The sequence below is a fragment of the Canis lupus genome, chromosome 19, assembly GCF_048164855.1.
Source record: "Canis lupus baileyi chromosome 19, mCanLup2.hap1, whole genome shotgun sequence".
NCBI lineage: Eukaryota > Metazoa > Chordata > Mammalia > Carnivora > Canidae > Canis > Canis lupus.
In genome coordinates, this window is record NC_132856.1 from 55,124,879 (window position 1) to 55,263,600 (window position 138,722).

The following is a 138,722-nucleotide window of genomic DNA, read 5'->3' on the forward strand; positions in this document are numbered from 1 at the left end:
AAGGGCCCTTGTGATTGCATTGGACCCACTCAAATAATCCAGAATTTCTTCTTAACTTAATCCCATCTGCAAAGCCCCGTTTGCTGGGTAAGGTCACATATTCACAAGTTCCAGGGATTTAGATGTGGACGACTTGGCAGGAAGGAGCCTTATAATTCTACACATATGCGAGTCTGGGGTCCTGGTCAGGAATAGAGGATCACAAGATGCCAGTCACCCTTTATTAAACCCCAAACAGCTGACCAAGGCTGTAAAATCTGCACTTCAGAGATCCTGCCAATCCACAGACAGGCTTAGAGGGAGAAGAGGAAGGATGAAGCAGAGGAAATGCAGTTTCTAGACACGTGGCTTGATAAACCTAACCTAAATTTTTCCCAGAAAGGGGGGAAATAAGGGGAAAATCAGATTTAAGAAATCAGCCTGGAGGAGCCCCAGCGGCACCACTCTTCCCCACACTGACTGTTAGCAGGGCCGCTCTAGAACAGCCCTACCCAACTTAACCATATTCCTCCTATACTCTAGATCCTCCTATGGCTCCCTATTATCCTCAGGATGAATTCCAGCCTCATTAACATGGCACTCAAGACCCTGTCTTGTCTTCCACTGGTCTACCCTGCTGCCCTCATTTCTCCCCGTCCTCCCAAAACCATAGTTATCTTAGACCAACTGAAGCCTCTAGAGCAGATGCTCTTGATGCCCTATAGCCACCTCTTAGCAGGTGGAGCACCCATCCCCCAGCTGCTGTGAGTATTGCCTACTAATAGCTCACAGCTTCCCCTTCCCCAGTGTCTCCACAAACCCTCAGACCCAGCCCAGCTAGTAACCCAAGGTCACAGGGCCACAAACAGCAAGCCCCACAGTAAGATCAACTCATGGTGGTATTTAGGCTCCAGGTTCCCCATGGGGTCGGGCTGAGGCAAGCTTCCGATGTGAGACCACCTCTTTACTCAGCTCTTTTCCTCCGTCCCACTTGGTCTCCCTCACCCTGCCTCTGCTAAACACTCGCCCCAGCAAACCCCACGCATGAGGTCCCCACAGCAGGGCCCAAGCTCCCAAATCCCCAACTGAGGGCCAACTATGTTAACATTTTTCCAAAGAGGTGCATTAGAAAGTGGAGGATCAGTAACGTATCCTCCAGACCGAGAAGGCACTTTAAGACCAAAAAACAAAGCAAGCCACTCTATAGCGCTTACACAGAGTTGTGTTCAGGGTAACGTACTGATAGGTGGATTTTTTTTTAATTTATTTTTTATTGGTGTTCAATTTACTAACATACAGAATAACCCCCAGTGCCCGTCACCCATTCACTCCCACCCCCCGCCCTCCTCCCCTTCCACCACCCCTAGTTCGTTTCCCAGAGTTAGCAGTCTTTACGTTCTGTCTCCCTTTCTGATATTTCCCACACATTTCTTCCCCCTTCCCTTATATTCCCTTTCACTATTATTTATATTCCCCAAGTGAATGAGAACATATAATGTTTGTCCTTCTCCGACTGGCTTACTTCACTCAGCATAATACCCTCCAGTTCCATCCACGTTGAAGCAAATGGTGGGTATTTGTCATTTCTAATAGCTGAGTAATATTCCATTGTATACGTAAACCACATCTTCTTTATCCATTCATCTTTCGATGGACACCGAGGCTCCTTCCACAGTTTGGCTATCGTGGCCATTGCTGCTATAAACATCGGGGTGCAGGTGTCCCGGCGTTTCATTGCATTTGTATCTTTGGGGTAAATCCCCAACAGTGCAATTGCTGGGTCGTAGGGCAGGTATATTTTTAACTGATTGAGGAACCTCCACACAGTTTTCCAGAGTGGCTGCACCAGTTCACATTCCCACCAACAGTGTATGAGGGTTCCCTTTTCTCCACATCCTCTCCAACATTTGTTGTTTCCTGCCTCTGATAGGTGGATTGACAGGCGACTATCCATGGGGAAGACGGTCATTCTCCACAACTACTCTCCGCCCAGTCCAGAAGTAATCCCAGCTTTTAGGGAGCGAGGGGCATGGCAGTAAGGTCACCCGACAGTTACCTAAAGTGGGGCCTTCTGTGCATCACATTAGGGAAGATCAGAATAAGCCTTCCCATTTCCCGATCAGAGCATACATTAACATCCATGGGGCCTAGAACACATAGTCCCCAGCGAGGTCAGTGCGTAGGCATGAGCAAGACGGAGGGCCCAAGATGGAGTCAGTGTTGTTAGCATTCCTACAAGGTGATATCCAAAATAAAAGATACCTGGTCGAAGGAGGGCACTGACCAATCAGAATGGATACTGGCTGTGAACCTAAGACAAGATCCAGGGGTCACATCTGGTGCTAGCCACTAACCCTTTGGCAGCTGGATCATGGGATATCTTATGGTAAAGGCTAGATGTGTCGTTGGCTTGGAGTCACGACTACTTACCAACTAGAACAGAAATATTTCCATATCTTTTTAAGCTTAAGGTGTACGATGTGTTGATTTGATTTGTTTATATATTGCAATCTGATGGCTGCCATAACATTAACTAATACCTCCATCATGTCACACAATTGCCAATTTTTTTTTCTGGTGAGAACATTTAAGATCTAGTATCAGGGATCCCTGGGTGGCGCAGCGGTTTGGCACCTGCCTTTGGCCCAGGGCGCGATCCCAGAGACCCGGGATCGAATCCCACATCAGGCTCCCGGTGCATGGAGCCTGCTTCTCCCTCTGCCTGTGTCTCTGCCTCTCTCTCTCTCTCTCTCTCTCTCTCTCTGTGACTATCATAAATAAATAAATAAAAATTAAAAAAAAAGATCTAGTATCTTTGCAACTTTCAAGTATATAATACAGTATTGTTAACTATAATCACGCTGCTATGCAGAAAATCCCCAGAACTCACTCCTCTTCTAACTCCGAGTTTGTACCCTTTGACCAACATCTTCCCATTTCCTCCACCACCTCCACTCCTGGTACGTGTTTCACTTTTTTAGATTTCACTTAGAAGTGATAGCACACGGCATTTGTCTTTGTCAGAAGATCCACCCATGTTGTTACAAATGGCAGGATTTTCTTCTATCTCATACTGAAATAACATTCCAGTGGTGTGTGTGTGTGAGTGTGTGTGTGTGTGTGTGTGTGGCATGTTCTTTATCCATTCATCCATTGATAGACACTTAGATTGTTTTCATGTCTTGGCTAATGTGAGCAATCCTGCAATGGACATGGAAGTACATATTCTCTTTTTGATATCCAGTATTAATTTCCTATAATTATATACCTAGAAGTGGGATCACTAGACCATTTAGTGCTTGTCCAAGAGAAATAAAAACATATATCCACAGAAGGAGTCATACACAAATGTTCACAGCTGTTTTGTTCACAATTGCTGAATGCTGAACAGAGTTCAGAAGTCCATGGACAGGTGATGTGTCTACATGATGAAGGCAGGAGCTACTAGGACCCTCAACAGTATGGATGAATCTCAAAGATCACATGCGAGGAAAAGAAGCCAGACGTGGGACGCCTGGGTGGTTCAGTGGCTGAGTGTCTGCCTTTGGCTCAGGGCGTGATCTTGGAGTCCCAAGATGGGAGTCTCGCATCAAGCTCCCTGCATGGAGCCTGCTTCTCCCTCTTCCTATGTCTCTGCCTCTGTGTGTGTGTGTCTCTCATGAATAAATAAATAAAATCTTAAGAAGAAGAAGAAAAGAAGAAGAAAAAGAAAAGAAGAAAGAAGAAGAAGAAGAAGAAGAAGCAGAAGAAGAAGAAGAGGAGGAAGAGGAAGAAGCTGCCACACGTAACGGACACAAAGAATAAATACTTGAAGAATTCTGTATTCGGGCTCTCCAGAGAAGCAAAAACAAGAGGAGAGGGATCCCAAGGAGTCTGAAGGTTGGAAACTCAGGCAGGATTTCCAGATTTCTATGCTCGTCTGGAAGCAGAATTCCTTCTTCCTTGGGAGACCTCAGTTTTTGTTCTTAAGGCTTTCAACTGGTTAAATGAGACCCACGTACATTATGGAGGGTCATCTGTTTTCTCAAAGTCCACCAATCTCAGTGCTAACCACATCTTTAAAATACTTTCACAGCAGCATCTACACTGGTGTTTGACCACACAACTGATCCCCAGACTGCAGCCAAGTGGACACATAAACTTAACCACCACAAAGTCCAACAACAGGAAATTCTAGAATATTCTAGTTGGTGAGTAGGAGGGGAACAAATCAGTGGTTGCCTAGGGCCAGGAGTGGGGGGTGTAGGAGGGAGGAAGAACAAGGGACTCAAGGAAATTTAGGGAGATGATGGAAATGTTCTGCATCTTGCTTAAAGCAGAGGCTTTCAAAACTCATCAATTTTTACACTGTGAAAGGAAGCAGCTTGTACATAAATCACTGCTTGATAGAGTTAAGATTGACTGCAAAATTTTAAAAAAATTATCCACCATGCCACCAAATGATTTTGTTGTGCATTCATAGAAAGGAATCAAATTATTTTATGCTATATAAAGCGACTGGAAGACATGCATTTTGAGTTTCTCCAGTGAAGTGATGTCTCTTCCATTTGTTTTCATCTAGAGCTGATCTCATTTCACAGTGATGAATACATTTGGCCTCGAGAGCTGCAAAGCAATCTAAATCTATAATTCCTTAAAAATATTAACCATAAAACAACCAAACACAGTACAGTTTCTGTTTCCTAACTGCCCTGTGAACTGATAAGAAATATTTCTTGGGAATCCCTCCTCCTCAACAGTTAGAGCTTGGTCACCATGTTTGGAACCAACATCGTCTGCCATCGTGGGAACTCGCAGAGGATTTGCTTTTGCATCTCCCTGGGAGGGGATACCTGGCCCTTGCAAGCTAGCTTTGCTGCCTCCACATGCTTGATCTGCGAATTTCTGCAGCAACTCTGATCCTCAAGTGGCTTCTGTGATTGTTGCATCTCCCAAGAGGCAGCAGCAAGAGCTGGAAGGGCTGCTATCTACCCTGGACCTCATTTGGATGCTGCCAGAAGTAGAACCAGAAGAGGATATGGAAGTGCAGAAGCTTTGAGAGGTTCAAAATAAGCTATCGTATTTATTCCCCGAACACAGGGCCCCAGAGTTCAGGCAAATGGGGCAGAATTTGAGGGAAGTGAATCTCCAAGAATGTAAGTGGTGGCGTAAGAAAACCGTGGTGAACACGGGTTTTTTTTTTCTGTCCCTCACCGGATGCCAGGGTTTCTGTGCATTGTTCTGTGCAAATGTCCCTGGCTGAGGGGAAGTGGAGACCAAAGCTCATCCTACGCTAGGTTGCACACCCTGGGAGTGGCCCTGCATCTGACAATGGCAGGGGTGGGGAGCGCTTTTGCTAATTTTCACAAAGACTCCTGGCAACCATCAGAGGCTACCAAAGGAAGTTCTTGGAGGGGCTTTTAATCTTTACATTTAAAAAAAATTATTAATTTACTTATTCATGAGAGACACAGAGAGAGAGAGAGGCAGAGACACAGGCTGAGGGAGAAGCAGGCTCCATGCAGGGAGCCTGACAGGGGACTCGATCCAGGGTCTCCAGGATCACACCCTGGGCTGAAGGCAGGGGCTAAACCACTGAGCTACCGGGGCTGCCCTAATTTTTACATTTTTTAAAAAAATATTGATCTCACCAAGCTCATTCTTCAGACTTAAATAGAGTGATGTTAAGAGAGAGAGAGAGAGCTGTCCTATGCCTGACTTCCTTGCCTGAAATTCCATATTACTCATTCCTTTGGATAAAAGCATTTCTCTTCCAGAAAATGCAAAGCTCTGACTTAACGGGCTCCTGAGAGCCTTTGCACTTGCTGTTTCCTCTGCCCAAAACGCATGTTTCCTCCCCGTTTTCCATGCTGAGTGCTCTCCAAGAATTTGGGCCTCAGCCATCCATTGAGGAACAAGCCCTGCCCCCATCGAGCCGCTCCAGGCCTGCTACTCAGCATTATTTTTCTCCACAGAGCTGACCCCCAAACTCAAATTGAGGACACTTCATGACTCAGCTTTATCTCCTGCCCCTTTCTGCCTGCGGAGACCATTGTGGCCTGGGCAGGAAGGAAGGCACAGCTCATATGTGGCTCTGTGGACCGTCCTACAGAACCAGCCTGACGCCTGGCCTGTCTGATGTCTATCAGATGGGCTGGGGGGTTAGGGCGGCATTTATATATTTTTCTGCCTTCTTATATTTCTTATGTTGTCCTTTGCTTTCCCTTTCTTTTTTTTTTTTTTTCAGGGGCAGGAAGGGGCAGATGGAGAGAGAGAATCTAAAACAGACTCCACGCCTACCACAGAGCCTGACACAGGGCTCGATCTCACCACCTGAGATTGTGACCTGAGCCGAAACCAAGAGTTGGGTGCTCAACTGACTGAGCCATCCAGGTGCTCCTTTATGTCTTTATTTTTATTTTATTTTTATATCTTTCTTTCTTTTTTTAAAAAAGATTGTATTTATTCATGAGAATACACAGAGAGGAGACAGAGAGATATCCTGTCTGATGTCTATCTGTGCTTTTCCCCAAATGGATCAGAAATCCAGTGAGGCTCAGTGAGGCTCAGCCTTTGGCTCAGTGAGGCTCAGCCTTTGGCTCAGATCATGATCCCGGGGTCCTAGGATCGAGTCCCTCATCGGGCTCCCTCCGTGGAGCCTGCTTCTCCCTCTGCCTGTGTCTCTGCCTCTCTCTGTGTGTCTCTCATGAATAAATAAGTAAAACAATTTAAAAAAAAAAGAAAGTAAACTCAACAGCAAAGAAACAATCAAATCATGAAATGAACAAAACACATGAACAGAAATCTCACAGAGGAAGACATAGACATGGCCAACAAGCACATGGGAAAATGCTCCGCATCACTGGCCATCAAGGAAATACAAATCAAAACCACAATGAGATACCACCTCACATCAGTGAGAATGGGGACAAGTAACTAGACAGGAAACAACAAATGTTGGAGAGGATGTGGAGAAAGGGGAACCCTCCTGCACTGTTGGTGGGAATGTGAGCTGGTGCAGCCACTCTGGAAAACTGTGTGGAGATTCCTCAAAGAGTTAAAAATAGACCTGCCCTACGACCCAGCAATTGCACTACTGGGGATTTACCCCAAAGATACAGATGCAATGAAACACCAGGACACCCGCACCCCGATGTTTATAGCAGCAATGTCCACAATAGCCAAACTGTGGAAGGAGCCTCGGTGTCCATCGAAAGATGAATGGATAAAGAAGATGTGGTTTATGTATGCAATGGAATATTCCTCAGCCATTAGAAACGACAAATACCCACCATTTGCTTCAACGTGGATGGAACTGAAGGGTATCATGCTGAGTGAAATGAGTCAATCGAAGAAGGACAAACAGTATATGGTCTCATTCATTTGGAGAATATAAAAAATAGTGAAGGGGAATAAAGGGGAAAGGAGAAAAAATGTGTGGGAAATATCAGAAAGGGAGACAGAACATGAGACTCCTAACTCTGGGAAACGATCTAGGGGTGGTGGAAGGGGAGGTGGGCAGGGGGTGGGGGTGACTGGTGATGGGCACTGAGGGGGGCACTTGATAGGATGAGCACTGGGTGTTATTCTATATGTTGGCAAATTGAACACCAATAAAAAATAAATTAAAATAAAAATTTTTTAAATTTTAAAAAAGAAAGAAATGGCAAAGACTGGAGATAAAGGAGGTGATGATGCTAATGATTTGGGAATCAGCCATGGCAGGTGTATTTGTACCATGGAAATTGAAACGTGCTGTCCCAGCATCCACTGATTAAATCCGCTTCCTCCATCACCCCCCCTCCCCCACCCCATCTCCTGCAGCTTAAAGTTCAAACCCATAAGGCTGACTTCCAGCCTTGCCTTAAAGTCTGGTCTTTTTTTTTTTTTTTTTTTTTTTTTTTTTTGAACAGTCGAAGGCAGAAAGGTTTGCATGTGAAGGCCACGTTAGCCACTAGATGGCAGCACACAGCTGCAGACTGATGCCTGAGACACAGGGATCCACCTTCTGTGACCAACGGGAGCAATCTCCAACACCAGGAAACCCAGGGTTCTGGGCCCCTGAGGAAGGGTTGTCCTCAGGTAGATAGTCCTCGGGTATTATGATGGGGCCCTGCATGAACATCTGCCTCAGGAAGAAACTCTGGGGGGTGATAGATATGCTAATGTCCTTGATACTGGTAATGATTTTACAGGTAGATATGGTTAACCCCAAACTCATTGTGACATATATGTTCAACACATACAGCTTTTTAGGTACTGATCATACCTCAACAAACCAGTTTTAAAAAGAAGAAAGGAAATCTGCCCCATGCCTGACTTCCCTGAACTTCCACCATTAGAGTTATTCCTTTAGCTTAAACATTTCTCTTCCAGAAGATACATGGTACTGACTCAACAGCCCAAGTGCAAGCCCCTGGAAGGGATTGCAGAAATGGGAAGGGCCTTCAGACCAGAGAATAAAGGCTCTGGCTAGAGCCCCCTCCACCCACAATATGTTTTGCCGCCTTTTTAACAGTATAAACACGAACTTGTTCCCTCAAAGCCCTGGAATCCCAACTCTCTATTTCTCCCTCTTGCCCTGTCCTAGTCTCTGGAAGCTGGGAGTGCTCATACCCAAGAAGACCCTGAGATTAAGACCTCTGTGGGCCCCTCTGGATGGGTCCTTCCGTGGAGTTTTGGATGAATGAGAAGGTGTGCCATCGGTCGGTGTGATGGTGCTGAGAAGCTGCAAAGCCAAAAGCACCAGGAGCCCTTTCTGGTGCCTAACCTGTGCTCATGAACAAGCACACACGTGCAGACACACACAGAGATACAAACATACACACTCCTTCCTCTGCTCTCTCCTGCTCTCTTCCCCAAGGAGGGACCCAAATCCGCAGACGAGGTTGGGGCGCTATTTGTGCCTGTCCACCAGGGGGCAAGCTTGGCTTTAATTTGGGGCCATCTGCAGTGGAAATGTCCCCAATTTGTGTCTTGGCCTTTAGGATCCCTGCTGTCTGATCCAGGGGCTGCCTCTCTGCCATTTGGAGTCAGCCTCCACCGACTTCAGGTGTGGAGGTCTTCATCTGAATTTATGAGTTCCCAGGACCGGGCGCATGCGCGAGTCTATTTGAGGGTGTGTGTGACTGTCTACTTCCCGCACCACCTGTTGGGCATGGAGGTAGCCGTGTAAGGATTCCAGGTGTGTCCCTGTGTCTGGCTGAGCCTCCAATATATGTCTCCGTGTCTATGTAACCAGCTTTATATGTGCATGTGTGTGTACACACATGCCTGTGATTGCCTGTAGAAAGAGGGTGTTGGTATTTTTGTATCTGTGCGTGTTTCTATTCATTTGTCTGTTTTTTATGATTTTGCAGGAGTGTTTGGGTCTGCAGTCTGTTAGCCTGTTGCAATGCAGGGCGGGCAGGGGAGGGCAGCGGGGTGTTACCCTGTCTGTGTGTCTCTAGAGCTGTCTGCCTACAGTTGTATGTGGGCAAATGCTTGGTGCCTGCCCGCATCCATCTGTGTGTCCACGTGCCAGGCTCTGTTGGGTGTATTTGGCCATGTGTGTGTATTTGGGGGTTGTGTTTCTTCATGACCATCTCTGTTTGTCCTGTCGTGCGGTGGGGGTTCTTTATGAGGGCTTTCGTGTGCACCTTAGATGTGTGTTATGATTTGAGGTGATTCCCCTCAAAAATCCACATGTTGACGTCCCAAATCCCCAGTATCTTCAGAATGTGACCTTGTTTATAAATAAGGCCTTTGTGGATAGAATGTACTGAGTTAAACTGAGATCATCCCGGAAGTAGGGTGGGCCCTTCATCCAGCCTGATGGGTGTCCTTAAAAGAAAGAGGGATTTGGACATAGACATGCACACAAGGAGGACAGAATGGGAACGCTGGATTGTGCCATGAGCTAAGGAACTACCAGAAGCTCGGGGAGGCCACCAGAACAGATCCCTGTGTGGCATCTCCGACCAAGCACAGGCTTGCCAACCCCTTGATGCTGGACTTCTGGCCTCCAGAACTGAGATAGTAAGTTTCTGCCGTTTGAACCACCCAGTCAGTAGTCCTTTATTACAGCAGCCCAAGGGAGCTGCAGTGTGTGTGTGTGTGTGTGTGTGTGCGCGCGCGCGCGCACGCGTGCGTGCACACGCACATCCCCAGGCAGACAGGTGTAACTGATTGCCAGCATCAGAGAACTTCCGAGTTAGGGCAGTGGGGGGGCCGCTATGTGCTCCTTTAACTCTCTGCCATTAGTTAGCTGTGCCCTGGAACCCAACCCCCCAGCCATCAGCAGGCCTCCCCAGAGCTCACCTGAGGCCCCTCATCATCTCCACCACACCACCAAGAAGCAGCTTCCTCCAGCAACTGTCTTCAGGAAGCCGGTCACAGCCTCTCCCTTCCTGGCCCCCTGGAGGGACACCTAAGAAGGCAGATCTTGCATCAGGCCTGACCTGGGCTCCGTCTGACAATTACTTCAGCCCCCCTCCCTCCCCTTCTAGGAAAAGTCAACCCTTTGCAGTTCTCAGAACCCACAAAGCACACCATCACTTCCACCTCCCCCTAAAAAAAATGTCCCTGCATTTTTATTAAATACTCCAGCTCATTGCTCAGGTACCACCCTAGATGTTTCCTCCTCCAAGAAGTCCTCCCTGACCATCCCCTCAACCCAAGCCTGGGTGAGACATATGTCTCCTTTCCCATAACCCCTTGCTTCCCTCAACCTGAAACTCCTCACTGCTTGCCATGATCACCTGGTTGATTGGTAAGAGTCCTCATTAGGTTGTATGCACTTGGCAGGCAGGTCTGTGCCTGATTCATTCACATGGCACAAAGCTGGTGTACGAGTTTGCTCAGGCTGCCGTGACAAAGTGCCACAGACAGGACAGCTTATAAAACAGACATTTACTGTCTCAAACCCAAGATCAGATATTGGTTGGGTTGGTTCTTTCTGAGGCTGCTCTTCTTGGTTCACAGATGATCTGTGGATGGGTCTGTGTCTCCATACCTATAAGGACACCAGTCATGTGGGATGAGGGCCCATCCTCATGACCTTATTTTAATTTACTCACCACTATCAAGACTTCATCTCCAAAAACAGTCACATTCTGAGGTCCTGATTAGGACTTCAACCCATGAATTTGGAGAGGGTTCAGGTTAAGCCAGAACAGCTGGTGTTATTAGCTGCTTATCACCAACAGGAGTGAATAAATCAATGTTTGATACAAAGGCCCCTCCCGTTGATTCTGGCTTTGTTCTGAGTATTCACACCTCTCTCTGAGGATTAAACATTCCTGTTCTGTTGATGCTAGTCTTAGCCATTCAACTTGCTTTAGCCAATGAAATGCAAGAGGAAGTAGTACGCCATTCTCTGGAAGAAACTTTGAGAGCCCCTGAGCGGTCCTGCCATCTCTCCTTTCTTTCTGCCAGGAGTCTGGCATATCCTGAGCCTGGAATGTCTCAAATTGTGGGGCTACTCCTGCAATGCCTTCTCCTTCCAGGAACTTCTTCAGCACAGTTGAAGCTAATACCTGAAGGAGCTATTTGTATGACAGACCGGAAGTCACACGTGGCTGCAGCAACACTTAGCCTAAGGCGAGGGATGATAGTTTGCCCTATAAAGACCCCCAAGTCGGGGTTGAGAGCCCAAAGCATGGCTGGCATCGAAGTTCAGCTTGGGTCTGGCGGATGGTGATGCTCAGGACCTCCAAGAACAAGTCCATGACCTCTACCTCATTAGCACCACTGAATTAGCCCGGGTAGCCTCCTTAGAACTTTGGTAAATTCATGATGTGGCTCAGGGAGGGGAGTCATGGAGGAAGACAGAAGCCCTCTCGTAGTCCTTGACCTCTGTGATTCCAACACCCCCATTTTCCATTACACATTCCTTCAAACATGGAAAGTTCTTCCAGACTTCAGAGTCCAGATCATCACCTGGCCAGGTGCATGCAGGTGCTGTCTGGGCACTGGTTTCCTTGGGTTGAGGACAGAACCAGAAAACTCTAAGGTTCCCACCAGCCACTGGAGTGATGGTTAAGAGGGTGGCTTTGCATCTTGTTACCAGCCAACTCTGCACCCTCAGACAGGTGATTTCCCATCTTTCTCTAGTTCAGAGAGGTGAAGTCACTTTTCCAAAATGTTACAGCTAATTTTACAGAAACAAAGCTGCTCTTGGGATCTTCCCAGAGCTGTGGTCATGATGCTCTATTGCGCATGAGGCTAGTTGTGAGATAGCATTGGATGGTAAGTGTGAAGCACTGGCTTGACATGGGGCTGCATCTGTTATTAGAGTGTGGGGAGTAATATTTAGAAGTATTAGCTCTTTTCCCCAAAATTAACATATAACCTATGGCCCTTCCCTAGCCCTGGCCACCATCTTTTTTGCCTCCAAAGGGGTATTTCTACAACCTGCAGGAGAGTTACCAAAGAAATAGCGTTTTGGCTTCTGAACTTCAAAAGCCTTTTTAGAGATTTTTGCATCTAGGCTTTTGAACCTCAAAAATCGAAGCCCCAAAGGATGCCCAATAAAAATCTGATCATAGTGGGTGCCAGGGGCTGGAGGGAGGAGGAAATGGGGAGTTGTTGCCTAATGGGGAGACCAGAGTTTTTGTTTTGCAAGATGAAAAATTCTGGACATTGGTTGCACAACCAATATTCGTCACACTACTGAACCATACTCGTAAAACTGGTGAGGATAATGGATTTTATATTGTGTATATTGGACCACAATTTTTCAAAAATTAAATTGATTAAGCAAAAAGAAAAAAAATCTGGCCATGTTTGTGGAACGGCATTCATCAGACTGAAGCAACTTTTCCTTCAATAAGAAAGGTCATGACTCTCCAAGGCAGAGGGGAAGAGATAGGTCCAGAGAAGCATCCCTGTATCTTATCCACACACCCCAGTTTAGATGGCTTCAGGGCAATAAGAGAAAAAGAAGGTTCCCTGGAGCCCTATGGACCCCAGGATATAGCAAGCTCTGCAGAGGTTCTCCACACCCTGCATATGGCCGGATCCATTGGGTAGGGATGGCTGCAAAGAGGTTGTACACACAGTTTCTCTGTACTTTATGGGACAATGCAGCAGACCCTGTCAGCACTCTGCCCACCCACTGATCATATCCAACAGGTCAACAGCTCCAGAAATGCCTGTGTTTCTCCAGCCACCAGAGCATGCACTGCCTAGATACAAGCAGTTCAGAAGCAATGACTGATGGAAGTTGGTGAACACATATCCCAACTCCCTTGCCCTTCAACTGCAAGGAATGTTCTGTATGGACTTCCATGGAGGTTCCCCAACAAGAACGAGCCCCTGCTGCCCACAGCTGTCACCTGCTCATCAGTGCTCCCTTTACTGGCTCCTCCCTTCTCCCTCCCTTCTGGTTACTTCTTGGGATCACCTTCCAGATTAACCGGGCACATCCAAATCCTTGTCTCAGGCTCTGCTTCTGGAGAAGCCCACTGGAGACAGTGACCATATAATTTATCACCCAAAGCAGGACACTTTGGAGAATAAAAGGGATCATGATTAATAACTACACCAGGGCAATAGCCAAGAGTGTTGCAGATAAACCAAGAGGCACAGTCATTCCACTCAGTATTTCAGGACAATCAGCCAGATGTCTTGCATGTGCCAGGAGGGATGTGAAAGTTGCAGAGGAACCAAACATGAAGCAGAAGCAATGACATCTCTGCAGGTGGCAGTGTGAGAGATAACCGCCAAGCACCAGCTGTCTCCCCAACACCCCAGTGTCAAGCCCGGTGGAATTTAAGCCTGATCTTGGGGAAAGCTGACTAAGATGCTTCTTTTTAGCAGAATTGGATGGTAGTTAAGTTCTAGCACAGAAAAAAAAAACAAAGGAGAGTTACATTTTTGTGATCTGGAATCTGTGAGTGTAAAATTCTTTCCCATTCAAGTCCTCCTGAATGACAGCAGTCATTCCTTTCATGATTTTATTAGAAGCTGTTGCCTTGAGCCCCACCTTCTTGAGGGACCCCAAGAGAAAATCAGTGTGTTATAAATTAACCATGGCGGGCGTCATCCCAGGAGCCCTGCCAGCTGGATGCTGGCCCTCCACAGTCCATCCTGGATTCTCAACCCGCTGGGACCTGTCACAGCCCCTCCTGGCCCTGGTGCCTGTTCATCCTGGGCTCAGAGCCTGGAGTTTCTCATCTCTCGGCCAGTGTGCCAAAGCTCAGCAGTATTCAGAATAATCCTCCTCCACATAGTTAGAGGGGAACCAGCCAACCTGGAAAGAGAAGAGAAAGTAGTCAGGGCAGCTTCTGCACCTTCCCTACTGTTCCTCAACATACCAGGCAGGTTCCCTTGCAGCCCCAGGGCCTGTGCACCTGACATACCTTCTACCCTAGAAAGTACATCCCTAAAAAAAAAAAAAAAAAAAAAAAAAAATACATCCCTGAGATACACATGACTGATACCCGCCCCCAAACACCTTCCAGAGTTCTCTATCACATGTCACCTTATTAATGAGGCCTTCCTGACTACCCTATTTAAAATTGCAAACCCTATCCACCCCCCCACACTCCTTATCCCTGTTTTATTTTTCTCCATAGCACTTGTCAGCATCTTATTGATTATATATTACTTATTTATGGGCTTGTCATCTGTCCCCACATTCCCACTACAAAATGAGCTCCTCAAGGGTGGGGATTATTGTCTATTTTATTCATTAGATTCCCAAGAGCCTAGAATAGTTCCTGGCACACCAGAGATGCTTAATAAATATTTCTTAAAAGGATGGATGGATGGTTGGATAGATAGATGGACAGATGAATCCATTATAGCCAAGATTTCCCAAAGGCTCTCTCAAACCCCAGTTGTCCTCCCCTACACATTGAACTAACCATCCACAATTCCTTTTTTTAAGATTTTATCTCATTTATTTGAGAAAGAGGGAGAGAGAGCATAAGCGGGAGGTGGGCAGAGAGAGAGGAAGAAGCAGACTCCCCACTGAGCAGGGAGCCCAATGCAGGGCTCGATCCCAGGACCCTGAGATCATGACCTGAACCAAAAGCAGACACTTAACCTACTGAGCCATCCAGGTGCCTTCTACCCTCTACAATTCTCAACAAAACTGTTCACCTAAGCAATTATCTGAGCTGTTTTTTCACATATGTTTCCCCCAGTAGGATGCAAGTTCCTGACCAAACTTCACTCTTTAACAAAATTTTTTAAAGATTTTATTTATTTATTCATAAGAGACACACAGAGAGAAAGAGAGAGGCAGAGACACAGGCAGAGGGAGAAGCAGGCTCCATGTAGGGCGCCCGACGTGGGACTTGATCCCGGGACTCCAGGATCACGCCCTGAGCCAAAGGCAGATACTTAACCACTGAGCCACCCAGGGATCCCATTTAACAAATATTTTTAAGAAACCATTACAAGTGAAGCAGTATTCTAGAGACTAGGAATTAATTTATGGATAAAACAAATAAGACTCTCTGTCTTCATGGGACAAAAATAAGACCTAGCTGGAAAAAAAATTTTTTTGAGGAACTTTGAGGTCCCTCCTGAAAGTCCGAATGCAGGTAGGCAAAAAAGTACCAAAGGCAAAAGTAGTCAGTTCCAGTTATACCTCTTCATGCATTTAATATTTATTGAGCATCTATTATGCACCAGTCACTGGTGACACTGCCTCAAACAAGAGACAAAAATCCCTCCCTTCATGTCCTCCAAACACACCAATTATTCTCTCACCTCAGGGATTTGTACCTGCTGGTACCTCTGCCTGGAATACTTTCCTCACCTCCTCCATGACCTTCTTGCTGGCTAACTTTACTCATCCCTCAGAGATCACCTGGGCCTCCAGAAGTCCTCCTGACCTGCTCCTACCCTGCCCTGTGATTCCCCATCTCAAACTTGACCACTCAGTGTTGTACCTGCTTGGTTACATGTCTATCATCTTCACTAGACTCTGAGTTTCATGAGGGCAGTGACTGTACCACACTCACTTTGTCATTTTGTCTCCTCAGCACCCAGCAGAATGCCCAACACATAGTATGTGCTCAGTAAATAAAGGCAAGTTGTGTAAATGAATGAAATCTTTATCTCCTTTCCTCCCCTCTGACCAGGGAAGACCCATAGGAGCCACTCCCCACCTGCTCCATTCCATAATTCTAGGCTCTAGTGCTATAGCCAGGTCACCCCATGCCCTTTCCCCAGCCTGTCAAGCTTTGCACCAACTCACCCGGCCATAGATCTCCCCTCGCCACCAGCCTTGTTGCCCCTTCTTGTTAAGGATCTTGATGATGTCACCCTCCTTGAGAGACAGCTCTGATCGGTCCCGGGCACAGAAGTCATAGCGTGCTTTGGCTGTGCCAAAATATTTGGTGCTTCCTGCTGTGTGGGGGAGAGCAGAGGTGGGTAAAGAGCCTGGAGCAGACACCTGCCTGCCATCTAGGGACAGTTGAGGGGAGGAATGCTCTCAGGAGAGTAACACGAGGATGAAGGGTCCCTCAATACTTCTTCATGCAGAGTACTGAGTGCCCTGTGCTCTGAGTGGACACAACTGTACGTCTGGAATCATCCTTCTAGCCCAATCACTATCCAAGTTTAGAAAATAATGCCATTTACGAACTTTTTAAATGGCATCTATATGTTAATAGTGAAAGGAATAGAGGGAAGACATGGAGAAATTCATTCTAGGCTGTTCATATTAATTATCCTAAGAATACCAAGGGTCAAAAAAGAAGGGGAATACAAGGAAGACATACAGGGGAGAGAAATACAGAAAATTTTTCATAGTAAAATATTAAGTAACATTATAGAATGGAAAATTAATTTTTAGTATTTCTGAAAATATGCTAAGATCCAAATTGACACCAGAGCAAAAAAGTAACACGCAGACAAACACAAACATCTATCCCATTGGGTGATGAAGATCCTCTGATGATGCCTGGAGTCCTGATGTTATGTTGGTGTTGCTTTTTCAAAAATGTAACATTTTAATAATAATTAATCTTTAAATCTCTCTTTAAAAAAATTTTGGCTATATAAGAATTCAGAAACTATGTGACTTTTCTGAAAAACATATATCAGGATGCACTCTAGCAAAATGAAATTTTGAATAAAATTGAATGAAATCAGAATAAGGAATTTTCAAAATAAAGGGAAATATGAGAAACAAGAAATATAGATGGAATCTGAATAATTCTTGATACTGCATTTGAGAAGCTACATGCAATTGTTAAGAAAGAATTCTAGAACCTATGTCATAATGATTTTAATTCATAGCAAACTGTATCCAACATTTCCAGGTAATGTCAATGAACCTATGGGAGAGGGATGTAAAGGAAAAGAGAAGAAGGCATTAAAGATCTTGCCTTTTTGTGAGAGAATGTTATAGATACTAATTAATTCTTGATATTGACACAAAAATATAGGCTTAAAAGTGCAGGTGAGGACCCTTCTGCTACCTAGTGTCCTCATCTTCCCAAATACAAAAATAACCTCCCTCCCACCTTCCATCCAAGTAAATCAACATGCAAACCACTCAAGAGCAAAGGCACTGACTTGTGTGAGAAGGAGCTCCCACTATTTAACAGATATGACCCCTATATGCCCACTGGAATGTCCATGGCATCCCCAAACTTGCCCTCTACAATAGGAAGGAGCTGGGACCACAGGCCCTCAGCCTGAGACCTCTACCTGGCGGTTTGCTGATGGCTCTCTTCTCAGGCTCCTTGAAGGGGAACTGCAGGGTGGTGTCCAGTGACTTGAAGCAGTCCTTTAGGGAATTCTGCTGGTAAAACTCCACCAGCTCCTGGAAGGACAGCAGGACAGATGCTATCCAATCAGGCCAGCTCACATGGGGCCAGAGCTGGAAGGAGTCACAGCTAACTCCTCAGGTGCAGCAGGTCCCCCCCGTTCCAGCCTCCCTAGTAAGTGACTCCTTGACTGTTCCCCATGATGGGAAGCTCATTCCCTTCTTGACCAACCAGGACCATTTTGTGGGGAAGAGATCACAGTGCCTAAAGCTGGTTCTCTTATTAACAAATTCTCTTCATAATAAATTTACCAAATAATCAACTTGCCTGATAATCAGCTCACCAAAATCAACTCCCCCATGGGTGTCAAGAGTCTTATTTTTGTAATTAATAATTATTATTATTATTATAAATTCTGTTTATTGAACATCTATTATGTGCTGGTCAGTATGCAATCACACATCATAAAAATCTAATAATCATGAAAGATGAATACATTCATGCTTCTCTCATTTTATAAATGGAGAAACTGAGTCACAGAGAAGCCAAGTTCCTGATCTGAGGTCCCACATCTGGAAAAGGGAAGATCCAGAATAGAGTCCCCTGGGGGAAGGGGCAGTAGAGTGTAGTAGGAAAGACAAAACAAAATGTCTCATGGTTTAGAGTTCTAGACTCCAAAAATGCTAGTACCATGAAAGACACACACATGAAGAAAAAGGAAGAAGAAGAAGAAGAAGAAGAAGAAGAAGAAGAAGAAGAAGAAGAAGAAGAAGAAGAAAGATTTTTTAAAAGACTGGCAAACTATCACAAACAAAAAGAGACTAAGGAGATAAAAGAGAAATGCAATGTGTGATCCTTGATTATATCCTGGAGGAAAAAAAAGAGCTATAAAAGGCATATTTGGGGCAGGAGTTTGGAAAATAGACTGTATATTACATAATAATTTTCCATCAATGCTCAACTTCCTGGGTATAATCATGATACTGTAGTGAGATACAAGAATGTCTGGTTCTTCTGATATCCATGCTAAAGTGTTCTTGGGTAAAGGGTCTTGATGCCTGCAACTTATTCTTATATAGGGCAAAATAAATGTGTGTGATGGGGGAAGGGATTGACAGAGAAGGCACAAAAGAGGTAGAATATTAATTAGTAAATGAAAGATTCACAGATGTTCATTTCACTATTCCAGGAACTTTTAGGAAATCTTTCAGAAATAAAACAATGAAGGGAAAAATTTTCAGAATCAAGTTTTGGGGGAGAAAAACATATATGAGCAGTCCTTAACCTTTTAGGGAATCAAAGACCTGTTTGAGAATGGAGTGAAACCTGAGACACACGCCTCCAAATACGTGCAGCTATGTGCAAAATTCTGTATCTTCTTCCAGAGAACTCAGAGCTCCTCAAAGATCCACAGACCACAACTTAAATACACGTGCCTTAGGCCAATGGGCTTAAAATGTCTAAAAGTGTGCCCCAAATTACAGGGCACCAAGCAGAAGCAAAAATGCTTGGAAGGTGTTTGAATTCTCAGTGAAAAGATCATTGAACAGATGAGGCAAAGCTAAGTCTTGAAGTCTTACAGAAACAGGAGCTCTGTTCCTCTGTGATACGAGAAAAAGAATATCAGTTTCACCTGTGTGTGAAATAGAACCTCCTGCAGTGAGGTGAGAGGATTCACTAGAGTCCTATCCATAGCACATCTGGTCACCCAGTAAGTGTTGGCAAATGCTCACTGCTGTTACTCATCACCATCATCATCATGGGCCATTAGGAGAATGAATTTAAGGCCAATAAGTTGCTCCATGGTGCTCTTGGAGGGGCTGCTCTGAGTAGGGGAAAGGGCGGTCCCAAGATGGGGCTTCAGGGAGGGCTAGATTCTCCCAGATTCTGATAGGCCAGGATTGAGGTAGATTGGTGCTTACCGTAAGCCCCCGGAAAGCCTTCTTCTCTGTAATCCGGTACAGTCCTTCTGCTGTCATGATTTTAATATGCTTGACCTCAACATTATACCTGGAAGCAGTGAGAGAGAAGCCCAGATAGTCACTGTGCCCTGACACTGGAGACTCAAGCTCATCGCCTGCCAAGTCTCAGCCCCCAAGCTATATACCCCAACCATGGTCTCACACAATCTTGACAACTTCGGGGAAGAAACAACCATTGAAGCCCAAAGACTCAAGAAACTGCCTCCTGCTGCCCCAGCAGGATTCCCTTCCCTGGGGGATGGGGAGAGGCTTTGCTACTCTAAGCCTTGATATCTTCCCCTGTATATAGGAACCATCTTCCCTGATTCAGAGGTTGTTGAGAAGTCACAAAGATCTTGTAAAGAAAGCCACTTTCTAGAATAGAAAGGATGAGCGCTGTGCTTCTCCCAAGATGGAGAGCCTAGAATCTACAGGAGGGAAAAGAGACCCATTTCCACCAACATGGCGGCCCACAAACTAGTAAGGACATAGAAGAGATATGCACTAATGTCAACACAGAAAACTAGATAACTCACCCCCCCCCCCCAAAAAAAAATCTGACTACAGAAAACTAGAAATGGTCTACGGCCATACCACCCTGAATGCGCCCGATCTCATCAGAAAACTAGAAATGATGAGGAAAAAAAAAAATGCTGAGCTCTCAAAAAAGTAAAGGGAAATCCCCAGAGGCCAAAAATGAGGTTGAAACCAAAAACAGCTCACTGCATAAACTGCTACCCTACAGGGTTTGCTGATCTTGCTAACCAAGTAGCTTATGGCTTGATGATCCCACAGAAACATGGGATGAGTTACTAGGTCCATTGGAGGTGGAGAGTTAGCACTGAGACCCCCACACTCCATAAGCCTAGACTATCAAATGTGACTTCCTCTAGAAAACCCACCTGTCACTCACAGGGATGATAAGAAAATTTATCTGTCTCAGACCCAAAACAGAAAAGTCACCCTTGAGAACGCAGAACCTCACACCTGCCCTCATGCAAGTTTGGGATTTGAACATAAACCCACATGCACAGTCTAGGAAACTAAGGAATTAACCTAAAATGTTTAACCTGGAAGAAAAAATTAACCTGTTGGTGATCCCAACAGAAGCAAATGCAAAATTTCTGGAGACCCAAGTAGCATGAGATTCCCAACCAGGAAAGCCCCACTCAACATCACAAGACAAAATTACAAAACCGACCAGGAAACAAGTCACCATGAGTGAGAAGCTGCACACAACAAACAGGCATGAGTGAAGGGGTCCGCTAGCATTGTGCCCAGATGGCATTTCCGCCCCTTGCTAGAATGTGCTAAATGCCTTTTGGAGCCTGCCTGGGGGTCATTGTTCTTTCTTGTGGGCTGTCAGTCAACTGAAAGGAATAAGATGGATAAAAACACCCAGGACACTGCAGGGTTTAATAAGAGATGGTTGTCATAACTACATTCCCTTCCTCCCAGGTTCCTGCAGCGCCCAGGTCATAGGGGTCAGGGAGGGAGGAGTTACTTAATGCTGATGGCAAATTCTGCTGTGTCCTTCACCCTCTGCCGCACGAGGAACGTCCCATCTGAGCGGTTGGTGAGGATACTTTCTGCCCCTGAGCGCTCCATGGGGCCGGCGTACCTGTCAAGATACACCAAGGAGAAAGGTCCACACTGCCCCAGTGCCTGGGCCCCCACATGCCATATGGGGGCCGCTCTTCCCCTTCCATCCCTGTGATTTTTAAGTTGGTGACAGTCCCAGGGCAGGCTGCTCCAAGATGAGCCACCTTGGCATGATGGCCATTTTGAGTTAAAAAGTGATCAAAATTTAGCAGATTTAGGAAAAACGTGACATTCCTGTGAAGTGCATTCCTTCCCTCGGATGTCCCACACCCTTATCCCTTTCTTCCTAGTGCAGGATGACATCTGCCTCGTTTTGCTTGACTGTCTTGGAATTTCAGTGTCTGTGTGGATTCCCCAGGCATGCAAAATTAAGTTTGATTTTTTTTTTAAGTTTGATTTTTCTCCTATTAATCTATCTCATGCCAGTTTGATTCTTAGTCCTGCTAGAAGGACCTTGAAGGAGACAGGAATTCTTGTCCTTTGATGCAGAGCAAGCAACTGGTAATCTCCTAAGTAAATGGTCCTCCTGAGTTCTAGGAGTTTGTGCTGGCACATTTTCTGCCTACAATTTATCAGCAGGTCGGTCACAAGTCCTGGAAGCCTGGACTTGAGGTTGGCACCTGAAGTGGGGCAGTCTGGTGGGAACTCAGCCTTAACCTGTGGGGTCTGGTGCCATGTCCAGGTGAGTAGTGTCCAAAATGACCTAAATTGTAGGACACCTGGCTGAGAGGGAAGAATTGCAGAACTGTTTGGGGGTGGGGAAAACCCCACACATTTGGTTGAGAGAGTGAGTATAGAAAAACAGGGTTTTTTTTTTTTTCCTTAAATCTGGAATTTGACATTGCTTGGATGGACATTTACTGGGTCCCCACTGTCTGCCCCTCTCTGTGACCGCCAGGACAGAAACTGGGTGAGGAGAATGAGACACAAGCACCAGGTACAAACTGTGAAGAGAGAACCCAAACATTCCACCATCAAGATAAGTGATAGCAAAGAGGTACGGAGTGTTTTAATACAATACTTTTAATAATCAAAATGATTGACAAAGCAATCATTGAGGGAGTGAGGCACCCACACACACTGCCCCGTGGACGGGCCCTGAACATACAACACTCGGGGCAGGAACTAGACAGAGAAGGACACACGGTACATGATTCCACGTGTGTAAATCATCCAGAATAGGCTCCTCCATGGACAGGAAGGTGTTAGAAGTGGGTGTGGGTGCTGGGAGCCTGGGGGTGACCACTAATGGGGTCAGGCTTTCCTTTGGGGGATGGAATGTTCTGGAGTTATAATGGTGATGGCCACGCAACCTTGCAGATGCCCTAAATGCCAATGGATATGAATATATTTATGCTGTAGACACAAATATGTAACATAGATAATATATATTAGTCATAAATAATACACAATATGGATGATATTTAAGTGTGAATATGAATGTATTATGCTATAAATATAAATATGTAACATATATAATATATACTAATTAAAGGTCATAAGTAATTATAGATGATATATAAAGGTGAACATGAATGTATCTGTGCTGCAAATATAAACAGAACATAAATAATATACATTAATTAGAGGTAATATATAACTATACAGAATACATACATGTAAATATGTAACAGAAATGTAAATATTAATATAAATGCCACTTCAAATGGTTAATTGTATGTTATATGGATTTCAACTCAGTTTTAAAAATTAATGCAAAAAGGGATCCCTGGGTGGCTCAGTGGTTTAGCACCTGCCTTTGGCCCAGGGCACGATCCTGGAGTCCCGGGATCGAGTCCCAAGTCGGGCTCCCGGCATGGAGCCTGCTTCTCCCTCCTCCTGTGTCTCTGCCTCTCTCTCTCTCTCTCTCTCTCTCTCTCTCTATGTCTATCATAAATAAATAAATAAATCTTTAAAAAAATATTTAAAAAATAAATAAATAAAAATAAAAATTAATGCAAAAAAATCCATAGTGAACAAAATGTCAGGGCTTTAAATAAAGACAAGACCTGACTCCGTACTCGGGGTTCCCTGCATCACCTCTTTCTACACCAAGCCCTGTCAGACCCCATCTTTTTTTTTTTTTCAGACCCCATCTTTATTTACAATTTTGATATTTTGCTTATCATGGATTTTGTTCACCTTGCTTTTTTTTTTTTAATTAAGCAAGCTCTATGCCCAACAAGGGGTTTAAACTCCCCACCCTAAAATAAATAAATAAATAAATAAAAAATAAACTCCCCACCCTGAGATCAAGGTTGCGTGCTTCCTGACTGAGCCAGCCAGGCACCCCTGTTTGCCTTGCTTTTATTTTAAGTGTTGCATTGAAATATTATGGATCTTGATCCCTGAGTTTTTGAGGGCCCCTTAAATTCTGTGCCTGAAATGAATCACCCAGTGCCAGGCATGATGATGACTGCATCTCAGCAGGGGAGGGCAGAGATGGGGTTTGAATCCTGGCTCTGCCACTTGGTTGCTCTGTGACCTCAGGAACTGATTTTGCCACTCAGAGACCTAATTTCCTCTTCTGAAAAGAGGAAGCTAAAACTGCCCCCATGGAGTGACATTTCTGACCCCTGGCAGTAACGCAGCTGATGTACCTCGTATGCGGTTGGCGCTGGGGAAATGTGAGCATCATTACGCCCCTTGTGTTACTATGACTTTTGAGGGGCAGTAAAGTCTGGCTCTGGAGTCAAGCAGGTAGGTTCCATCTAATCTCCGTCATTTCCTCACTGTGTGACACTGAACAAATCACTTCCCCTCCCTAAGCCTTGGTTTCCCCCTTCTTTGCCAAAAGGGAGGAAGAAGAGCAAAGAGCTATTATGAGAATTCAAAGTGCTCATCAAAGTGCTGACATGGCAGTCATACAAACAATCCCGTATGACATCATCTAAGATGCCAGCAATCATAAAATGCACTGTTCTTTCACGGGCCATTGTGAAATAAAAACTCCTACCCATAAAATGAAGCAGAAGACTGATCTTCCACTGGTGGTAAAAGCCATTCCAATGTTAGAGATGTTAAAATATTTCTTTAAAAATGTGCATTTTAGAATTGATGGAATGTAGTCATAATAAGATGGTCACAATAATAACAGAGCTAATCTAATTGCAGAAAATAAAGTGCTTACTGTGTGCCAGGCATGGGACTAAGAATTTGACAGGGAACAGCCCATGGAAGCCTTATAACAACCCTATAAAGTAGATGTTGGTATTAATCTATTTTCCAGAAAGGAAAGCTGAAGCCCAGAGAGGTTGAGTTACTGGCCCAAGGTCACATAGCTGGGAAATGTTGGACTCAGCATTTGAACCCAGGTCAGAAGCAACACTGACTTCTGGGCTCCAGAAGCAACACTGTAAACCTCCACCCCTCACTGTTCTACCTACAATAAGTGTTCAAAAACAGGAAGGAGGGGCTGCTGTTACCATCCCCACCACCATTTTCCTTCCAGTGAGACCCTAACGTCCCAAAGTCAGGGAGCCTCTTTTGTTTTTCTAGCCCCTTAGCAGCCCTGGGTACAGGGCTCAATCTAGCAGTTAATACCCCAGAGTTCAAAAAATGAATAACCGGTTGGTTTAGAGACCCCTTCAAACCCAACCTCGGAACACCCTCAGAGGTCTCAAGTTGAAAATAAGTTCTGTATGTTGGCAAATTGAACACCAATAAAAAATAAATTTATTATTAAAAAAAGAAAAAGAAAAAGAAAAGTAGTTCTACTCACCAGAGATGAACAGACAGGTCCTGAGGGGGACCCTAGGGACACAGACAGAGATTGGGACTTAGGATAAAGAGCCCAGGTTGGCAACAGACTGCAGAGCACTCCATTAATTCACTGTCATTTACTATCATTCATTCCACCATCCTTTCCTGAATGCCAGGCACTGTGCTTTTCACTAAAGATGCAGCCTCAGCATCTCGTGGGAGAGACTAGTCCACTTCCAACAGGGACTGTCCAGCCACCTGTTTTAGCATAACCCTCAAGCCAAGAATGGGTTTCATATTTTTAAATGGTTACCAAAATTAAAGGAAGAATAATATTGCCTGGCATGGGAAGATGGGATGAAATTCACATGCCAAGGTCTATAAATTCAGTCGCTATTGGAACATGGTCACACCCTCTCATTTACACACTGTGGCTGCTCTTGAACTACTCTGGCAGAGGTGAGAAGTCACAAAGAGAGCCTGTGACCTGTAAAGATGAGAATCTATATTATCTGTCTATTTACAGAAAGCTCAACCCGTAGTGTGAATAAATGCAAAGGTGCTCACTTCCACCACATTAGGATGGTTACTGTAAAGAAAACAAAACAAACAAAACAAAAAGAGAAGATAGCAAGTGTTGGCAAGGATATAGGGAAATTGGAAATCTTGTATTACTGGCAGAAATGTAAAATGGTACCACCGCTATGGAAAACAGATGGTAGTTCCCCAAAAACTAAAAATAAAATCACCATATGACCCTGCAATTCCTTTTCTGGGTATCCACCCAAGGGAATTAAAAACAGGGGTTCAAAGAGATATTTATACATCCATGTTCATGGCAACATTATCCATGTTAGCCAAAAGGTATGTGTCCATCAAGAGATGAACAGGTTAACAAAATGTGGTGTGTACACACAATGGAATATTGTTCAGCCTTAAAGACAGAAGGACATTCAGACACTTGCTACAACCTGGATGAACCTTGAGACATTATGCTCAGTGCATAAAAAATGAATTTATTAAAAAAAATAATTTAAAAAAAAAGGAAAAGCCATTCTCAAAAGGACCAATTCCACTTATCTGAGGTTCCTAGAGGAGTCAAAGCCATAGAGACAAAAAGTAGATAGTGGGATCCAGGGGCTGAGGGAAGGGGTGGGGAGTTTAATGTTTCACAGGGACAGAGTCTCAGCTTTGCAAGATGAAAAGAGTTCTGGAATTGGATGGTGGGGTTGGTTATATAACAGTGTGAATATACCTAATGCCACCAAACTGTACACTTAAAAATGGTTAAAATGGTAAATTCTCTGTTATGTGTGTTTTACCATAATTTAAAAATAGTAACAATAAAAAGAATGAGGAATAACCTACCTCATTGCAAAACATCACCCCAAAAGAAAATCCATACCTATCACCCATTAAACCTTCCACCGTTATTCCTTCCACCTCCTGGGAGTATCTGGGAACTCTTTTTTTTTTTTCTGGGAACTCTTAATTTGCTTTCTTTCCCTGCAGATTTACCTATTTTAGATATTTCATGTAAATGAAATGATTGCAGAATGTACTAAATGCCACTGAAGTGTGCACTTTAAAATGGTTAATTTTATGTTTTTCAAATTTCACCTCATTTTTTAAAGAGAAAAAAAGAATGAAATGTTCTATGTACAGTAGTATGGAAAGGTCCCAAGATATATTAAGGGAAGGGGGCTGCAAAACAGTGAGTGTGAAATCCTTTGAACAAATCGTGGGGGAAATGAGAATCCGTATTTGTATCCACTTGTATGTACATTAAGAAACTCCATGAGGCACACAGAAAACAAATAACAGTTGTAAGGTAGGTGGTGCCAGGAGGATGGAATCCTTGAGTAGAAAGGGGAATTGTCATTTTTTCTATCTTTTTTCTGAGCCTTCATTGTAATGGGAGAGGAGGAGGCTAGGATGGGTGTAGCTTTAAAAAGGCAGTACATTTCGGAGGCAGAAATTGGAGAGATGCCCAGATCTCGGCTTTTGAATGCCATGTCCCACTGAAAGGACCAGAGCTCCTTGGGGGGAAATGGTTGATTCCAAGACTGGGGCATGGAAAGTACAAGGTAAGTCTGGTATTATGCCAGAAAATAAGGAAGAGCTCAGAGAATAATAGGGATATATTAAAAGGACAGATAGGGCTTTCATTGGCCAAAAGTGGGACAATTTTAAAGAATCCATGAGCATTCCTGAGATATGTGCATACAAACCTGATTGATTAGCAGATAGACAGATACCCAGCTACACAGATACATAGATGCTTGATACATAGATCAATGCATAAATGATTAATGGATACACAGAGACACAGGTAGATACCTAGATGATCATTAGATACATAGATAACTGATAGTAGGTAGGTTGATTGATTAGGAGATAGCTCATCCTTACAGTAGAACATCTGCTAAAAAACTTGGACAGAATGATAGAGTTGGATATGCATAATGTAGCTTCACAGCAGAGAAACCCAGAAGACCCAGGCCAAAAAAGAAAAAAAAAATCACTAAAAGATAGTTGGGGGGGGGGTTGTCAAAACTTAAATATGGACAATAGATTAAATCATAGCATAATCTCAATGTCAAGTGTCAAATTCATGATTGTTAAAATCATGCTATGGTAATGTAAGAAAAAGTTCTTGTTCTTAGGAGGTATTTAGGGATTAAAGGAAAATATGTCTGTAAACCACCTTTTAAATATCTTCATAAAAAATAATATGAATTTCTAAAATAAAATGTGCAGAGAAAGAGCAAATGAAAGAGCAAACGGGACAAAATGCTGACAGCTGGTGGATCTGGGAAAAGGCTATTTGGAGTTTTTTGCATTATTCTAGCAACCATTCTGGAAGTCTGAAATGATATCAAAATTAACAAAAATGATACAAAAGCAACAAAACAGGAGAGAGTTTCCCTCTGCAGGTTCCTGTTTGGGCTGTGAAGCAGCCAGAAGAGCATCTGTGGTGAGGGAGGGAGGTCTGGGGAGAGTGGGAAAGATGTGAGGTCACTGTAAGGTGAGGGGGTCAGGCCAGCAGAGGACTGCTGAAAAACAGGCCAGGCACAGTGTGAGCAGGTGTGTCCACAGGAGCTGGGCCAGGAGGCATGGGTGGCCGGCTCCTGGCGAGACAACATTCACTGCCTCTGAAGGAAGCCAGGGACTGGCCAGGCCTCTGAGCCCCTGCTCCTTCTCCTTTACAAGGGCGAGGACTTTCATACAAGAATCAAGGGAGAAAGGACTGGTCATCATTCTGCACGTGGCCCCTACTCTGGGTTCAGGTTTGGCAGAATGTGGACTTCAGGAATGACCATGATGGGCAGCCCCTCCCTATCTCAGCAGTGTCACCCCAAGCCTTCTTGCCCTCACACGACCCTTTCTGGAACCCCTTGCCCTCACTCCATCCCGATCTCAGGCACTCACATGCACGTAGGGCTTGACTCTGTTACAGGGAAACCAGCCAACTTCATTGGTAGCCGTGTTTCTGCCCTAAAAGGCCAGGAGGGAAAGACATGGACAGAGAGGTTATAGGCATTCATGCTTGTGTGTGTGCTGAACTTTCTACCCAGTGGCCACGCTGTCTGTCCATCTATCTCGCTGTGACCTGCATGACCCACGGAGTGCCAGCCAGTATCAACTTCCTGGGAAGATGGCCAGCTCGGAAGAGCCGATCCAGTCCTAGATATCCCCATGTATATCACCCTCCCCAGATGCCTCCTCCAGACCAGCCTCTCCTGCCAGCGTCACTTCCCAGGACTGCCTGCACCCATGGCCCCACATTCAGGTCCTTCTCCATCAATCCTACGGCTCAGCCTGTACCTCCCACCAGTTCTGTTCGGCCTCAGCCTTGGTGAGCTCCACGATGTCTCCAGGGTTGAGCCGTAGAAAAGGTCCAAAGGCTCCAGGGGGTGGAGGAAGCCCATAGTACTCCTGACACACCTCCATCTTGGGCAGACCTGGAGGGGAGGGATGGTGGTGGCTTGGTGTGGTTAGTAGTGGTCAGGGATTTTCAAACCTGAGTCTCAAGGCCCACCAGGATGGTGAAAACTAGAGGCTGACAGCACCAGGTGGTGGTGAGGAGGTGGAGCACCTGAAATTCTATGTTGCTGCTGGGAGTCCACTTTGGACAGCAGTCTGGCAATATCTCTCCAAAGCTAAATAGATGTCCACCTTGTGATCTGATAATTTGACTCTGGCATATGTGACCAAGAGAAACAAATGCTCATGTCCACCAAAAGTTCTAGACAAGCTTACTTCACAAGAACCAAAATCTGGCAATGACCCAATGTCCTCAATAAAATAGATACACTGAGTGTGATATAATCATGCAATGGAATCCTAGACAGCAGTGACCAAACTGAGTCTCATTGACATGACACTTGACTCAAGAAGCCAGATGCAGAAAGAGGACATACCACATGAGTCCATTTTTATGAAGTTCAAAGAAAGGCAAAACTCATCTATGGTGACAGAGGTCTAAGAGTGGTCCCCTCTGAGGGCCAGGTGGGTACTGACCAGCAGCACTGGAAACTTTCTGTGTGGTGGAGATATTCAATAGTGCAGTCCGGTAGGACAATCACTGGCCAGAGGTGGCTATCTGTCCCCCAACACTGGTCTGAGAGTTTCCGGAGGACAAGCAGCACAGCTATTTTAGCTGTTTGCCCCAGACGACTTCTACAGTAGATGCTAAACACAAATAACCCATCCCTGGTGTAATTCCACAAAATTCGTTAACATAAGAATGAGTCTAGCCTCTCCCCTCTGCCATTGAGCTAAAAAGAATCCATGTCCTCCACTTCCCCATCCTCCTGGTGGAGGGCACTTTGCTGAGACCAAATATCATAATCAGATTCTGTGGCGTGGCATCAAGAGGAAAGGAGGTGAGAACTATCAGAGGCGTGCCTAGTTGACTAAGGCTAGAGAAGGCATCTCTCAGAGAGTAAGAGAAAAGAGGCAGTGGATAAGAAAAGTGGATGGTAAGAGAAAGAGCATCTTTAAAAAAAAAAAAAAGGATTTATTTTTTGAGAGAGAGGGAGAGTAAGAAGGAGCGGCAGAGGGATACAGAGAGAATCCCAAGCAGACTCCCCGCTGAGTGTGGAGCCCGACGTGGGGCACAGTCTCATGACCCGGAGACCATGACCTGAGCTGAAACCAAGAGTTGGATGCTTAACCGATTGAGCCAGTCAGGTGCCCCAAGAAAACACATCTTAAGGACTGTTATTATCAATGCATTCTTTTCCAAGCACTTGAGCAAAGCAAGTAAAGAATCTAAGTTAGTTATTTTTAAATCCCTTTCAGGGAGACACCTGGGAGGCTCAGGGTTGAGCGTCTGTCTTTGGCTCAGGGCATGATCCTGGTCCAGGGATTGAGTCCTGCATTGGGCTCCCTGTGAGGAGCCTGCATCTCCCTCTGCCTACGTCTCTGCCGATCTCTCTGTGTCAAATAAATAAATAAATAAATCTTAAATTCCTTTCGAGTTTCTAGGACTAGAACAAATGGATCACAGCTTTATAAGCAGCACATTATGTGGTTGATAATACAATTGTTGAGATCTGAGGCAAAGACCAGATTTCCTCCCGCCCCACACCTGGACTCACCCAGCTCATTCCTCTTTTTGTCCTGAGCCCGGCGATGTGGCTTATCCTGGAGGGAGAGACCAAGAAAGCAAGCGTGGATACCTAGGCCCAGCCTGGGACTTCCTCAACCCCTATGGGGGCACCCAGCAAAGGGCCATGCCCACTGCTGGGGTCTCCTGGGTCACCCCTCATTATCCCCCATGATTTTCCATGCAGAGAAAGGAGCATGGGGGGTCTCACCTTTTTCATAGTTCCTGAAAAATCTATGGGAGAGAAAAGGAAGTAGCTAAGATGGGAAATCCCCCCACGCAGAACCAAGCCGACTCCCACCCTTTCTCCCACTGGTATACCTTGCCCATGTCGGCCACACGGAGGGACCCTTCCCAGACACTCCTTGTGTGCAGGTGCCCGGCACCGATGACAACGGTAGCCCTGATAGAAGGTGCCTCTGGGACACAAAGGCGAGATAAAGCAAAGTCAGTGATGTTGAACAGACACAGCCAATCATTTTGCCAAGGGTCCCCTTGGGTTCTCTTTAGGGCAGCAGAGACATGGGGAAGCCAAAGCTCAAAGGAGAGCCTCCTGCCTTCCAACTCAGGGGGAAGATGGCCAGAGGAGCCCTTCTAAGGAAGAAAAGATACCCAAACCCAGGCCCCAGGCCCATCCTCCCAGACTCCCACCTCAGCAGCATCTGGCAAGCCTTGCACGACGTGGTCTCCTCAAAGGAGAACATCTGGAAGTCATGCCCATTGGCAGTAGCGTTCTCGGGGTAGATGTTGGAGCTGGAGAGGGGAGAGAATTCCATGCAATGGAATAGTATTCAGCACACAAGGAAATGAAGTACAGACACGTGCTGCCGCTTGGACGCATCCATGCAGCCGTATTGGATATGCTGCCCAAAGCATATTGTGCCTCTCGGTCTGCCCACCGATGGGCATTAGGGCCGTTGCCATGTTTTAGCTATTGTGAATAGTGCTGCTATGAACATGGGTGGAGACTATAAAGCAAATTGGTTGTCAGGGGCTGGTGTTGGGGGGTGGGGGATGGGGAGTGATGGCTTCATGGCTGCAGGGTTTCCTTTTGGGGGATGAAAATGCTCTGGAACTTGACAGAGGTGACGATTGCACAACACTGTAATGTACTAAATGCCACTGAGTCATATGCTTGAAAAAGCTAAATTTTTGTTACATAAATTTCACCCCAAGAAGAGAAAGAAAAGGAAGGAGGAAGAAGATGAGTCTGTCCAGGCTGGTGGCTGAAGCTCACACAGAACCTTGGCTTTCTGAGCATGCAGACAGCATCAAAAGCCTATCCCTCCCAGTTTCCAGATGAGGAAACTGAGGTTCACGGTGGCCCTACAGAGCGGAGCACAGAATTGCCTCTCGGCCTCTGCCCGCATGTAGAGTCTTCTGAGGACAGGAGGATGGAGGAGGAAGGGATCTCACATGGCCATTTCGAACTGCTCCATCCACTTCTTCTTCAGTTCTCGTGTCTTGAAGAACAGCTCATAGCCCTGGACACCTTGGTCCTCGATCAGGAGAAACATATGAGTCCACTGCAGGGAAGCAGAGCTCAAAATGAAGGCACCCACTCTGCAGAGGGGGGACCACATGCCCCCTTTACCCCTACTCCTGTGGGGAGAAGAGGGTCAGGCCTATAACAGCCTCTCTACCCCCAGGAGAACCAGGCACAGGTACCTGCGTATGGGTCTGCCCAGGAGAACCAAATACACATCCATAAATCTAAAATCACACACACACACACACACACACACACACACACACACACACACACACACATACTGGAATTCTAAAGGTCATGTGGGGAGGCTTGGGCTGCACTAGGGCTTCCCACCACTGGGGATCCCAGTTTCGGCCTCAGAACACACCTTCTTGTTTTCTCGCTCCCCAGAGGAGTCATCTCGAACCTGGAAGCTATGCAGGTTCACAAAGTCCTTGAGGTCGTAAGAGTCCCCTCGGCGCTTACAGATGAGAAGAGCTTTGTCGAGCAGGAAGGCGTACCTGAGAGCGGCTGGGTCAGGTGCCTCGTCTGGCTCCCCCCAGGGGTCCCCACCAGCTCCCCACTCGCTCGATCTCCTCCACCATCCAGGCCCCACCCTGCTGTCCATCTAGGGTTCCTGCTCTTCTCTTCTTAGGCCAACTTGGCAGTGCCCCCCTGTCTATCCATCCTGACTTCACCCATAAGATCCATACTGGTCCCAGCACCTGTTGGTCTTGGCTCTACACACACGTCCACGTTGGTCCTGCCGTTTGTCCATCTAGGCTCCACCCCCTGGTATAACTAGAAATCTGGCCCTGCCTCTGCCCAGGCTCTACCCTATATCTGTTGGCTCTGCCCACCTGTCCATCTTGGAGCGCCGCTCCACTGAGGTGATCTTGAGCTCCCCATCAATCTTCGGCCGGCCATAGTGGGCCAGAGACTGGTCCTATGCAGCAGGAAGGGGGTCTAGCAAGGGGCCACCAAGGAAGATACCACATACCCTCCCCTCATGGCCACACACCTGGCTATCCCTGCCCTATCCCCTCACCAGGTTCTCGATGGACAGCTGGAAGTTGGTGATCTGCCGCAGTGTCTCGTTGTCCCGCTTGACCTCGTTCACACACTGTGCCAGGTCCTGAGGGTAGAATGAGGGTATGCCTAGACACTGCCTCTCCAGCCCACCCAGTCCCCTACCTGGCTGGGGATAGGAGGTCAGCCCCTCCACTCAGGAGGTATAGAGAGGTATAAAGAGGGTATCCCCAGCATGTCCTGTCCCCAAGGGGAAGGCTGGGAATCACTCACTGGGTCACGTAGGCATGTCACTGTTGGTGAGAGGAGGGTTGCCTGTGGGTGTGACTGTGTGCCTGGGCTGCACTGCCTTGAAGGCATATGTACCTGTGCGTGAACACTCACCCTCATGGCATCCAAAGCCAGCCGCAGGTTCTCCTTCTCCACTGCATCCTGCGTGTGTTTGACCAGCTCCTGCATGACCCACAGAGACAGACATCTTCATGACCTGGGCCTGCCCTCTCCTCTTGGGAGCCCTCCACACAAGCCTGGCCTCCCAGATTCGTCCTTCCTCCCAGAGGGTCCTAGGGCTCAGCCCCTGGAAGCCAGCTCCACCCCGCTCCTAGGACACAGAGAGGAACAGAGGCCAAGCCCTTGCCTAGGGGCCCCCACTCATGCACCTGGAGAAGGAGGTGGTACTTGAGCACCCGCTGCATGGGTACCATCAGCAGGTCCCGCAACGTGAACCTCCCATTGTTGGCTCGCTGAGAACATTCCTGGGGGGTCAGAGAGGGAGAGAGATGAGCAAGATGAGGTGGAGACAGGTGTTGATTTTTCTAGAACTGGAACCATCATATCTCCCCTGAGGAAATGGTGAAGAATTTCCTGGAAGGCTGGCAAATCCTGCCTGGGTCAGAAGCCCGGGATTCCATCAGCTGAGTGGGGCTGGTGAGGGAGAGAGGGACAGGTCTGCAGGGTCTCCACTCTAGAGACCAATGAGCCTGATGTATGGCACACAAAGGTGGCTCCTTATCATCTCTGCCCTGTCTGTGCTTCCAATGGACACACTGGGCCAGGGTGGGGCTCAGCCCAGGATGAGGGCTCGGTATGAACTTGAAGCTCAGCCTGGACCTGGGGCAGCCCCTGAACTTAGGGCTGGGGATCAGGATGGAGTCAGAGTTCAGTTCAGGGTGAGGACCTCAACCTGGTGTCAGGGCTGAGTGCAGAGTCGGGGTTCAGCTGGGGTCAGGGCTCCGTGCTCCCATCTACCTCCTCCTGCTCCATTTCTCCCACTCACCTGGTCAGTACCTCCCTCCCCAAACCCTCAATGGGCAGGTCTCTGGCTGGGCAGCCACAGAAAGTGGCACCATCAATTCAGTCTCCTCCCCACTGCCCCTGGAGCCTGGGGAGGAGTAAGAGGGTTCCCCAGATGTGGCCCAGGCACCCACCTCCAGCTTCATCTGCACATCTTCCCGGGCTGTGGCCACGCGGTCCAGGTGCTTGCTGGCCGACTCCACCTGGCTGCAGTAGCGGCCGTAGACGAGGAACCTGAGGGAAGGACAGGTGGCCGGGTAATGGTGGCCGGCACCATGGTCAGGCAGATCTGGGTGTCAGTCCAGGCCCCACCTCTTCCCAGATGGGTGATGCTGAGCCTCGGTCTCCCCATCTGTAAAATGGGCATAACAATGGCACCTCCCACAGGGAGCTATTGTAGCGCTGAATGAGACAACGCATAAGAAGCTCTTAGCATTTGGTATATTGTTGCTTCAACGTTCATTCATTTAACCAACACTTACAGGGCACCTACTGTGTGCCAGCCCTGTGCTAAGCACTTTAGGCATCAATTTATTTAATCCTCACCACGACCTAGGAGGTACGTTCCTGTGCCACACTGATTTGATAGATGTGGCACCAGAGCACAGAGAGGTTAAGTGGTTTCCCAATATTACACAGCCCCAAGAGGCAGAGCTGGGGATTGAACCAGAAATGAGCGGTCCCTTGCCCAGGAGCAAAGAAGGAAAAGCCCTGCCTGTCCAGTAGTCTCTGAGGGCAAGATCTCCCAAATGCCCAGCCTGAGCAGGACAAGGTGACTTCCAGGAGTCAAGGCTGGCCAGCTGGGTCTCACCTCTCCTTGTATTTGATGAAGACCTGGTAGAGAGTGGGCGCAGTCGGGGCGGCCAGAGCTTCCTTCATCTCCTTTAGGAAGTGAGTGTGTACGCGAAGTAGGTCCTACTCGGAAGAAAGGGTAAGACCGGGGCTCAGGAAGCCAAGCAGGAGATGGGTCACCCTCCCACTCTATGTTGCTCAACTCCCAACCCCCACATTCCAGGGACAGGTGAGGCCAGCAGGTTGTCCCCACTGGACAGAGGCCAGGAGGGCTGGGGACTGGCCAGCTCACCTCGATGTTGATGAAGATGATCTCAATGTCTTGAGGTTTGAGGAACCGCTGCAGGGGCTTCATGAAGTGCTGTGGGAGGGGAGAGAAGGGTGAGGGAGGGGCCTCACCTCTCCTGGGAGATGAGGACAAGGAGGCAGAGTCAGAAAGAAACAACAGAAAGAGAGACTAAGAGAGAAAGAGAGATGGAGAATGTTCACACAAACACCTGTACGTGGCTGTTCACAGCAGTTGTTTGTAACAGTCAGAAAGTGAGAACAACCCAAATGTCCATCAGTGGATGAGTGGATAACAAGATGTGGTCCGCCCACACACGGGAATATCAGCCCTGAACAGGAGCGAGCGCCGACATCTGCTGCCCCGTGGAGGGACCCTGAGCTCATGACACTCAGGGAGGGAACCAGAGACAGAAGGCCACACGGTGTGTAGCTCCACGTGTGTGAAATGCCCAGAACAGGCTCGTCCACGGAGATGGTAAGTAGATTAACAGTTGCCAGGGGCCGGGGAAGGATGGGCTTAGGGTGTGATGACTAAAGGGTATGGGTTTTCTTTGGGAGGGATGATGAAAAAGTTCTAAAATTAAATAGTGGTGATGGTTACAAAGCCTTGTGAGTAAACCAAAAGCCACTGAGTTGTAGCCATTAAATGAGTGAACTGTACAGTATACTGGGTCCACCTCAATAAAGCTACTGAAAAAAAAAAAAAAAAGAAAAAGCAATGGCCCAAAGGAAGGGAATAGAAGGTCAGAGAGACGTAACAGAGACACGCAGACAGAGACGAGGGTACAGGAACGGGTACAGACAGGGACAAAGGGGCACACACAGGGAAAGAGAGACAAACAGAGGAAGATGTAAGGAGAGACCTAGAGGGAAAGAGACAGACACAGGAGACAGGATGACGAGAAAAGCAGAGACAGAGATGAAGAAACACAAAGCGACGGGATAGAGAAGAGCCCCAGGTCCGCTGGGGACACAGTGGCCTCTCAGTGTGGCCCAGAGGCCGCCACACCGGCGGATGTGCACCTGCAGGGCCACCTCCCGTGTATGCGCCTGCCAGGGGCTGGGTTGAGCATCGCACCTGCTGGATGGAGCCCAGCGTGTCCGTGTACTTCTCCTCCGTCTGCTGGATTTCCCGCAAGCAACAGCACCGCTTGTCATACTCCGTCATCTTGGGCTGAGAATGGGGAGGAGAGGTCGGTGTCGGGGTGCATGTGTGCACATGCCCAAGTGTCTGCCCAGACGTCATACCCCGCCCCACCCACCGGCATGGGCATGGGCTCCGTGCGCATGAGGTCTTCGTAGATCTCGTCACCCTCCGCTTCCTCGTTCTCCACGCAGTCATACAGGTCCTCGTCCTCCTCCACCGTGTCACTGCGGGGTATGGAGTCAACCAGGGCCACCGGAGCCCCTAGGCCAGGGACTCCACAGGCCCCTCCCAGATCAGACTCGTGTCCCCTCAGATCCACAGGACAGGGCCATGCCCCCTGGAGGCCCCCCAAAGATAGGGTCACATCCACTCAGAACCCCTAGGACAGGGCCATATCCTCCCAGACCCCTTAGGGCAGGGCCATATCCTCTCAGACCCCTTAGGGCAGGGGCATGTCCCCTGAAACCCCTTAGAGGAGGGCCATGTCCCCTCAGATTCCCAGGGCAGGGTGGTGGTCCCAGACACTCACTCGATCTGGTCAGACAGGCCACTGTAGATGTCTTCATCACCCACACTCTCCTCCTCAGTGGGAAAGGGCCTAGGGGAGCCATAATGGTATGAGCCAGAGGCCTGGGGGCCAGTTGGGAGGGGGACTTCCAGAAGGGGGAGGATTGGGGCCAGATCAACCCAAGGATGCCAGCTCAAATGGTTACTCACATGATCCCCTTATTCTGGGCAATCGGGGTCCAGGACAGAGCAGACAGGGTGTAGATGACCTGTGACAAGGGCCATGGCTGCTCAGCAAGCCCCTTGCCCACCCACATGCCAGAACACAGCCTCAGACTCCATCTGAGACTAGATATTATGGTTAGACTCCACATCCCTAGGAGTCTAACTCAGGATTTTCTCCACCTTCCCACTCCTCTGTGTGAGTAGGTCAGGTTCCCCTAAGCACCCACCACTTGATTGCCTTCTTCTATGCAATCCTCATAACCACTCAGAAAGTATAGGATGACTCAGAAAAGAGGGACCTAGGGCTCAGAGAGGCATGGCCACAAACCTGAGGTCACACAGCAAGTAGCGAAGCAGGATTGGAACCCAGTTCCAAAGATTGGAACACACCCCAACCCATGCTCTTTGTATCTGAGGTACCATCTGGTCTGACTTACCTGTTCCTCCCCCAGTAGCCCTTAGCTTTCCCGGTGTAAATGTTCATGGAAATGGACTAAATCCAATCTTTCAGCTCTATGTGCCCAGTTCATGGGCAGTTCAGCACCAGCTTACCTTCCCAAAATCCTGTACATCGAAGAGGTCAAAGGCCTCAAAGAGTTCACTCCGCTTGAGGCCAAACTTCTCACAGCAGGTAGACAAAAAGGTACGGATGTTCTTAAGGCATAGGAACTGTGAAGAGAGACAGAAATGGGGGTAGAGGAAACATAACAGGACGGGGAGCAGCTGAGCCCTGGGCAGTCTGTCTTGGGGACTGGCAGGGAAGGGAGAAAAGAAGCCATCACCTCCTTCTCAGTAAGCCGCACCCTCTTCTGATAAGGATCAAGCTGTACCTGAAGCTAGATCTACCCTTGAATTCTTCTTTATTAAGGTAAAATTCATAACATAAAATTAACCATTAACTGATAACAAAACATATTATATACATACAATGGAATATTAGCCAGGAAAAGGGATGAAAGTTTGATTTATGCTACAACATGAATGAACCTTGAAAACATTCTGCCCAGGAAATAAACCAGACACAGAAGGACAATTATTATAGAATTGCACTTATATGAGGTCTCTAGAGTAGGCAAATTCACAGAGAAAGTAGATGGTGGGAGCCAGGCTTTGGAGGAGAGGGTGGAGAGTCAGAATTTCAGGGAAACAGAGTTTCCATTGGAGAAGAGGAACAATTTTGGATATAGAATGCCACTGTATTGTACACTTACAAATGGTTAAAGTGATAAATATTCTTTTTTATATATATTGTATTCAAATATTTTATATAAACTTGTATTTATATTTATCAAATATGTATTTATGTCATTTTCTGTATGTATATGTAATGGTAAATACTGTGTATCTTCTACTGAGATAAAGAAAATCTAACCATGGAGCAGCCCCGGTGGCTCAGCAGTTTAGCACCGCCTTTGGCCCAGGGTGGGATCCTGGAGACCCGGGATCGAGTCCCATGTCAGGCTCCCTGCAGGGAGCCTGCTTCTCCCTCCACCTGTGTCTCTGCCTCTCTCTCTATATATATATGTCTCTCATGAGTAAATAAATTTAAAAATCTTTTTAAAAATCTAACCACGAACCATTTAAAGTGTACACTTAGGTGACATTTAGCACATTCACCATGTCCTGCAATGAACACCTCATCTAGATCCAAGATGTTTTTCTCAGCCCAGAAGGAAACTCTGTCACGCAGAGTCTCTGTCATTAAGCAGTCACCTGCCATTTCCACTCTCATCCTTCTCCCCGGCAACCACTGTCAGCTTCCTGTCCCTATCATTTACTATATCCATAACTGATAAATGGATAAACAAAATGAAGTATATCCATTAAATTATTAAGCCAAAAGAAGGAGCAAAGTACTGATACATGCTACAAAGTAGATAAACCTCAAAAAAGTGATGCTCAGTGAAAGAAGGCAGGTACAAAAGGTCACATACTGTATGTTTCCATTTATAGGAAACATGTCTGAACTTTTCAATTTCATGAGCCAACATATACCTTTCTTGTTTAAATCAGTTTGGGTTGGGTTGTAGTGACTTGCAACCACAAGATGTTACCCAATGCAGCAGTCAGATATACAGGATATCACTCTGGGTTTGGGGTATTTGGCTCTGTTATAAACAAGCCCTCACATCCTTGCATTTGCCTGATAACTCATCCAAGTGTCCATATGGGCTCAGCTCTCTCTAAGGTCTCTAGATCCTACAGAATCCTAACCAGCCTTGCTTGACCACAGTTTTATCTCATAGCTTTGCATGAGCACCCGCCATGTACCCAATTCCTGGCACTCTCTCTAAATATATTACAGATATATATATATATATATATATATATATATATATATATATATATATATCTGTGTGTGTGATGAGCACACCTAAAATCTACTCTCTTAGTATATTTCCAGTGTTCAATACAGTATTATCATTTTTCTTTTGAGAGAGAGTGTGTGTGAGAACATGTGCGTGTGAGTGGGAGTGGGGTGGGGGGGGCAGAGGGAGAAGGAGAAAAAGAACCTTAAGCAGACTCCACACTCAGCACAGAGCCCTACTTGGGGCTCCATCTCAAGACCCTGAGATCACAACCTGAGCCATAATCAAGAGTCAGACACTTAACCGACTGAGCCACCCAGGTGCCCCTCAATACAGTAGCTACATCATGCCTGCACATTGGATCCCTAGACAGATTCATCCTACCTAACTGCACTATTGTACCCTTTGACCAACATTTCCCCATTTTCCTCATCCACTCAGTCCCTGCTAAGCTTCTACTCTCTGCTTCTACGAATTTGACCTTCTTTCTCTCTCTCTTCCTCCTTCCATATCCCTCCCTCCCCCCTCAAATCTTCCCCCTTCTCTCTCCTTACTCCCTCCCCCCCCCCCATATATAATGGAATCCTTGCAATAATGCTACAAGTACTATTATATCCTCACTTTATAGATAAGAAAACTGAGGCAAGGACAGCCAGCCAGGATGCAACCCCAGGCAGCATGACTGCAATCCTGTACAAAGGACCCAGGCTGCTGTGCCTGAAAGTTTTTTAACGTTTGCCCATGCAGTAGCAACATATATGAATCAAATCAATACACACTATTCATTGTACCCGTGTTTATCTCACACCTCCATCTTCAGACTGTATCGTCTTCTCATTTATTGCTGCATTCACAGTATACCTAACCCACTCTCTACAGAACATGAATGTTAAATAAACGCTAACTTAAATAAATGTCTTTAAGAAGAGAATTTTACATCCTCCGATTGAAAGAAAACTAAGATCATTTGCTATAAAAAGAAGGCAGTGTAAAATAAATATGATGTAAACAGTGTTAGTAAATTCCAGCTGGATTCCATTGTCTGTCCAAGGCTCATTCTGTCTCTGTCAAAGAGAGATTAGTAATAATTAGAGGTGCTTAAAAAACAGAGTAGCAATTCAACATTCATTTGTGATAAAGAAAGAGAGAAAAAAAGACTCTTGGCAAAGTAAGAATGGAAAGGAATTTCTGTAACCTGATAAAGAGAGCATCTTCAAAAAAAAATCTTAAACCTTTGTTTTAATAAAAAGTAGAACATTATATTTAATGGGGAAATGGTGAAACGATTCCCTGCATTTGAAATCAGAACTAAAGTAGGGTGTCCCCATTACCATTTCTAGTCAACACTGCATTGAAGATCTTAGCCTACACTGCAAGACAAAACAGGGAAACAAAAAGAAGGAAAGAAGGAAGGAAGGAAGGAAGGAAGGAAGGAAGGAAGGAAGGAAGGAAGGAAGGAAGGAAAGAAGGAAGGGAGGGAAGGAGGGAAGAAGGGAGGAAGGAGGGGAGGGAAGGAGGGAGGAAGGGAAGAAGGGAGGAAGGGAGGAAGGGAGGAAAGGAAGAAAGGAGGAAAGGAGGGAGGAAGAAATTAGGCATATGCAGAAGATACCATTGTCAACATGAAAAGCTCAGAAGAATATACAGATAAATAACCAGAATCAATACGGTAATTTCACAATGTTAGTCAATACACAATCAATATACAAAGTTTACTGCGTGTTGGTGCATTAGCAACAATCAACCAGAAAATGTAATTTTCTTAAAAAGATAATATTTAAGAAATCCTAGAATAAGCAAAACTAATCTACGGTGACAGAAATCAGATCAGTGGTTGCTTCTGGGGTGGGGAGGGTGGTGGAGATTGACTCAGAAAGGCCACAAGTGATGGAAATGTTCTGTGTCTTGATAAGGGTGTGGGTTGCACAAGTCTACACATATGCTAGAACGGATTGAGCAGTAAACTGAAGAATGGAGCATTTCACCGCATGAAAATTGGACTTCCATTTAAAAGGATACCATTTACCATAGCCTTAAAAATGTAAAACAAACATACAAAAAAGCTAGTGATACATAACAAATCTAACAAAAAGAAGTGAAAAATGTTTTATAGAGAAAATTATGGGGTGCCTGGGTGGCTCAGTGATTGTGTGTCTGCCTTTGGCTCAGGTCATAATCCTGGGGTCCTGGGATCAAGTCCCACACCAGGCTCCTTGTGGGAAGCCTACTTCCCCCTCTGCCTGTGTCTCTGCCTCTCCCTGTGTGTCTCTTGTGAATAAATAAAATCTTTTTTTTTAATTTTTAAAAAGAAAATTATAAAATTTTATTTGAAAAATATGAAAGATCTAAACAAATAGAGTGTAATACATGTTAACTCCTGTCTAGAAAGACTCAATATTTTAATCTCAACTAAAATCTCGAAATGGTCTTTCGTTGAACGTGGCACATGGATCCTACAATTTATATGGAAAAGAACAGAGCCACAAATAGCCAAGACAATTCTATAAGGGAAAAGTAAGCCAGGAGTACTCTCATCAAAACTTATCATAAATCTACAGTAATTAAGACAATGTAATTATAGCAGTTAGCCTCCAAGATGGCCCCCAGTGGTCCACAGATCCCAGTACTTGTGCCCTATTTGTAGTTGTCTCTCTCACTGAACCAAGATTAGCCCTGTGTGACTGACTAATAGAGTATGGTAGAAATAACAACACATGGCTTTTCAAGTCTGGGTAATAAAAGGCATTGTAGCCTCCACTTTGGCCTCTTGGATCACTAACCGGCCACTGTGTTGTGAGACCACTCAGTCAGAGCTATGGGGGTGGGGTCCAAGTGGAGAGGAACTGGGGTTCCATGTGGCTGAACCACCGGATCCTCCAGCCACAGTTGAGCCTTCGGATGACTACAGCCCTGACTACATCTGACTGCAACCTCACGAGAAACCCCAGCTGAGCCATTTCATCATCTCTGATCCAAATAATTCATAAGCACAACAAATGCTCAATAAAGGAATATTTTGGGGATAATTTGTTATTTAGCACTGGTTAAGAAATATAGAGATAGGGATCCCTGGGTGGTGCAGCAGTTTAGCGCCTGCCTTTGGCCCAGGGCGTGATCCTAGAGACCCGGGATCGAATCCCACATCAGGCTCCCAGTGCATGGAGCTTGCTTCTCCCTCTGCCTGTGTCTCTGCTTCTCTCTCTCTCTGTGTGACTATCATAAATTAAAAAAAGAAAGAAATATAGGGATAAAGACAAACCACAATGGAAGAGCCATAAATAAATCACACGTGTATGAAAAATGTCTTTTACAACTGAGCAGCTGTTACAGACGTAGGGTAAAAAAGAGGTACTATTTTATAACTGTGGGTGGTTCTGGGGATCCCTGGGTGGCTCAGTGGTTTAGCGCCTGCCTTTGGCCCAGGGCACAATCCTGGGGTCCCGGGATCGAGTCCCGCGACGGGCTCCCAGCGTGGGGCCTGCTTCTCCCTCCTCCTGTGTCTCTGTCTCTCTCTCTCTCTCAATATGTCTATCATAAATAAATAAATAAATCTTTAAAAAATTGTGGGTGGTTCTACTGGTTATCCATAAAGGCAAAAAACAAACAAACAAACAAACAAACCCAAACAATAAATCAAATTCCTTCCTCATATCCTACTCATAACAAATCCCAGATGGTGTTAAAGACCTAACTGGTAAAAGCAAGGCTTTGAGAAGACAATTGAAGAGACTCTCTGGATGATCTCAGGATTATGAGTGATTCTGGAACAACAAAAAGCCCAAATGATACACAAAATTTGATCAAACTAAAATAAAGGCCTATTCATCAGAAAGCATTAGGAAGAGAGTGACAAGATAGGCCACAAAGTGAAAATGGATATTTGCTACACATTTGCATTCAAAGTGTATCAAGAATTCTTAATGATTCAATAAGAATCAATAAGACAACAATTCAATCAGAAAAATTGGCAAGACGGGGATCCCTGGGTGGCTCAGCGGTTTGGCGTCTGCCTTCGGCCCAGGGCATGATCCTGGAGTCCCGGGATCGAGTCCCACATCCGGCTCCCTGCATGGAGCCTGCTTCTCCCTCTGCCTGTGTCTCTGCCTCTCTCTCTCTCAGTCTGTGTCTCTCATGAATAAATAAATAAATTTAAAAAAAAAAAAAAAAGAAAGAAAAATTGGCAAGACCTGAACGTGAGCTTCCCTGAAGAGGAATCACAAATGCCCCCAAACCCACAAGGGGACGGTCAACCTTGGTAGTCATCCAAGCGATGCTAATTAAAACCACAAGATACTATTTCCCACCCCCCAGATATGCAAAGTTTTTATTACAGTCAGGCAAAGGGATGCCTGGGTGGCTCAGCGGTTGGGCGTCTGCCTCCGGCTCGGGGTGTTATACTGATACCGGGATCCGGGATCCAGTCCCGTGTCAGGCTCCCTGCGGGGGCCTGCCTCTCCCTCTGCCTGTGTGTCTCATGAATAAATAAATAAACCTTAAAAAAAAATAAAGTCAGGCAAATATCCACTAGAAGCAGCATCTGCTTCCCCACCTTTTGTGTCTGGTGAACCAGTGGAAGTAACACTGTGTGAATTGGAAGTTTAGGCTTCCAGAGGCTTTGCAGCCTCTGCTCTTGCTTTCTTGGAACACTGTTGCCAACCTGAAGAGCTCAGTCTAACCTTTGGAGGGTGAGAGACTGTGCGGAGTGGAGACAAACAGGCTAGAGGGAGGTGAGAAAACACCTGGCCAGCCCCTTTGGGGGTGCGTGGTATCTTCATCCATCCTATCTGGAGGCTGTACTCCTTCCTTCCTTCCTTCCTTCCTTCCCTTCTTCCCTCCTTCCCTCCCTCCTCCCCTCCCCTCCTCCACCCTCCCTCCCTTCCTTCTTTCCTTTTATAGTAGATTTTATATTTTTAGATCAGTTTTAGGTCCACAGAAAAACTGAATGCAAGGTAGAGAGACCATACACCTCCCTATCCCCTAAGCATGCACAGCCTCCCCTACTATCAACCTCTCCCATCAGAGAGGATATGTTTGTTATAATCAATGAACCTATGCTGACACGTCATCACCCAAAGTCCACACTTGACATCAGGGTTCACTCCTGATATACATTCTGTGGGTTTGGACAAATACATAATGACACGTACCCACGATTATAGTAAGATACAGAGTAGTTTCACCGCCTGCAACATCCTCTGTGCTCTGTTTATCTGTCCCTCCCACCCCACCCCAACCCCACCTCAACCCTGCCCATCCCCTGGCAACCACTATCTCCATAAATCCCTTGTCTGGATGTCCCACAGTGTCCTTATCCATCACCTAGAAGAATATCTCAGTTACATCTATGTTCTGGCAAAGATGCAGAAAGCTGCCATAAACACAGGTTTCTATCTGGACCTGAGTTCTCAGCCCCTTTGGGTAAATAAATATATTTTCTTTTTTAATTAGACATTATAGTCACATTTCCAAGTCCTGTGCACTGTCTCTGACCTCATTCTCCCTTTTCCCTCCTCACTGGCTGCCCCTCTCTGCAAGTGGATGTGGACCATTCCCGTCCATGTCCTCATTCTCTCTCCACACGTGCACCCCTCAACAGCAGGTAGCGTGCTTCTGTACTGTCTGGTGCCCCTGCCTTTCTGTCCCACAGCCCACCCTCCCTCTCTCACTACAGCCCCATTTCCCCAAAGCTGTCTCTGAAGAGTCACTCAGTGAACCAGCGCTGCCTGTGCAAGCCGGCCCCCACCCTCCAGGCACCAGCCCTTCCAAAGAGGCACCATTTATTGAGAGCATAGCCTCTTCCAAGCCTGAGATGAAGAGTTTGATGTGCACAGGTTTGTTCAATCCTCCCGACAACGTTGCTACCGAGATCCAGGAGGCACGCTCTGACAACATCTGCCCTGCTGGTGGTTCAAACCCCAAACCTTGGATCACATTGGCTCCTCTGTTTCTCTCTCATCCACTCCCAACCCATCAACAAATCCTATTGGTTCCACCTTCCCAATACAGCTAGAATCCTGCCCCCTTCTCTGCACCTGCCTGGTCCAAGCCACCATTATTGCTTCCTTGCCTTACTGCAACGGCCTTCTCATCAGACAGCTTGCTTCTGCCCCTGGACCCATATCATTTATTTTCAACATGGCAGCCAGAGAAATATTGTCAAAACCTTCCCAAGACTTCCATCCTATCCAGATGCAAACCACAAGGACCCACATAACCTGCCTCATCCCCTCCCTACCTTCTCCTCCTCCTGTTCTCCTAGCTCTTTCTGCTCCAGCCATACAGGCCTTGTCACTATTCCTCCAACCTGCCAGGCATGCTGTGCCCCAGGGCCTTTGCAAGGGCCATTCCCTTCTGCTCAGAATGTCCATCCCCAATTAACCTGGCACCTCCCTTCCTTATCTCTTTCAGGCCTTTGACAAAAACAACACTTCTCAGTGAGACCTTCCCAGTCACTCTACTTAAAACTGCACCACACATGCAACATGCGCACTCCCAGCACTCCCCATCCTTCCCTCTGCTTCGTGTTTTTTCCATAGAGCTTATTGTCTGGAGCACTGTATATTTCTCTTATTTAGTTTATTACTGTCTGTCTGTCTTCCTTTACATGCTGGCACATCAGCTCCACAAGAAGAGGATTCTCAGTGTCGTCTGCTCACTGCTATGGTCTCAACACCTGGTACAATGCCTGACACCCAATAGTTGTTCAGTAAAAGTTGGTGAATAAATGAATCCACATTTGACAAATGAGACAACTGAGCCTCGGTGGGGATATATCACTTGCCCAAGGCCACAAAGGAAGGAGTGAAGAGCCAGATACAAGTTTTCTGGACCCAGAGGCCATGCTTCTAACCACTGCACCACCCTACCTCTTTGAACCACACCAGGCTGCCTCCTGGTGCCACATAGGATGTTCGACACGTGACAGGAACCACATGTAACACTCTCCTGCCCAGCAGCCTTTGCAGCATTGTAGGCTGACTCCAGTCAGGGCTTGCAAGTCACCAGGAGCAATAGAACAGTTGGCCTCATCTGGCCTGAGGGAGGAAGTTCCCTCCTGACCTCAGGGAGATCAGCTGAGCCTTGAGATTTCTTCCCCCCAGTCATGTGACATCTCAAGGGGGGAAAAGAGGTGTGACTCATCAGCCCTCCAGGCTGGGGTAGGGCCCACTGAAAAAAGGGGCTCCCTCAGACAGCCAGAGTGACTGAGGTGAGACCACCAGAAGGACTTCCCGGTAGCCCAAAGCGTAGGAGAGGTGGCAAAGGACAGGAGGCCTTTTAACCAAAAGTGGGAGGGGCGTGTGAGAACATTTCCTTCATGTTGGTGAGGCGAGCCCCTCAGCCTCCCTCCTCCTTCCACCAGAATATCAAAAAGTTGGGCTGGCATCTTGCCCATATGCAAATCGGCACCCAGACACTTCCCCTTTGCCGGCTGGTCCCCCTTCGGCACACCCCTTGGCCCAAGACAAAGAAAGAGCCAGAAAGGTTGGTTAGTTTGCCACCCTCCTTTAGGGAACCAGCGTGCAGGGACAGAGACCCACTGGGCGGCTGGGGGCAGGGAGCAGCAGAGAGGGACCCACAGCAGAGCACCACTGCGGCAACCAGCTCCCCTACCCCCACCCTGGCCCAGGGAGCCACCGGAAACAGGAAATGCCTGTTACCCGGGCTTGCTCAGGGAGACAGAGAAGGGGGGCCTCTGCGTTCAGCCCTGAAGCCCCTTAATCTTGGGACTGCAAGACTTCATCTTGCAGACCAGAGAGGGTGGGCGTGCTGTGCACCCTCTTCGAAGCCTGGAAGCAGGGGTACAGAGTATCAACTCCTCATCCGGGCCTTCAAAACCTTCCCCATGCTAGCCTGTCTCTCTTTCGTCTCCTCCCCTCTCACCCCAACACACACTCAACATCTCCGTCTCAGTCAAGGGGTTCAGACAGACATGGTCTGACTCCCGGCCCAGCTGCCACGAGCTGAGGGACCTTGGATGGGTTACTGCACCATCTGGGGCACTCACTTCCCCGTCTACACTCTGGGAATGAAAATACCGACCGAATCCCCACTCTAGCACCAGGCCCACCAGGCAGCATCGTACATTCATTCAACAAGCACGGATTGAGTGGCACAGTGTGCCAAGCCCCGGGACCCAGGGGTGGCCAAGACAGACAAAACCCGCACAGAGCTTACAGTCTAGTGGGGAGACGGACACTGAGCAGATAGCGGCATGAATAAGCCATTGGTTACAACGGCGGTGGGTGGGTGAGCGTGGGAAACAGCACAGAGAGCCCTGGGAAGGGCGTCTGATGAAGCCAAGGACTAAGGGATGGTAAAGCAAGAGGAGGAGTGCTCCCAGCACCCCTCATGCACCGCTGGCTGGGATGTCAAATGGTGTGACCAAGTAGGAAGAATGGTTTGGCAGTTTCTTCAAAGGGTAGGCATGCACCTACCACACAATGTATTTCACTCGCGGGCATTCACACAGAGAAATGAAAGCAAGCGTCCCCATGAAGCCGAGTGTTCACAGCAGCCACATCTGTGACAGCCAAAACGTGGCAACAGCCCAGGTGTCCCTCAACAGGAGAAGGGATGAGCAAGCTGTGGGACATCCGTATGCTGGAATACTACTCAGGAATGAGGTGTGAAGGGCTGATAGACACGGCACTACGATAAATCGCAAGAGTGAAAGAAGCAGACTGAGAGGGTACATAGCCTATGAGCAGACGGAACAGCATGACAGAGAGCTCTCCTCTGGCCTCCACCCCTTCTTTGATTCAACAAATATTTATTGAGCATCGACTATGCCCCCAGGTACCTATCCAAGTGCTGGGGGTACAGCTGTGAACAAAAGCGCTCTCCCTGCTGGCGTGAGGCTGACCCTCTGGTAGAAGGAGACGCACAACCAAAGTGTTACATGAATATGTATGTACGAGGTGGTGAGTGTTGAGGGAGAAAAAGAAGTGGGATAAAGAGATGGGCTGTGCTAGGACGGGAGCTTCACTGAGAATGTGACATTGGAGTAAAGGCTTGAAGGATAGAATGATCCAGGTGGGTGCCTTGGAGGAAAAGCAGTCCAGGCAGAGGCAACAGCCAGGGCAAAGGCCCTGAGGCAGGACACTGCCCGGTGTGTTGGGAAAAGAGGTGGGAGGCCAGTGTGACTGGAGCAAAGTGAGAAAGAAGGAGTGGGAGGGAGCGAACCAAGAGTAGTATCGGATGCTGATTTACCAAAACTGAACAACAAAACTGTGTAATCAGGGGCGCCTGGGTGGCTCAGTCATTTAGGTGCCTGACTCTTGATTTCGGCTTAGGCCATGACCTCAGGGTTCTGAGATCGAGCCCCACCTCAGGCTCCAAGCTGGGTGTGGAGCCTGCTTAAGAGGCTCTCTCTCTCTCTCTCTCTCTCTCTCTCTCTCTCTCAAAAATTTTTTAAAAACTGGGTAATCAGGGATCCCTGCGTGGCTCAGCAGTTTGGCACCTGCCTTCAGCCCAGGACGTGATCCTGGAGTCCCAGGATCGAGTCCCGCGTCGGGCTCCCTGCATGGAGCCTGCTTCTCCCTCTGCCTGTGTCTCTGCCTCTCTCTCTCTCCTGTCCCATGAATAAATAAATAAAATCTTAAAAAAAAAAAAAAAACTGTGTAATCAAAATGGGGTAGGTGGTTGTCACCAGAGCATCCCCACCCTTTGGCCATGTCTCAGAGTCTCTGAGAGGGAAGCACAAACAGTTGATGCCCTTCCCCCAATTCCCCTGGTCCCACACTCCACTGCAGATCACGCTGAAGGGGACAGCCCCACATCTTTTGGGGTGCTGGATGCTGCATCCATGTGGGGATCATTCTAAGTCCCCAGGGCAGACAGACAAGACAGACACCCCAAGATGGATTTCTGGGAACACATCGTCCATTGAGAAGCCATGAAGTTGCTGCAGGGCTCCAGGACTAGAGGTGACTTGGAGGGAGCCAGGGACACAGTTATTGCGGCAGATCTCTGATGGGTTATCTGGAGGAAGGCTGATGAGCTGTGGGCTGGTGGAGAGTCCTAAGAAAGGAGATCTGGATTTGATCTAAGATTGAACTCCAAAACCACCAGAGCCGTTAGAGCTAAAGAGGACCCTGCCTCGGGAAATGAAACCATTTTATTTCACCCAATCTCGGGCAAACAGCAGGTAACAGCAGCTCCCACTGAGATAACACCGAGCTCAACGAGGCAGTTACTATGAGGACCGTGGTCGGCTTGCTCTCAGATCCATTCCCCGCCTGCCCTCTGCCCTTTGCGCCAAAGATAAGGGAACTACATTTCCCAGGCTCCTTTGCACCCTGGCTTCCAGGTAGGCTCAGCCAATGGGATACCCTGGCAGGAGGCCAGAGGGCGGGAGGAAGAGAAACCAGGGTATTTCTCCTTCTCTTGCTCTGCTTCTTCAGCAGCTAATATATCTTCCTCCTGGTCTCTCCCTGATGGCGGTCCTTGCACAAGGTCCTGGCTCCCCTGAATGGCTCCAGCCTCTGGACCCTGGTCACATCATCTCTTCTACTGTTTCTCTGGCCAGGTGGCCACTCTCCAGGTTACTAACCTCAGAATTCCCTGTCCTCTCAGCTCCCCCATCACCCACTAGCCATTCCCTGAATTAAATCTTCTCTGTCTGAAAGATCTAAGATGATTTCTGCTTTCTTGGCTAAACCCTGACTGAGAAAACCAGAAATTTGAATCCAAGTCTACCTCCATAACCACCTAAAAGGTTCATATGCTCCCCCCCACCCCGCCCCCTGAAGAGGCAACATTCATATTGTGCTTATGGTCACAGGCTTGGGGGGCTCAAATCCCAACGTAGCTACTTGTTCACTTAGACAACTCACTTAAACTTTCCATGTTTCCATTTCCTCATCTCTGAGACTAGGATAGTAACGAAGAACAGATTGTGCTTTCCAAAGATGGCCATCAACATAGCACCCAACCAGCATGCTCTTCTGCAGGGGGACTCGTCACACCACCATCAGGAGGTGGAGTCTGATTCCCCTGCCCTTGAATCCAGGCTGGTCTTAGAGAATCAGAGCAAAGTGACACCACGTGGTCTCCAAGTAGGTCAGAAGCAAACTTGCAACCTCCACCTTGAGAAACACTTGGTCTCTCCACACTCCTTCTCAAAACTCAGTCACCATGTTGTAAAGAAGCCCGAGCCACGTGGAGAGGCCACAGGCCACTCTTCTAGTCAACAGCCCAAGCTGAGCTCAGCTGTGAGTCACCCCATCCCAGATTTCCAGCGTGCGGGTGAGGGATCCTCCAGCTGACTCCAGCCCTCAGATATTCAAGGCATTTCATCGTGAGGCTGACAAACCATCATCTCCACACTCCATTTGAATTCCTGACTCACAGACTCTGAAAATTCTGAAATAGTTGTCGTCTTAAATCTTTAAGTTTGGGGTGGTTTGACTCACAGAAGAAATAACCTGAACATCATGGCACCTACTCCATGGATTTGTTGTGAAAATCAAATGAGTTATAAGTGTTACCTACTTGGAACAACACTTGCACATATAAAAAAAAATAAAAAATAAAATTAAATAAAATTAAATAAATAAATAAATAAAAATAAATTTAAAAAATTAAAAAAAAAACCACTTGCACATAGTAAGGGCTGCATAAATGGGACTGGTTTCTATTGTTATTTATTACACTTTCTGATACTATTTCCATCCATTTCAATAAAACTATTCTTTTCAAAGTACTGACACCTCACTGTGGATACACTTTCTTTTTCTGGCCTCTGGCTTTCCTCCTAAGTCACTGTTTGTCTTCTGACCCCTCAGCTTCTTCTTCTTCCTCTCCCCAACCTCTCCATGCTGCTGCACCCTCAGGCGCTGACCCCTTTTCTTCTCTCTCTTCTTCCCCCACCAGGGATCTCATCCACCCCTGTGAGTTTGCTTACCAATCACTACTAGGTACTACTTGCAGCATGTGACAATTTTATAACCATGAGCTCATTTAATTCCTGTAACAGACCTATAAGGCAGGGACTATTCTGATCCACATTTAAAAGGTGAGGAGACTGAGTCACGGAGAGATTCAGTAACTCATCCAAGATTCAACAGTCAAGAGTAGAACCCAGACCCCCATGTAACTAGAGTCATTGTCCCTCAAACAGGGTTTCTCAGCCTCAGCACAACTGATATTTCGGTGGCTGTCCTGGGATTATAGGACATCAGGATATCCACAGCACCCCTGGTCTCTACCACAGGATGCCAGGAGCACACCACTCCCTCCAGTAGTGACAACCAAAAATATCTCCAGGCATCCCCCTCAGATGTGCTCTGGGTGGGGGGGGGGCAGTGCTCCCCGTGCCCCTGGTTGAGAACCACTGCACTAACACTTATGCTGTGCTGCCTTCCATCTCCAAGGTAACTGAGCCCCATCAGAACTCCCCAAATCTTGACTCTCCCCAGCCTTCTCATCTTAGCAAATAAGGCCCCCATTCACACAGGTTCCTAAACTACAAACTTAGACATCATCTCACCTCCTTTCATTCACTCTCACCCTTCCCCCATCTGGTCTGTCAGGATGTCCAACCAGCACAACCACTGAAATGTGAGCCCATCCATAGTCCAGCCACCATCGCATCCCGGTGGGACACCACCAATCCCCTCCACCCAGGTCCCCCCTCTGCCATTTCAATCACCCTAACAGTCTGGTCCCAACAGAGCAGCTTGAGGAACCTCTTTAACCTGCCAACCTGTTTAAACCCTCCAAGAACTTCTCATCACATTTATTTTTTTTTTAATTTTTATTTATTTATTTATGATAGTCACAGAGAGAGAGAGGCAGAGACACAGGCAGAGGGAGAAGCAGGCTCCATGCACCGGGAGCCCGATGTGGGATTCGATCCCGGGTCTCCAGGATCATGCCCTGGGCCAAAGGCAGGCGCCAAACCACTGCGCCACCCAGGGATCCCTCTCATCACATTTAATTGTGCACATATAGGCACAGCCACTCTAGTGAAGTGCCTTCCTCCCAACCTCAGTCCCAGCACTCTCTCTTCACCATTCACCTTCATTTAGACCCTCCTCCCCACAGGGCCTTTGCATGACATTTGCCCTCCTCGCCCCATTCTTCCCAGAGCTAGCTCTTCATCCTTCAGCTTTCAGCTTTCCTTGGCCACCCTCCAGACCACGCTTTCCTCTTCTCCATCTTGACCCCTGGCTTATTTTGTCTGCAACATTTATTGTAATATTTTGTTGATTTGCTTTTTTACTATCTATAGTAGGTTGAACGGTGGGTCCCCAAAAGATATAACTATACCAGATCCCTGGAACCTCCCTGTCAATGTGACCTTATTTGAAAATAATAATAATAATAATAATAATAATAATAATAATAATAAAAGGACTTTGCAAGATGTAATTAAGTTAAGGATCTGCAGATCACAGTATCATCCTGGATTACCAGAGTGGGCCCTAAACTCACCAACAAGCGTCCTTACATGAGACACACAGAGGAGACAACCTGGTGAAGACAGGGTGGCACAGCCAGGAGCCAAGAAATGCCTGGAGCCACCAGAAGCTGGAAGAAGCCAGGAATGGATTCTCCATGAGAGCCTCCAGAAGGAGCTTGACCCTGCCCACACCTTTGATTTCAGACCTCTAACTTCCAGAATCAAGAAATGATATGTTTCTGTTATTTTAAGTCACCCAGTGTGTGGTCCTCTGCTAGGGCAGCCACAGGAAACCAGTACACTGCCCCTCTCCCCCACAAGGCCATGAACTCAGGAGATCAGAGAATGTATCTTCTGTGTTCTTTCCCAAAACTCCAGCAATCAGCACAGCTCCTATTGCTGATAATAGAATAGATGATTATTCTAACTCAAAGAAGCTCTGGATCTCTTCTTCACCGTCCCCAGACAGAAATTGTTCACACACATCTTCTTGGACTTTTCTCAAGATAGGAAGCTTGCTCCCTCCAAAACCAAGTTTCTGAGATGGGGGTGGGGGGTGAGGGTGGGGGGATAAGGGGATTCCGCGTCCCAGGGACCATTTGGCAACGTCTGCAGACATTTTGCTGTCCCAGCTCAAGGGAAGAGGGTGCTACTGGTATCAAGTGGGTGGAGGTCAGGGATGCCACCAAACATCCTACAATGCATGGGGCAGCCCCTGGAAGAGAGAAAGACGAGACTCCAGCTGACAGCAGGATGGTGAGAAGCTGTGCACTGAAGTTCATACTGCCAGTATATGCATGGACTGCCTCCTGACATCTATTCCTGCTTCTGCTAGCAGCCCCTCAGTGTCCCCTGGGGAACCACCCCTCCTCCTCCTTCCCCTCTAGCTCTTTTCGGTGGGGTCAGCTCCTCCCCAACTCCAGGAATAGGTATATAACCTCAGCCTGGCCAATCAGAACATCATAATCTACTCACCACAATTGGTTGTGACTCTCCTCCCCATACACATACACAAAGAAATCATATCCAGTGAGGCATAGATTTGGGCTTGAGCAGCCATTTTTCATTATACACAAAAATGTGGGCATCTGAATTTGGAGCAGTCAGGCACCATGCCTGCCACCATGAGGGGAAAGGATGACTGAGAATGAGGGAAAACACTGAAAACACAGCAGAGTTAAGAGACGGGTAGGCGTGATCCTGAGATAGAGCCCCTGGATCCAGCTGGACCTGAACACATTTTCTCCCAAGCTTTTCAGTTATGTGAGCTAATAAATATTATTTTTTACTAAGCCAGTTTCAGTTGGGTTTTCTGTCACAAGGTCTAAAACTCTTGGTTAAAATTTCTGCAGACAGAGCTCAGAATTTCCTCAAACTTCAAACTTCTCCAACTGAACATCCCTTATTTCTTCCCCCCAAGGGACCTGACTCCCAAGTTCCTCCTAAAGCAGAGGACTCAGAACACCATCCCTGCTATCAGAGGGGGACAGTTCATCTCTACAATATGGTGAGATCTCTAGAAGCTCAGCTGTGCCCATCCAACACACCCTCGGGTGCTGCCCACTTCCTGGAACTATAAATGTTAACAAAGGAGACAAACAGAACCTCTTTTGGCTCTTCAATATGTCCCAACCTCCTACACTCAATTGGCATCTCACCTCCTCCAGGGGGCTTACCCTGATTGCTTCCCTCCTCTCCGTTCCCACAATACCCCGGGCTCCACCCACCCATCACAGACTGTGTTCCACTCTCAGGTAACTGCCTATTTCCTCATCTGTTTCCATGAGCTACATGAGGGCCTGTGTGTCGTTCATCATGGAATTCTCCATCATCTTGTGCATGGCCTAATACAAGTAAATATCCATGATGCGGGCGATATCCTCATTATTATTATTATTACCAGAAGCATCATCACTGTTTTCCCTATTTTACAGGTGAGAAAACCAAAGGCAGGAGAGGCCTGGACACTTGCCCAAAGTCACATAACTAGGAACCAGTAGACGCAGGATTGATCTCAAGCAATCCATACTTAACTACTGCTAACCAACCACCACTAACCAATAATAAGCAAGCACTCAACAAACACCCACTAAATCAGGGATCAATTGGTAAACTCCTTCTGTAAAGAGACAGACAACAAACTTTTTTTGTCTTCGCAGGTCATAGCGCCTTTGTCATGATTATTCATGAAATGGAAGCAGCCACAGACAATGTCAACAAATGAGTGTGACAGGGTATATCCATTAAATTGTATGTACGAAAGAAGGCATCAGTTATGGTTTGCTGTTCCAGTATTAAAGGAAGGATGAAAAGTGTTTCCTGGGTGGCTTAGTCAGTTAAACATCTGCCTTCAGCTCAGGTCATGATCTCAGGGTCCTGGGATCAAGCCCCACATTGGGCTCCTTGCTCAGTGGGAAACCTGCTTCTCCCTCTCTCACTCCTCCTGCTTGTGCGCTCTCTCTCTCCCCATCAAATAAACAAATAAAATAAAATAAAATAAATAAAATATTTTTAAAATAAAAATTAAAAAATAAAGGAAGGACAAATAAATGAATAAAGTGAATATTTGATAAATATTTACTGAGCACCTACTATGTGCCAGGTGCTGTTCTAGGCACAAGGGACACAGCTATGAACCAAACAGGCAAAAGCCTTGCCTGACATTCCAGTGGAAGAAGCTGATAATAAGCAAAGAAGTAAAAAAAAACTATGTAGGTCAGAGGGTTGTAAGTGCTATGGTGAAAAATAATATAAGAAAAAGATGTGATAGTACAGAGGGGTGGGGAACAGGGGTAGGGGGTAGGTAGGGAGTGCAATCTTAGGTGTGGAAACCAGGGAAGCTCTCTGATAAGAAACCTGAAGGAGATAAGAGAACAATCACAGTGTATATCAGGGGGAAGACAGATCTGTGGAGAAAGAACAGATGTGATAAGGCCCTGAGGCTGCATTGGGCCTGGTGGGTTCTGGGAGCAGCGAGGAGGCTCTGTGTCTGCAGTAGAGTGAAGGAAGGCAACAGAGTGGGGGAGGAGAGGGCCAGGCGGTGGGCAGAGGCCAAATCATAGACTCTCATGGGCCAAGATGAGGACTATCTTTTGCCCCAAAGGCAATGGAAGGGTAACATTTCCCAGTACTAGGACCAAAAGGAGGTCAGTGAACAGAAAAAAATAAAATAAAAATGGAATAAAAGAAGGTATAATACCAAATGTTGGCCCTCCCAGACTTCTGTCCTCATCGGCCATAGTAAACATGTTAAGATGAGGTCTTTGAACCAACCCAACCTACTTTGCTGAGATTTGCTCCCACCCCAGGGCCCCAGGGCCCCAGTCCCTAGCTTAACCCCCTCACCCCACCCCCACCCCGCCCATGGCTTTGGTTCAAGATCCTCATTCCCTATCCCATCATGGCTTCCTCCAAGCCAGCCCCTCCAGACTTGCATCTCTGAAGCCAGCTAGGCATCACTTTGCGGTTCTACAACATTCTCTTCTACGTCCACCCAACCCATTTCCTGTCCTCCCCGGCTCCCAACGAAACCAGCCTCAGCCTCTCCTGCAGTTGGATAGGACCATTGTGATGGAGTTATGGCCAATTAAACAAGAATGGAGGTGAAGGCACCACTTCTGGGCCTGGCCCATGAAAGCTTGCCATGGTTTCCCTCCTTACACTCTTCTTCCTCACCTTCTGGGATAGAGAGGAGTCCAAGGGCTTTAAGGAGAGGAGGACCATGGGATGGAAGGAGCCCAGGTCCTGAAGGGACTTTGTAAAGAAGAGCCACCCCCTTAACCCCCCAGTTGACCCAAACTAGATTGTGATGTGAGCAAGAAGTAAACCCTTACTGCTACTGAAATGTGCAGTTTGTTACAGCAGCTAACATTACACACCATGACGTACCACATCTAAGCCAACTTTGACTGAAATCAAATCAACAAAAAAGTTTCTCCCATTATTTTAGCATTTGCTAAATTTATCTATCTATCTATTTATTTATTTATTCTTAAAGATTTTATTTATTAATGAGAGACACAGACTGAGAGAGAGAAGCAGAGACACAGGCAGAGGGAGAAGCAGGCTCCATGCAGGGAGCCCAATGCAGGACTGGAACCACGCCCTGGGCCTAAGGCAGGCACCAAACCGCTGAGCCACCCAGGGATCCCCAGCACTTGCTAAATTTAGCACATCAATCGCATCAGTAAGGAATTTAACTTAACCTATTACTTTTTAACCCACACACAACCCTGAGATAAAGGTGCTGTCCACATCCCCACTTTATAAATAAGACAACCAGGGCTCAAATAGGTTAAGTAATGTTTCTCTTCTTCAAGATCACAAAGGTAGTAAGTACCTGACTTGAAATTCAAGCCAGCCTCATATATAAAGAGTTCCTAAAAATCAATAAGAAAAAAAAATGACAGCAGTCCCAGAAGGAAAAAAAATAATGGGCAAATGATATGAACCAATATTACTTCACCAAGAGGAAACAGAAATAACTCTTAAACAAAAGAAAAGAGGTGGTTCAAACTCAGAATAAGAGAAATGTAAATTGAGCCATAATAAGCTCCATTTATCACCCATGAAGTTGGCAAGACTCCAAAATCTTAACAACAGAACAGTCTGTGGTAAGGTGATGAACAATAAGCACTCTCATGCTTTGTTAGTGGTAATGTAGTTGGAACAGCCCACATGGGAACAGGCCCTCATGGAGAACAATCTGGCCATACCTGCCCCAAACAAGAAGCTCACACCCTTTGAGCCAGCAAATCCTTCAGAGAGCTTATCCCATGGCGATACTTGCTCATGTGTATGGCAGCAATAATAACATTCCTGGGTAGCCAGGGACTTTTCTAAGCTTTTTATAGTAATTCATTATCCCTCACAACAATGCTTAAAGGTAGGGATTTATTATCCCCATTTTACAGATGCAGATACTGAGGCACAGAGAGTTTAGGTAACACACCCAAGGTCACACAGTGGAGGAGACCAAAGATGATTCATGGACAAGGTGAATGGTTGCATTTAATGTGTCATAACAAAAGCCTGGCACAACTCAAGTGTCCATTGATAGAGGAGATGATAAAATAAGTGATCACGCCACTGAGCAATGAGATAGAGGCAGTTTTGGGTAACAGTGGACAGCAAGAACCCCAGGACCAGGCTGTCCAGGGTTCCAATCTCCAGCTCTGCCACTTTCAAGTTGGGTGGCCTGAGGCAAGTGAAAAATGAGGATCATATACCATCTACCACCAAGGGCATTATGAAGATTAAACAAGTTAATGTATAGAAAATGTTTACAGGAGCACCTGGGTGGCACAGCCAGTTAAGCGACGCATTCCTGTTTCGGCTCAGGTCTCTATCTTAGGGTTGTGAGATTGAGCCCCAAGTCAGGCTCAGCGCTCAGCACAGAATCAGCTCAGGACTCTCTCTCCTTCTCCCTCTGCCCTCCCCCCGCTTCGCTGGTGCTCCCTCTCACTCGCTTTCTCTAAAATAAAGAAATAAATCTAAAAAAAAAAGAAAAAGAAAAAGAAAAAGAGAAAAGAAAGAAAGAAAGAAAGAAAGAAAGAGAAAGAAAGAAAGAAAGAAAGAAAGAAAGAAAGAAAGAAAGAAAGAAAGAAAGAAAGAAAGAAAGAAAGAAAATATTTACAACAGGAACCCTCAAACGTTTCTACAAATGTCTGGACAGTTAACATCTTCAGCCCCGCAGGCCAGACGGTCTCTGTGGCAACTCCTCAACTCCTTGGTTTAGCTGGAAAGCAGCGTGGACAATTTGTGCATGAAGCAATGTGCATGGCTGTGTGCCAATAAAACTTTATTTATAAAAACATGCTGTGGTCCAGATGCACCTGTTGGACTGCAGTTTGCTGGCACCTGGTTTGGACTAATGCCTGGCACGCAATTAACACAATATAAGTCACTTCTTAAATTAATGGACTATCTGGCATACCGTGCAGTCATGGTTGTTTTTTTTTTTTTAAATGAGGACAATCTCTATGTATTGATTTGGAAAGAGTCCCAAGATGATTTTTAAGTAAGGAAAGCAAGATGGAAAGCAGTCGGTGGTATGTGCCATCGTCCGTGTTAAGGGAGAAGGGTAGGAAATAAGAACCTAAATTCCTATTTGCTTATGTTTGCATAAAGAAACTCTGAAGGAGAAAAAAAAGTGGGAAATATCGGAAAAGGAGACAGAACATGAAAGACTCCTAACTCGGGGAAACGAACTAGGGGCGGTGGAAGGGGAGGTGGCGGGGGGTGGGGGGTGACTGGGTGACGGGCACTGAGGGGGGCACTTGATGGGATGAGCACTGGGTGTTATTCTATACGTTGACAAATTGAACACCAATAAAAAATAAATTTATTAAAAAACAAAAAACAAAAAAAAAGAAACTCTGGATGGAAACACAGTCCACTTAAAAAAAAAAAAGGAGTTACTCGCGGAAGAAGGCAGGAGCTGGGTATCTAAGTTAAATTTTTCCCTGTGCACCTTCTTATGTGTTTTAATATTTGAATCGTATGAATGTATTTATTTAACCAAATAAATATTTTAAAAATTCTTGCAGCTCTCTGCCCCTATCGCAGGGTTTCTCAACCTCAGCGCTATTGATGTTAGGGGCAGAGAATTCTCTGCTGTGTGTGCGATTATAGGATACTGACAGCATCCCTCATACCCACCCACCGGATTTTAGTAGCATCTCCCGGCTGTGATGAAACGAGAAACATGTCCAGACTTGGTCAAATGCCCCGAGGAGGGGGTACAAAGTCACCCCAGCTGAGAAATACTACCCCAACCCAACCTCCTGCTTGCTGTGTTATGCTGCCCCACGTCCTCCCTAAGAAGACTTTTTAGTGCGGGTTTATCAGGTGTCAGACACCGTGCCAAGTGGTATTGAAATAGCACAACAGTGTTCGAAGTAAATGTCCCATTTTTATTCACGTGGTGGCATCAGGATCTGAATCCAGGTCTGGCCCCTCAGAGCCTCTGCCCTCCAGCTGACCCACTTTCTGACTCTCCTGCCCTCTCCCCTGCCTCTGCCAGTGGCACGGGGCATTCACAGGCTGGGGACCTTGACATCATCCAGGCCCTAGCGCCTGCCCCCGCTAGGTCTAATCAGCTCCCACGCTCTGGTGGGTCTTTCCCACAATGACTGTCACATTCGTCCTTTCCTCTCCGCTCCCTTGGCCATAAAGTTTCATCTCTGCCACCAGAATGTGGACTCCCAGAGAGGGGAGGTGAGTTAGGAGGTCTGGTGGTCAGGGTGACGCCTGGGATAGGATCCTCACTCCGCCTCAGACCTCAGAGGGACCATCCAGCTTGGAGACGCGCTCTGCTCTGACCTCGGCCACGAACCACTCCCACCAGCCTCTGAAGACGCCCCCACAAGCTCTCACCTCAGGGCCTTTGCATGGCGGTACCCCCCGCCAGGGGCAGTGTGTCCCCAGATTCACAAGGCTCATTCCCTCCTTTTCCCCAGGTCTCTGCCCAAGTCAGTGGGGCCTCCCGGCCCACCCGTTCCAGAGCGTGACCCCCGCACTCAGGAGCTCCCTTTCCTGCTTTGATTTCTCCAGAGCACGTACCCCCGCCCCATAAGTTACGTGTTTCTTTATCTGCTCACTGTCGGTCTTGCCCACTACGAGGTGGGCTCCTCAGCGCCAGGGCTCTGTGTGTGTGTCCTTCCCACTGTCCCAGCAGCAAAAAGAGGCCTGACGTACATCACAACTGCCGTTGAGCGCAGGCCCTCTTCCCCGCCCTCTTCCCTAGAAACTGGGGCTCAGAGCTGAGCTTTGAGGGGAGACACGATGAGCAGAGGCAGGAAGGCACAGAGCTCCAGACCTGGGGAGATTGGAGAACAGCCTGGAGCCTGACAGAGCTGGCCATAGGAAGCCAGAGCAACAAGAAAACTCTTACTCACGCTTCAAAACACAGCACAGATGTCCCCTCTTGCATAAAGCCTGACATGGCCAGGCAATGTCTAGCCTTTGCTTCAGGGCCCCCAGCCCAGAGCTTTCTCCCTCTGTCCCAGTCCCGACCACACAGGCCAGGGGGTGTCTGTCTCCCCCAGTTTGAGAGCACCTTGAGGGCCAGGCCTGGCGCAGGTCCTCAGCACTGCCTGGCACAAAGAGGCTGCAGCCCTGCGATCCCCACAGCTGCCTTCCCTTGTGCCCTTCATCCGACAGCCGGCTGTAGGCAAGATGTGGGCATGGGGATGGAAGTTCATCCTCACATTTATCCACTTCCCCATCAGCTGCTGTTAAAGCCTCACTGGGGACCTTGACAGCCCGCGGGGCTGGGGCCTGACAGGTCCTATGGCTACTTCCCCATCACCTGGAAGCCAGGAGGGAAGCAAATGTAGGCAAATCTAGGATGGCCTGTAGCCAGAGGAGCTGGGCCTCTGGAGTTCCCTCATCCTTTCAGGAAGCCCTGCCTGTGCCAAGGAGGGTGGGCCACCCACCTCCCCCACCCCACCACCCTGTCCCCAGGGAATGCCTCCAGGGACCCCCACAGGCCCACTCCCTGAGCAGTCACTTCCCCTCTCCGCATCCGCACGTGGCATCTCGGACCCCTACCAAAACACAAGTCGCTGGCCCAAAGCCTTCATTCCAGAGTGAAGCCTGAAGGCCAGAGGTGAGTGTCGGCTCAGACTCCCAAGGCAGGTGAGGCCCCTGGAGCCCCCAGCCCCCAGCCCCCAGCATACACAGCTTCTACCCAGCACCCAGGAGACCATAGGGACCCAAAGAAGGTGCTTCAGAGAGGGGATCCAGTCACGTTACCGCCTCCACCCCAACCGCATTCAAATAGGGATTTGAATATATTTCCTGAGTCTCACAGGGCCCGCTCTGTACAATCCACCCTCCCCGGACCTGGGCCCTCGCAGTAATCCCTACAGAGAAAGAGCAGCTGTTTCTAGGCCCCAAAACCCCAGGACCCAGTCTTAGGCTGGAGACCAAGGCTTTTCTCAATGTCCCCCTGGGATGGATAGAACTAAGAAGACCAGAACCCAGGGGCTCACAGCCCCCCACCCGTCCCACGCCCCAGGCCCAGGCAGGAAGCGAAGGGGAAGAAGATGTGAGGGGAAGGAAGGGGCCCAGGAGGAGGAGATACATGTGGGGGAAGAAGTTGGTGGAGGCCCCTCCCCCATAGGCAGAAGGAGGGGGGATGTCAAAGGAGGTGAAATCCTCAGGCACCCTGTTGGCCACCTAGGAGTTCCCAGGTAACCCTCAAGACCCCCACATAGTCCCATCTAGGGGCTTGAACCTCAGTGAAGTCAGCCTGGGGCTTGGGAGCGTTAACCTCAAGTTTGTCAGTTCTTAGTCTAAATGTGCACTAACCCAGAGCCTATTAACCCATTCCGGTTAACCTTGGGTGAGACACCCCAGAATCTCAGAGTTTGCCATCCCCTCCGTCCCTTCCCCCTATCTCCCCTGTGCCAGCCCGAGTCCGCAGCATATTCCCTTCTACATCCCAGACCCAGAGTTTCAGGGTATTAGTTCCCCTGGTGCTAGCCTGGGGTGCCCCCCACCTCCAACCCTTGGCACTCCAGCCAATGGCAGGCTCACCTGGGACATCTGGGGGCGCAGGTTGACCTCACGCAGGTTGATGGCATGGGGCAGCAGGTTGTTGAGCAGCTGGCACAGAAGGACGCCATCCCGGAGGGCCTGTGCCAGCTCGCACACCTGGGCCCCGTCCCAGGTCACACGGTGGCTGGGCGGCAGCACCCGACACTGGATCAGCCAGTGGGTACACTGGCGCCACAGCTCCATGGCTGCTGCCTTACCGGGTCAGCCCTCGCGCCCTTGCGGCCTCCACCGCCTGCCTGCCTGCCTATGCTAGCTAGCTACCACTTCCTCTTCTTTGCCTGTAACTGTCGCCCTGAGAGGGGGTGGAGGAGGAGGAGCCATGGGGGGCGGGAGCAGCTGCTGCCCAGCCCCTTCTATGCAGGGCCTGGCATCTCTTTCCCCCACCAGCTCAACACAGGCCTGGGCCCCGGAGAGTGGGAGGCTGCTGGTGGAGTTACTGAGGCCTGTCGCCTTCCTCCATATCCAACCCATGAGCAGTACGACCTCGGCAACATACTCAACGTCTGCTCTCTTCTGACCCCTCTCTCCTCTGCCTCCGCCTTGGTTTGGCACCCAACATCTCAGCTTGAGCTAGCATAGCCTCCTCTACCCTGGTGCCCAGGCTACCCTCCCCTTATCCCCACAGTCTGTCCTCCCCACGGAGGCGCACACCTGTGAGCATCTGGGCAAGCCATGATGTCTCTCCTCTTCTTATAGCCCACCACCCTGCAGCCAACAAGGCCCTACATGACATGTTCCTCACCTCTTCCACTCACCACTTTCCCTCACCCACTCTCCTCCAGCCACGCAGGGACTGTTCCTCCAGGACACCAGGCCACCCCAGAATTTTACCTCAAAATCCTGCCACAGGGCCTTTGTACATGCTGCTTCTCCGCCTTAGGCAAGCAACTTCATGGCTAACTCCCGCACCTCCAACAGTTCTTTGTTCAGTGTCACCTTCTCACGAAATCTTCCCAGATCTCTCCATTTCAAATCATAGACTTTCCTTCCCATGTCCCTACATTAAGCCCTGATCACTGTCCAACAAACCTGACATTTTATTAGACTTATTTCTGTATTGTCTATTTAGAAATCTGTGTCTCATATGTTCCTAGCACCTGGCATGAATATATGTCCCATAAGTATTTGTTAAATGAATAAATACATGGTTGGAAGCTTTCTTTCGGCCCTGCCTCTAACATTCCCAAATTCATTTCTTTATTGCTATGGCCCTGGCCACCATCATCTCTTTCCATAGACTTCGATGGTGTCGTTAATCCATTCGTTTATCAAACATTTACTGTCTTTCCTAGACCTTATCACTACCTGAAATCATTTTGTCTACAAGGTCTCTCTCCCCACCTCCACCCCACTAGGCCCAGTAGACTCTCCTCCTCCGACCGTCTCACAAGGCACGCCCCTTGGATTTTCTTTTTTAATTCTTTAACCACAAGGGAGCGCTAGGCTCCTTCACTTGGACATTACCCCCTACCTCCTGACTGTACCAAAACTAGGACGGAGGAGGTCAAGAAAAAGTGGCTCCCCTCAGCTCCTCCTGAGCCTCGAATCTCTTCCACATTTGCGGGGGTTGGGGAGGGGGCGGGGGTAGAGTGGGGAGGGGGTGAGGAGCTGAGCTTAGAAATCACCCGCTTTGTGATCCCATGGGCACCGAAACTTTTCATCCCCAACCATCCTGGGCGCTCTATGAGTCCATTTCCTCATCTGTAAATTGGGTGACAGTCACCTTCACCGTTTAGAATTATGGTAGGGATCAGAGCGATGTGGGGCTGCGCAGATGAAAGCGAGGAAGACAGGATGGCGCTTCAGGGCTCCGGGTATGAATCCGCACCTCCGCCACACTCACAAGCCGAGTCGACCTGGGCAAATGGCTTAGCTGCCCCGTGCCTCAGTTTCTCCATCTGGAAAATGGGGGTGATGAAAATGGTACCTACTTCACTGAGAGGTCGATGTAAAAAATAAATGCGTTGAAGCAGGTCAAGGAAGCAGAACAGTCCTGGCACGTTAAGTGCTCAGTGGGTGTTAGTGAGGCTGCTGCTTTCGCTGTTATCATTGTGCACAAGCCCCTCAATAAACGTGGCCAGAGCGTCCTCCCTCTGGTTCCAGAACACTCCCCCATTCTTTCCAGGCTTGCTCCAAGCATCAGGATGGAAGCCCCCGTCCCACCAGGGAAACCACCTGAATGTCTCCCCCCCACCCAGAGTCCAGCTCATCTCCCTCGTCCTGTTACACGGGGAGGCTGTTGTGTTTCCACGCATTTGCCTCCACAAAACCCGACACCCAGTGGAGTTCCCTTCCGGGAAACCCAGGGGGGCGGTCTGGAGGAAGCGCACCTCTCTCTGCGTCACAGCAGCCGCCACCCCGCGCTGCTAGAGAGCCCGTAAGAGGCAGCCCGGTCCCCGCGCGGGACCCCGTGGGCGAGGACAGAGACGCCCCTTCCCACGTCCCTAGGGCTCGGGGGTACTTAAGCGCCTGCCCGCGGGGAATGCATGAGCCGAGCTCTAAGGGGCGGGGCTAAGGGGGGGCGAGGAGCGTGTGGGCGTGGCCAGCCTAGGGGCGTGGCCAGGCTCCAGGTGGCCCGGCCCCCCACGGGGACCCACGGGGTTCCCGAGGGGGCGTGGTTTATGGGAGCAGAGTTTCTCCAAAGGGGGCGTGGCCAGCGCCCGGCACCGCTGTAAGGGGGTGGGGCGGGGACGAGGGGGCGGGGCGAGAGCCGGGAGGCCGCCGTCGGAGGCGGGTCCTCGGGGGCGGAGCCAGGTGCAAGGGCTCGGTGACCCACGGGCGCGGCCGGAGAAGGTGGGGCCGGTGGGGGGGAGGGGAGGGCGGGCCTCCACCTTCCCCGGCCCTGCCCCAGCCTCTCGCGAGCTCCGCGGGTCCCGGCCCAGGTGAGTGAGGGGCCCCAGGCACATCCAGGATCAGAGGGATATTGGGGTGGGGAGTCCTCTCTTCTCCAGGTGGGGCCACCGGCCCGCAGGGAGGACCTGGGTGTCGGTCCATGAGCAGCCGCGGACGCAGAAGGGGCGCCGAGTGCCTGATTGGGTCGCTGTGCGTCACGCGTGTCCGTGTACCTGGGCGTACCTGGGAGTGCTCCTCCGAGCGTGTTTCCTGTGCAACGCGAAGAGCCTCCCTGCTCCCACTTTGCCCGAGCAATCTTTTTAAAGTCTCCTTCCCTTGATTGAGGGCTCAGCTCCCATGTCACCCGGTGGGAGAGACCTTCCTGGCTACGTGTTATTTACCGTGGCCGCCGCCTCCAGCCTTCCTTAGCACACCGTCTTCAGTGATTACCCGTGGGCGTTATCGTCTTCGTTCGTTGTGCTCTGTTTATTGGGTGTCTTGCCCACCCGACGGCACAGGGCAGAGCCTTCATCTCATTCATCACTGTGTCTCCCGGGTCTAGAACAGGTTCTGGAACACAGCAAGGTCTCAACCAATCAGTGTTTGCTCAATGTCAAGTTTGGGTACCGGAGTCTGTGTCCATGTGTCTATGTGTAGGCAGGCGGCTGCCCCCCTGCATGTGTGTGCACATATGTGTGCTCTATAGGGCATGAATAACCCCCTTCTTTTCTCCATGCTTGCCCCTACCCCTCTTCCTGATTCTCCCTTCCCCTCTCCCCTGCCCAAATATCCAGAAATTATTCCAAAGGATGAGGGGCAGGAGGATGATTTAGTTGGCCTATGTCTGACCTGTACCCTCTCTGAGCTCCTCCCTCATGCAAACTCCCCTCCACCAAGCTAACCGGAGCGTTGTCAGTGACCCCCCTGCAAGGGTGCTAAAGATGGCACAAAACAGAGGAAGCTGACATTGGGGGACTCAAGACAGAGGCTGGCCTGGCCCAGCTGACAAACAGGAAGTACGCAGGCATCCAGGAGACACACCTGGTGTTCAGGTATGCAGCACCTGGAGCCAGGTCCCTGCCCAGCTCCCCGCCCCTAAAGCCACCTGAGGCAAGTCTGGTAACTCCTCGCTGGCTTCTGGCACTCAAGGCCTTGCTGACTCAGGATGAGAGAATCCTGGTGCTATTTCCCTGTACACCCAGGCAGGCCCAGAACACTGTGGGATGGAGGAAGTGAGAAGCAGACCGCCAGCTTCCTTCCCGTCCAGGGCAGGTTTTCTCCACCAGATGCTGGAGATACACCGGGCCTCGGGCCTGCACAATATCAAGGGAGTCCTAAAATGTCAGAGACCTAAATTTGACCGTAATAATAACAAAGCATATCAGCTTCGGCTCCAAAATGTAAGAATCTGCAAATGCAAAATTGCTGTTTGCTGACATTTCTACAAAATGTCCTTGAAAATGATATTGCATTGGAAGGATTGGAAGGACACCTGGCTAGCTCAGTTGGTAGAGCGTGTGACTCTTGGTTTGCAGGTCGTGAGTTCGAGCTCCATGTTGGGCATAGAGATTACTTAAAACTATAATAACAAATAAAATTTTTTAAAATGGTGTTACATAGGAAAGCCTTGTATGGGTTAGATTTTCTTACAACTTAAGAATTCTTGAGTGTACACATAGATTGCTAAGAAGCTAGAGATTAGTAAAATAAATTTGCTCTGGCCTGGAAGGTTCTTTCACCCACCTGGCTTCGCTCCCTCAAAATTCTCCCAGTTGTTACTGATGAAGACCTCCACGAGCCACCCTATGGAAAATCTTATCTCTACCATTTCATGTCACATCCCTGGCTTTATTTTTCCACTTATCTCTTTCTGATCTATCTACTCCTTCGTCTACTTATTTATTTTCTTTATTGCTGTCTCCCCCACTAGAACAGCAGCTCCCCAAGGGCAGGGATGCCCCTGTTTTGTTCACTGCTGGGCCTCTAGCTCCCAGCAGCACCTGGCACATGGTGGGTCCCCCCTAAATATTAGTTTGAGTGAATTAGTTCATGAAATTTCTATAAAACGCAGCATCATGTCATCTGCATCAAAATTGCATTACATTTGAAAGCAGTGCCTAAGCCCCGGTGGTGCAGCGGTTTAGCGCTGCCTGCAGCCCGGGGTGTGATCCTGGAGACCTGGGATCGAGTCCCACGTCGGGCTCCCTGCATGGAGCCTGCTTCTCCCTCTGCCTGTGTCTCTGCCTCTCTCTTTCTGAATGAATAAATAAATAAATCTTTAAAAAAAAAATGAAAGCAGTGCCTAGGTCTTCTCCCTTTGCAAGGATCCCAGTGAATGCATGAGTGTTTCCATGAGGTCACAGCCAATTCTAAATTAAAGTTTAAATTTTATAGTATGTATAGTATGAATCTAGAACATATATATATATACACATATATATAAACAAAATCTAGTGTGTATTTTTTTTACTATAAGTAACTTGTTTAATTTAGAATATGGTTATATGTTACATGTTAGAATATGTATAGAGAGAGAGAGAGAGAGAGAGAGTTGGCATTTTAAGGTTTGATAGGATGTGGGCTGCAGTCTCCAAAACTAAGAGGAATGTGGAAGGGCTGACCCAGCCACTCAGGAAGCTTAGGAAGCAGCAATAACTATTCCCATTTTACAGATGTGGAAGACTGAGGACTGTTGAAAGTACAGAGTTCAGCCCCTGCACCCTCTGCCCCCAAGAGCTCCATGCAGGTGCCACAGGATGGAGAGGACTTTGCCAGCCAGCCGTGGTACCACGGCCCCCTATCCCGTCAGGTATCTCTGCTTCCTACAGGGCCTCAGCACCATCTGATGGGGAGCCTCTTGCCCTTGACCTGCTGGGAACTTCTGGGTCCAGGATGGGGGACTTAAGGTCTATTGGATGGGGTGGCTGAGGGTCTCGAGACTGTCTTGAAGCTTGGTTGGTACAATGGCGTGTTCCCCAACCCGACTCCTTGGCTTTGCTTGTCTCTCCATCTGGGTCCTAGGCACCTGTGGCCACCAGAGCCCCATATCCCTCTTTTATCACCTTCAGTGATTACTCTTAGACATTATCTTCTTCATTCATGTGTGTTTGTTGTGTGTCTTGCCCATCAGAAGGCGCCGGACAGAGCCTTGGTCTCATTCATCACTGTGTCTCCAGGGTCTAGTTAGGCCCTGGCACACAATAAGGGCTCAATCAGTGTTGAGAACTCTTGGCATCTCCCTCTCAACCCAAATCTCCCCACCCTCCTCTGCAACTCATTTGTCACCCCCAGGAGTCTTGGGACCCTGGGCATCCAATCAAATTGTGAGAGTCAATATTGCTTAGTGGTTAAAATCCCAAACCCTGGAGCCAGACACCCTGGATTCAAATCCCAGCCCTACAACTTACATTCTGTGTGACCTTGGGCAAGGTATTTGACCTATCTGGGCCTCAGTTTCCCCACTCATAAAATGGGGATAATGGTATCTGCTGCCTAACCTTGGTAAAGGATTAAATGAGTTCGTATGTTTTATACCTACAGCAGGGCCTGGCACGTAGTAAAGGCTATATGTGTGTCCACCATATGTATGGTTCACTCCCCAGCCCCCATCACCAACTCCGCTTTGTCTTCCTCTGGTGTTGTGGCCCCCAGCCCCTGTTTTGACACCAGCCACCATGGCTGGCATAAGACTGCTTGAAAATGTTTATAAAGGAAGATTTCCAGGCCACAGTCAGTTTGGAAGGATCCAGTGAATGGTCCTTTATGAAGCCACAAAGCTCAGCGCATTTACTCAGTGTGGATGTTGCATCAGTCAGTGTCAGCTAGCAGCTCTAACAAACATCCCCAAGGTGTCACCAGCCAAACACAACAAATGTTTATGGTCTCGTTCATGTTATAGTACAAGGTGGTTGAGGAGTGGGGAAGGTGGAGCTCCAGAAATAAATCAGGACCCGAGCTCTATCTTGTGGCTTTGCCTTCAACTAGCACTTTGGGAATATCCCCTGACAGATAGGGGACAGAAGCTGTAGGACTGTGCCGGGTCTGGACATTCTGGGCAGCACTTCTGCCCTCCTCCTTTGGCCAGATCGTGTCAGATGATGTCTAACTGCAGGGGAGCCTGGGAAATGTACTCCAGAAGTGTGCCCATGAGAAAATGGGAAATGGTTTGGTGCAAAACCACCCAGTCTCTGGGGTGGCTTTTTTTGGGTGGGGGGATGGAGGTAAGGAATCACTATGAATGGCTCATCTGGGCTCATGGCTAAGTCCTCTACCCCCTGCCCTCCATCCCCAGAAGGCTGAGGCCCTCCTGCAGCAAGATGGGGACTTCCTGGTTCGTGCCTCCAGATCCCGTGGGGGCCACCCAGTGATCTCCTGCCGCTGGCAGGGCTCAGCCTTACACTTCGAGGTGCTCCGTGTGGCCCTCCGTCCCCGTCCAGGCCGGCCCACAGCCCTCTTTCAGCTAGAAGATGAACGTTTCCCAAGCCTGCCCTCCCTAGTTCTCAGCTATGTGACTGGGCAGCGTCCACTGTCCCAAGCCACAGGGGCTGTGGCCTCCAGGCCCGTGATACGACAAGGACCTATTCGACGCAGCTTTAGTGAGGATACCCTCCTAGAGAGCCCAGCTCGGATAGAGCTGCCCAGGTAATCACAGACTCCACCTCTGGTGACACCTGATACCCCTAGAGTTTCTCCACCTGTGCAGTAACTGTTACTGACATTTGGGGCTGGATTGATTGTGGGGGGCTCTCCTGTGCATCATAGGATGTTGAGCAGCACCCCTCGTCTCTAGCTACTAGGTGCCTGTAGAATCCTCTCCCCTCCACCCCCTGGCTGTCACAACCCAAAGATGTCTTCTGATGCTGTCAGTTGTCCCCTGGGGGGGTAGAGCACCCTGGTTGGGGCCACTGCTCCTGAGTGACTAGATAAAGGGTTTTCTGGGCATCGGTGGGGGCTGCCCTGCTCAGGGTGGGACTACACATCTCCCTCATCTCTTTCCCCAGGGCTAGGAAGCGGAGTGACAGTCAGCCCGCAGGTTTGGAGCACATGGGGCTGTCAGGAGAAGACCACTCAGGACCAGGTAAGGGTCTACCAGGACAGCACATGGTCCAGAGGTTGCTCTGCTGCTCACTGCCTGACTGGTATTGCACAGGTGGATTAACCTCTTGGAAAATGGGCTCAATCAGCTTTCAAAACTGTCCTGGTGATTAAGAAATACACAGGAGCTCTGTAGGGGCTTAAAAATGGAGGGTTTAAGATTATTTCCAGAAGTTCTATGTGTTCTGATCACAGCTGACCTCTCAAATAACTCCAGCCACACAGTCTCGTGCCTGCCTCTGGGTCTTTGCACCTGCTCTTCTGGCCATGGGAAAGCCCATTCCCCTAATCTTTTCCTGACTGACTTCTCATTTAACTCGAGTTCTTCAAAGTAGCTGACCCTGGCCATCCTACCTAAAGGAAGGTTCTCCTTGTGCCCTCTCTGCCCCGTCTGCCCTGCCTCCCCTCATTCATCATGAACCCTCACTGCATGCCAGCCGCTGTATGAAGTGCAGAGATACATCACTCAACAAGAAAAATAAAGGTCTCTGGTGGTGCCAACATCCTACTGGAGGAAGATGGACATCGATAATTGAGTTGGCTTGGGAGTAAAATTTAAAAGCAGAACAGAGTCAGGGAGACTGGAATAGGGGGAATGAGAGAATTATAATTTGAAGTAGTAGGACAGGCCACGTGGAGAAAGATTTGAAAGAGGGGAAGGAGGAAATGATGTGAATATCTGGGGGGTGAGAGTGGCCCAGGCAGAAAGAACAGCCTGTGCAAAGGTCCTAGGGCCAAAACAAGAACTTCAGCTGTTCATCAACCAAAAGGATGTGGCTGAACCATCTGGGGCTCAGATTTCAGGGGCTTTTTTTTTTTTTTTTTTTTTTTTTTGGCTACTGTGAAGATTTTGGCCTTTACCCAGAGTACCTAGAACCATGGGAAAGTGTTAAGTCTCTATAAGAAGGTCTATTTTATAGGCTTGGTAAATACAGAGTCTTCCAGAAGCCTGGGTGCAGCTTGAAGTTCTAATAACCACAGGAGTAAACAGGCCACAAACTTAACAAAAGACATCATTTGAGAGTTTGATGAATTCAGTTTCTTGGATGCTTTTGTAGTTTTGTATTTTGAATACTTTTTTCGTTTTTCTTTCTTTTTTTTTTTTTTTTTTTTGAATACTTTTTTTCTGTGTTAGTTTTGTAGTCAGTGCTTACCACCTTCAGGGGGGCAAACACAAGGAATTCAGATTTAAATTGTAGCATTCAGACTACACACAGAAGTGTTAAAGAAAGTTCATTTTAAAACCATTGATAAGTGTGTAGCATTTGTATCAATGAAGCCTTTAGGTTCAAAACCACACCAAAATACCCAGTCATTGACTAGATGTCCGGGAGGACGGTAGCCCATGAAGCCCCCCACCCATCCCATCCAGCTATCTTTTGTGTCTACCCCCTTCACTCTTCTTGTTTGACCCCCAGGAGCCTCACCTGTGCCCACATGTGCCCTCCCTCGGATGGGTAGTGACCCGGTGTTGCTGAAGACGCCAGCTTCTCTGGGGTCTGTTGTTGATGGCCTCAGGGCCTCCGATGGGCAGCTTCATGCCAAGGCACCAAACAAACCACCTCGAACACCCTCACTGGTGCTGCATGATGCATCTGGACGCCCCCCAACATACTGTGAGCTGGTACCCCGAGTGCCCAGTGCCCAAGAAACACCCACTGGCCACAGTGGCCCAGAGACAGAGGCCTCATGGTGGGAAGCCAATGAGGAAGAGGAGGAAGAGGACAGAAGCTTTGCAAGACCAAAGGCCGAGGTCTTTTTCTGCCCCCCTAACAACCTCTTCTGCCTGCTGGGCCCCCAGAATCGGCCCCTGGAACCTAAAGTCCTGAGTACTCTCCGTGACCTCTTCCTGGAGCACCATCCTGGGAGCACAGCCCTCCACCTATTATTGGTGGACTGCCAGGTGGGTCACTCCTCCCCAAACAGGGGCTGAAGCCAGGCCAAGGCACCTCAAGCATATACTTATTCTTTTCAGTTGACCTCCCCACTAACCCTCCTGCCCAGGCTACAGGCCTCCTAGGAGTGACCAAGGCTCAGCGGGGCGCCATGGGGGTCACCTCTGGCCTGGAGCTGCTCACACTTCCCCATGGGCATCGCTTGAGGTTGGAGCTTCTGGAGAGGTGAGCGGGCCACCCGGAATCCCCAGGGTCCTCAAACCTCCCCCCATTCACGGACCCCTAAGGAGGAGGGGAAATGGGCAAAGCTATCCCCCCCCACACACACACACACACATCTCTCACCTCCAAGTTACAAAGCTCCCACTGCCCCCAGGCCCTTGCTCTCTACCTCCGCAGACACGAGGCGCTGGCGCTGGCCGGGGCGCTGGCCGTGCTGGGCTGCTCGGGGCCGCTGGAGGAGCGCGCGGCCACCCTGCGGGGCCTGGTGGAGCTGGCGCTGGCGCTGCGGCCAGGGGCGGCAGGGGACCTGCCTGGACTGGCTGCGGTCATGGGCGCCCTGCTCATGCCCCAGGTGCGTGGGGAGCAGAAATGAGGAGGAAGCCTGAGTGCGGGGCGTGGGGAAGAGGGAAGAGGAAGCATGTTCAGGGCTCCTCCCCCAGGTGTCCCGGCTGGAACGCACGTGGCGCCAGCTCAGGAGGAGCCACACACAGGCCGCGCTGGCCTTCGAGCAGGAGCTGAAGCCGCTGATGCGGGCGCTGGACGAGGGCGCTGGTGAGTGGCATCGCTTGGAGCTGCGCACCCACGTCTAACCAGAATCCTAACCCAGCCCTAGGCCCGCCCTAGGCTCCACCCACTTCGCTCTACGCCCCGCCCTTCGCGCCTGGCTACCCGGCCCCAAGCCTAGGCCCCGCCCCCGCCTGTCCTAGGCTCCGCCCCCGCCCCGGGCCTCGCCCCCGCCCGGTCCCGCCGTGTGCTAGGCTGGAACGTGGGTTTCTGGGCTCCTTTCCCGGGGTCCGCCTCCGCCCAGTCTCCCACCCTCTTCACCCTGGGTCCCATCTTCTGCCCGAGCCTAGCTCTGAGCCCTCGCCCGCACAGGACCCTGCGCCCCGGGCGAGGTGGCGCTGCCGCACGTCGTGCCCGCGGTGCGCCTGCTGGAAGGCCAGGAACTCCCGGGGCCGCTAGACGAGAGCTGCGAGCGGCTGCTGCGCACCCTGCACCGGGCGCGTCTGGTGGCCCGGGACGCGCCCCAGTTCCGTGAGGCAGCGGCCCGGCGCCTGCGAGGTGAGTGCTCCCTCTGCTCCCGGCTGCCAGCGGGTCCCGACTCCCCGAGTCCCCCCCACCCGCTGCATGCTCTAACCCGGTACCCGAAAACCCACCGGGCCAGGGACCGGAGCCTCTGGCCACGCCTCCCAGAGTTCCACCCAGACTGGGACGGCCCGGCCCCCGGGGAGATCTCACCCCAAGTCCGAGTCGCAGCCAACAGTCTTGACAGCAATAGCGCTCTCCACCCCAAAAGGCTTGGCCCCCGGCCCCGGAGCCACGTCCACAAATTCCCACTTCCCCGCTCCCACCTGAAGCGGCCCTGCCCCCGGAGGACCTCGATCCCTCTGACAACGTCTAGCTGTCTCCAAAATGAGTCAGTCCTTCATCCTGGGAGGACAGCCCCCTCCTTGCGCTGAGAGCCAAACCTCCTCCGTGCTGGGTCAGCCCAGCCTCCAGAACCCCCGACCTGGCTTATTCCGCTTTCACCAGCGACCCAGGCACTCCTCTCTCTCCAACATGGCTCAGCGTCCCCCAAAATGTGTCGCGCTGGGCGGCCCAGACTCCAAATCTTCCCCCCCCCCCCCAGGTGGTTCCATCCCCAGGCACAACCCCTAAGGGGACCCCTCAGCCATCAGGCACCTGGAACAGACTGCCCCCACGCACCCTGGCGTAGCATGCTTCCACCGAGCTCCTGGCCACCCCGCCCCAGTCCTGCAGAGCCCCAGAGAGCCCCCTCCCCTCCGATCCCGCCCAGTTGTCCAGAGCTTCGGGGCAGAGTCCTCCAGGGCCCTGTTGGGACAAAGTTCTGAGGGGAGGAGGCAGGTAGAGGATGGGGCCCAGGCAGGATCCTGGCCCCGCCCCCAGCCCACCTGGCACCGCCCCCAGGATTCCAGCCGAACCCGCAGCTGAGGGAGGCCCTGACCACAGGCTTCGTACAGAGGCTCCTCTGGGGAAGCCAAGGCGTGGGGGCGCCACATGCCACCCGTCTGGAGAAGTTCCAAAGAGTCCTCAGTGCCCTTTCGCAGCGCCTGGAGCCAGACGTTTGAAAGCACACCCCCTTCTTCAAGCTGGGACACCCAGACTTTGGGGAACCTCCGGGGCCACCAGACCTTGCCCCAAGCCGTTCATGTAGCCAAAGCAGTGGGAACCCATTCTGCCTCACAGAAGGGAGTGCAGATTTACAAAAACCCATACAGCTCCCCCAAAATGTACATGGATCCTAGGGTGTCTGGAGGCCCCATCCCACCTCCCACCCCCACACACATAACCCACAAATGCAGAACATGAGGCTTTCAAGGGTAGGAGAACCTGCACATCCCTTACTCAGAAGCCAGAGTTCAAATGCTTTTTAAGAGCTCTGTGACTTCCAGCCAATGGCTCAGCCTCTCTGTGCCTTCGACATAAAAACCCACCAGGTTTTATGAGCAAAGCTGTTGTACTTTGTACCGGTTGTCATGGGGGCTTAAAGTTCAGTGTTCAAATGTCAGGTGGAGAATGCCTAGCACACAGGTGCTCAACACTACCTTTTCTCAGTAAAGCTGCAGTAAACACAGAAAGGATGTTCGGGACTTTTCTCCTTATGTCGCAATCACATACAAGCACCACACTCCAGGGAGGTTTTGTCTCATGTGGGCCCAAGTTAACCTCAAGGTCTCCTTCTTCATTCCCTCTGTAGCCAGGAAGGAGGGTGGCATTTGCATATCCAGCCCCAGTAGGTAAATCTAATCACGCGTGGACTCTAAAAGCTTTATAGAATTTTTTATATAAAACAAAATGGCCCTAGCCCAGCGGCAGGAAGAAAAGATCTGAAACACGAGTATGTACATCAATGGTGGAAGGCACAGCGGGTCCATTTGGGATGAGGAGTGGGATGGGGGGCAGCAGGTTACACAGGTCTCAGCTGAAGCCACGGGGGCAGAAATAAAGTGCGTAGGTCCTGGGGCCCCCCGTGGCCCAGAAGCAGCAGCCAACAGCCCCCTTCTTCCCGCCTGTGGCAGGGTTCAGTTGAGCGTGACACGGAGATAGGAGGTGGGCACGTAGCCCTCACCTCCCTGTTTCCGCCTGACCCGGGTCCAGCCGTCGCCTTTGTCCTCTTCCATGAGACTGAGGTCTTCACCCTCGGCCATGGAGATGGTGCCCTCGCTGGACCCTGTCACGGGAGGGGCAGTGGGCTCAGATCTGCTTCGGGTGAGTTTAAACTCAACCTAGCCCAAAAGACCGCCCTCCCCTGAGCAGCTGATGGGACCTACAAGCTGTCCTCACCTTCAAAGTGGTAGATGGCCACACAGTGACCTATGGGGGATGCCGGTTCCTCCTCAAAATCCTCATCAAATTCTGTGTAGATGGGGGCATCCTGACCCTCCTCTGAGAGGGGCTCTTCAGAGCTGATTGGGGAGAGCAAAGCAGGTAAGGACAGGCCTCCTAGGTCCTGGGGACAGACCCTCTCTGGCATCCACACTCACCTCTCCTTGTTATCCTGTGACCCACTGTTGCTGCTGCTGCTGTCTGGTGGGGCGCTGGCTGGGGGGTCTGGAGGCCGGGTGTGGCGGCCCAGGCTGTTCCCCCGGTTGCTCAGGACCCGGCTCTCAGCTTCCGCCAGCCAAGCCTAAGAGGAGGGAGACACACAGTCAATTCCAGGGCAGGATTCTGGGGTCAGCCCCTTCTGGGCCTGGAGGTTTCCTGAGCTCACCCATGCACACCCAAGGCTGTGATGAGAAACAGCTGGAGCACCACCACACCAACACCTCCCTGCCCCCACCCCCCCAGGAAGTGACTCAGCCAGGCCCGCTGGCCCCCACCCCTCCCCAGGGTCTTCCCTGACCTCATACTTCTGCACTTCCAATTTCAGCCGTTCAATGTTGTTCAGGGTTTCTGTGATCCGGGGCTCCAAGCTGGCAGGGTCCCCCATCTGGGGTGTCTTCTCATAGACATCCTTCATTTTCTTCAGGGCTTCTCTAGGATGACACAGACAGATTAGAAGGAACAGTCCCATATGATCTAACAAGCAAAAAAAATACACGCTTTGCTTCAATGAGCCAATAGCAAGAGAAGACAGTTGGTAAATCTCAAACACTAGTGCTTCACCACCTGGGTTCAAATCCTTGGGCATTTCCTTGTCTGTGAGCCTGGGTTAAGTTACTGAACCTCTGTCTCAGTATGCAAATCTGGAAAATGGGGATAATGCATCATTAATCCCACTCATGTGAGTGGTTGCAAAGATTAGAACAGTGCCTTTTTTTATTCAGATACATATTGACTACCTACTGCATACCAGGCACTGTTCCAGGCATCAGAAATACAGCCCTGAACAAGAAAATCAGGATTCGGCCCCAGCTCACAGTCTCAGAATTTGGGGATGCCAGTGAATCTATGTAAAGGATCTCAAATAGTGTATGGCATACAGTAAGCACTCTATAAATGCTCAGTACTATCATTAGTCCCTGGTCCCTGTTTCCTCCAAGCCTATGTAGGCAATAGCAGTAACAAGCGTAAACCTTGGCATTTGTCCAACCTGGGTTCAACTTCTCTCCAGTCTTAATACCAGATCCGTGCCACAGATGAGGAAACAAACACAGTGAGGTGCAACAACTAGAATTCAAGGCCAGTCCTGACTCCAAAGGATCCCCCTTCACCCCTACGTCATAAAGACTCTGTAACTACAAAGTTCCAAGTGGAACTTTACACCAATAAAAGTTTCGTACAAGAGGTTCAATGCAATGGCAAAATATAACTTGGCTGCCCGTCCACAAGTGGCCAGCGTCATTCCCATTATGTAAGAGGACTGGGAAGACGATCTCGTTGCTTGGAAGGAGTGAGTACAGCTTTTCCTTTTTTAATCTGGCAGGTTTTTTTATTGTTGATGTTTTAAGTGTTTGAGTTAGTAGATAACCATGATTTTTTTTTTTTTTTTTTTAGCCAATTACTGTAGTAAAAGAATAATAGATGTCTTTACATTGAACCATCTTTGCATTACTGGGATAACACCCAATTGATCATGACTTGTCTTCAAAAAATATTCTGTTTTTCTTATGGTAAAATACACATAACACGAGAAAGCCCCCACTCGAACCATTTTTAAGTGTACGATTCCACAGCCATTAAGTATATCCACACTGTTGTGCGACCATCTCCACCACGTGCAATATTATTTTTAAAATATATCATTGGATTTGTCTGGCTAGGATTCTCCATCTAAGATCCTAAGTGAAATAAAATGAGTCCAGAATTTGAATTTCTTGAATTCTTGCTAAATGATAGGGGAATTGATTCCACCAGCCTCCTAAGTGAGCTGACACCTTTTCACTCTTTTTTTTTTTGTTTGCTGGAATGAATGGTTTAAGTGTGGTAGGAATCACCTATAAAACCACTGGGCTTGGGGCTTGTTAGGGAGAGTCTGGAGTACCATTTCAGTACAGTTCATTTATTATTTTATTTTGTTCCTTGCCTGCCTGCCCCAAACCTTACCTCTGGTCGACCTCCTTCTGCAGCTCACGATTCCGTTCTTCCAGGTGCTGCTGAAGTCGCTTTCTCTGCTGCTCTGGGGGCAAGTGGCTGAAATCCTCCGTCACCACTGTCTGCAAGGTGGCAAGAGGACTGAGTTCGGGGGGATTGGGGATTCTCAGCTTCTATGCTCTAAGACACTGCTATGACATACCAAGTCCACCTTCCTCCCCACCCAAGGTTCTTTGGGGGCAAGGCCATGCACAGAGCAAAGCAGGTCCAGGTCTGGCAACCGGAGGAGGGGGGCCCAGCCGGCTGCAGGAAGCGAGCCCAGGGTACCACCACCCAGCCACTGGGTGGGCTGGGGCCGCCCCCTCCTACTCCCCTGGAGGCCTCACTTACCCCACGGCTGCCTCGAAGGCTGCGGAAGGATGCTAGCCGCGGTTTGACCGACTTACTGATCTCACTCAGTATGGCCAAGGGGTCGAGGCCGGAGCGAGGGGATGGGGGTCCGTTAGGCAATGCCGAGGGCAGGGGGCCCCCCAGGGGGGAGAGGGGTGGGGGGCGTGGCTACCGGCGGGGGCAGGGGAGGGGGTGGGTCACAAGGGGTTGGAGGATGTAGAGAACGAGGATGGACGGACGGACGGACATAATAAAGAAAAAAGAAAAAACAAAATGGAGAAAAGAAAAGAAAAAAAACGGTAAGAAAACCACAACTCAAGATGCACAATCACACACAGAAAATGCATGCAAAGAGCAACACAAAAATCTGGGAGGTGGTGGGGAGGGCATTAGACTGTGAGCCGGAAGGCCAGACCCCTCCCTACCCCCTTATGTTATCCCTTCCTTGAATTCTATGTCCAGTACCTAGCATGGGGCTGGAGGGGAGCAGGGGCAGGGAGGCCCCGGGTTCTGTCCACCCAGCTTTCTGAGCTCACAGTCTAGAAAATACAGGGAGATGCATGCGGGAATCAAGGTCTCAGATGGGTATATGGCTACAGAGGTCAAAGGCAAGCTGAGAGAAAGGTAGAAGGCATGAAATATCAGAAGGGTTACAGGTGGGGTTTAAGCTGGGGGAGTCTGTTGTACAAACTGAGGGGAGGTATCAAATTATATGTCAAGAGGGATCAAGAATATATAACAGGGCTCATGAGAAATAAACTAAGGGTGGGGGGTGAGGGTCTAAGGTATAAAACAGGTATGTGCTTGACATTACAAGCCAAAATCCCAAGAAAAAACAGCCTGAGGGTCAGGGGCCCAAGGACCCACTGGCAGGATGGAGACTCAAGGGGAGTCCCTAGGACAAGTCCCTCAAGCCCTCATCCAGCCCTGAATCCCAGAAGCAGGTCTTCTCCCAGCATCCCGAGAAGCAGCAGACAGACGCCACGGGCCCCCTCCCTGCACCCCCCCTCAGCCTTGGGGGACTCCCAGGCCGATCACCCGGCCGCCTCCCTTCCCTCCAGCCTGGGCCAGCAGCCAAGAGGCAAATTCCTGCCCGGGACTCAGCGTCCCAGCGGCTGGGGCTGACTCAGTGGGGGCCCCCCTGTCCCCACTCACACTCCCCTTCCCAAGGGCCCCGGCCCCCACCTTGTTCTTCTTGCCGAAGGGCCAGCGCTTGGCACGGCTGCGGCCCGGGCCTCGGAGCTCAGGCCGTCCATCGGAGGGGGTGCCCAGGCTGCTGTCTGAGGGCACGCGGTTCATGGGCTGGCTGAAGTCTTCAAATTCCACGTCACCAGGGCGGGCAAAGCCTGACTTGTGCAGCTCGATCAGGACCTGGGAGTCCTGCAGGAGGGAGCAGGGGCAAGCAGTCAGGGGCAAGACCAGATGCCTAGCCTCTGGGGTCCTTCAACTTCCCACCTGTCAGCCCACTCGCCCAGGACCAGATACACACGTTCTTGGCATCTACAGCATCTGCGGCCACCTTCATGCCCTCCAGACACTTGGCGATGATGGGCACCACCTGCAGCTCAGCCTCGGACAGGAGCCCATACCCGGCCCCCAGGTGGGTGGCCCGCCGCTCATCCATGTCCTGCAGCTTCTGCAGAGACAGAGGCAGGGGCGCTAATGGGACCAGCAGCAGCGATTCAATCCGCAAACACGATGGGGTGCCACACTGGCCCCAGCCCCAAGCCCAGTCTGGTGGGGAAAACACAAAATCGAAGAGACGTCCAGCCCGGGGTGGCCAGAGGAGATCTAAGAGGGGAGTTTGAGGAGCACCAGCCTCGCCTAGGGAGTCAGGAAAGGATTCTCAAAGGAGGTGACCACGAAGCCAGGGCTTTGAACCCACCGAGAGCACACCCAACATAGATATTGTCAGTCCCAGGTGGAGGAGAGCAAGAGACTAAAGATGAAGACAGGAAATTTGAGGCCTTTCAGAGGGACTGTTAGAGATGGGGCTTAGAAGAATGAATAGGAGTTTCAGAAAAAAAGAAAGACATCCTGGCAGAAAGAGTTAGAGACAGAGCTCACTGCTGTTTTTAATTCCCTTCCAATTTAGAGATCGGGACATTGCAGCTAAGGTTTTGACAAATGTGTAAGAGTCGGGTAACTGTATTTTTCAGGAGGGTAGGCTGGGGGCTTAGAACACTCACATCAAAAATCTGGGGCATCTGGGAAAAATAGAAGTGGGCCTGGTCTCGGTTGAAGCGCTGGAGCTGGGCTGCATACTCATTTTTGCTCTCCTCTGCCATGTGACTTCGAAGGTGGGCTTGTTGCTTGGCCTGAGGAATATCGAGGCAGGGGTCACGGCCAGGTTCTGCACCCACCCCCCAACCAGACCTCCAAACCATCCCAGACCCCACAGGTACCTTCTCCACATCAGCCTTGGTGGCATTAATATCCTGATCGAGTCGCTCAGCGGTCTGGGCTGCCTTTTCAGCCTCCCGGCAGTCCCGTTCAAACTTGCGCTTACTCTGCCGGGGACAGAACCAGAAGGAGGAAGTAGGTGAGAAATCAAGGTTTCAGAGACTGGTGGGACATCACCCAGCAAATGCAGGGCAACGGGCATGCTGGGAACCCATGGGACAGAGGGGCCCCAGGCCAGACAATGCAGGCAGTTCCATGGATCAGCAAACCCTCAGCCAGCTCCTTAGGGCCAGAGGTACCCATCTCCACGCCCCCAGACTCACATTCTCCAGCTGTTTGAAGCCACTTTCCAGCTGCTGCTGAGCCCGACGGCCTTCCTGAAAGTGCTGTGCAAAACGGAGATGGTTAGGCTCACCTGGGTCGAGGTAGCAGTCCTCAAGACCCAGAGAGGGGATCCCTCACCATCTTTCTCTCCTGTTTCATCTCCTGTGAGTACTTGGCCAGCTCGAGACACACACGGACGCTGAGGTTCTCAGCCACCAGCTCGCGCTGGCCCGCAAAGTCATTCACCTCCTGGAGAATCTGCACAAAGGACTGCTGCTGGCTGAACCTAGGGTAAGATGGGCAGAGGCAGCAAGCCAGGGTCAGGAGGCCACCCCCGCCACCCAGGGAAGCCAGATGCCCTAGGATCCACCTCCATATGGGAACGGGAAAGCCCCAACACATTCCTCCTGGAAGCAATCATAAATTCTGGTTCATATCCCTTACCCCAAACCCTTCAGTGGGATGCATTTTGGAACTCAGAACTTTTCAGGTTCAGAAAGGGGATATAATGCTTATACCATCTTTTATGCAGCACCCCAGTGGGGTCAGGGGCAGCATCCTGAATCAAACACCATAAATATTTTTGCAGCAAGAGATATTACTATTCACAGTAAGAAGAATAAAAACCAAGGACGTGATGAACGTGAAGTCAGGTCAGAGGCTGCTGCCACACAAGCTACCAAAACAATTTTTTCACTTCTAGAGCTCTTTGGATTCGGGAACTGGGGATGTGGCAAAAAGCGAAATGCTCCTATGGTGGACTAACTATGGGCTAGGCACTGCTTCAGTGCAAGATCTGTTATTCTCTGCATGAGCCGTACAAGATCATCATCATCATCCCGTTTCACAGGTGAGGAAAACAGGCACAAAACATAAATCAATGACCCAGAGTCACTTGTTGAGTGAGTGCTGGAGCCCCGCTCAATAGAAGAGGCAAATGGAAAACTCAAGTCAATTGCCCAGAGTCGTAGGGCTGGAAAATAACGGGATTTCGATTCCAGCACAGGTGATCCAGGTTCTCCATCCATGCTCATTCCTCTGGGTGGGAAATGAAGCAAAAGGTGAGGGCCTTACCGCCTAGCTGGGGGAGAGGAAGTAAGACCAACACACGCTCCCCAGGCGCCCCCAAATCTAGCCTGGCAATTCCTCTCCATCCTTACTTGGATTCTGGGTCATCCTTGGCAGGTCTCTTGGGCAGGTATTTTTTCACCAGGCTCCTAATGGAGAGAGGCAGAAAGGCTGAGCCCCCAGCCCTCCAACAGCTTCCCCAAGCCCCAGGCCGGTCCCCCCTAGGGTCTCACCTCAGTTGCTTTGCATAAGCCTGCTCCACCTCGGTCCGCTCTTTCACGAATTTCACATATCTGTCCAACAGGTCCAGGCCCCACTGCGTGTGACGCTCGAGCACCTCAAACTGATCCTGGAAGCGGGCGGAGGATTCGGGATCGTGACGTCGGGACCCCACCGCCCGCACACCAGGCGCCTGAGAAGCCTCAGGGCTCGGAGCTAGGAGAAGGTGTGGCTTCCCGGCCCCGCCCCGGCGCGGCGCGGGGGGAGGCAGGAAACCGGCGGGAACCCCCTCCCCTTCCCGGGAAGGGCCAGGGAACAGGGGCGGGGCCCCGGCCGGACTACGGGGTCCCGGCCTCCAGACCGCCAAGAGGGGTGTGGAATGGGGCAGGGCCACTCCCCCCTGCCCCGGCTCCCCTAATCCCCCCTCCCAAGATTCCGGAAAATCCGGCCGGCCCGGCGTGAGTCAGGACCAGAGGGGCAGGATTCGCCGCAGCTCGGGGGGCCCCAGAATGTCCAGGGGCCAGGCACCATGTTCCCCGGGTCGCCATGCTTCCCGGGGTCCCCCGCACACACGTGACTCCGTTTCCCCCACTGACCCCACTGCACCTCCGAAAGAAATTCCAGAGTTGTGGGGGAAGGAATCTGGTTACCCCCTCTGCATCCAGGAACCCAGGGATGCCACCGCCCCCATAAAAAGGAGGGGTCAGAGGTCCTGGCTAGAATAAGGGGAAATTTCTGGGGCTTCCAGAGCAGAGGTCAGAAGCAGCCTGGGGGCGGCCCCTCCCAGTGCCTGGGGCGGGATGGGGGAGGGGGCTGCGAGGCCAAGCCTCGCAGCCCCCTCCCCCCTAGCGCGACCCAAGCCCCAAGGTGTTGATTGGAGCCTCCGAAAGGCGGTCAGAACTTCCAGGTCCCACGTGGGCTTGGAAGTGGCCACAGGGTCCCCTCCCCCGCCCAAGCCGGACAGGCGGGCTGCGGGCAGGGACCCAGGGGCCGTAAGATAAGCCGCCGGCCCAGCCAGGGTGCTCAAAATAGGTGACCTCGCCCGGCCGCCCCGGCCTGGTCCCAGGACTCCTGCCCTCCTCACTCGGAACCCCGCGCTCAGTTTCCCGACTCGGCGGCTGCAAGGTCGCCCTTCGCCCCGGGCGTCCTGAAACGCCCTGGGCAACTCCGAGGGAGGGCGGAAAGCGGGGACTCCGGGGGTCTCCGAAGGGGAAAGCGCCGAGCCCCCGCTAAGGTCGTGCAGGAGCAAAGGAGGGGGGGTCTGAACTCCAGAAAAGGAGAAACTTGGAAGCCGGGCCGATCGGACTCACCCACAGCTCGGTGCCCCAATCCATGCTGCTCCCGCCGAAGCCGCCGCCGCCGCCGCGCCCGGTCCCCGCCGCCCGCCGCCCGCCGCCCGCCGCCGGGAGACTCAGCCTGGAGCGGCGCGCCCGGCCCAGCCCGCCAGGCCCCGCCCCCCCAGGCCCGGCCCCGCCCCCGCAGGCCCTGCCACGCCCCCATCTGCGCGGAGGCCCGAACAGCGCCCTAAAGGCGGGACCCCCGAGGAGGCGGGGCCCAACGGACGCCCCGCCCCCTCTTAAAGGAAAGTTGCCACTAGACGCCAGTGGACCGACCCCTTAAAGGACCCCCATCCATTTCCCAAATCCCCCGGACCCCTCTTATCCTCCCCACCCCTAAGTCGCCTGGGACTGTTGTTTTCTCTTTCCTTCAACCATTCCTTAGAGGACCAAGACATTAAAACCCCAACCCGAGAGGTCCTTCCCCCACCACCAGCCACCCCTTCCCGCACCGCCCCCCCCCGCACCCCCCCCCCCCCGCCGTCGCTGGGAGAACCTGAGGTCACCCCGCTCTTGCGGGCCGGCCCGGCTCCAGACATCTATGCTCGGCCCACTAATGGTCTGGTTCCCTCCGGCCACAGGGCGGATGGGAGGACTTCGATCCTGCCCAGAACGCGTGCCTCCGCCAAGGCCCGGTCCATTAGCACCCCCACCGCATCCTGCCTTCTCCCTCCTCCCGAAGTCTGCGCCGGGAAACTGAGGACGGGCTGTCCTTGGGGCACCGGGCCCAGGTCTTTCCTCGGTCCTCATCCAGTTCGCGCTTCCACCTGCCCATTTTCCAGGCGCATCCGTTTAGACCCAATCAGGTTTCACTGTCCAGACCCCGGTTCCGACTCCACCTCTCCCTCCAGACACTCGGGCCCTGGGGGCACAGAAGTCTGTCACTTCCCTCATAAATGCCTGTTCACACCTCATTAATCTCCTTAAGGCACTGAGATGAAAGAGTAGAGAACCCTGCAGCTCCCACCCTCATCCTCTCCTGCCTTTAGTCCTTAGTGCCAACGGAGGTGACAGACGCCCCGGAGCCCCTGGGGCACAAGTTAGGCCCCAAGCCTCTGGGCTTCCAGGAGGGGAGCCCCAGGAGCCCAGGGGACGTCAGCCTGAAATCCTGGGACAGATGGCTCTGTGGGGACCTGGCCCCACCTGCTGGTGGCTTCTGAGCTAGAAAACATCCTGTTGCAAAGTGGGCTGTGCTCCAGGGTTTGGGGGACCAGCTGAGTCAGGGGCTCAGCGTGAGTTCTGCTCTCAGCCGCTTAGCCTGGTATTAGAGTCTCCACACTGGCATCAAACTCAAATTGGAATTGGGATTCGTTCCAAGTCGGCACCACAGTTGGGATAGGATCTCAACCTGGGGTCAGCTTAGCGGAGGGGTCAGCAACCCACTAGGGGGTCGTGGCCTCAAACTACGGTCCAGCGGTCAGGCCTCGTCTGGGGTCAGGGCTCCGTCCAGGTTGGGAGGGCTCAACCAGAGATTAACGCTCAGGCTCAGCGTAGGTCGAGGGTCGGAAGGGAGTGGGGAAGTCTGGATTTCAGGTTGATGTCCGGGCTCAGTTGCAGCCAAGGACTCAGCCCGGTTCAGCCCCAGTCCCCGACGACACCTCCAGCTTGGGATCTGTGGGTGGGTTTCTAGTTGCCTCACTCTAGGGTTAGAAGAGTCTCCGCCTAAGGCTGGAATTCAGCCCAGGGTCATAGGTCATCCTAGGGTCAAGATTGAGCCTGGGGCTAGGTTTCGGCCTTTCCTGGATCAGCAAGATTAGAACAGGACAGGCCTCGGCAGACGTGCGTGTTTACCAAAAGCCTGTGCTCTGGCTGGGAGCCACCTCCCCAGGGTAAAGAGGGGAAGTCCGTCCTGAGGGACATTGGGAAATGTAGTTTTTGCGTGCCCTGTTGCGCTGTCTGGTCTTCCTGCATTCTGGGTAATGTAGTCCTGGACCGATCTTCAGTTGGGCGTGGGTGGAGGAATTCCGCTTCAGGGGCGGGATATCGGACCCAGCAGCACTGGTTAGGTGGACTGTTGAGCCAATTGCATCAGCACAGTCTCCCTAGTGATTGGTGACGGCGGAGGCGGCCCATTCGGAGCTGGCGATGTCCATCTGGCGTCGTGCGAGGGGGACGGTGCGGATTTCCGAGGAAGCGGTGGCTGATTGGCTAGACGCGCGGGACCCGCCGGAGGGACGGCCCCCGCCGTGCGGCGATTGGCTCACCCGTCGGCGGGTGGGGGCGTCAGAGGCGGTGTCGGGGGAGGCGGCGGCTCCAGAGATGGCAGTGAGCGAGAGGAGGGGGCTCGCCCGCCGGAGCCCCGCGGAGTGGGGGCAGCGGCTACTGCTGCTGCTGCTCCTGGACAGCTGCTCTGGGCGCATCCACCGGCTGGCGCTGACGGTGAGTCCCTCCGCGCGGCGGGCGGCGGCGGGGGGCGCAGTTCTGTCCCCAAGAAGCCCCTGGTTTGGAGTGGTCTCGTCCTACCTCCCCCTCTGCTTACGCGGGATGGAGCGGTCCGCCGCCCCCCCGCTTCCAGGCCCCGAGTGGTCTCGTCCGAGGAGTCCCCCTCGGTCCCCGCTTGGGGCTGCGGGGCCGCCCCCGCTAGGGTCGTGCCCCACCCACTAGGGGGTAGGACTTCACCCCCCCCCCGGAGCCCCAACTTTTAGTCCTGTGTGTGCATCCTCGGGGTCGCTCTGGGGCGCTGGGGCCCTGGGGGAGTCCCCGGGGCTCGTAGAACCGGGTCCCCTGGGCACTCGCTGGGATCTTGGAAGCTCACACTTGTCTGGGGGGTCGGGGCTCCGCACACCAAGATGAAGAACTCCGCTTTTGGGGTGGTGCTCACCCGCTGCCCAGACTTCCAGGTGCCCCTGGGCTTTCCCTTCCTGGACTCGCAGAGCAGCGGCTGGAGGAGCTGGGGCCACCCTGTTGCCACCTCGCGCCAGAGCCGTGGGGCTGGGCTGGTGGGGAGAGGTCTGAGCTGCCTCTGCCTCCTTGGTCTCCGGCAGGGGGAGAAGCGAGCCGAGATCCCGCTGAACAGCTTCGGCTTCTACGCCAATGGCTCCCTGGAGGTGGACCTGAGCCTCCTGCGGCTGGGCCTCCGGGAGACAGAAGAGGAGACCCCGCTGGTGAGGGGCTTTGAGGACTTTGCTGGAGGAGGGCGAGGCGCACAAGTTTCCTGCCACCACCCCACCACCCCACCACCACCACCACCACGCCGATGAGAGGTGGCTCAGCCTCTCATCCATGGGATCTTGGGCAAATCCATTGGCCTCTCTGAGCCTCCGTGTCCTCATCTGTAACATGGGAATAATAAGACCTCGTGCAATATGTGCAACCCTGAGCGGGGGTTGGTGGAGGGAGGGCACACCAATGCACAAGATATCCCCAGTTCCCGCAGTCGGAAGGAGTAGCCAGCATTTATTTTTTTTTTTTGAATGCCCACTGAGTACCAGGTAACCAGGCAAAGCACTTTCCATGGGTCCGTTCTCTCACAGCCACCTCTCAGGGATGCTGTGCAAATGTTACACCTGTAAACCCAACCTTACAGATGTTCACACAAGCTCAGAGGTATGTGCCTTGCTCAGAGTCTCAGCGCCTGGATGCAAACCCACGTGTGCCGGATTCCACAGGTCAAGGCTGGAGGCCATCAACATTTTATCTATTTTTACTTCTTTATTACATCAACATTTTAATTGAGTGAAAACAAGGTGGGCTAGGTCCAGAGGACCTGCCCCTGCAGGAAGTGACATCCAAGTTGAGAGGCACAGGATGGTTAGGAGCTAAGAGTATGGGGGGCCCCAGGGCAGGACAGGTTGTTGGAAGATTCCACGAGTGACTGTGGGACCTAGCACACAGTAGGTGTTCAGTAAATTTGAGATGATGTTTCGCTTGCTGCTAAAAGAGGTGGCTTGGGGAGGTCCCTGCGGAATCCCTCATTTCCTCCCCTTTTCTTTCCACCTGCCAGGTGGGGTTCAGTCTGACTCGGGTTCAATCTGGCAGCATTCGATCCTACTCAGTGAGTGGAGGAGGAGATGGTGGAGGGGGTGAGGAGGGCCTGGGATGTCTGTCCTTTACATCAGGAGCCAAGGGCCCCTGTTCTTTCTCGCAGGGAGGGGGAGCAAGAAGTGACCCTCCCTTGCAAGGTAGATGGGGAGGGGACAGGGGTGGGGCTGGGCTAGGGAGGCGGTAACCAAGACACCCTCCTACGCACTCCCCAGACCCCGAACCCCCCCAACTGTCCTCTCCGGAAAAACAGTAGCAACCTCCTGGTTCTCTTCCTCATCAACACCAAGGATCTGCGGTAAGTTGATGGGTCGGGTGCTCCATCATTCATACTTGTTGAATGTGTCATATGTCCCAGGGAGCATCCTGTGAGCTTTTACAGGTGTTAACTCGTCGACTCTTGATGCTGACATTATCCCCCATTCTGAAAGAAAAAACTGAGGCCCAAGAACCAGAGTCCAACAATACCGTGTAGCCTGTCTATAGATGCATTTTCATTTTAAATAACGCACTTACGTGGAATAAGTCAGCGTTGCAGAAAGTGACGGTCACTGGTGGGGCAGCCGTCTTGAGGGCTGGTGGCCAGTGCTGGAACTGTGTGCCCACTGATTCAGCCTGATGCCAAGCCTCACAAAGGAGATCTGAGGGCCCAAGGGACCATCGAGTCCCTCTGCACACATTGTACAGATGACCTAAGCCATCAGCCTCCTGGCCTCACCCCCAGGGCCCCCATCCTCACCCCAGGGTCCAGGTGCGGAGGTATGGGGACCAGAAGAAGCTGTTCATCTCTCCTGGGCTCCTCCCCGAAGTGCCCTCTGAACCAGGGCCCCCGAAACCAGAGCTCACAGTCACCCCTAAAGTGGGCAGCGGTGAGTCAGGCTGGGCTGTGGGAGCAGGGAGGGTGGATGGCCAGGGCTGCTTGGCCTACCTCCCATTTTTTCTGTTGTCCATCCTAAAGTCATTCACTTGCCCCCTCTAGGGACCATCGCTGTGCTCAGCAAGGCCCAGTCAAAACCCACAGTGTCCCAGGGAGACCAGCAGGTTTGAGGAAGCCAGGGCAGGAGGGAGGACTGTCTCTTGGGGGCAGGGGGAGAGGGTAGCGGGGCGGGGTGGGGGGGGACATACGGAGAGCCAGGCCCAGGGCCAGCTGATGTGGGCCTTCTGTCCCCTCAGGGCCTCAGTGGGAAGGACAGCGAACTGGTCCTGGGGCTTGGGCATCTCAACAATTCCTACAACTTCAGTGTGAGTGTCGGGGCGCACCCGTGGCCCCCCTCCCCCCCAGAGTGGGGACCACCGGGCTGACTCCCCTTCTCCCCCTGTCCCGGCCGCCCAGTTCCACGTGGTGATCGGCTCTCGGGCCGAGGAAGGCCAGTACAGCCTCAACTTCCACAACTGCCACAACTCGGAGCCGGGCCAGGAGCAGCCGTTCGACCTCACGGTGAGCAGAGGCGGCCGCGCCCAGGCCTGAGCTGGCGTGCCCATCTGGTGAGGTGTGAAACCCCCACTCCCCGCTGCTGCGGCCTCCCTCCCCAGGTCATGATTCGGGAGAAGAACCCCGAGGGCTTCCTGTCGGCGGCGGAAATCCCCCTGTTCAAGCTGTACCTGGTCATGTCTGCCTGCTTCCTGGCAGCCGGCATCTTCTGGGTGTCCGTCCTCTGCAGGAACACGTAATGCCCTGGCCCCTGGGGGTCCCCCACCTCCCCTGGTCACAGCCCTCCCCTCCCCGCCCCTGACTGATGCCCCCGCCCCCTCCCCCGCCAGGTACAAGGTCTTCAAGATCCACTGGCTCATGGCGGCCCTCGCTTTCACCAAGAGCATCTCCCTCCTTTTCCACAGTGTGAGAGCCTTGGGCGGGGAGCAGAAGGGGGCGGGCTGGGGTCTCTGGGTCCAGGAAGAAGCCCGTGCAGCCCACTCCCCAAGTCTCTGCAGACCCCGGGCTTGGGAGTTCATCTGTCCACCCCCCGCCCCCCGTCCACATATCCAGCCATTGCATCGCAGTGGCCACCAGCTGGCCCCCCAACTCAGCTGTCTGCCCGTCCGTCCTGTCTGTGACTGTCTGCCCTTCAGTCTGACGGTCAACTGGCGCAGCTCTGATCCTCCCCCTGTCTGTCCATCCAGCTGTGAGTCGCCCTCCTCTGTCAGGGCCACGACTGCCCATTTCTGCGTCCACTTGCCATCCTGATCATAACTGTCAGTTCTGTCAGCCTTGTGCCCACCATGCCACCCTGACCGTCCATGTCCCTAAACCACTGCCATCCTCCCAATTGTACCACCGGCCACCCACACGTCCGTCTGTCTGACCATCCATCCATCCACCCACCTCCAGATCAACTACTACTTCATCAACAGCCAGGGCCACCCCATCGAAGGCCTCGCTATCATGCACTACATCACACACCTGTGAGTGCCCTTCTCTGGCAGGTGGGGGGAGTGGGCTGGGGAGAGCTGGGCACCATCCCCCTCACCACACACACCCTCCCCAGGCTGAAGGGTGCTCTCCTCTTCATCACCATCGCCTTGATCGGCTCCGGCTGGGCCTTCGTCAAGTACGTCCTGTCAGACAAGGAGAAGAAGATCTTTGGGATCGTGATTCCACTGCAGGTGCACCTGGGTGGCAGGCGGGGTGGGGGGGGGGCGGCCATGCATGCACTCTCGGGGCACACCTACCCACCCACCCCCCACAGGTCCTGGCCAACGTGGCCTACATTGTCATCGAGTCCCGCGAGGAGGGCGCCAGTGATTATAGGCTCTGGAAGGAGATCCTTTTCCTGGTGGATCTCATCTGCTGTGGCACCATCCTCTTCCCTGTGGTCTGGTGAGGATCCTACATCTGACCCCTGCTAGCTGACCCCTGCCGGAGGCTGAGACCCTGCCCCTTGTAAATGTGACAGGAGGTAGTGCTGAGAGCTGTCTGGGTCCCCCGTCTGGTTCCAGGTCCATCCGGCATCTCCAGGACGCATCTGGCACCGATGGAAAGGGTGAGGCCCTGGTCCCAGGACCTGCTGTTCCCCAGCCCCTGTCCTGCTCCAGATCCCTCTTTCTGACCCCTGGATGTCCCTTCCCTTCCCTCCCCACCAGCTGCCCCTTCCTGCCTGTCCCCTGAACATCCTCCTCCAGCCTTCCTGTCCCTTGGACTCTCCCCAAAATGATCCTCCTCCATACCTCTCCCCCTCCCCTTACGCCCTCAATCTCTGTGCACACCTGTCAGTGGCGGTGAACCTGGCCAAGCTGAAGCTGTTTCGGCATTACTACATCATGGTAGGAGCCCTGTTCTCACTCGGGGAAGTGTCTGGGGGTGTTTTTGTTTTTGTTTTTTGCCGGGGGGTGCGTACAACCAGCCCATTGGTGTACCCACTCTAAGCCCTCCCTCTGCCGTCGCTTTGAGCCCCAACACTCTGCCCCTGTCCCGGCAGGTCATCTGTTACGTCTACTTCACGCGGATCATCGCCATCCTGCTGCAGGTGGCTGTGCCCTTCCAGTGGCAGTGGCTATACCAGGTGAGGATCGAGACCACAAATGGCGGGGAGGGGCGCAGGCCAGACTACAACTGGGGGGTAGGGGATATGCCTGACACTCCCACTCCCTTTGCCCCCCAGCTCTTGGTAGAGGGCTCCACTCTGGCCTTCTTCGTGCTTACTGGCTACAAGTTCCAGCCTGCAGGCAACAACCCTTACCTACAGCTGCCCCAGGAGGATGAGGAGGACATGCAGATGGAGCAGATGTGAGTCCTGAGTCACAGGGGTGGGCAGGGCAGTGAGAAGTGTGGCGGCTTCCCAGGCAGAGTGGGCAGGGCCAGGGCTTTGGGGATGGAGGGGGCCCAGCCTGGTAGGCCGCTCTAGGGCTGGATTTGATGGGTGCTGGGTGGGCGGGGCCGAGCGCTCCTCAACTCCTGGACCACCTCCTTGCTATTTGCCTCCAGAATGACCGATTCTGGGTTCCGGGAAGGCCTGTCCAAGGTCAACAAAACAGCCAGCGGGCGGGAACTTTTGTGATCCTCCCCTGTGTCTGGGACCGTCCTGCTTCCCCCACCTCCCGCCTCCGCCCTCTGCGTACACGTTCCTCACTCTAGCTCTGCTCCCAAAGCACACATATGTGTTGGGGTGGAGAGTGGGTGGGGGGGTGGCGGGGGAGGAAGGTGCCTGGGTGAGAGACTTGAGTTCCAGGAGCCCATTTGGAAGAGAGCCCCTTCTTCCCCCAAGATTTGGGCAGCCCTGTCCCTGCCCCTGAGCCACCTGCCACTTGCAGCTGTACAATAATGACCAATCTGTTTTGCTACCCTGGTTTATTTGCCTTTCTGTGTGTTGAGGCCTAACACAGAGGTTGTGTTTACAATTTAGAAACCTATATTCATTGTGGAGGGAGGGTTGTAGGATCCGTTGCTTTACATATTCAGTAAATATCAGTTGAACAACTGCTCTGTACCTGGCCCTGGGCTGGATGCTGAGGACAGGGCAATGACCCGGGCCCATGGTTGGGGGTGGGGGACAGGCAGGGAGAGGGCTGAGTCCTCAGGCAGTTCCATCACAGGGCCTTGACCCAGCCTGGGAATTCAGGGAAAGTTGAACAGAAGCAGTGGGAAGGACAGCAGGCCCAGGGGAGGGGACAGCCCTTGCAGAGGCTGGAGGGGAGGAAAACAGGGCGGTTGGCAGGCCCCCAAGTCGCCCACACTGAAGACTATCCGTAATTATGGCTAACACGTAGTGATTGCTACATGCCACACCCTCTTCTAAGGCTTCTTTCTGTTGATCCTAATTCCTATTAAAAAGCCTGGGAGACACAGAGAGGCCAAGTAACTTGCCCAGGGCCACACAGCTCACCAGTTGGGAGACTCGGGACTCAAAACCCCAGCAGGCCGGTTTCAGAGCTGCACTTAACCACTGTGTGTGCTGCCCTCTGCTCCTGGGCTCACTGCAACCAAACCTTTTGACCTGTGCCCACCCCCCTGCTCCTTTTTTTAAAAGATTTTATTTATTTTTTCGTGAGAGAGGCAGAGACACAGGCAGAGGGAGAAGCAGGCTCCCTGTGGGGAGTCCAATGTGGGACTTGATTCCAGGACCCCAGGATCACGACCTGAGCCAAAAGCATTCAACCACTGAGCCACCCAGGTGCCCCGACCTTGCCCCCTTTGTTGAGTGACCCTGGATAAGTGGTTTCACCTCTGTTTCCCAACATGGAAAATGGGGGTCCCACCAGGTCGCTGAGGATCACACATGATAATGCTGTGAGCCTGACCTTGCGTGAACTGCCCTGAACTTTGAGGAATGACCTCAGATTAGGGATGCACCTGTGCACACACATAGGCAGCTCCAGAGATATAGTTCGTCTCCTGTCCCCCATCCCGTCCCCTTCAGCTGGAGTGCCTTGAGCCCCATTCGGAGCTCTGAGAAATACTTTTTTGGGCGGGAGGGTTGCACAGGCATGGGACAATGAATGGGTAGAGAATTGGGCTGGGGTCAAGTATTCCTGCAAACGGAAACAAGTATAACGGGCCCAGATGAATAAATAGTCCAGCCAGACAAGGAAGTGGAGAGGCATTGCAGACTGAGGAAGTTATGCAGCAAGGCAGAGAAGCCCAGAATAGCCTACGAGTCCCACTGCAGGGCTGGCAGGGACGGGGGCAGGGGGGAGGGGGAGCAGCTGGCAGGAGCCTAAAGACACATACACAGTTGGACTTCGTGCCAGTGCCTGCAGGAGCCACGGAAAAGTTGAAAGCAGGGAAAGACATGGCCATACAGGGCTGAGTTTTTTCACTCCCTGTGCGTGCAGGGGTGGGCAGGATCAGGCTCCCCAAAGACATCCACATCCAGTCCCCAGAACCTGCCAACATTAAGTTAAACGACAAAAGGCACCCTGCGGCTGTGATTTAGTTAAAGACCCTGAGACAGAAGGTGATCCTTGGACTCTACTGGGTGATCCTCTACCCAGTGTCATCACCAGGATCCTTGTAAGAGGCGGGCGGTGACGTCTGTCAGAGAAGGGGTGACTGGCTGGGAGGGTGGTGTGCTGTGGGGCTGGAGGGAGGGGCCGCCAGGCACGGAGAGAAGCGGCCTCTAGAAGCAGAAGAAGCAGGAAGAGGATTCCTCCCCTGGAGCCTCCCAAAGGAACGCAGCCCTGCCCACACCTCGATTGCAGATCTCTGCCCTCCAGACCTGTAAGATAATAAATAGGTGTTCTTTTAAGCCACCAAATTCGTGGTCATTTGTTATAGCAGCCGTCAGAAACTCATACGGTTTAGGAGCAGGGGCTCAGGAGCCCAGCTCCTGCCAGCTAGAGGATCTTGGGCAGGTGGCCAAAGCCTTCGGTTTCTTGGTCTGTAACGTAGGGGTGCAGAACACACGAGGTTTGTGAGATAGATGAGGTGCTGTGTCTGGGCCTCACGGAGCCCTTCGCCTCGTTAGTGTGCACGCCTGTACTCGACATCATAATTCTGTAGGATCACAAAGCTGTGTTTTTAGAAAAAAAAGTCCCCAGTTGCTGTAGAGTAGGTGGGTTAGAAGAAGTCTGCAGCAGAGAGGCTGCACACAGAGAATGCAGGGGACAGGGAGAAAGGGGGTTGGGGGGACCCCCGGCCCGGAGGCCTGGCAGGCCTATCCCCAAAATAAGGAGGAGCAGGTGTTGGGAAAAATAAAAATACAGTCCAAGCGCCTCGAGCACTCGCTATGTGCCGGGCACCGGGCTGACCATCCTGCCTGCCAATGTCTGTCACCCCGACTCAGAGGGACGTTCCGTGGCTGCGACGGTCCCGTTTACAGGTTAGGAACAGAGGCTGGGAGCAGGTGCAGCTGGAGTCAAAACCTTTCTGGCCCTGTATCCTCCAGGGTAGGGGACCCTGGTGCCCAGGTCTCTGCTGAGCATGAGGGGCGGGGGCTGGGGGCAGGAACCAAGGGGCAGATCAGACTCAACCAGGGCAAGTTTACCTTCCAGTTAATGGGTAATAAATAGAGGGAGAAGCGAAAGCTCTCGGGTTGCGTGGGAGGGGGAGGGAAATTCTCAGAAGGCAGTGTAGCAAGGACCCCACTCTGGAAGTAAGGGGTCAGGAGGGAGGGGAGACCTGCCCCTCCGGCCTGGCACCAGCACCGCCTCTGATGGGTGAGGTGAGGGTAAGGGGTGCAGCAGGGAAGAAACTGCACTCTGGCAGGCCTGGGGTGGCAGAGGGGGCACGTCCCCACCCCCACAACCCATCCCCACTTCCTTCCCTTTCTTTCCTTGCCCTTCCAGTGAGAGTGGCAGGATGAAATACAAGACACCCAGTTCAATTTGAATTGCAGATAAACAGCAAATACTTTGTTTTTGTTAAGTATGTCCCAGATACCCTACCCAGCTCTAGCAGCCCAGCTCCCCCTCCCTCCTGCCTGGAATGCAGGGCAGGGTGCACCAGCTAACTGGAAGTGCCATCCCCCCCTGAGCCTCCTCTTTCTCCCCCAGCTGCCTTATCTTGCCTGCCAGCCACCTCCCACACTTGTGAGTGCACATGCACAGGGCCAGGAAGAAGCCTCAAAGAATTCCTTCCCTCCTAGCAGGCCCTGCGGGTCGGGGCCAGGACACTTCCCAGACTTGCACCACCATGGGCATGAAGCTTCCCTCCAAGCCCAGGGTCGAAGCATCTGAGCACCTTTCATTGTCAAAAACCGCAGGAACTATCACGGATCCCCAGCCCACCATCCGCGGCATTAACTAAGGCTCTGAGAAAGAAGGAAGCAAGCCTGGCAGGGAGGCAGAAGCCAGCAGCAACACCTGCCCGGGGACCAGACACCGTCAAACCACAGAGCCCGAAGTGTTTAAGGCTATGATGAATTCAGGAAACGGGGTGGGTTTGGGTGGGGAGGAGGATAGATGGAGTCATGGGGGGGGGGGCAGTGTTGGGAGATCCTAGCAGGTTCCCCTTTCCCCCCTCCCGCGTTTCAGAAGTCTAATCTCAATTCTGGATGGTAAGCAGGGGTTTGCACTGTCCCTCCTTCCAAAGAAGGGGTGTTGCAATCAAAGCAGACAGGGGCCAAGTTTGTTCTGTTTCTCCATGCCTCCCTCCCCACTCCAGGCATGCAGACAGCCAGGAAAGGAGCGTGGTTTACAGGAAATCCTCGCTGAGTTCCCCATTAACCCCTTCCTTGGAACTTTAGAGACCAGCCCTTCAGAGGATCGGGATCCTCCACCAACATACCAGTTGCCTCCTGTGCTGGGGACTTCACACCCCCTTTACCCCCACCCCCACCCCCAGACACACAACCTTGCTGGAGATCCCACAGAGGCACATCAAAATGACAGAGGGGCAAAAAAAAAAAAAGCAAACAGAGCTTTGCCAACAGGCTGTCAGGGGTGAGGCGGCGGGGAGAGATCACTAATTTCCTGCGGGGTCAGTGGGTTTGTAAATCAGTAGTTACAGAGGGACGTACAGCAGCGTCTAGCCAGGTCGCTGGTTGCCTTATCATGGCAATAACAACCCTGTGAAGTGGGTGCTATCATCACCTCCTTTTACACGGGGAAACTGAGGCTCGCAGTGGTTATTAATCAGGTGCCCAAGGTTTAGCACTAATAAGTGTCAGAGCTGGAAGGTGATTGCAGGCTCAAGATCACTCGCTGGAGAGAACATGATTTGCAATCACGGAAGTCCGTCCACGGGGAAGAGGCTGGTCACCTTTACACAACACAACGTGGGGCAGCTGCCGGTGAGAACGAGGAAGCTCTCTTGGCACTGATGTTAAATAATCTCTAAGGGATATGGTTTATGAAAAAGCGAGGCGTCACCCGGGTGGAGAGACCAGTAAGAAGGGCAGGTAGAGAATGCCGATCATTTGGGGTTTTTTAAAGATTTTATTTATTCATGAGAGACACAGAAAGAGGGGCAGAGACACAGGCAGAGGAAGAAGCAGGCTCCATGCAGGGAGCCCGATGTGGGACTCGATCCCCAGGACCCGGGATCACACCCTGAGCTAAAGGCAGATGCTCAACCACTGAGCCACCCAGGTGTCCCCCAATCATTTGTTTTTGAAACCTGAGAACATTTATAAATGCATAAGATATCTCTGGAAGGAAACAAGGCATTTGGTTGCGATGTGACACCCGAGATTTGAATGTTTGCCACCAGGAATAGGAAAATCGCCTTTTCCCTGAGTGTCTACTTGCACCTTCTTACTGTGGAACCATATGAAGATGTTAGATATTCATACCAAAACCCTAAATACAATTTGCAACGATAGTAATAACAATATCTTAAGGGAATGTTGATGAAAGAGGAAAAAGCTAGCAATATGGACTTTGCTCAATGATGACTTTTATTTTTTTTTTTCTATTAACCATCATAGTCATTCAGGCCATGTCTGTCACCTGCCAAAGGTTTGGTTCATAAATGCACGCCAGAAGTGGACTGGGGGTCAGGCTCAGCTATCTGGGATGCAGGCTCTCTGGCCTGCAGTGTTCCTTCACCACGAAGAAGCTGCCACGGGGAAAGGTTCACCAGCTGGCCTTGACCCTGAGGGAGGCCATGGCAAGGGGAAGGTGTGTTCATGTTGCAGGAGGACATGCCCTTGAGTTAGTTACCCCCGACACACTGGCCCCGGGGATTGAAAAACTTAGGAAATGGTATTGAGTAATCTGGGGCAGCTGCAGGGAGGGGGAGGCTACAGGAGCTGTGGGCTGGGCTGAAGGTGGGGGGAGGCTGGGGCCAGATAAAAGGCAATCCCCAACAGCCTCTGCTCATTCCCCCCCCAGTCCTCTCCCTCTGTCCTTCTGTCCCTCCTCTGTCCCTGCACCATGGGGCCTGCCTCGGGCCCCCGCCTGCTGCTGCTGCTGCTGCTGACCAGCCTCCCCCTGGCACTGGGGGACCCCATGTGAGTGGTCATGACCCCTCCCCAAACACAGCTACTTCTGAGGTTGGAGTGGTGGGGTCAGGTCCCAGGAGGATTCAGGGTGCATGCGGGTGCCTGTGCGGGCAGTGGGCCGTGGGTTGGAGTGATGGGGTCTGGTCCCAGGAGGATTCAGGGTGCATGCGGGTGCCTGTGCGGGCAGTGGGCCGTGGGTTGGAGTGATGGGGTCTGGTCCTAGGAGGATTCAGGGTGCATGCGGGTGCCTGTGCGGGCAGTGGGCAGTGGGTTGGGCTGTTAAGGAATGCAGGCTGCCTGTGAGTTCAAGAGTTCATGAGTCGGGTGTTTGTGGAGTTCAGGGTGGTAACGCGGAGCGGGGTGCGGGTATTTCCAGAACCAAGCGTCTGCCGGTTTAGGGCACATGGGGTGTGGTGTTTGGTGATCCTGTGGCAGTACTGCTTTGGAAGCCCCGACATCTGACTACTGCATATGGGATTTGGGAGTTTCACTGTGCGGGTGAGGGTTGGAATGCCAGGTCCCTAGAACGGCAGCGCCCTCCCATGCCCCACCCGCGCCGGCAGGTTCTCCATGATCACCCCCAACATCCTGCGGCTGGAGAACAAGGAGACCGTGGTGCTGGAGGCCCATGACCTGAAAGAAAACACTGAAGTCACCGTCACCGTCCACGACTTCCCGGCCAAGAAGCAAGTGCTGTTCAGAGAGAAAACCGATCTGACCAGCGCCAATCAGTACATGAGCACCGTCACCATCCAGGTGGGCACCTGCTGAAGCCCTGCAGCTCTCTGAGCACCCGGGAGCCTCCTCTTTCAATTAACCCCTCCCATCCCGAGCTCCTCTCCCCTGGGAGGTCCTCAGAGCCACCCCTGCCACCTGCCGCTGAGCCCCCCTTCTCATCCCCTTCTCTGACCCCTACCTCCGAGTCCCCCTGCTCTCCCAACCTGGGCACACCAGGGAGACCAGAAGTGATGGGCAGGTGCTACTGGCAGGAGGGGCATGTGTGGGCCCCACTGAATTCCTGGGGGCTGGATGTGGCCCAGGGGCCCGGAAAGACCCTCCTAATGATCCTCTGGTCGGTGCCTAGATGCCGGCCAACAAGGATGCAAAATCAGAGAAGGGGAGCAAGTTCGTGATTGTCCAGGCGGCCTTCGGGGCCACTGTGCTGGAGAAGGTGGTGCTGGTCAGCTTCCAGAGTGGGTACCTGTTCATCCAGACGGACAAGACCATCTACACCCCCAGCTCCACAGGTAAGGGGGTGGACGGCGGCTGGGGAGGGCCAGGGCTGGAGCCCCGCTGCCGGGAGAGCCAAGGGCTCACCTGCCGCCGCCTTTGTCTCCCACCGCCTTCCAGTCCTCTATCGGGTCTTCACCGTGGACCACAACCTGCTGCCCATAGGCCGGAGCGTTATCATCAGCATCCAGGTACCAGCCAGCCAGGGCCCCAGATCTGCCCCGGCAGAGACCCAGGGAGAGACAAAGAGACAGGAGAGACAGAGAAAGAGACTCCGGAAAAGGCACACCTGCAGAAACCTAAAGGCAGAAGAAATACCTAGAGCCCCAGACACAGAAAGAGCCCTAGAGACAGGGCAGGGATCCAGGGATACCACGTGGATCCTGGCTCCAGAGAAACCTCTGGCCACTGCGTGACTCCCGACGGGTCACTTCACCTTCCAGGACCTCAGTTTTCTCATCTGAAGATAGGGGTGACAGATAAAAAACACTATGTAGTCCATTCCGCCTCCTGCAGCCAGAGGGCGACCACAAGCACCTAACTCAGGTCCCACCCTCCTCTGCCCAGAGCCCTCCAGGAGTTCCCACCTCCCTGGGGTAAAAGCCTAAGCTCTCCAGCGGTCCCCAGGGCCCCCTGCATGACCTACCCTGTCCCCTCCCTGTCCTCCCCTCCTCTCTCTCTCTCTGTCTCTCTCTTTTCCCTCTACTCACTCTGCTCCAGCCACATTGGCCTCCAACTGCCATGTGGGACCTGCCCCAGGACCTTTGCACAGACTGTTCCCCTGTACCCAGAAAACCCCCTTCTTCCAAATACCCACACTGCCTGCCCCCTCACGTCCTGCAAGTCTTTGCTCCGATGTCAACCACGTGCCAACTGTACAGAGAAGCCTCCCGGAGCATCCCGTAAGATTGCAAACCTTCTCCCCCTCAACATACACACACACACCCCACTCTTCTCCCTTCCTGTCATCTCCTCTTAGCATCCTCATCAACTGGATTTATTCGTTTGCTAGTTGCCCCCTCCCCCAACCTCCCCAGAACCTAAATTCCACACCGAAAGGGATTTTCACCCGTGTTTTCATGGCCTTACCTCCTGACCCCAACACGGTGTTTGGTGTGTAGTAGCTTAATAAAAATTTACTAGAAGAAGGAACGGGGTGGGGTGGAGGGTGGGAGGGAGAATAGAAGGAGGAGGTGAAGGAGGGAGGGAAGAGGGGGGCATCTTTCTCAGAGGATCGCCATGAGTATTTCTCAAGATCATGCAATGGTAACAGAGAGCAGGTTCCGGCAGCCCTGAGCTGACTTTGGGGGCTCAGTGGAATTGTGGGGACCAGAGAACACATGCCTCTAACGACATAGCCTCGGCCCAGTTTCTGTCAGATGTCGCCTTGTAGCAACAGGAATCCATCATCCACAATTATCCCAATCCCCAAGAGGAGCCAGGAAAAAACCAGATGTTTACAGGACGTCTCCTGACGTTTAATAATTGGCAACAAAAATCATGCGTTAAAAAAAAAAAAAAAATCATGTGTATTTGGTCGAACCACATGAAATTGGTATCCTTGTGGGTCAAAGAGTTGGATGTAGGCAATCCGTGGTGGCTCAGCACCCATGAGATGCTTCCCACAGAGTCCCGCCCAGAGTAGGTGATAAATGCTAGTGATCATTAGTACTCGGACCGACACTGAGGATGGTGAGCACCTGCTTACATCACCCGTGTCCCAAGCCAATGAGGTAGGGGCTCCATTTTTCTCCTTTTTCTACATGGGCCTATTGAGCACAGAGAGGTTAAGTACCTTGCCCAAGGTCACACAGCTCATCAATGGCAGAGTGGGGACTTGAATCGGGGCCGACTGACCCAAGTGCATGTTTAAAAACCACCGCCCCAATAGTCATGACACCATGACACGCAGAGAGTGGCCAGACACAGAGAGGGAGGGGACAGCCTAGGGGCTAAGCCCGATCTCCGAAGAGTCACACAGTCCCTGTCTCCCTCCACAGTCCCCTGATGGTGTGACCGTCAAGCGGGGCTCCCTGTCCTCTCAAAACCAGGATGGCATCTTGTCCCAGTCGTGGTACATCCCAGAGCTGGTCAAGTATGTCAGGCCTTCCTGGAGGGGGTTCCCTACCCCGGGGTGGGGGTGTGGGGGCTGCCAGGTGTGGCCGGCTCACTTGCCTGCCTGCCCCACAGCATGGGGCAGTGGAAGATACAAGCCCACTACGAAGATGCCCCGGAGCAGGTCTTCTCCGCCGAGTTCGAGGTGAAGGAATACGGTGAGAGGAGGAGGGAGTCGGGGTGGGGGCCCCACGGTGCCGGGTCCCAGTGCTGGCGCCCTAACCTGTGTGTTTCTTCCCCCAGTGCTGCCCAGTTTTGAGGTCCAGGTGGAACCTGCACAGAAATTCTACTATATCGATAGCACAGAGGGCTTGGATGTCACCATCATGGCCAGGTGAGGGGCCAGGTGGGAGGATAGGCGAGGAGGGCAGGTGAGGGGGCAGATGAGGGCCAGATGAGGATCAGGTGAGCAGCCCGGGGTGGAGCCAGGTGAGGGACCCTGTGGGGGGGCGGGGAGCCAGGTGAGGGGCTAGATGAGGGACCAGATGTGGACCAGGTAAGAACCAGGTGAGAACCAGGTGAAGGACCAGGGGCTCTGTGAGATGCGTCAGTGGAGGTTTGGAGGGAGGCCTGCCGTTCAGGAGACAAGCACCTGAGACTCTCTTGCCTCTCAGGTTCTTATACGGGAAGGAAGTGGACGGAACAGCCTTTGTCATCTTTGGAGTCCAGGATGGCGACCGGAGGATTTCTCTGTCTCAGTCCCTCACCCGTATTCTGGTGCCCTGCCCCTCCCAGCTGCCTCCACTTTGAACTCCCGCCCTCCCCCAGCCTAGCGCCTCCCCCTTCCTGAGCCTCCTTTCCTCTCCCCAGATTGAAGATGGCAATGGGGTGGCTACGCTGAAACGAAATGTCCTGCTGGAAGGGGTGCGACCCTCCCGACCAGATGCCCTGGTGGGGAAGTCATTGTACGTGTCAGCCACTGTTATCTTGCACTCAGGTGAGGCCTGGTCTGAGGGCAGAGGCCCGGCTGCGTGGGGAGGCCCGGTATGAGGGGGGAGGCCCAGTAGGAAGGTGGGATCCAGTCTGACAGAGGAGGCCCACTCTGAGGAGGGAGGCCCAAAATGAAGGTGGAGCCCAATCTGGAGGGGAGCCCGCCCTCATTGCTGGCCCCCTCAGGCAGCGACATGGTGGAGGCCGAGAGCAACGCGATCCCCATCGTGACCTCCCCCTACCAGATCCACTTCACCAAGACGCCCAAGTTCTTCAAACCAGCCATGCCCTTTGACCTCATGGTGAGACCCTGGGTGGGCCTGTACCCCACGCCCTGCTCCTGAGCACTGGCTGTGCCTCTGGGTCCACCTGAGCCCCCTCCACCTGCCCCTGTACCCACAGGTGTTCGTGACAAACCCTGACGGCTCCCCGGCCCCCCACGTCCCCGTGGGGATCCAGAACTACAGAGTGCAGGCTTTAACCCAGAAAGACGGTGTGGCCAAGCTGACCATCAACACACCCGACAGCAAGAAGCCCCTGCACATCACTGTGAGTCCTCGCCCGCCTGGGGCCCCATTCCAGAGAGCTGGGGGACTGAGTTTGCACAGAGGGACCCCATCTGTCCTCTGCCGGACATCCTGCCACCTGCAGAGTGGGGTTCTTTTATTTACATGAGGGGGTTTTGCTGTTCACATAGAGGTGTTTTCATTCACATGGAGGGGTTCTTGTCTGCACAGCTATCTTTCTTTTTTTTTAAGACTTTATTTTATTTATTTGTCAAAGAGAGAGAGAGAAAGAGAGAGAGAGCAGGAGCAGGGGGAGTGGCAGGCAGAGGGAGAAGCAGACTCCCCACTGAGCAAGAAGCCCAATGTGGGGCTCGATCCCAGGACCCCAGGATCACCACCGGAGCCAAAGACAGACGCCTCACCAACTGAGCCACCCAGGCATCCCTGCATAGCTATCTTATAAGGATCGTTGTGATTACATTCGACCTACCTGGACAATCCAAAACAATCTGCCCCCATCCTCAGATCCTTAACTTAATCCCATTTGCAAAGTCCCTCTTGCCACAGAAGGTACCATGGACATCTGGAGGAGGGGGGGGGGACAGCATTCATCCCTGTTTCCTTGCCCAGGTAAGCACGAAGAAGGAGGGTATCCTAGAGTCTCGACAGGCCACCAGGACCATGGAAGTCCAACCCTACAACACCATTGGCAACTCCAGAAACTACCTGCATCTGTCTGTGCCTCGAATGGAACTGAAGCCAGGGGAAACTCTCAATGTCAACTTCCACCTGCGAACGGACCCCAGCAAGGAGGCTCAGATCCGCTACTACACCTACCTGGTCCGTGGCTCCCTAGGATCCCAGGCCCCTCCTCTCCGCTTCCCCAGCACCCCCAATCCCAGGTCGCCCCATCCTCCCTCCCACCCTGCTGATCCTTAATGCCCACCTGTTCCCCCCAGATCATGAACAAAGGGAAGATCTTGAAGGTGGGCCGCCAGGAGCGGGAGAGTGGCCAGGACCTGGTCGTACTGCCCTTGACCATCACTTCGGACTTCATTCCTTCCTTCCGCCTAGTGGCTTATTACACAGTCATTGGAAGCAGCGGCCAGAGGGAAGTGGTCGCCGATTCCGTGTGGGTGGACGTCAAGGACTCCTGCATGGGCACCGTAAGCTTCCAGAACCTTCCTCTGCACTCACCTTGGGACTCCCCACCTGGCCAGTGCTTTCTCAGTCTCTGCCTCTCTCCGGCCTTCCGAGCAGGCTCTCCACCTGGTCATGGCATTTCTGCCTCTGTCTTCTCCTTGCCCGGCTCCTTCTTGCGCCCACTCCCTGCCCTGTGACCTGTTTGGGCCTCAGGGCTTCTCGTGCTCCCGTATTCTCTCTCTCCTGGCCTTCCTGCCTTTGCTCTGCCTGGCTCCAGCTTTCCCCCACTCACCCACGAGGGCAGCCCCAAGACCGGGCCTGGCAGCGCTGACCCCTCACTCTGCCCCCCGCCCCCCAGCTGGTGGTGAAAGGCAGCGGGAAGGAACAGAGGTCACACCTGCCCGGACAGCAGACGACCCTCATCATCCAGGGAGACCCGGGGGCCCGCGTGGGCCTCGTGGCTGTGGACAAGGGTGTGTTCGTGCTGAACAAGAAGAACAAACTGACTCAGAGCAAGGTGTGCCTCCCGGTGCTATAGGGTGGAGGGAGGCGAGGCAAAGGGGTGGCGTTGGGCAGAGCGGGCGGTGGGCCTGGGGAAAGCTCTGGAAGTGGAGTGAGGCGTGGGCTGGAGGGAGGTCAGAAGGGACACGGACGTGGGCTAGAAGTCAAGGCTGCAGAGGGGAGAGCAGATGGATGCAGACGGGCCGTGGCGGCCGACACAGCACACACAGCGCTGAGGGGGACCCGGGATGAGAATGCAGGGGTGGGTGGGCCCCGCGGATGACTCCTCCCGCCCTGCAGATCTGGAACGTGGTGGAGGCGGCGGACATCGGCTGCACAGCGGGCAGCGGAAAGGACTATGCCGGGGTGTTCATGGACGCAGGCCTGGCCCTCAAGACCAACAAAGAACTGCAGACTCCCCAGAGGAGAGGTGAGGGCCGCTGAGGGGCGGGGCCTCCACCCCCAGATGCTGAGTGCAGGTGGAGGGCAGGGTTCTGGGGTCAGGGGGCCCTGGGTTCTAGTCCTGCCTCTGCCACCATCTAGCAAGTCACTGCTTTCTGAGCCTCAGTCTCCTCCTCTGTCAAATGGGAGCACCAGAGAGGAGTACGGTGAGGACTCACCAGGTCGGTGCTTAATCCACCCTGTTAATATCTGCCTGCCCCCCAGATCTTGAGTGCCCCAAACCAGCCGCCCGGCGCCGCCGCTCCGTGGTGCTCACGGAGAAGAGGATGGACAAAGGTGGGAGCCCCGGGGTCCCAGCCAAAGAGGGAAGGGGGCAGGGCCTGGCCATGGGGACGTCCTCCCCGCTGCGAGGCCCTGGCAGAGGGCGTGACACGCCGTCTGTGCCCCTACAGTGGGCCAGTACCCGAAAGATCTGCGCAAGTGCTGCGAGGGCGGCATGCGGGACAACCCCATGAAGTTCTCCTGCGAGCGCAGGGCCCAGTTCGTCTCCCGCGAGGAGTCGGAGAGCTGCGTGAAGGCTTTCCTCGAGTGCTGCAAATACATCACGCAGCTGCGGCTCAACTACAGCCGCATGGACAACCTGGGACTGGCCAGGAGTGAGTACACCTGCAGGGGGGTGGGCCGGAGGGGGGGGGAGGAGGGGCTCCCTGAGAGAGAGGAAGGGGCCTAAGGGGAGAGGAGGTGCACCTGTCTGGGGAGGAGGCCCTGTCCCAGAGGGGAGGATGCCTCTGTCCGAGATGGGTTTTCAACTGGCCTTGACCAAAGAAAACTCATTTATGTTGCCTTCCAAAGTGGTGCCTAACTCCATGCCTAACATCTGTTGATTCATTTTCATTCATTCATTCATTCATTCATTCATTCATTCCAGTCTGGATAAGACAAAACGTGTACACGCTTGAAGCTTTACATCTCAGTCCAAATATATCTTTTTTTTTTTTTTTTTTTAAATTTTTATTTATTTATGATAGTCACAGAGAGAGAGAGAGGCACAGAGACACAGGCAGAGGGAGAAGCAGGCTCCATGCACCGGGAGCCCGACGTGGGATTCGATCCCGGGTCTCCAGGATCGCGCCCTGGGCCAAAGGCAGGCGCCAAACCGCTGCGCCACCCAGGGATCCCAGTCCAAATATATCTTAAGCAAAGCTAAGAGAAATTTCTTTTTTTTTTAAAGATTTTATTTATTTATTCATGATAGACACACACACACACACACAGAGAGGGAGAAGCAGGCTCCATGCAGGGAGCCCGACGTGGAACTCGATCCCTGGTCTCCAGGATTGTGCCCTGGGCCAAAGGCGGGTGCTAAACCGCTGCACCATCCAGGGATCCCCAGAAATTTCTCTTATAATAACCCCATTTACAGCAAAAACCAGAGCTGTCTCCACCACAAAGTGGCACTGATAGAAATGAGCGGAGTCCTAAGTGCCATTTGCTGAGAGGCTTTGAGCCCAGTGAGGCGTGATCCCTCCTTTTTAAAAATGCTTTTTGCTTTGTCTTGATTAGAGATCTTTCTGCTAAGGATGGGCACCGTCAAAACTGAACCTAGGGACAGCGCACCACTGTCAGCACAGGGCATTTTGTGAGGGTCACCTTGGCAAACTTCCCAGCTCATCCCACCCTGTCCACATGGCTCTTTTTAATCATTTTAGGCAGAGCGTTCACTGCTCTGGTGATCGCTCTGATTGGCCGTTTGAACATTTCTTTTGCACATCCCACTGTTTTCATGGGGAACAGGAAATCACGTCCTTCAAATTGGGCTCCAAGAATAAAAGCCCACGTGAACGGCTCTTGAAATCAAGGGAAATTACCTTATCAACTATTGGATGAAAAGTCATGAAAGAGAATGCCTTTGCTTAAAAACTGAGGAAGAACAGGGCCAAAAAAAAAAAAAAGAACAGGGCCATTTCATAGCTGCCCAAGCAAAGCAAAAATCATCCTTTTTTTTTTTTCTTTAAACAATCTCCAACAGAAAAAGTGGAAGTGGGTATAAAAATCTTTTTTTTCCCCTCTGAACTCATTGAGGCCCCACCACCGCCAACTAGCTCAGTGTGGATTTTCTAGAAGCAGAGATGTTCCCCGACAAAACTCAGCACAGCCACCAGAATTGGGATATTAATGTTGACTCATTACCACCGCCAAACCCTCCAGCCCCATTCAAGTTGCACCAGCGATTTCGCTTTGGTTTGGTCTGGTTTGGTTTGGGTCCTTTTTTTTTTTTTTTTTTTTTTTTTTACTTAGAAGTAAGCAGTCACCTCTTAAAGGCAGAATTTGCCAAAGTGGACAAATATTTCTAAATTCTTTTAGCTGGAAGACTACCATTCCAACAACCTACAGACTTCCTTTCTCAAAGAGGAGTATTAGACAAAAATATCTGATCTACTGGCATCTGGCTTACATATGCTCGGCTGCTTTCATCCTGTAGCATTGTGTACTTTTTTCAGCCAAATTGGGGTGAGGCAGAGAGTTGCTCACATGTTCATCCTCCAAAGGCACTTTGATGGGTTATTCCAGAATGTGGGTGGATTTAGGTATTAGCAGGTTTCACCAATTTGTTATTAGGCAGACCCAGAGCTGAGTTACGAGCTGCCCATTGTGTCTTGAAGAAAGCCCAGACAGGGTTGACCCTATTCCGGCCCTACTTTACCTACGTGTTGATGGTGTCAGCCACGCTTTAAAAGGTCACTCCCTCTCCAGGGGTCTCCATCAGGTCTGGGGAGTCTCTCGAGCCACCTGCTTGCTTCAGGACCATAACCATCAGATGCAGCAGGGACAGAGCCCCAGAGCCACTGTGCTTAGAGGCTCAAGCGAATGCTTTCATTTCTATGAAAATCGGGGGAAGGGTAAATAGTATAACCCAGCCTGGATTATTTTTGCTCTTATATCAACACAGTTGTAAAATACAATTTTTAATAGTATTTTTATGGAGGAAGGAGTGACAAAGGCAAACATACCCGCCCCCTGCCAAGGTCATCACGTGGCCATGGGTGTGTTTTGCTGCTAGGAATCCCTCCAGAGATACAGAGATAAATATCTCCAGGGACAGTGGGAAAATGGGTCTGTTCTAAACCCAAATTGCTCCCTTCCCCACCCCCTGCCTCCCAGGTGACATGGATGAAGAACTATTCCTGGAAGAGGACATCGTTTCCAGAAGCCAGTTCCCTGAGAGCTGGCTGTGGACCATAGAGATTCTCAATGAACCTGAGAAAAATGGGTAAGGCCTCCACTTCAACCCATGGCCCAGGCCAGCTCCTACAGCACCCCAGACTGGACCACTTAATTTGCATGCACCCCAACCCCCCTCTTTTCTGGAATCACCGTGCAGCCTCAAATCCAGCCTAGAAAAATCAAGAGTCAGGCTGCCTAAATGTGCCTAGCTGTCCCCTGCCACTCTTCCCTTGGGGCCCCTCCATAACCCTGACACACGTCTTCTCCTAACACCCCAACTTCTCCCCCCCATCCAGAATCTCCACGAAGACCATGAATGTGTTTTTGAAAGACTCCATCACAACTTGGGAAATTCTGGCTGTGAGCTTGTCGAAGAAGAAAGGTGAGAGAAGGTGGTGGCCCCATCCTCAGGAGGCAGGGACCCCAGAGCCACTGGGCATTCTCTCCCATGCAAAGAAATCCTCGTTTCTTGGTGACTGAAGGGGTGTCAGGTCCTCTCTGTGAGTGACATAGTCAGTGCTTCTTGTAGATAGATATGTTTTTGAGAACAGTTTTAGGTTCACAGCAAAATTGACGGTAGGGTAAGAGATTTCCCCCCATACTTCCATGCTACCTCCCCACAAGCACAGTCTCCCCAAATCCCAGCATTCCAAACCAGCACGGTGTATTACATCATCATCACCCCAAGTTCATAGTTGACAGTAGGGTTCACTCTTGGTGCTGTTCAATCTATATCCACCCTTGTGGTATCTTATAGAATAATTCGCAATGACAAACACCCTTAAGGAGTGATGTGGATAGGATGATGGGTAAAGCGATTAAAAAAGAGTATAAGAGGAAGCAGAATGAAATGCATGATTGGAACATGGGTGGTCAGATTATGAAATCAAGGCCACCACCTCAGAGAACCCGGGAGCCCTGGCCTGACATGAGTGGTCTCGAGGAGGGTGAGGAGCAGGATGAGGAGAAGGAGGCGCTAACTTTAAGTGTCAATTTTATCTATTTTTTAAAAGATTTTATTTATTTGTTCATGAAAGACACAGGGAAAGAGGCAGAGACATAGGGAGAGGGAATAGCAGGCTCCCTGTGGGGAATCTGATGCGGGACTTGATCCCAGGACCCCGGGATCATGACCTGAGCCAAAGGCAGATGCTCAAACACTGAGCCACCCAGACACCCCTACATGCCAATTTTAAGTGGGCGCCAAAAAGCTCAGGTGCCCCGATAAGTAATATTTTTTAAAAATCAATGTGAATGCAAAAAAAAAAAAAAATCTGTGGTGAACAAAATACCTACATTTTAAATAGAAGCCAGCGCCGTGCCAAGCCATACTGGGGTTTGAGGCAAGAGAGAAAATGTATGTCCCCTGTGCCTGATTTATGGATATTTTAATTTTTTCCCTGAGCATTAAAATAGCTGGAAAAAAGATTGAAATATTAAAAAGTGGGTGTATGAAAACCAATGATACCTGACTTATGCCAAACCAACGTTTTAAGTGATTTTTAATAATTTTATTGTGTTACAGTTTATAATAAATTACACCTCATTACCATTTTCCTTCAAGGTTTCCAAAATCTGCTTCTTTGCTTGTCTTGTTTTAAATGAAGGAATTGAAACTGTTTGGCAGTTTCTCTTGAACAAGCGATGATGGCACAGCACGATCGTGTAGGCCGGGGCACCTACTTTTCCTTTCGCCTGAAACCCCAGTACAATTCAGCACAATTCTGGTTTGTGGCCCCCACCCGTGTTTCAGATCAGAGCATCTTCCTATCTGCCCATCCTCTGTGTTCGTATATTGAGGTTCTGTGTGAAGTGTCCTTTAAATAAGAAGAGTTCTTGCTGCTTGGGGAAAAAAAAAAAATTGAAAGCCACAGTTTAGATTCTTGGACCGAAACCATGTTCCCTGAACCACTAGCAATCTGGCAAAGCTGCTTTACCTAGGAGTTGGTCCGAAATTCAGAATCTTGGGCCTGACTTCTGACCTGCTGACTCAGAGCCTGTGTTTTCACGAGGTCCCCAAGGGGTTAGCATGCGTGTGGTGGTTGGGGAAGGCCCGCCCTGCCCCAGCACCTCTCTCCCTCACCACCGACATGGCCCTGAGCTGGATGGTTCTCTGTGATGGGGCCCTGCCCTGTGCAGGAGAGGATGTCGAGCAGCATTCATGGCCTCTACCTGCTGGATTCCACATTATCTCATTCAATGCTCACAACCACCCCATGAGAGCTTGGTACTATTATTCTCCTACAAATGAGGATACTAAAGCCAACGAAAGAAGGTGACTTGCCCAAGATCAGCAGGGGATGAACCTCCCGGGAATCCCATCTTAGAGCTTCAGAATAAAATATTGTAGCACTATAACCAACAGAACTTGGAAATTTCAAACTCCTGAGACACTATGAATTAAAGAGTCAGTAGGGTTACAAGTAGGGGGCCTCCCAGGCTGAAACGCCTGGCTTCAAATCCCAGATCTTCCCCTGGGGAGCTGTGTGGCCTGAGTCAAGTTACTCAACCTCTCTGTGCACATCCATAAAGCAGGCACAATAGAAATAGCACTTACTCAGAGTGTTGTTGGGAGGATTTTATGAGTTGATACACAGAAAGCCCTTATGATGGGGCCTGGCATATTATAGATGTCCGATGAGTGTGAGTTCTCATTGGAGCCAGACATATATTAGAGACCAAAGAGTAAATGCCTTTCAGAGATGCATGGCTATTTCCTTAAATACCGCAAATCATGCACCAGAAGTCACTCTTTTTTTTTTTTAATTGGTAGATTTGTTAAAACAGTTTTCAGTTTGAGCAAAAAGCACAGTCGCCACACATCCCTCCATGCCCCCCTCCATCCCCATTTGTGTTAGGGTGGTACATTTGCTATAATCGATAGGCCAATATGGATATCTGATTTTTTTTCTAAGATTTATTTATTTATTTATTTATTTATTTGAGGGGCAGGGGAGGAGCAAAGGGAAAGAGAGACTCCTGAGCAGACTCCCCGCTGAACGGGGAGCCCGACTTGGGACTCAATCTTATGACCTTGAGATCATGACTTGAGCCGAAATGAAGAGTCGGATGCTCAACAGACTGAGCCACCCAGGTGCCCCTGGATATGTTATTATTAATTGCAGCCAATAGCCTTGAGCTCCCCCCCTTTAGGGGTTGTACCTTCTGGGGGTTTGAACAAACCTGTAATGACATGCAGCCACAGTTCCAATATCACACAGAGGAGTTGTTTCATTGCCTTAAAAATAACATGGATGGTGCATCAGAAGTCCTTCTTTTGGTTCTCCTTCAGTCCTTTTATCTTGTTCAAAGGGAAGAGCTCAGTCTGGGGCAAGCACCCCTTCATCTCCCCGGTTCTTGTTAACAACTTCAATCAGTGAGGAGAGGGGAGCAGGTGCCACTTTCTGCAGGCACCACACAAGCTAACCAGTATTGAACAAAACCGTTTTGTTTTCCTTGAGAGAACCCTCCTATTTATGGTGCAAAAGCTCGTTTTTCACACACCATCGTAAATTCTATTTGAGTTTCAAAATGTGAAAACAGGGGCATCTGACTGGCTCAGTCAGTGGAAGGTGCCACTCCCAATCTCAGGGTTGTGAGTTCGAGCCCCACACTGGGTGTAGAGACTACTAAAAAAATAATTTTTTTTGAAAAATGTAAAAACAAATAGTAGATAAGAAATGGGTAAAGAGCTCCCATGACTAGAGCAAACACCCCAAGGGTGGTGAATAAATGACTGTAGGTTAGGAAATAAGGATTTTGTTTAAGTCTCTGATAATTTTTTTCACCACTGAAGAATAAGCACCACCAACAACAAAAAAATCTTAATAGATTTCTTAATGTAACATTATTTTTGTTTTATTTTTTTAGTATAACATTATTTTAAATATCTTTTTGCAAATTTTGCTTGCATCAATCAACCCTTTGTTTGAATTTAATGCAATAACTGTTGTATTTCAAATAACCATTGTTTCTGGCATCATTTTCACTGCTTGTAGATCAGCCCTGTCCATTGGAAATACAGAGTGGCAGATGCAAGCTTTATGTCATTTTAAATTTCCTGGTAGCCCCAAAAGAAAGGAGTAGGTGAGGGATGCCTGGCTGGCTCAGTTCATAGAATATGCAACTCTTGATCTCAGTTGTGAGTTCAAGCCCCATGTTGGGCATGGAGCCTACCTGAAAAAAAAGAAAAGAAAAAAAATAGGTGAAATCAATTTTATTATATATTTTCTTTACAAAATATGCCCCAAATATTATTCTTTCAACATTGTTTTATTCTTTCAACGTTTTATAAACATGCACAAAACCACTTCACACTAGTGATGATGTTACAATAAATCTTTTTTTTTAATAAATCTTTTAATATTTAAGAATAACCTATTAACATCTCAAAATTAGGAATGATATATTTTACTTCTGTTTGCACTAAACCTTTGAAATCCAGCACGTATTTTATACCTGCAGAGCAAATTCAATTAGGGTGCTAACTTTTTTTTTTTTAAGATTTTATTTTTACTTTTAAGTCATCTCTACACCCAACGTGGGGCTCAAACTCACAACCCTGAAATCAAGAGTCACACTCTTCCCCAACTAAACTGGCCAGATGCCCCTAGGCCTTCACTGGAAACACTTTGATCTGTATTTTAGGATCTGTAAAATGTACAGTCGTAAAGGTATATTGGCATATCTAAATTGTTCCAAGCATACATTTAAAGGTTTTTCCAATTATTGAATCAAACATCATTTTCTAAAGTGAGATATTATTCACATACCATGAAAGTCACCCTTTGAAAGTGTATAGTTCAGGGGGTTGTAGCATATTCATGACAAACATCAGTTTTTAAGTTTAAATCTGAGTGAAGTGAAATGAAATAGAAGTAGGAATCCAGTTCCCACCAGAGCGAGCCATATTCCAAGTGCCTGGTAACCACAAGGAGCTCGGGCTACCATTTTGGAGAGCGCAGATAGGAGCCATTGATTATGCTTGAGTTCTTCCCACCTGCACACCTACCTATGAACCAAATCACAAAGGAGGATGGAAATCGTCCCATCACGGCAACTCCCAGCTGCCACCACCGTCGGTAAGGTATCACCATTGAAGTTGTTCAGTCCGTGGGCTGCTACAAACACAGCCTGAGCTTGGCCCAGCTCCAGCAGTCAGGGTAAGCACTGAGCCTCTGTCCACCTCCTTCACTTGACACTCCACTTCCGGGCAGGGATCTGTGTGGCTGACCCCTATGAAGTCACAGTGCTACAAGACTTCTTCATTGACCTGCGGCTACCCTACTCTGTTGTACGTAATGAGCAGGTGGAGATCCGAGCCATACTCTACAATTACCAGGAGAGAGAGGATATCAAGGTGGGTCCCTGGGATGACAGAGGCATGATGGCAAGCTTGGAAGGGGTGGTGGTGGTCATGCTGGTGTCCCGTGGCACACACCCCTAACCGATCCTCTGTCCCCAACAGGTCAGGGTGGAACTACTCTACAATCCAGCCTTCTGTAGTCTGGCCACATCTAAGAAGAGCTACCAGCAGATTGTAAACATCCCAGCCAAGTCCTCCGTGGCCGTGTCTTATGTCATTGTGCCTCTGAAGATTGGCCTCCATGAGGTGGAGGTCAAGGCCGCTGTCTACAGGCATTTCGCCAACGATGGTGTCAAGAAGATCTTGAAGGTCGTGGTGAGTCCTTGGGGGTGCTTGCGGCTCCTTGCCCTTCAGGAGAGGCTCCTGTCTCCCATGCTGTCAACCCAAGTTGGAGATCCAGGCCCTGAGACACTAAGTGTCTCAGCTTAGAAAATTTAAGAGTCCTTACGCGCTTGGAAGCAGGAACCAGGATTAGGGTGAGTGAGTGAGAACTTTGAGGGGGAACCAAAAAACTCAATAATAAAAATCAGTGATATATTTTTTTAAAGCTTTTATTTATTTATTTGACAAACAGAGAGAGAGAGAGAAAGAGAGCACAAACAGGGGGAGTGGCAGGCAGAGGGAGAGAGAGAAGCAGGCTCCCCGCAGAGCAGGGAGCCCCATGTGTAGCTGGATCCCAGGATCCCAGAATCATGACCTGAGCCAAAGGCAGATACTTAACTGACTGACCCAGGCACTCCCAGTGATAGATTTTTAAATGAAAATATGTTTTATAAAAAAATATATATATATGTTTTATTATCACATAGGATATTTTTAACACAGTTCAGTATAGAGGAGTTTTCTTTTGACCTTAAAAGTCTTGGGAAAACATGTTTCACAAAATCAATTTTACTTATTTCCTTTTTTATTTATTTTTAAGATTTTATTTATTTATTCATGAGAGACACACAGAGAGAGGCAGAGACATAGGCAGAGGGAGAAGCAGACTCCCTGCGGGGAGCCCGATGCAGGACTCAATCCCAGGACCCTGGGATCATGCCCTGAGCCAAAGGCAGATATTCAACCATTGAGCCACCCAGGCACCCCTCAAAAAACAAATTTTAGAAAGCAATAACATATAATAGATAAAAATAGAAGTTCTTATATTCTCACATTATATGTTATTGCTTTCTAAAATTTGTAGGAAAGAGTAGATATATAACTGTTAAGGTATATCCAATAATATCTACTCTTTCCTACAGTGAGGAACATTCACAAATATAATAGGAGATCAAGTCATTAATAAAAACAAAAGCCTCTTATCATCTTTTATTAATATTTTCGAGCAAAATGTGAGATCATAAATAAGAGCAACAATATTTTAATGCAGTGTTTTAAGAAATCAAAATTAATGCCAGAAAAATCCATGATGGACAAAAGATCAAAATTTTAAACACAGAGAGGACCTGACAATGTCAAGTCAAGCTATATTAGAGCCTGAAGCTAAAAGGGAAAATAGGGCATATACATGTCTTTTTTTAAGTGTTAAAATTGATTAATGGTTGATTTTCCCAAAAAATGTTAAAGTAGTTGAAAAAATATTGAAACATTGAAAAGCAAATGCTTTAAAACTGACAGTGCTATTTTACAGTCAAATGTCTTATTTATACCCAAATCAGAATTGATTATAATTTTTCTTTCCTGACTTTAATGGAACCAAACTCACATATTTTTTTAAGACTTTATTTTTAAGTCATCTCTATACCTAACGTGGGACTTTGAGTTTACAACCCTGAGATCAAGAGTCACACTTGATCCGACCCTACCAACCGAGCCAGCCAGGTGCACCCAAACTCATGTTTTTTTCAACTACTTTAATGTTCTGGAATATAATGAACCATGAAAACATACATACAAATATATATCTAGGAGTTCTTTTTTTTTTTTTTTTTTTTTTTTTTTTTATGATAGTCACAGAGAGAGAGAGAGGGGCGCAGAGACACAGGCAGAGGGAGAAGCAGGCTCCATGCACCGGGAGCCCGATGTGGGATTCGATCCCGGGTCTCCAGGATCACGCCCTGGGCCAAAGGCAGGCGCCAAACCGCTGCGCCACCCAGGGATCCCTCTAGGAGTTCTTTTTTTAAGTTTTTTTTGTTTTGGGTTTTTTTTTAGTAATCTCTACACTCAACGTGGGGCTCAAACTCACAACCCCTAGATCAAGAGTCACATGCTCTTCTGATGAGTCAGCTGAGTGCCCGTAGGGATACATTTTTTATTATCCCTTTTGTCTGGGACCCTTATGTCATTGTGCCTCTGAGCGTTGGCTCAGTATGGGAACCAATGGGATGCAAACCCAGTAGGGTTGCTGGAGCCTGAATGGTCCAGCGCCCAAGAGCCAGAGTGCCCACAACTTCCCAATTTTGCAATCCCAGATGCTGGCAACTTGAAATCCAGTGTGGAGGAGATATTCACAGCACAGAAACTGGCAGCGCTACAAGTCAGCATCTTTTCTTCCTGGAGAGCTGGGTGGCAAATATTTACCAGCATGCCATGGGAGAAGAGTCGGTCTCTAAAGGAAAATTTGGGCATTAATATCAGCCTAAAAGGAGAATGTGTTCTGAAAAGGCATAAACAGCTGCAGTCCACCATGGAGGTCTTTCTGCACTTACAGGAGAGCTTCCATTGGGAATCCGATAACTAACTAAAATAGCTCCTATTTTAACTGAGCACTTACTATGTGCCAGGCCTTGTGCTGAGTACTTTATGCACATTCTTTTGTGTTAGAGACGCCTGAAAGGCACTGAGTTACAAACACAGACACTCTGGGGTCGTTCAGCGTGACTGCCTCCCCTCAAAAAACAGACTTTGTGCCAGAATGCCCTGTTCAAACCCCAGTTCTAAAAAAAAAAAAAAAAAAAAAAAAAACAGTTCTCTCCTACCAGCTGTGTGATGTTGGGGGGGCGGTTACTTCGCCTTTCATACCCCATCTTTGAGACAGGAGGTATCACAGCAGCCCTCACCCCACTGGGTTTGCTGTGAACCATTAACGCAAGACAGTAGGGTTAGCACGCAGGAAGCTTTCCAAAGGGTTTGTGCTTTTGTTATGAACGTATAATTTGAAATTAACTCCCCCCCCCCAAAAAAAAAGAAAAAGAAATTAACTCCCAGGACAATCATATGAAGTAGATGTTGGTATTGCTTCCTCTTTAGAAGGGAGGAAGCTGAGCCACGGAGGAAGGTATTTGACTCCCATCACACAGCTAGGAAAGGTGGTACCTCGTGCCTGTGCGACAGTAATGGCCAGAAGGACAGTGTCTTTGCTGACCAGTTGTGTCTGTCTGTTCTTTTATTCGCCTGCCCTCCCTCCACCCCCTATCCCGACATGGGTCAGCCGGAAGGAATCCTAGTCAACCAAACCTTGGCCATTCGCACGCTGGATCCAGAAGCCAAGGGCCAGGGTGAGTCAGCCACAGCAGAGGAGTGGCAGCCTGGGTGGTGATGCAGGGCCTTGTGGGAGAGGGCTGGTGCCATCCGTTTGTCCCGCTCGGCCGGCAGAGGGAGTGCAGCGAGAGGAGGTCCATGCCGCAGACCTGGGCGACCAAGTCCCGGACACGGAGTCAGAGACCAGGATCCTCCTGCAAGGTGAGTGGCCACTGGCCCCGACCCAGGAAGGCACGACCCTGGAGCAGGGGACCCAGTGCCACCTAATTCTGGGGGCATTTGTCGCTGTGTCTCCCCCCTCCACTTCTGCTAGAACCACCTCCTAGATTAGAGAAGCCCCCAGGCAGTATTTAATTCAGAAAATAGCTTTTGCTGATAGAGAAGTTTGAATGAGAAACAGTAGAGTTTCCTCTTGAGAGCAGGAAATTCTGGAACCTAATGCGCGGGATGGAGGACTGGAGCAAGAAGGGAAAAGAGGTCGCTGGAAAGGCACCTTGCAAGCTTAAGGTTTTGGGGAGAGACCTTTGGTTTCCTCATCTATGATGGGGGCAAATAACAAAATAACAAATATATCAAAGGGTTGCTGAGAGGATTAAATGAGATATTATATGATGATCTCTGGAACAGCGCCTGGCAAAACAGCATTAAGCACATCTAAGTGTTCGTGACGATTGTTACTGGGATTCATTTGCCACTGGTGTAACAAGAGGACTCGGGGACCAGGGCTCTATGAAGCACAAGCCCCCCCTTCCCTACAAATGTAGGCCACGCACCCCCCTCTGGGGCCACTCAGCCTTCTGTTCCCCTTTGATCACATCCCCCTCAGCCTCCAACTGCCCCCCGCATCCCTGGCACTGGCTGGTGGGAGCCTGGGGTCCCTGGGTCAGTCCCGACCCTCCTCACCCCGCCCCACTGTGCTTGAGCGCGGTCCTCCCTCCCGCCTGGCTCCAGGGACCCCGGTGGCTCAGATGGTAGAGGACGCCATCGACGGGGACCGTCTGAAGCACCTCATCGTGACCCCGTCGGGCTGCGGGGAGCAGAACATGATCGGCATGACGCCCACCGTCATCGCCCTGCATTACCTGGACCAAACCGAGCAGTGGGACAAGTTCGGGCTGGAGAAGCGCCAGGAGGCCTTGGAGCTCATCAAGAAGGGTGCGTCTTCGTGGGAGACCCGCTGCCACCGCCTCCTGGAGCTGGGTCCTCCCGGGGACCCCACCCCCTTTACTCTGATCGCCCCATCCTCTGAGCCCCTTCTCTTTTTAGAAGCTCCTCCCCCTTTGCAGTTCCCTCCTCTGTGCTGAGCCCCCTCTCCCCTCCCTGAACCCCAGGACTCCAGGCCCTCCCCCTCGCTGGCATTCCCATGCCGGCCACCCTCTCCACTGCGCCCCTGCTCTTCTGACAACACTTCTTGCTTCCCCGCAGGATACACCCAACAGCTGGCCTTCAGACAACCCAACTCGGCCTTCGCTGCCTTCCAGAACCGGCCATCCAGCACCTGGTGAGCCACCCCTGCACCCCACAGAGCAGGGCAGCCTGCCGTGGTCCTGGTGGGCCCCATCCACACAGCCCTCTGCCCAGCTATGCAGCCTCCACCCACAGAGGCGAGGCGCCCACTGTGGGCTCCTGAGTGGCCCTCGGTCATCAAGCACCTCCTGCAGCTAGGCTGGGTCTCAACCTGGGTGGGCAAGCTGAGCCAGCTGGGCCAGGGCCTGCCCCCTCTGCTCACTGGTTTGCTGGAACCTGCTCTCTGGATGCCGAGGCGATTGGCTCATGCTCTGTGACCACCTCCAGGCTGACAGCCTACGTGGTCAAGGTCTTCTCTCTGGCCACCAACCTCATCGCCATTGAAGCCCAGGTTCTCTGCGGGGCTGTCAAATGGCTGATCCTGGAGAAGCAGAAGCCCGATGGGATCTTCCAGGAGGATGGGCCTGTGATCCACCAAGAGATGACCGTAAGAAGCAGGGGTTCAGGACAGAGTGAGGGAGGGGCGCCTGGAAGTCATGGGACAGATAGGAGAAAGACGACCCATTCCTTTGGGAGTGTCACTCGTCTAGTACAAAAACCAGAGACCTTCAGAGTCCAGTACAAAACCAAAGTCCCTCCCCTTCACTCTGAAAATACACCTAGAACCCCTCAGAACTACAGTTCTCCAAACGGGATTCCCCAGGCCAGCAGCATCAGCATCACCTGGAAACTTGTTAGTAATGTACGTCCTCAGGCTGGATGCTAGATGCATGGAATCAGAAACTTTAGGGGCAGAGCCTAGGAACCAGTTTCTATAAGTCCCTCTCCACACCCCACCTCCCCCCCCACCACCACCACCGTGATGCTGACACATGCCCATGTTAGAGAATCACTGCCTTAGCCTGACTTTTCAAGCTTCCATTCTCACGGTGTTGCTCCTATCCCCATCCACATGCCATCTGTACTGCTAGGAGCCTTGCTCTGTCCTGCCACAGGGCCTTTGCACATGCTGTTCCCACTGCCTGGCCTGCTAACCCCTGTCATCCCCCAGGGACATCTTTCTTGACCTCCCCAACTGAGTCACACTCCCACTGTCCATTCTCACTGCCACATCCACTTCTCCTGCATAGCACTCATCAGTTTGTAATGATAAATCTATAGCGAATTGGTCGGTTCTTGTCTGTCTCCCCTACTATACGGCGAGCTCCATGAGGATTGGGGCTGGTGTCCAGGTCTTTCCCACCACCTTATCCCCAGCAGCACCACCATTTGCTGAATGAATGAATACTGAAGACAGTGACCCTCCTAGGGAGACACTGGGGAGAGACTCAGCCCTGCTTGGACCTACTGAACCTACAGGGGGATTGGCCAGCAAATGGGAACACACTGGTGACTCTATCCTTGTTTCTTGCTTCCCACTCTAGGGTGGCTTCCGGGAAGCTGAGGAGAAGTCTGTGTCCCTCACGGCCTTTGTTCTCATAGCACTAAAAGAGGCTGAAGATATTTGTATAGGACAGGTTAACGTAAGTATCTGCCATCCTCTTCCTCTCCCCTCCTCTACCCAAGGCACATGCACCTTGGAGGGTGAGGTGTTGCATTTGGGTGATTCTCAGTCCTCCCCCAGTGCACTAACAGCCAGCAAAGCGGCCATAATAATACCCAACATTTGGGGGGCAATTAACTAAAGATGTTCATCTAAGAGCTTCACATGGTGAAGTCCTGTAATCCTTGTTGGAGCCCAAGAGGTAGGCTACTCTTATTATCCCCAGTTAACAGAAGAGAAAACTGAGACACAAAGAGATCAAAGAGCGGGTCCTCTCTGCCTGCCTTACCCTTTTCAGAGAATTTTAGCCAATTTCAACAAAAGCCCCCTCAGCCTGCCTCCCACATCACTCCTACATGATCAGTGCATTGTATCCTTGCTGCTTGCCTAAAGGAAACTCACAACACAGTGCTAAGAAAACATCAAGACTATTTTCTTAGTCCAGGGGATCCTCTAGGAAATTTTTTTTAAGATTTATTTATTTATTTGAGAGAGAGAGAGAGCATGGGGGCAGGGCAGAGGGAGAAGAGAGAATCTCAAGCAGACACTGCTGAGCACAGAGCCCCATGCAGGGCCCCATCTCACCACCCTGATCATGACCCGAGCTGAAATCAAGAGTCAGATGCTTAACCGACTGTGCCACCCAAGCATCTCTCTTCTAGGAAATTTTCAAAGGAGCCCATGACCCTAAAAGGTTACCTCCTTTTCCTCTGGTTTTCATTTCGAAGCACAAAACTTAGAGAGATGGGCTCCTGAGAGTCTCTGTGATTGCTTCATCTGCTTTGTCCTGGGATGGTCAGAGTGGATTGTCTGAACTTTGGCTTACCAAGTCTGGAACCCCAGGATCTCACCCTCAGCCAGCTGCTTCTTCCTTCGTTGGACCCCAGAAAGTGATGGAAGGGAGGGGCCTGTTAACTTTAGTGCCCAGGAGGGACCCAGACCTTTCTGGGCCCAATAATTCCTCTTTGCCTGCAGGGCAGCACGGGGCTGACCTTCCTTGAGGAACACAGCCAGAGTAAGGCTAGCTGATTCCCAGGGGACAGCACTGATTGGCTGGACCGTGGTAGGGTGATCACCCCTGGGCCAATCAGCTCAGGCCAAGGAGTTGGTCTCGCTGGGCAAATATGGCCTGCCTCCAGTGTGGCGTGGAAATGGAGGAGAAAAGCTCCTACAGACGTCAAACAAAAGTAGATGGAGGAGAAGTAGCTGGGCAGGCCAAAGGATTAGGCTCTACTACCATGCAGCAACATTTTCCTCTACAACATGGCAACAGTATAACTGAGGATAGCATAGGCTGTAGAACCAGATTGCTGGGGTTCAAATCAAGAGTGTGCTGGAACCAACCACTGAACTTGGGAAAACCAACTGTTACATCTCCAGGACTTTTCGCAAGCTAGTTCTTAAATACAATCATCACTTAAAATCAAGTTATGGGATGCCTGGGTGGCTCAGTGGTTAAGCGTCTGCCTTTGGCTCAGGGAGTGATCCTAGGGTTCCAGGATCCAGTCCGGCATCAGGCTCCTTGCATGGAGCCTGCTTCTCCCTCTGCCTGAGTCTCTGCCTCTCTCTCTGTGTCTCATGAATAAATAAGTAAAATCTTTTTTAAAAAATTAAATTTAGGGATCCCTGGGTGGCGCAGCGGTTTGGCGCCTGCCTTTGGCCCAGGGCGCGATCCTGGAGATCTGGGATCGAGTCCCGCATCGGGCTCCCGGTACATGGAGCCTGCTTCTCCCTCTGCCTGTGTCTCTGCCTCTCTCTCTATCACTGTGTGCCTATCATGAATAAATAAAAATTAAAAAAAAATAAAAAATTAAAAAATTAAATTTAATTGAAAAAATAAAATTAAGTTACATAAACTTAAGTAAATTAGACTAAACATCAACCATTAAAACCTAAGGTAATAAACACCCAAAACCTATCACTTTCTAATTGTTTTACTACCCTTCGTCATTATCTATATGATAAATCTACCCATCTCGAGGTTATTTCTGTACCTTGTATGGTGGAAATACTACCTAACACTGTGCTGCTTACTGCCCACCTCTTCCCAACTCTGCATTCACTGCTTCCACATCAGTAGTTTGAAATTGGCCACGGTTGTACTTACACCATGAAAATTCGCAAACACTATAAATTATGTCTTTCTCCATCTCTCATCTCTCTGGGTCTCAATATTCTCGTCTGTGTAGTGGGGATGATGATAAAAATACTGCCTACCTCATAGGATTCTGAAGTTCAATGACGGGCTGTATGACTGGCATCTAGTAAGTGTTAGCTATGAAGCCGATGATTAGACAAGAGGCATTCCCAGGAGGGTGCTGAGTCTGGTTCACACTAGCTCACAAGTGCCTATCTGGGACATCTCTTCGTCACTCTGGGATCAGGGATATTATGTTGGTAACTTGTAATTGGCCACAGTGGGAGTATTGGCATCACAATAACTGACAGTCCATAAACTGACCCCCCACCTTGCCCCCAATCACATGCCTTGGAGAGCTGGTTCTTAAATAGCTACCAGTACACTACCAGATATATAAACTGTCCCAGACACAGCTTAGGTACTCAGCAACAAGGCGGCTCACAGTGGCTAAAACCACTGGAAAACCTGAAAAAAAAAAAAAAAAAAAGATCTAAGACAGATCTGTGTTGCAAGGACAGAAACCATCCTGGCACCCAGGAAGCGGTGCTTGTGTGACACTTACCAGCTCTCTGTGGCAGCAATGTCCACCTTACCAGAGTACCCGTCCTCTTTCTTGCAGATCTTGCCAAGCAGCATCGAAAAGGCAGGAAATTATCTTGCAGCCCACTACCAGAACCTGAGGAGACCATATTCTGTGGCCATTGCTGGCTACGCCCTGGCCCATCTAGACAAACTGGAGGGAGATAACCTCAGAAAATTTCTGAACACAGCCAGAGGTGAGGGGCAGCCTGGTGAGGTGAGAGGCGAATGCCTGACTGGTCGTCCTGAGCTGGCATGTGTGGCCGTAAGCCACGCCGGGATGGGCAGCCTCAAGTTGAGCTGGGGTGGGTGGTGCCAAGCCATGCTGAGTGAATGGCTCTGAGGTGTGAGAAGGCCTCACTGTAAGCTACACAAGAAGGTCCATTGCATCCATCGTTCAACAAATGCGTGCTGAGCACTTGCCAGGACACAGGAGCAAGGACCTGGGCTCTGACATCAGACTCAAATCCAGATCCCACTCTGCCCCTTTCTCCCTGTGTGACTTTGTACAAGTCACTGAACCTCTCTAGACTTCACCTTAAGGTGACACATCATAGGGTGGTTGTGAAGATTGGACGAGTAATACAGGTAGAAGGTCCAGCACCCAGGAAGAGCTCTATCGCTGCTGTTGTCATAACATTACCATGATCTCAAGGGCAATTAGGATTAGACAAGATAGTGCCATAGGGAATTTAGCACAGTGGTAGCACATAGCGAGCACTTAATTGATGGTTCCAGTGATGCTCTGTGCCAGGTTCCCACTGACTGCTGTAACATATGTCAAGAAACATGATGTAGGATATACTGAGGTGGTTTACCACAATAGGAGTTTGTTGTTTGTGGGCAGCTCTCCTCCATATGTTGATGCTTGGCTCCTGGCCTCTGACTTTTCATGGCTCTGCCACTCTGGGTCCTTGGAATCTACTCCATTCAAGCAGAAGGGGGACAAGTCAGGAGGATTGTGCAAGGGAGGTAGAGCAGGCGTGGAAGGGGCCCCCATCGTTGCCAGTGTCCATTCCATTGTCCAGAGCTCAGTCCTGTGGCCATATCTCCCTGCAAGGATCTGCGGGAGACATAGTCCAACTGTATGCCCGGGAAGAGGAGGGGATGGTTCTTAATGACGATCTCTGCCATAAATACTTTCTCAGGCACTTGGGACATCACAGTGGATACAGCACAGCCCCTGCCATCATGGCTTCACACCCCAACTGAGGAGAGAAATGAGTTACCTGATTGCTATGGAGCATCATAGTGCTGGGACGGGAGAGCACGGAATGTTTTGAGAGACAGAAGGAATGGCAAGGGTCTGTCACCCAGTCTTGGGGTGCCAGTGAAGTCAAATCAGGGGATTAACAGGGGTAGATGGAGAAAAGGTGCTCCAAGGAGAAGGAACAGAATATCAAAAGGCTCAGAAGTAAAAACGAGCATGGAAAGTTTAGGGAATCTCCTGTAGGTGGGTGGGGCTGTGGCTGAGAATTTAAATGGAGGAGTGAAGGTTAATTAGAGAAGAGAGTGAGGCAGGAGCCAGCAGATTGTGGGCCTTGGATGTGAGCCAGGATATCTGAACACCAAGAAGTCCACTTCAGAGCTGTCTCGGAGCCATCTCCAGGCTGGACAGAGCAGTGAGCATGGGGGATGGGGTGGGGGTTCTCTCCGCAGACAGGAACCGCTGGGTGGAGCCTGGCAAGAAGCTCTACAATGTGGAAGCCACATCCTACGCCCTCTTGGCCCTGCTGCTGCTCAAAGACTTTGACAATGTACCTCCTGTCGTCCGCTGGCTCAATGAGCAGAGATACTACGGAGGTGGCTATGGCTCCACCCAGGCAAGTGACCCCATATCCCCCTGGCACCTGCATGCCCACCTCCTCTACCCTCCCACTGGCCTCCCAGAGAAGACACTGAGACCAAGAGGGGCAATCCTTCTGTCCCACCAGCAGAGTGGCTGGAGTGGATTTGAGAGATCACAACTAAAAAATAGTTGTGAACCCATCCATGGGTCCTAGACTACATTCTGAATGCCCCAAGCTGTCTTCTGAAGCTCCTGGTATCTAGACCATGTTCTCTGTTCCACCAGGCTCCTTGTTAGCTCATCTTCCTATGGGTTCTAGGCCAAGTTCTCAGCTGTTTGAGGACATCATCCAAGCCTCTCTCCCTGGTGGGTTCTAGGGCATGGTGTCAGTAACCTCAGGCTCTGGTTTGACCTCCTTTCTTTCTGGCGAGCTGTGAGTCACATTCTCAGTGTGTTCCTTTTGGATTCTAGATCATATGTTCAATGTCCCCAGACTCTAACCTCATTCTTTTTTCACAAGTGGGTTCTAAATACATTCTCACGGACTCCAGACTCTTGTCTTAGACTCTCCTCTGGATGAGTCTGGGCCACATTCTCAATGTTGCTATAGCTTCGGTCTTATGTCTGTAGTTTCTGGTGGATTCTAGACCTGTCCTCAGTGTCTCCAAGCTCTGGTCTAAGCCTCTGTCCCTTGGAGAATCTAGAACATGTCCTGAGTGTTGAACAACCCTCAATCCCATCCTCACCCTCTCTTTGTGTGTGTGTGTGGGGGGGGGCGGGTTCTAGGCTATCCTCTCTCTGATCTGAGTCTTTTCCTCTCTCCTGGGCTCTAGGCCACCTTCATGGTGTTCCAAGCCTTGGCCCAATACCAGAAGGATGTCCCCAACCACAAGGACCTGAACCTGCAAGTGTCCATCAACCTGCCCAGCCGCAGCACAGAGATCAAGCACCACATTGTCTGGGATTCTCCTAGCCTCCAACGGTCAGAAGAGGTACAGCTGCCTAGCCAAACCCTCCTTGGTGTCACCCTCCACACCAGCCAGGGTTTGCCAGAGCCAGGAGGGAGGACAGGTCATTGTTGCAGCCAGGGGAAAGTTTGGTTCCCCCAACATCCTCTCTTCTCTCTCCCGGCTCCCTGCAGACCAAGAAAAATGAGAATTTCGAAGTAATAGCAAAAGGAAAAGGACAAGGCACCTTGTCGGTAAGGAATAGGAACACACACCTGCTTGGCCCACCACTTTCTCTCAGCACCCAGAGGGACCCTCTCCTTCTCAACTCAAATGGGCTGACACTTCATCTCCCCCACTGTCTCACCAGGTGGTGACCATGTACTATGCCAAGCTCAAAAACAAAGCCACCTGCAAGAAGTTTGACCTCAGGGTTGACATACAACCAGCCCCTGAAAATGGTAAAGGGAGTGAAGACCCTACATGTTACGCTTCCCCCAACCCCATTCTAATGTCTGCCCCCCTCCTGAATCGGGACCCAGGGACCCCCATCCCATTTTTCTGTCTTCTGTGTTTCTAGTCAAGAGGCCTCAGGACGCCTTGAACAGCATGACCCTTAACATCTGTACCAGGTAAGTGATGATGGGTCACTACGGGTCATCTTGGCCATTCTTCCGTCTATAAGAAGACTTCTCAAAATAATATCTGTGGTACCAAACCCTTTCCAACAGTGCATTGTGCATCTGGTATTGCCTTAAGTACCCACCAGGAGGCGGATGCCATCCTCACTATGCATGGCAGTCCGAGACTGGCAGTGACCCTATAGGCTGAGACTGTGCCAGCAATCTCAGCAATCGATGTGGGGCACATTCCAATTGTCCCATGACCTTTAAAGTGTTTTATCGTAACTTGGCCTTGCTATCAGTGCATGAACTGAATAATGGCTGCTCAGTGACCATCACTGACAGACTTTGAAGGAAGTGACGTGATTGGTCATTGATTGTGCACCTCTTATCTGCTCAGTAATTGGTGGGCTAAATCACTAGAAACAAGACTTGTACTTTATGCAGTTGTGACTACTGTACCCTGGTGCTGGGGACCTGATGTTATTGAGCTAGACCACGGTAACATTTTTCTGCCTTTCTTTCCTAGAATAACTAAGGCATGAAGAGGTCAAGTGACTCATCAAATGTCTTACAGAGCTGGGACTTGAGCCCATGTGGTTGGGCCCTAGAGCCTGAGCTATTAGTCTCCTTTTTTTTTTTTTTTTTTTTAAGATTTATTTATTTATTTATTTATTTATTTATTTATTTATTTATGAGAGACACAGGGAGAGAGAGAGGCTGAGACATAGGTAGAGGGAGAAGCAGGCTCCATGCAGGGAGCCTGATGCGGGACTCGATCCCAGGGCCCCAGGATCACACCCTGAGCTAAAGGCAGATGCCCAACTGCTGAGCCACCCAGGCATCCTTTTTTTAATGATTTTTAAAAATTTATTTATAAGCTAGTAGTCTCGGGCAGCCTGGGTGGCTCAGCGGTTTAGAACCTGCCTTCGGCCCAGGTGATGATCCTGGAGACCTGGGATCGAGTCCCACATCCGGCTCCCTGCATGGAGCCTCCTTCCCCTTCTGCCTGTGTCTCTGCCTCTCTCTCTGTTTCTCGTGAGTAAATAAATAAAATCTTTAAAAAAAAAAAGAGATTAAAAAAAAATAAGCTAGTAGTCTCCTTGACCATTACACCATCTTCCCTTTAGTCCCTTTGGGGAATGTTTCCTAAAATCTAATATCCCCTTGTGCTGCCATGTGGGAACCAAGAACCTCAGTCTCTGATTAGACTCCCTTGTCCAGGCGTTGACCCCCAGGGCTCAGGACAACTGCCTGAGCAACCAACTGCCCTCCCTCCACTCCATTCAGGTACCTGGGAGACGAGGACGCTACCATGTCGATACTGGATATATCCATGATGACTGGCTTTTCTCCTGACACTTGTGACCTCAACCAGGTATGAAAGGCTTATGGGCTTGGGGACTGAGATCAGTGGGAAGAACCCTGGGGTCTGAAAGAAGACTAAGGAAGATTTTCATAAATCCCATCCTTCCTTCCCCAGTTGAGCAGTGGTATCGAGAGATACATATCTAAGTATGAGCTGAACAAGGCCTTCTCCAACAAGAACAATGTCATCCTCTACCTGGAAAAGGTAAGGCTTCCAGTGGGGACCTAGCCTCTACCTGGCTGGCCTTCCTCTGGGTCAGGCCAGGCCCAGGCTAGGGGGGATGGGGTCCATATTTTTGAGTGGTGGAGGAAGGGCTATATAAAACAAGATGGTCAACCCAAGTTATCCTGTCTTTTGTAAGCATCCTACCTTATGCCCACTCATATTCCAACCTCAGAGTTTACTTGCTTTCTCCAACTTCTTCCCATTAGTCTTTTTTAATATTTTATTTATTTATTCATGAGAGACACACAGAGAGGCAGAGACACAGGCAGAGGGAGAAGCAGCCTCCTTGTGGGGAGCCCAATGTGGGACTCAATCCCAGGACCCCAGGATCACACCCTGAGCCAAAGGCAGATGCTCAACCGCTGAGCCATCCAGGCATCCCTTCTCATCAGAGTCTAAACAACCAATGAAAAGAGCCATATTGGTTTAAAAAAATAAAGTGCTCAGTGGTGAACAAGAATTTCCCTTGCTCCCCCATCCCCTGGCATCTCTCTCTTATTAATTCTCCATCTGACCTCTCACTCTTCATCTCTAACATGACTTGAGCTTCCTCCTCACCCCTACTTCTATCTTCCATCTTTCTTATCCTCATACTCTCCCTGCTGAAGTCCCAATACCTTTGATTGCCCCTCACCCCATATTAGTCAGTATGAGTAACACTAGCTACTATAATAAAACTCCCAAGAATATGGGGGTTCCAACCCAAGAAATTTGTGTTTCTCATTCACGCCAAGTCCAGTTGGTGTGGGAGGTTAAGGAAAGGGTCTTCTGTTCCACACAGTCATTCAGGGATCCACATGCCTTCTGTCTTGGGGCTCCACAATCCCTAGGACTCTAGAGTTATCTACTGGACCCATTCTTTCTAGAAGAAAGGAGGATTCTGCATGAGACAGACATTGACATTTTCTTGCATCTTAATTTTTGTGCATTTCAATTTTTATTTAATTCTAACCCTATGGGGAAGTTGCAGAGTGGGAGAACATGGTTCCACGGTTCTACCCAAATTCACTGTTAGCCTTTTCCTCCAAATACACCTGTCTATCACATACACGTGTGTATATCTATTTCTCTCTCTCTCTCTCTCTCTCTCTATTTTTTTTTCAGCTTTAATGAGATATAACTAACAAATAACACTGTTAGGTTTAAGGTGTATAAAATAATGATTTGATGTCTCCATATATTGGGAAACGATCCCAACAATAAAGTTACTTAACACATCCATTACCTCACATAGTTTTAGTGTGTGTGTGTGTGTGTGTGTGTGTGTGTGTGTGTGTGGTGAGAACTTTTAAAATCTACCCTCTCAGCAACTTTAAAATCTACAATTCAGTATCATTAGCTGCGGGATGATGTTTTTATGGGCATAGATAGCAGTCCGTTGGCCAGAACTCAATCACATGGCCACACACTAAACTAAGGAAGGAAGCTGACGAGTGTAATCTAGCTCTGAGCCTTGGAGTAACAGAACATGGGTTTGTCCTGCCCTCCACCCTCCCCACCCACTTCCCACCTTGATCCTTCAGTTTCTCCAACCCCCAGTACCTCATGCTGGTATGCCCTCCACGTCTTCATCCCACTAACCAGCCTCTTCATTCTCCATAGATCTCACATAACCAGGAGGACTGTATATCCTTCAGAGTGCACCAGTACTTTAAGGTGGGGCTTATCCAGCCTGGATCAGTCAAGGTGTACTCCTATTACAACCTAGGTGAGCAACCTTGACCTAGGGCCTGGGGTCTGAGGGTTCCAGGGATCTGAGAAGTGGGAGTCTGAGGCTCCCGGGGTTGAGGACCTGGCATCTCCAGGTCTGAGGGACTGGAGTTGGGAATCCAAGCCCTACCCCCTGGGTTCTCTGGACTGGAGGTCCTCGCCCTCTAACCCTTTCCCACCACTCTGCCCACAGATGAGAGTTGCACCCGGTTCTACCACCCAGAGAAAGAAGATGGGCAACTAAGCAAGCTCTGTCACAAGGACATGTGCCGCTGTGCTGAGGGTGGGTGCCAAGGAGCGGGGAAGGGTTGGCCACACCCACCAGATCCCTCCACACACCCAGAGGGACGGACCCAGGAGCGGGGGGGCCCTGGAGGAGATGTGAGATGTAACCATGTCCCCCACCCATCCGCCCCACAGAGAACTGCTTCATGCAGCAGGTGTACGACAAGGTCACCAAGGATGAACGGCTGGACAAGGCCTGTGAGCCAGGCGTAGACTACGGTCAGTGGGTGCATACATGTGGGAGCGTGTGGGAGCAACAGTGTGTGGGGACGTGGTTGTACATGTGAGACTGTGTTATGGTTGTGGTTGTGTGTGTGACTGGCTGCGAGTGACCATGGCTGCATGTGGTTGTACTTCAGGATATAATTGCAGGCGACGTGTGTGTGTGTGAGGGGCCATGATTACATGGGAACCATGGTTGTGAGCGGGCTGGGTGTATGCAAGTGTATGAGTGGATGTGGTTGTGTGCCTGGTTGTGTGTGCGACTGTGAGGTTGTAGTTGTGCCAAATCACGGAGATATGAGACAGTGGTTGCAGGTGACAGTGGACAGGAGTAGGCATGGTCATGCATGTGGGTGGCTGTAATCATGCACATGGTCGTGTGTGTGACTGTGTGAGACCGTGGTTGTAAGATCACGTGTGACATGTGTGTTACTGGGGGGCAGGGACTGTAGCACGACTGGCGGCCATCCTGCATGTATCTGCATGGGGGGTGCCGTGTGCCCAGGTGCGCTTGCAGGTGATCCTGACCCCCACCGCCCCCTCCCCTCCCCCCACAGTGTACAAGACCAGGCTTCTCAGGAAGGAGCCAGCAGAAGACTTTGACGAGTACGTAATGGCTGTGGAGCAGATCATCAAATCAGGTCAGCCCTGCACTCTGGCTTCTGTCTTCCCACCCCCTTCCCCCCAGTTCCCTCCCTCCCTCCAGTTCAGCTTCTCTCCCTCCCCTCCAGGCTCCGATGAGGTGGCCAGAGGACAGGAGCGCAGGTTCATCAGCCACATCAGGTGCAGAGAAGCCCTGAAGCTGCAGGATGGGAAACGCTACCTCGTGTGGGGCGTCTCCACCGACCTGTGGGGAGAGAAACCCAAGTGAGTGCCAGCCCTGTGCATGCCCAGGGCCGCCCCTGCCCACCCTTCCCCTGCCCTGCCCCTGACCGGTCTGCCTCCTCTCCGCACATCCCCCCACCCCCCTGCAGGATCAACTACATCATCGGGAAGGACACATGGGTGGAGATGTGGCCTGAGGCCGATGAATGCCAGGATGAGGAAAATGAGAAACGGTGCCAAGACCTGGCCAGCTTCACTGATGACATGATCACCTTTGGCTGTCCCAACTGACCCCTCCCCGTGGTCCCCACAATAAAGCTTCAGTTGTATGTCATGTGTCTCCCGGTGTGGGAAGGTCTCTGAGAGGGAAAGAGGCCACTGTGATCCATCCTGAAGCCTCGCCTGACCCCCACTTCCGTCCCTCTGTGGCCCTCCTGCAGGCCTGCTTCCTCCCCACTCTCCCGGGAGCACCCTCCACCTGGCTGGCACGCGGCCCCACCCAAGTGTACTTCCACTTTCCCCTGCATCTACCCTGCTTCTCAGCCCCAACCTTCTGGAAATTCTCACCAGCTGCCCCTTCACACCTGCCTGCTTACCTGCCTCCTCATCGAACCCTCACGTGCGTTTTCACCAACATTATCATCTGAATCTTTACCTGCTGTCTCACCTACGCCCTGGCTTGTATCCACCTGCATTTTTGGCATTGTCACTCGGCCCATGCCGACATCTCCAACCGCAAGCTGGCCTGTATCTTACCAACTCGCCTACCTATGTGCTGCATCCTCACCTGCATCTTCACCTGTTCTCACCTTCATCCCATTTGCCCCTCACCTGCAGCTCCTCCGGGGCAATTCCATTTGTTACCTCACCTGCATTCCTCTTGGGCCGGCTGTGCCCAGGAGGGGGCGGTAGGGGGCAGGCCCAGCGGTGTTTCCGGTGAGCTCTGAGCGAGTGAGCAAGCCAGTGAGCTAGTGAAAGGGAAGATCTGAGTCAGCGGTCTAGGTGGGGAGTTGGCATTGTGGTCACAGCATCATCAGAGCTGCCTGGGGGGCAGGAGCCAGAGGGAAGTGAGCTGACTGACAGTCGAGGGGAACTGGGGCCCTAGGTGCCTCTTCTGATTAATTCAAGGGCTTGAGGGTGGGATCCATTCCCCCACTCTAGATGTGCTCATCACCTGAAAATCCCTGAGCCTTGCAGTCACCCCTTCTCAGCCCCTTCCGCTAAGACTCCCCCCGCCAGGTCCTGTAAAGGCTGCCTCCTGATTCCAGAAATAGGGGGAAATAGATTCACAACCAGTCCCTGTTTAGTGGGGGCAGCAGTCAAGGGGAGACTCCAAGGAGAGCCTGCTTCTCCCTCTGCTTATGTCTCTGCCTCTTTCTGTGTCTCTTGTGAATAAATAAAGTCTTTAAAGTTTTTTTTAATTTTAAAAATTAAAAATAGCTACAAAGCAACATTTACACTGGTTTTTTACTAAACCACAGCCTAGCTAGGTTGACATAGAAAATGACTATTATATTTTCTAAAAAAAAAAAAAAAAGACTATTATTTGATCTAAATGACTATACCGGTGGCCCCATGGTAGGCAGGCTCTCTCACATTGCCCTGTTCTCCTTTCCTCTTTGGACAACCTCACTGTCTGAAGTCAACTCCATGCTGTCCTTGGAATATAAGTTTCAAAGATCCTATCTGAGCTGTTCACAGTCTGGAACCACAGGTGCTCCAACAGAACAACATGCCACGTGTTAAAGAAAGGAAGAAAAGGAATCCCAGGGCAGAAGAACAGGAAAATAAGCAAGAAAAAGAAAGAGGAAGGCAGACATCAAGGTGGAAAGGCATCCTGGTAGAGGTTGGCTGGGACCCTTGTGAGTGATGAGGATTTTTGAGCCTCCCCCACACCTTTTTTTAAAAAGATTATTTATTCATGAGAGAGGCAGAGACAGAGGCAGAGGGAGAAGCAGGCTCCCTGCGGGAAGATGAATGCGGGACTCGATCCCAGGACCCCGGGATCACGACCTGAGGCCAAGGCAGATGCTCAACCATTGAACCAGGCGTCCCTATGTAGGTATTTTTTAGATGTGATTCCCACCTACAGTCGATTGACTTTCAGGCTACACTCAATAATGCGGATGGGCCTCATCCAATCAGTTGAAGGGCCAAAGGGAAAGATTCGTTTTCCTGAGGAAGAAGGAATTCAAGATAGCAGCATAGAAATTCTGCCTTGGTTTCTTGCCTTTCTACTCAAGACTGTAACATCAACTCTTAACCGAATCTCCAGCCTACTGGCTTGTCCGATGGATTTGGGGCTTGCCACACCCCACAGTCACATGGGTCAACTCCTGGGGTGCTTGCTTGGCTGACTCAGTCGGGAGAGCATGAGACTGTTGATCTCAGGGTCACGAGTTCAAGCCCTACATTGGGTGTGGGGCATACTTATAAACAAAAAACAAAATATGAGCCAAGTCCTTAAAATAAGTTGTGTGTGTAGATAGATGATGATACATAAATAGATGATAGATAGATGCGCCTGGGTGGCTCAGTTGGTTAGGGGTCTGACTCTTGGTTTTGGCTCAGGTCATGATCTCAAGGTCATGAGATCGAGTCCTGCGTCGGGCTCTGTGTTCAGCGCAGAGGCTGCTTGGGATTCTCTCTACAGCAGCGCAAGGCATGGAAGGTGATGAGATGTGGACTGTCGGTCAGGGAGGTGGACACGGAGCAGAGTAGGGACCGCTGGTGGGCATCTGCAGCTCACCCAAATACTTTCCCCGGAAAGTTGCTCTCCTGTGCAGTCAGGGGGGATGACTGGATGCGGCCCATGGGGCATAATATGCTAACGCCCTATATGCTCAATGGGAAGCCATTACAGGATTGTAAGCAGGGGAGAGGTGAAGGCTGATGTACGTGTTTAAAACGCCGATGGCAACAGTTCCAATCCCAGCTATATGCCCAAAAGACTGGGAACCCGGTGCCCAGACAAATACATGTGCACACATGCATGCTCACAGTAGCCCAAGGGTGGAAACAATTTAAACATCCATCCAAGGGTAGAAACACTGGAACATCCGTCAGCCCTAAAACGGAAGGAAGTTCCAGCACCCACTACAATGTGGATGAAACCCAAAAACGTTATATTCAGCGAAAGAAGCCAGACACAGAAGGCCACAGATGGCATGTGTCCACTTTTATGAAATATCTAGAATATCTAGAATGGGTGACTCCCCAGAGCAGGAAAGCTGACTTGCCGTTGCCAGGGGCTGGGAAGGGGCTTGTCTTTCAAGGCACCAGAAATGCCTGGGAACTAGATAGAGTTGTCTGAGATTGTAAATATCCTAAATGCCACCGAGTTGCTCACCTTAAAAAAGGTTAGTTTTATGTTATGTGAATTTTGCCTCCATAAAATAAAATAAAATGAAATAAGCAATCTCACACTAGGTAGAGGGCAGAGAATGAATTACGAGGTGGCTAGAGGGAAAGAGAAGATAAGAGTGTAAGAGCCCAAGCCAGAAGAGGTGGGTTGCCCTGGGGTCTCGGCGCAGTCTGGCCACTGTAACAACCCTACACTGGGGGCCTTAAACAACAGACATTTATTTCTCACAGTTCTGGAGGCTGGAAGTCTGAGAGGAGGGTGCCAGCTCGGTCGGGCTCTGGTGAGGGCTCTCTTCCTGGCCTGCAGACAGCAGCCCTCTGGCTGGATCTTCACCAGGCAGAGAGAGAGTGCCCAGTAGGGGCACTCATCCCATTCTGGAGGACTTCACCCTTGTGACCTCATCCCCTCTCCCAAGGCTCCACCTCCAAATACCAGCACTTTGATAACCAGGACCTCACCATAAGAATGGAGGGAGGGACAGAAGCGGTCCACAGCCCTGGGGAAGGTGGTAGCAGTGGGTATGTTCACAGGTGGCTGGATTGAGACGGGCCTTGGAGACTGAATCACCAGGGCTCGCTGAAAGGTGGGATTTCAGCAAAAAGAGAGAGCTACTCAGGCCAATTCCGGGTGCCCTCAGGACGCCTTCCAAGCCTGGGTCTTAGCCTGGTGACCAGTGGTTCCAGCACTGACTCTGAGTTCCCATTAAAACTTGCATGCATGCATGCACACATGCACACACACACATGTGCATGCTTATGCACACACACAGGCACACATATGCCTGCACTGGGACACACTTGTGTGTATTTCACCCACATGTGTGCATAAGTATGCATACAAGCATGCTCACACCTACACACATACACATGCACACACCTACATACACCTGCATGAGTGCCTATGTACGCATACAGGCACGCTTGCACCTGCACACATATACACAGTATACACATGCCCATATGCACACACCTGCATACATCCCGGGTGGATGCACACACCTGCATACACCCACACGTGTGCATATGTATGCATACAGGCATGCTCACACATGCACACATGCATTGAACACAATATACACACGTGCACACACACACACACACACACAAAAACCACTCTCGTATTTCCCACTGCTCTTACCACCATCTAACTAACATGCTGTATAGTATTTTCTTATTTACCAGGCTCATTGTTAAGGGGAGTAGGCGCTCCATAAGACCAGGGACTTTTGTCTCTCTTGTCCACGGCCGTGCCCTCAAGCCTAGAACAGTGCCTGGCACGCGGGAAATGCTCTATAAATATTTCGTAACAAAGAAGCGGCCTCAGGGAAAAGCTGGGGCCTCCCCTCTCCATCCCTACCTGAGTCACATCTTCAGATGCCCCTGGAAAGTGTGAGAGGCTGCATGAGTGAAAGTAAGATGGGGCCAGCCTGGGGGTGGGGGGACAGGAAGAAGAGGAGGGCCAGTGGGGAAAGGGGAGGGGCTGAACCCCGCTCTAAAGGCAGCCCCGGGACCCACGGGCGCCTGTCTGCAGCGTGGGAAGCCCAGGAGCATTGGGCAATTGTGGTTTCCTCCTTGCCCTCAGGGACCCAGCCGCGCTAGCCCAGCTCCCGGGGCGTCTCGGGACCTCATCTGCTCAGGCATGGAGGAGCCCGTCGTGCGACCCTCCGTGTTCGTGGTGGACGGACAGACAGACATCCCATTCACAAGGCTGGGGCGCAGGCGCCGGAGCCGGCCCTGCAGCGTGGCCCAGCTGGGCCTGGGCCTGCTGCTGCTGCTGCTGGTGGCCGGGCTGGCCGTCCAGGGCTGGTTCCTACTCCGGCTACACTGGCGCCTCGGGGAGATGGTCACACCCCTGCTGGTGAGTGGGGCTCGGGGCTCGGGGCGGGGGGGGCTTCTGTGTCACTGGGTGCACGTGTGTGTGCAAGACAGGAGACAGACCAAGAGCAGCCCAGGGCGAGTCAGCTCACCCCTCCGAAACTCAATTTCCTCGTCTGTTAAATGGCTGTGGAAATAAGAGTGCCCACCCGACAGGGATGACACGGTGTCGCGGGTGTGGCGCCCGGCGGCGGGGGCCCGAGGCAGGTGTTCAATCAATCAAAACCGGCATTTTTTTTTAATGGAGATTTAAATACTCTGTCATCTAAGGCGTGCAACGTATTTGTACCGCAACACGATCGCCAACACCTCTGCGCTGTCACGTAATTACCATTTCTCCTCGTGGTGGCCACAAAGAAAAATCTGGTCTCTCAGCAGGTTTTATGCTCATAACATAGTCTTGTTGCCGGCAACCCCCGGAACGGGCATTCGGACATTGCTAGGTATTGTCAGCCGTGCCCTGACCCCCACTGTGGGGACCGCCACTAATCCTCTTGGTCCGAGTCTGTGAGAACCTCTCCCTGCAGCAGTGTGCCGTTGGCGGTGGCTGTCTCTGTCTGTTTGCCATGCGGCCTTGGCCTTCCGTGTCCTGTGTCTCCCCAGGTCATTTCACCTTATGGCTGCACCCGATGGCCATATGTGCATGTCCGGCTCGGGAACCCGTGCTGCTATCCCGCGCCTGTGTGCCCAAGTGTCCACGGACTGGCCTGTCCGTGGCCCATGTGTTGGCCTTGCACACAGACCCACAGGGATCCATAAACCATGTGCCCGTGTATCCGAGTCCACGTGTGCCTTGTCGTGTGTCACACGAGTGTCCAAGTCTGTGCTCTATGCCACATGTCCATCCATATCCGCTTGTTGGCATTAATGTCCACGTGTCCTGCCACCTGAATGTCCGTGTATCTGTAATATTACTTCTTTAAAAAAAAAAAAAGATTTTATTTAGGAACGCCTGGGTGGCGCAGCAGTTTAGTGCCTGCCTGCCTTCCGCCCAGGGCGTGATCCTGGGGTCCCAGGATCGAGTCCCACATCGGGTTCCCTGCATGGAGCCTGCTTCTCCCTCCGCCTGTGTCTCTGTCTCTCTCTCTCTCTCAATGTGTCTCTCATGAATAAATAAAAAATCCTTTATTTTGTGTCTCTCATGAATAAATAAAAATCTTTTATTTATTTTTTTAAAAGATTTTATTTATTTATTTATCCATGAGAGAGAGAGAGAGAGAGAGAGAGAGAGAGAGAGGCAGAGACACAGGCGGCGAGAGAAGCAGGCTCCATGCAGGGAACCCGATGTGGGACTCGATCCTGGGACCCCAGGATCACGCCCTGGGCGGAAGGCAGGCAGGCGCTGAACTGTTGAGCCACCCAGTTGTCCCTGACTCTTTAATTAACCCTTACCTAGTACCTCCTATGTGCAGGGCACCGGAATGGCTTTACCCTACCCCTACCCCAGCCCCGGTGAATTCACTGGACCCTAAATAGCACCATTCATTCACATGTCTATTTCGAGAGGGCAAAGCTGAAGCTGCTTGGTGGGGCGGGGGTGTGCACGTGGCCCTGGGTGGCGTCTGTACCTGTAGTCTGTGTGCAGCTCACAGCCACGAGCCTGAGGACGCCAGTGCGTGGGCCACGCAGGTCCTCACCACCGGCTCCATTGCATTTTCAGGATGGAGATGCAGCCTGGAAACAGCTGACTCAAGGTGAGTCAGGGTCCTGGGCCCCCGGGAGGGAGGGTGGGATGGTTCCCACGCTGCCCCCGCCCCCTCAGCCCATTGCCCAATGTGATTTGCACAACTGATCTGAGCCCTGCAGGTGCCCCTCCCCCAGGCCCGAGAAGCAGAAGTCTGGGCCACTCCGGAAAGGGTGGGGTTGACGCCAGGAGGTAGACCTGATGACCCCTCCGGAGGCTGGCCCTCGCCCCCCACTGCTTCCATCGCTAACCTCTCACCCTTTCCCTCTCCAGAGCGGAGGTCCCACCAGGCCAGCCCAGCTGCACACCTCACAGGTGAGGGGGACCCCGGGGCCTGGCACGGGGGAAGGAGGGGAGGGGCAGGGTGTCCTTGGGGAGACCAGATGGCAACATGAGGATCCACGCATCCATCACAATTTATTCACAGCCTCGCCCAGAACACAGACACTGCCTGCACCCGGGCAGTGTCTCATTTCATTTATTGAATACACCCTTACGTGGTGCTCACCGTGTCACACGTACTGTGACACACTCTGGGCATGTTCATTCCTTACACCCGAAGGAGGCACGATTCATATCTCCATTTTACAGAGAGAGAGAGAGACACTGACGAAAATGGAGATTATTAGGCTTCTGGACCAGGGTGGTTCTGTCTCTGGTCCTTGGTTTTGCCACTCACCGTTTTTGATGCTTTCGGCCGGTTGCTTAATTGCTCCATGCCTCAGTTTTCCCACCTGCGGGAGGGGAGGGGGCATGAGCTAAGATGTATAAGAAGCAAGTGACTTTGCCCCTGGGTGCCTCAGTTTCTCTACCTGCAAAGTGAGGATAAAGTGAACTAACGTGTATAAGGTTCTCAGAAGGACTAACACGGGAGGGTCGCCATCACCCTGTCTCACCCAGGGAGGGACACGTGCTGACCCTCTGTCTCCATCCCCAGGGGCCAACTCCAGCCTGACGGGCAGTGGGGGCCCGCTGCTCTGGGAGACAAAGCTGGGCTTGGCCTTCTTGCGAGGCCTCAACTACCGCGAGGGCTCCCTGGTGATCGCCCGGGCCGGCTACTACTACATCTACTCCAAGGTGCAGCTGGGAGGCGTGGGCTGCCCGCAGGGGCTGAGCAGCGGCCTGCCCATCACTCACGGCCTCTACAAGCGCACACCCCGCTACCCCAAGGAGCTGGAGCTACTGGTCAGCCGGCGGTCGCCCTGTGGGAGAGCCACCAGCCCCCGCGTGTGGTGGGACAGCAGCTTCCTGGGGGGAGTGGTGCACCTGGACGCGGGCGAGGAGGTGCTGGTCCGTGTGCCCGACGAGCGCCTGGTCCGACTCCGCGATGGCACCCACTCCTACTTTGGGGCTTTCATGGTGTGAAGGAAGGGCTGCCAACGGACTGAATGGGGGTCTGACAGACAGTGACTCAGAGGGTGCCCTGGGGACCCAAAACTCAGGAAGCAAAGAGCCCGGCGGGCACCTCCAGGGGCCGAGGACCTAGCCACCCCTGAAGGCTGCAGACCCAGCTGGCACCTCTGGGGCACCAAAGAAATCTACAGACCCTGCCATGGACAATACTGAGGACAAAGACCCAGAGACT

General features: G+C 50.7%; 6 protein-coding genes and 2 long non-coding RNA genes across 16 annotated transcripts in view; 5 read left to right on the forward strand and 3 right to left on the reverse strand.

The window, feature by feature from the left end:
• Positions 1-13,881: 13,881 nt before the first annotated feature.
• Positions 13,882-63,902, reverse strand: VAV1 (vav guanine nucleotide exchange factor 1). Of its 3 annotated transcripts, none has more exons than XM_072787558.1 (27): positions 62,555-63,902; positions 37,853-37,969; positions 37,286-37,344; positions 37,098-37,166; positions 36,684-36,792; positions 36,500-36,595; positions 35,426-35,494; positions 35,153-35,256; positions 34,476-34,575; positions 33,708-33,803; positions 33,433-33,501; positions 33,068-33,154; positions 32,880-32,965; positions 32,408-32,540; positions 31,965-32,074; positions 31,200-31,301; positions 30,870-30,967; positions 30,760-30,782; positions 30,541-30,586; positions 28,763-28,899; positions 28,367-28,432; positions 24,954-24,985; positions 21,135-21,251; positions 19,592-19,679; positions 17,611-17,725; positions 16,151-16,299; positions 13,882-14,191 (listed from the first exon to the last, which is right to left on the reverse strand). In XM_072787558.1, the coding sequence occupies exons 1-27, from the start codon at positions 62,756-62,758 to the stop codon at positions 14,138-14,140; spliced, it is 2,535 nt and encodes an 844-aa protein (XP_072643659.1). In that variant the 5' UTR covers positions 62,759-63,902; the 3' UTR covers positions 13,882-14,137. The 3 variants fall into 3 exon arrangements, with proteins under 3 accessions (XP_072643659.1, XP_072643658.1, XP_072643660.1); XM_072787557.1 differs by having other exon boundaries at positions 16,151-16,302; positions 62,555-63,899; XM_072787559.1 differs by lacking the exon at positions 62,555-63,902 and adding an exon at positions 56,687-56,749 and having other exon boundaries at positions 16,151-16,302.
• LOC140610969 (uncharacterized) lies at positions 26,428-29,128 on the forward strand. The gene is made up of 2 exons (XR_012012384.1): positions 26,428-27,021; positions 28,513-29,128. It is a non-coding gene; the product is annotated as an uncharacterized lncRNA (long non-coding RNA).
• A 1,434-nt stretch (positions 63,903-65,336) lies between the features above and the next one.
• Positions 65,337-77,893, forward strand: SH2D3A (SH2 domain containing 3A). Of its 4 annotated transcripts, none has more exons than XM_072787569.1 (10): positions 65,337-65,457; positions 68,080-68,216; positions 69,699-70,048; positions 70,408-70,484; positions 71,920-72,404; positions 72,506-72,621; positions 72,796-72,970; positions 73,059-73,170; positions 73,495-73,680; positions 77,195-77,893. In XM_072787569.1, exons 2-10 carry the CDS (start codon positions 68,148-68,150, stop codon positions 77,221-77,223), a joined length of 1,599 nt encoding a protein of 532 aa, XP_072643670.1. In that variant the 5' UTR covers positions 65,337-65,457; positions 68,080-68,147; the 3' UTR covers positions 77,224-77,893. The 4 variants fall into 4 exon arrangements, with proteins under 4 accessions (XP_072643670.1, XP_072643667.1, XP_072643666.1 ...); XM_072787566.1 differs by lacking the exon at positions 77,195-77,893 and adding an exon at positions 74,548-75,218; XM_072787565.1 differs by lacking the exon at positions 77,195-77,893 and adding an exon at positions 74,556-75,218.
• Positions 75,404-84,714, reverse strand: TRIP10 (thyroid hormone receptor interactor 10). Of its 3 annotated transcripts, none has more exons than XM_072787564.1 (15): positions 84,352-84,714; positions 82,533-82,648; positions 82,392-82,448; positions 81,370-81,517; positions 81,231-81,293; positions 80,910-81,014; positions 80,694-80,822; positions 79,994-80,140; positions 79,690-79,884; positions 78,505-78,672; positions 78,127-78,236; positions 76,484-76,616; positions 76,125-76,267; positions 75,925-76,046; positions 75,404-75,811 (listed from the first exon to the last, which is right to left on the reverse strand). In XM_072787564.1, exons 4-15 carry the CDS (start codon positions 81,388-81,390, stop codon positions 75,663-75,665), a joined length of 1,485 nt encoding a protein of 494 aa, XP_072643665.1. In that variant the 5' UTR covers positions 81,391-81,517; positions 82,392-82,448; positions 82,533-82,648; positions 84,352-84,714; the 3' UTR covers positions 75,404-75,662. The 3 variants fall into 3 exon arrangements, with proteins under 3 accessions (XP_072643665.1, XP_072643663.1, XP_072643664.1); XM_072787562.1 differs by lacking the exon at positions 84,352-84,714 and adding an exon at positions 83,829-83,932; XM_072787563.1 differs by lacking the exons at positions 78,505-78,672; positions 84,352-84,714 and adding an exon at positions 83,829-83,932.
• A 1,353-nt stretch (positions 84,715-86,067) lies between these two features.
• On the forward strand, positions 86,068-92,111 carry GPR108 (G protein-coupled receptor 108). 2 transcript variants are annotated; one of them, XM_072787560.1, is made up of 18 exons: positions 86,068-86,234; positions 86,840-86,959; positions 87,799-87,849; positions 88,052-88,134; positions 88,581-88,705; positions 88,816-88,877; positions 89,010-89,078; positions 89,170-89,274; positions 89,370-89,503; positions 89,598-89,673; positions 90,163-90,236; positions 90,320-90,437; positions 90,521-90,651; positions 90,771-90,814; positions 91,045-91,094; positions 91,250-91,333; positions 91,433-91,557; positions 91,756-92,111. In XM_072787560.1, exons 1-18 carry the CDS (start codon positions 86,115-86,117, stop codon positions 91,826-91,828), a joined length of 1,644 nt encoding a protein of 547 aa, XP_072643661.1. In that variant the 5' UTR covers positions 86,068-86,114; the 3' UTR covers positions 91,829-92,111. The 2 variants fall into 2 exon arrangements, with proteins under 2 accessions (XP_072643661.1, XP_072643662.1); XM_072787561.1 differs by lacking the exon at positions 86,068-86,234 and adding an exon at positions 86,480-86,695.
• On the reverse strand, positions 87,451-89,525 carry LOC140610970 (uncharacterized). The gene is made up of 2 exons (XR_012012385.1): positions 88,353-89,525; positions 87,451-88,273 (listed from the first exon to the last, which is right to left on the reverse strand). It is a non-coding gene; the product is annotated as an uncharacterized lncRNA (long non-coding RNA).
• Positions 92,112-97,505: 5,394 nt separating the features above from the next.
• Positions 97,506-130,549, forward strand: C3 (complement C3). Its single transcript, XM_072787570.1, has 41 exons — positions 97,506-97,660; positions 98,215-98,407; positions 98,736-98,898; positions 99,002-99,072; positions 100,882-100,976; positions 101,072-101,154; positions 101,240-101,330; positions 101,611-101,713; positions 101,807-101,933; positions 102,113-102,228; positions 102,329-102,475; positions 103,063-103,272; positions 103,392-103,598; positions 103,934-104,092; positions 104,377-104,506; positions 104,743-104,814; positions 104,931-105,134; positions 107,641-107,749; positions 108,000-108,085; positions 112,920-113,062; positions 113,171-113,383; positions 116,442-116,508; positions 116,606-116,692; positions 117,443-117,646; positions 117,917-117,992; positions 118,286-118,445; positions 119,383-119,481; positions 122,261-122,417; positions 123,880-124,043; positions 124,843-125,001; positions 125,151-125,210; positions 125,327-125,417; positions 125,537-125,588; positions 126,870-126,957; positions 127,063-127,152; positions 128,776-128,881; positions 129,077-129,166; positions 129,304-129,387; positions 129,948-130,031; positions 130,122-130,257; positions 130,365-130,549. Exons 1-41 carry the CDS (start codon positions 97,584-97,586, stop codon positions 130,504-130,506), a joined length of 4,995 nt encoding a protein of 1,664 aa, XP_072643671.1. The 5' UTR covers positions 97,506-97,583; the 3' UTR covers positions 130,507-130,549.
• Positions 130,550-135,097: 4,548 nt separating this feature from the next.
• TNFSF14 (TNF superfamily member 14) overlaps positions 135,098-138,722 on the forward strand; it is a 4,200-nt gene continuing 575 nt past the window's right edge. Inside the window, exons 1-4 of the mRNA XM_072787571.1 lie at positions 135,098-135,436; positions 137,114-137,147; positions 137,411-137,452; positions 138,075-138,722. The exon at positions 138,075-138,722 is cut by the window's right edge and continues 575 nt beyond it. Coding sequence (XP_072643672.1) covers positions 135,218-135,436; positions 137,114-137,147; positions 137,411-137,452; positions 138,075-138,502 — 723 coding nt within the window. The 5' untranslated portion in view covers positions 135,098-135,217 and the 3' untranslated portion in view covers positions 138,503-138,722. The remainder of the gene's footprint in view (positions 135,437-137,113; positions 137,148-137,410; positions 137,453-138,074) is intronic.

What these genes read in the sequence shown, in the direction of transcription:
- VAV1 (XM_072787557.1), bottom strand. Translation starts at nt 62,758, where the DNA reads ATGGAGCTGTGGCGCCAGTGTACCCACTGGCTGATCCAGTGTCGGGTG. An exon ending in GTGTGGCCGACATGGGCAAG is followed by an intron (nt 30,783 to 30,869) that starts GTATACCAGTGG and finishes TCTCTCCCATAG; the next exon opens with ATTTTTCAGGAACTATGAAA. An exon ending in GAGTCAAGCCCTACGTGCAT is followed by an intron (nt 24,986 to 28,366) that starts GTGAGTGCCTGA and finishes CTGTGTCCCTAG; the next exon opens with GGTCCCCCTCAGGACCTGTC.
- TRIP10 (XM_072787562.1), bottom strand. Translation starts at nt 83,852, where the DNA reads ATGGATTGGGGCACCGAGCTGTGG. An exon ending in GCTTCAAACAGCTGGAGAAT is followed by an intron (nt 81,015 to 81,230) that starts GTGAGTCTGGGG and finishes TGTCCCCGGCAG; the next exon opens with AGTAAGCGCAAGTTTGAACG. An exon ending in GCCTTCGAGGCAGCCGTGGG is followed by an intron (nt 78,237 to 78,504) that starts GTAAGTGAGGCC and finishes GCCACCTTGCAG; the next exon opens with ACAGTGGTGACGGAGGATTT.
- C3 (XM_072787570.1), top strand. Translation starts at nt 97,584, where the DNA reads ATGGGGCCTGCCTCGGGCCCCCGCCTGCTGCTGCTGCTGCTGCTGACC. An exon ending in AGAAGCCCCTGCACATCACT is followed by an intron (nt 102,476 to 103,062) that starts GTGAGTCCTCGC and finishes TTCCTTGCCCAG; the next exon opens with GTAAGCACGAAGAAGGAGGG. An exon ending in ACAAACTGACTCAGAGCAAG is followed by an intron (nt 104,093 to 104,376) that starts GTGTGCCTCCCG and finishes CCCGCCCTGCAG; the next exon opens with ATCTGGAACGTGGTGGAGGC.
- GPR108 (XM_072787560.1), top strand. Translation starts at nt 86,115, where the DNA reads ATGGCAGTGAGCGAGAGGAGGGGGCTCGCCCGCCGGAGCCCCGCGGAG. An exon ending in TCCGTCCTCTGCAGGAACAC is followed by an intron (nt 89,504 to 89,597) that starts GTAATGCCCTGG and finishes CTCCCCCGCCAG; the next exon opens with GTACAAGGTCTTCAAGATCC. An exon ending in TCTCCCTCCTTTTCCACAGT is followed by an intron (nt 89,674 to 90,162) that starts GTGAGAGCCTTG and finishes ACCCACCTCCAG; the next exon opens with ATCAACTACTACTTCATCAA.
- SH2D3A (XM_072787565.1), top strand. Translation starts at nt 68,148, where the DNA reads ATGCAGGTGCCACAGGATGGAGAGGACTTTGCCAGCCAGCCGTGGTAC. An exon ending in AGAAGACCACTCAGGACCAG is followed by an intron (nt 70,485 to 71,919) that starts GTAAGGGTCTAC and finishes TTTGACCCCCAG; the next exon opens with GAGCCTCACCTGTGCCCACA. An exon ending in AGCGGCCCGGCGCCTGCGAG is followed by an intron (nt 73,681 to 74,555) that starts GTGAGTGCTCCC and finishes CCAGGATTCCAG; the next exon opens with CCGAACCCGCAGCTGAGGGA.